Source organism: Corvus hawaiiensis, chromosome 26, assembly GCF_020740725.1.
Source record: "Corvus hawaiiensis isolate bCorHaw1 chromosome 26, bCorHaw1.pri.cur, whole genome shotgun sequence".
NCBI lineage: Eukaryota > Metazoa > Chordata > Aves > Passeriformes > Corvidae > Corvus > Corvus hawaiiensis.
Window position 1 is genome coordinate 7156187 of NC_063238.1, and position 130011 is coordinate 7286197.

A 130011-nucleotide genomic window follows, 5' to 3' on the forward strand; every position below is an offset into this window, starting at 1 on the left:
TTTTACTTTCAAAACTCAATTCGCTCACAGTTAAGTAGCTCACATTCTAGGCTTGTAAATAGCTTGTCTGGTAAATGCAGGAGAGATGCTGGCAGCAAGCATCCACCTTCAATGTTTTGATTAGTTCTGCTTGGCTTGTATCATCAGTTGACTGAATGTGTGATTGTGCACATTAGATGGAGTAATGTCTTTATGGTGACTTGGCAATAATTTAACCACTACATTGTACCCCAAACTCCATCTTTCTCAGACAAATAGAACGAATCTGTCATTAACCATCCGGAGTAGGAGGGAATGATTACCGCGTACATATAATTCATAGAAAGACATAATAACACACTTTTAATATGCTTCAAGTTGAACTTGCAAATGAACATCCTGCTGTGGAAAAAACTCATGCAGATGTGTTGGTTTTCCGGAAGCATTGCTGTTCAAAAGTGTTCAAGGTCTGTTGGACCTTGTAGATACTCAGAGTCTCTAAATCAGGCCCCACTTACTGTGATATCAGTAGAGGGAAGGAGAGGATGAATTCTGTGTGTTTGCCTGCAAAGCATGCAGAGCTATTTGGTCACTTGTAAAATACTGGGATTTTTTTCAAGAGATAGACTAGTTCCTCAAAAACTGCTGTGCAGAGCAAGACAGACCATGACTTCTGGTATGTCACAGAAATCAGAACATGACTTTTAGTATTGCTCTGTGCTGAAATGCTGTACAAAAAAGAAATTGTGGGTAAAGTATGATATTTTTATGATATTTATGTGTTGGCCTAGTGAAACATTAAAGGTCCCTTCCAACCAAGCCATTCTGTGATTCTATGATTTCAGAAGGGTATTCACAGTTTTTCGGACCTCCTCTGCAGACAAACCCTCAGCTTGAGTCTGGAAGGTATGCTGGTTCCAGGAAATCAGGCAAGCAGGTATAGTGACTCTATGTCACTGAGCCACCTGTTTTGTATCTGAGCTGCAGTGCTCACCTCTGAGCTATCTGATCACCAAATGAGGAGAGGAAGGAAGCCTCTCCAAAACCAGGAGATTAATTTGCTGTATGGGGAGACTGACATCTCAAATTTGATATGTAAGTAGGGTAGTGAGTTTGGTCCTGCCTCTTTCTTGCTTTCCCTCATGATTACTTGCATTCTCAGGCCATAATTAAAACACTGGTTGCAATAACTTGGGGTCCATAGAGTACTGGTCCAAATGCAGAAATTATTTTCTTTGAGATATATCAAGTGTTCATTCTAAAGACTTAGTACTGAAAGGACTATTCATTCTCTATATCAGGTTAAACTTACCTGGCCCATCTTTCATCTGCCTACTGAGTTTATTAACATTTCATAATAACTGAAAAAGAGCTTATTTAATCAATTTGGTTAGAATTGGCCACAAAAGATTTAAACTTTTCTTACCCTTCCTTTTTGAGCCATTATGACAAAACAAGACAGATGAGTACGAGAAAAATGCATCAATATTTTTATTAATCTTTTAAAAGACAATGGTCTTCAAAAATCTTTGGAGTCTCTATAGCATCTATAGCTATTCAGTCACTGTGTGTAGGTGGGCTCCCAGGCTGTGCACAGGCTTGTTGAAGACATACAGACAGTACCTGTGCTTCACAATTCTCCTGTGTGTATTTGCCTGCAGGATTGGCACTGTGTCTCATATCTTTGAGAAATGCAAATGTTTTTGGGGGGGGGAAAGGAAAAAAAAAAGGAAGGGTATGTTGTTGCTTTAAAACTTTCGAATCTGGCAGCAGTATAATAAAATATTTCCGTCTTTGTCAGTGTTCATTTTAATGCATTTTTGGAGATGTGGCAGCAAATTGCAGTCAGAGAGATCAGTAGAGTTGGAAATATTTAATTTTCAGAAAGTGGAAGTACTGGGCTCCCATGGAGTCCTAAAGCCTTAAGCTGATATATAGGCCCCAAATTTGCTTTCATTTAAGTCATTGGCAAAATTCCCATTGACTTCAAGTGAAGTAGCATTGGCCCAGTTTCAAAAAGGGAGTATTATTAGGTTTAACATTTTAAACCCACAAACATAAAGAGCAGTCTTAACATTATCGTGATTGAGCATTTTATTTTCAAATGCATTTGACAGTATAGTCAAACAAAGAAATGTAGCTTATCTTTTAAACTTTCAAATTGCTAGGTTGAGCAAAATGGGAACTGCTTTCAATTAAATAATGCATTGAAAAGTATTGGAACAGAATTGTCTTTGACAGAAGAGAAATACTGTATTTATCTCATTGTAGTCCATTCACTGGTTTATGGCTCCAGAATCCTCAAGCAAATATCATAAATCCACATGACGTCCTTGCTTGTTCTAGCAGATGTTGCATTTGGGTCTCAGAGTTAGCTGAAAGATGTGTTAAAACTCATGTAACCAGGCAGCTTCCTGTCAGCCCCCCATCTGAGAAGTCTCAGAACTTCTAGAGACTACAGTGGGATTTTGGATAAAGTTACACATCAGAAATTGGCTCCAGATTTGTCCACTAAAGAGGAGAAGACCATATGAAGTACAGCTGAAATCTCCCACAACAAGCAAATAAAAAATTCTTTTGAAATTTCTGACATTACAGTCGTGAGAAAAATTCAGTTTTGGGGGCATGTGTGCAAACACCAGAGCTAAGAGTGTTGCCAGAATGAAAGGCTGCTCTAACCAGCTCTGTCTGGCAATATTCACTGAGTGATGGAGTTTCTCAGGCATTGTCCTACCTGTTGCATCTTGGGGGGTTGTCTACTCAGTTGCACAAGTGACAACACCTTGTGGCAGACACCATGCTAAAAACAAAAGGGCAAAAGAGTGCATGTGCCAGGTGCCCCTGAGGACAGGGAATTGGATCCTCTTTTGGGTGTAGGGACAGTTCAGCAGGAGAGAGGAGGGGGCTGCAGGAATCCTGAGCCCTGCTTGAAGGCTGCTCTGGAGGCTGTGCTTCTTTGAGGCTCAGACTCCATAGGTGTGGGACTGCACAGCTGCATCAGTGGTAGCAGCAAGCAGCAATGACTTCATCACAAGGAAAGGCTTGACTAGACCAGGTGTGCCTGTATCTCCAGGCTCTTCATAGATAGGACTCTCAGAAGCAACTTCTTCCCCGGTCTGCCCTGTGGAGCCTCTGATGTCTATTTATCTAGTGTCTCCAGCTGCAATGACTTGCTTGGGGTACAGCTGGGTTCAGAGGTTCCTGTATCCAGAGGATGCCTTCCCCCCTACACGAGCATGCTGGAATCTGTGAGTGAATGGGCTTCTGAGGGGTCAGTCAGTCAGGCTCCAACTAGAAAGATACTAATATTTGAACTGTTCTCCTCCTCTATGCCTCAGATGTTGATTGGGTTTTGTTTGCTCAGGTGTGTATAAGATTTCTATGATGTGTTTGATTTCCTTTTCTGCTATTGAAATAGAGGAAACAGAAAATTCAAAGACAGTTAAGAGTAGGAATGTTATATCCTAACTGTTTAGAGCTAAGGGATTTCAGAGAAAGTACTGTGAGAAGCTTTAGATGGTGGCTTGCATACTGCATGGGCCAAAGTGCGAGCGCCACTTGGGCTGCCAAAGGCTAACATTTCCCTCTCTTTATGCTTTCACAGAGATGGGGGAGGAATGACCTTCCACTTTCAGAAAAAGTGATCAGGCATTTGATGTCTTACAGGTCTGCCAGGGGCTGCAGCAGTCATGGACAGATACTTAACACTGGCCATGAGAATACAAGAGTATGAAAAAGTCCTCAGAATTTTCTTGTTTGCCATTAGGAAGAAGTAAAGTAAGTAAAAAGTTGTCCTATCTTATAATTGGATGATCAATAAACAAATTTACTGCAACATTCAAGCTTCCCAGCTCTTGCAAGGGGAGTTCAAATGGACAGGATTAAGTGGACAGTGATAGTAACAATAACTGAAAAAGTGTATGATTGGTTAAAAAATGAACCATAGTACACTGACAGGTGAAAGAAGATGATTGTATTTACAATATGGAAGATGAATCTGTTCATCCACTGCTCTCTACTACAGCAATTGCAGATGTTGCAAACACTGTAACTGAAGGGAAATTATTCTGCTATTTTTTATACTGACAAGCCCATTCAAATAAACAATAACTGCAATTTACTGTGTATCCAGAATAATTCTTCTCAGAAGACTTCAACAGAGACCAGTGAATCTTTCCTTAATCCATCTGTTTTCATGTTTGTTTATCATAATACCGAGGGGTCATGTACTGAGTAAACAGGTTGTTTTAGAAAGTTAATAACTCCTGAGTTATTAGATGAGACTTGGTGCCTAAACAAACACAGAGACATAAATGAGTTGGTTCCGGGATGGGACCATGACTACATAACTCAGTTTATCCATGAAAGATAAAACTCCTGCAAAGAGTTATCTTTATTACAGAGTGTGATGACAAATAATTTTAAAATACATTTGTCAAGGCTTGATTCTCTTCCACCAAATGGGATGTTTTTCCACTTAACCAGACACTGAATTGTCAGAGTCAGACCATTAATGAAGTCTGAAAATAATTAATGCAGAATGAGTATTCTTGAATGTTTCACAACATTATACACTTTTAGAACATACATTTTGAAGTATACCTGTGGCTTCCTAGAAGTATTCAGTGCCTGTAGTAAGGGGGATAATGCCAGGGTGAGATCAACTTCTTTTTTTTCAGTTAAAATTATATACTTTCTTGTTGACACAGAGTGTAACCACTAAGAAATCTTTGACAACTGTCTTTGAGAAGATTACAGATCTTTCCCTAAAACACCAGTTTTAAATGCTGTCTCATTATCTACCATTCTTTTTTATAGCAACCATTTTTCAAACAGCTTTTGAGTCATGCCTCACTCCAGTAGCCATTGTCTCTTTGAACACTCTATTCTGCCTGGTGTCTAAATTGCCAACTACCCCAGATCTAGAAGATGAATTACAGCAATGAAAAATATTCAAACATCAAAATGGCTGCTGTCTTTGATAGAAACTGCTTTAAATACTGGAAGTGGCCTAGGTTAGACATTCCCACTATTAGCAATGCATTAGAGAAATCAGAAATGCATTTATCATTTAATATGTTAGATATTACAGAGCTGGGATAAATGCATCAGAAAATACAGTGCATAACTTCCTTACCTCTCTCTCTCCATTCTCTTTTTCAAGAACTGTTGTTTACACTGATATTTCCCATGTTGATACAGAAGTTATGCTACCTCTGCTGGTAAATCTAGCTATTTTAATCTGCTTGTGTGTTTATGTGTTGATACAGCAAAAAATGTGCTTGGTACATCCTCTGGTGGCAACACTTGGAAACATCAGTCGGGTGTGCAAAAAACTGACTCCAGTTTCTGCCTTTGTGAATTAGAGCTGCTTTTTCCCTGTTCAGGCAGAGGAAACTTAGTGGGCAAGAGTGTCCAAGAGGTGATTCTGGAGAGCAGAACACCTTCACTCCAGGCTGGGCTGCCTCAGGACAGGGTCACAGAGCTGTTCAACACAAGAGTTCAGAGGGCTTATGGCACGATAATCTTTTTCACCCCTCCATGCCATCCTGCCACCTCAAACTGTTCTTTTAATGGAAGAGAAACAAAATTGATGAAGAGGTAGGTTGTGGGGTTTTTCTCATGCCCAAGGGAACTGCAGCAGCCCTTTCGAAGCACTGGCATTCAGACCAGGTGGTAAAACCCCATGCCAAGGAGGATGGTACAGGTTACTCTCTGTATTTAATGCAGCACTATTGAAGCAGTTTCCACTGGGATGGATGAGGCTGGCTGAGCAGAATGGGAGATCTTGGCCCTTGAGAACCATTACCATGAGGTCCTCTCTCTCTGCTTCTTCTTCCCACATCACTCAGGCAAAACTCCTCACCATTAGAAGCCAGTGAACTGCCTGATGTCACTTATGGATTAATAATGTACACAAGAAAAGAAGAAAAAGCTATGAAATAGGTGTGAAATTTTATTAATTTAAAATTGGCTAGCACATGATCCTTTGAGGAGCATGTGTAAATAGGTCCTTTTCTGATCATGAGGTTTTATCCAAAGCACAGTTATTTGCTTTTCTTCCTTTTTACCCTTTCAACTTCAGGAGATGGACAACATACAAGAGGTTTCACTGTTCTACTTTTCCCTCCAACAACAAAAGGGGATTAGTTACTGTTTAATCAGCTGCTGTAGTACCAAGACTTATTGATGAGGCCCATGAAATTAAGGCGTGGAGATTTTGTGATTCAGCAGAGTTCACAGTGCCAATGTCAAATTTCTGTCTGCCGAGGTAAACCCCATGAGGGAAGCATAGAGGTCAAGATAGAGGGACATCAGGAACCACCAGGAGGTGATACCATCTGGGATCAGTAGCATCTGGCGGTCACCTGCATCGCAGTCCTCAGGTGGGATGGTAGCTTCTCTGCACTACAGAAATGACAGACCCAAAAAAACTAAGAAAAATTTCTGGTGCAGAAAAGAGTGGAGATGGGCACCAGGCTTTTTTCAGAGAACAGGACTGCCAACAGATGCAAACACAGCTTTAAGGCAGGTAAAAGGCTGTTAGGCACAGAACAAATTTCTGTGTCACTGCCTGAGGGCACTTACAGGGCTGTCCCTGTCCCCAGGGAGATGCCTGATACGGGACAGTGTGCCCCAGTGCCCCTGGATGTTCCTGGATGAGGTGGTGGAACAGGTCCAGCTGCCAGGCCCAGCCCTGCAACCCCAGGTAGTCCCCAGCCCGCAGGGTGCCCTGCTGCACTCTCATACCCTGAAGAAGCCAAGAGGGATGGGGGCAAGGCAGGGGGACATAATTTGCTGAAGCTGAGTGTGGTTAGCAAAGAGGAAAAGCTTTCTAAGGAGATGGGGAAGGCTCACATGGGAAGGTCTCTAAAGCAAGTTATACACATACCCATCAGCCGCTCTTGCCTCAGTGCTGGGGTAGGACAAGACACTGCAGCTCAGCATCCCTGTGTTTTTACAGCAGCAACAGGCTCATGTACAGCAAGGGGAGACCTCCTCTGGGAGCATATGCTCCTGCTGAGCCTGCTTCGAGGTGCCTTGTTGAACTTCATCCGAGTAGGGCACATAGCAGGGAAGATAAGACTTTATTTTGGCTACTCCTTTACATCTCTCCTACAGTGGCAGAGGAAGGACCAAGCAGTTTCATTAAATCTTTCCAGCTCAAGACCTGAGCACCTGGATCCAGCAGTGAAACTTCAGACCTCTGTCAGGGCCACTGGGGTGGCTCTGCCTTTGTCTCCCAAAGCAGATGTGATCTCACTGCAGGTACCCTTGAGGCCCATCCATTTCCAGCCATATCATCAGTCCCTTTTTCAAGAGACTGACTACACAGCTAGGCAAAAGCAATGCCATTTTGTAGTAACTTTCTGTGACTAATCAATATTTAGTGCCTGCAACTGTAATACTGAATTATTTATCTGAGAATTTAAGTATTTGAACAAATACCAAAGCCAGTTGTGTCCTGGGCTGCATCCAAATCAGCATGGCCAGGGGGTCAAGTGAGGTGGTTCTACCTCTATACTGCATCTTTGTGAGACCCCACCTTGAGTACTGCTTCCAGGTCTGGGGTTCCCAGCACAGGAAGGACAATGACCTGTTGGAGCGAGTCCAGAGGAGATGTCAGAGACTGAAAATAGTTCATGCCTTAAACATTGATATAAAGTTTTGCTCATTATAAGGAAGCTACAACTGAAGAAGCTTCCCTGAAGAGTGGGACTTTGAACTGAAAGTCAAACTGTTGATTAGATAAAGGGAAACACATTGTTCAGTCACCTCAGGCTGAGGGAAAGGTATGCATCCACAAAAGGCCAAAGCCACCAGCTGCAACTATCCCTAGATGAGTTTGGGGTGGGGGAGAGCACAGCTCACAGAAGCCAGGTTTACACAGACTCCCCCCAGCCGAGGGGGGAGGAGAAGGTTTTGGGTGCATGGTGCAACCTCTGGTGAGAGGCAATAAACACCCATCCTCCCATTACACAAACTGGCCCAGCTGTGGAACCCTCAACCCCACAGGCCACATCCACGGGACTTTCACATGAGAGGCTCGGCCCTACAGGGCTGCACGTGGTGCAACAGACCCAGAGTCTGCTGTGAGAGACTGCCCCCCACCCCAGGGGGACATGGCTGGACATGCCCACCCAGCCTGAGCATGTACACCCATGGGACTCTGTGCCTCCTGGGGGGACCTTCACCACCAAGAGACCAGCTGGAGAGGATCAGTGGACATCGTTGGGATCCACAGAGTGGTGATATTTTCCTTATTCTGTCCCTGTCACTCTTTCTGTCCCCCCCACATATTTTCTACTTTCTTTTTCTTTCTTTCTTTCTTTCTTTCTTTCTTTCTTTCTTTCTTTCTTTCTTTCTTTCTTTCTTTTTCTTTCTTTCTTTCTTTCTTTCTCTTTCTTTCTTTTTCTTTCTTTCTTTTCTTTCTTTCTTTTCTTTCTTTCTTTTCTTTCTTTCTCTCTCTCTCTCTCTCATATTTACCATCAAATAAAACCTTTACTATTGTCACTCGCATATGGTCTCTTTTGCACCTTAATACAGGAAGAGGCATTTCTAAGAACCTTAAAACTGGATCATAACAGGAAGCCATCAAAATGATTAGAGGGATGGAGCGCTTCTCTTTGTGTGGAAAGCCTGAGAGTTAGAATTATTTAGCCTGAAGAGAAGACTTCAGGATGACCTAATTGCATCTTCCATTACCTGAAGAAAGCCTACAAGAAAGATGGAGAGGGACTATTTACAAGAGCATGTAGTGATAGGTCAAGGCATAATGGCTTACACTGAGTGTAGGTTTAGGTAAGATATTAAGCAGAAGTTCTTTAGTGTGGGGGTGGTGAGGCAGTGGAACAGGTTGCCCAGGGAAGTTGTAGATGTCCCATCCTTGTAAATGTTCAAAGCCAGGCTGGATGGGCCCCTGAGCCACCTGTCTAATGAAAGGTGTTTCTGCTTATGGCAGGGGAGTTGGAACAAGATGACCTTTAAGGTCCCTTCCAACCCAAGCCATTCTATGATTCTGTACTTATTCAAACTGCATTATTAGAAGGGTAAAATATTAGGTACTCTGAGTGCTAGAATATCTTACTACAGCCCTGGCTAGAGGGAAATTTGTGCAAGTATACAACAAACATGATAAGCAGGCAATAAATATCTTCCAGGCCATCTCCTGCTGCTCAGAAATGACTTGGCTGAAGTGGTATGTAGGGGATAGGTCCTTAACAGAGCTTTGAAGACATGAAGTATTTGGACCATCCTTACTGATTGTCCAGTACCTGAAAAACATCAAAGAAAGATATTTTTTGTACAAAAAGCACACATTCTGGAGATCTGTGAGACAGGAAAAGAGAACAGAAACATTTGTCCTGCAGCTGGAGCTGAAGGACTAACACGAGTGAAAAAACAAGGAAACTTATTTCTGGGAGGTGATGTCTGAACATGCACAAAGATAGGTTGTTTACTAGATCAAAAATGTGACTTTGTCATTTTTGGAGAAAAGCTTTACACTTTGGCCAAATCCAATCTTTCTACCATCAGATGCAATGAATCTTATGCAATGAAGTGGGTAGAAAGTGATAAATATTTTTCACAAGAAGTGCATATGCTCTTTTATATGCCTTTAGTCCCCCATTTTATCAATTATTAAAAACTTTTTAAAGTAAAAAGACCTTTGTCACTCTCAGTTCATCCACAAAGAGATTCCTGTGTCCCTGTTTGAAGTGGTCTTGTTTGGCTCTTCACATAAGACCTGTCATCTGATTTCAGTGTCAGGAAAGATTCTGGATTTATTTCCATCAATTTGTGCATCTGTCTTCCTTCTTATCTTCTCATTCAGCTTCCCCCCTAATTGCATACCTGATCTGCAGGTACACAAATGAACAGGAAAAACTTTCATCTCGTAAAGTTCAGAGTTCAGTACTGGATTTCCCCTGGTAGGGATGGAGGAGCTTTTCCTTAGATTGCTCTCTTTTGCAGCCGTAGGAGCCAGTGGTACTCTCTTAGACTGCATCTCCATCCTGTGTCTGTCTGAGGCACAAGCCCTGGATGTGCCAAGCCTGCAAACCCCTCTCAAGCATGTTCTGACTCCAGTGGCCTAATGCTGATTTCAGCTGGCAAGCAGCAGGCAATGGAGTTACCTGGTGTGGCAACCACCAGCCACAGCTGTCTCTTATCCATGGCTGGTGCCTTACCCCTCAGGGAGTGCCAAGATCCAGGCTAAGGATGGCTGTTTCTAAGCTGTTTGCCAGGGTTCTGTGTGAAAATGTGACTCTAGGTACAAATCCCAGACAGGTTCTTCTCAGATGATGTGTTGACTGTATTGTCCAAACAACATTGTATTACTGGATGCTTCACATATTTTCTGTCAGGGGGCTTGGTATTAAAGGATGACAGAAGGATATTGAACACATTGTGGACTAATGAATGAAATTTTACTGTCTGGGTCACTCAAGGATCAGGTGAAATTACCCTAAGGACTCTTTCTGGTCTTAATAGCAGGAAGTTCATTACTTTTCTGCCATTAGTGTTACTGAGGCTGTAAATAGACAAGATGGGAAACCTGTTTTAAGATGCCTGTTACAAGATCAAAAACCCTGTGGCCATATGACACAAAGCACTAAAACAACTTCAGTCTGTCAGTTCAAATTTGTTCCAAATATTTTGAATTCTTAGTACAACTTCAATCTGTCTTGACAGATCAGTTTTTAGCTCATCCTGCCCACTCTAATTTTATGCCGAATCTGTTTACCCATAGTTGGGATAAAGCCTGGCATATATCCACATACCGTACTCCGGCTAATTCATCAGAAATATGCCCGTGCCTCATTCAGATTGGATTTGTACCACAGGCTGATCCAGGAGCACACAGATCTTATATCATGGAAGCACAGCCCGTGTGCAGCCTGTTGACAGAAATGGTATGTGACAGAAAGAATCTAGGAGAAAAATAAAAAGTATAAAAGCTGGAGGAAAGCTGATGAACAAAAAAAATTGAGACGTGACTTAAAAGGGAAAAAAAGAAATTTAGAAAAGGAAAAGTAGCATGTGAAACAAAAGATTTGAAAACCACGCACAACACTGCGGGTAGTGCAAATACGGTTACACACAGTGCCAGACGTAAAGCACTGAGAGTACAAAGATTAAAGGCAACTCAAGATGAGGCAGAAGGTCAATGCAAGCTTCTCAGCTTGATGAAGGAATTACTGGGTGAATTTCTGTGGTCTCTTTTATAAAGATGAAGCCTAATAGAGTGAACCTTTCCACTTTAATGCTGGTTGATCATAAGTAATTGCCAGTCACTGTGGTGGTGCAGTCTGGATTGCACACACAGATTTGAGTGTATTTTTGCCGCAGCTTTGAAGCCAAGGCTGTGCTGCTGGGTACAAACAGGAAGACTGTGACAAGAAAATGGGAGGACTCTGTCTGGACAAGAGGAAAAATATCTCATTAAAATCTAATGAAAGATAAGGAGATCTAAAACCCCACGTGATCTCAGTAAATTAGCAGTTGAAAAGCTCTTGAGAGAAGATTTAGACTTGAATCTAACTCCTTCCTTGCTCTTCCTTGCCAAATGTTCCCCTCTTACAGGTGCAACTGCTTTGATTTGGGTGACAACAGTCCTACCCCTCCATGTAGATGTCTACTACAGCTAAAATGTGAGCTGGGACTTTTTGCTGGGAAGGACACCGTGTTTTGAGTCTTTTCTCTCATTCTTCTGGCTGCTAGGGAAAGGGACAAGCATAAGGAAAGTGAAGGGAAGAGGGATGTCTCATCACTTGGTCTCTTGTTGCCCAAAACTGAATATATTTTGCTTCTTCCTTCTTAGAAATTGGTAGAAATGAAACATTATTAAAAAAACATAAAATCAATCTATGCCCATCTTAATTTCTTTCTATATGAAGATATTCCCAAAGTAATACCAGATTACTCTTTTTTAACTGGCTAATTAGCAAGAGGAGGTGTGTATTCGAGATCACAGTGTCTCTCCTATTAAGAGCTGGTAATGTGACCCCATATTATCACTCTCTTCATTTACAGGACAACTGACAAATACTTTCTTTAAAAGCATTCCTTTTTCTTTTCTCTCTCTTTGACAAATAAAAACAATTACACAACAAAACAAATGTAGAATGCAGGAGCTGCAGGCTCAATGAAAAGAGAAATTTAGCTAATATTACAGAAGTCCTAAAAAACATTGCTAAAAATGATTGAAATTTAAAATCTCGGTAATTTAGGGTATTCTAACTTAATTAAAACTTCCCTGCAATTCAGAAAAGATCTAAAAATGTCAAGAAAGGCACTTCCTTTTCTTGCAGGTGGAACAAAGACCCATCTTCCAAGGGCTTCATTGAATCCATACTTTTGAGACCCTAAGATTGAGCACACATTTATCTCAAGACAAATAATCTTCACAAAATAATTTAAGGGGCTTTGTGAATAAAAAAAAAATTATGGTGAAGAACTGCATAGTTTAGCATTCTCATGTACAGCAACAGGATTCTGCCCTAATTCAAAAAAGAAGTAGAAATGACATTTTATTAAGTGCTCCTCCACTTCTTAGAAAAAGAAAAATTTCCTCATCAATCTGTCCCTAAGCTTCACAAATTTGACACTCACTATTAAGGACAGTGAAAGAAACTTTCTGCAGTTTGTAAATGCAGGACACCTATCAGACCTTCTTTTTTGCATTTATGAGTCCAAATGGAAGTGGTGGCAACTGAGCTTGTTAGCCTTTTAGTGATTAAAAACAAAGTTAATTGTGATGTAACACTAACCACAATTATGGTAATCAACTCTAAAATGAGAATGAATCCTTAATATTAGATTCAATTTTGTTAATGAGAAACTGAATTTAGGAACTGTTACTTGATTAACTAGCCAAGAGATGTAAAGAAGCATGGAAAGTCTTGAACACTACTCAAAACTTTTTGGGAAAGGGTGAATACTGTAATATCAAGTAGCACACAAAAAATGTCTGTGCTCTGCAGCTACCCACTACTAAATGTGTTTGGGAAGGAATTCACAACAGCAAGGGCAGGCGGCAGATCAAGAGAAGCAAGGGGAAGTTGTATTTTGGAGCAACAAATAAAAGCAACATGATACAGATGTGAAGAGGCCTTTGGAGAGAGGAGGAAGAGTTCACATTCAAGGGTTATAGGACACAGTTAATCTGCCTCTGTAGTGGTGCTCACTTGAGACACTGCAGGTACTGCCTTGTGTAAACCAGTAATTTTCACAGAAGTTCGCAGTCTTCGCTTATTCCCATGAACTCAGATAACAGGGACCTCTGAAGCTGGGGATCTAAACCCAAGCAATATATGCTTTCCTGGCAGCAGCAAAAGTCCTGAAAGCACAGGATTTTCTTTTTTTTCCCCATCCCATTCTTGGCATTTCAGCAGAGCAAGCACCTAGGAAGGGCTGCTGATCACTGTGCCTTGGGGAAACTCTGTGAGAAAAGTGTTTATGCCAAAAAGGTATGTAAACAACTGCCCATGCAGAGCACACTTAGTCTGGGCTGTCCTACAGTTCAGCCAAAATGTGTCCTTGTTTTAACACTGTTACTTCAAAGCAAGCACTTGAGGGACTACCTGTGGGCTCACAGTGCTCACAGCTCACCTTAGGCTTCCCAATAGCTCTGATTCCACTGAAAACACCCAGATGGGCTCCATTTTCCAAATAATAAGCAATAAAAACCTGTGGGACTCTCTGAAGAACTGAAGTCAAACCAGCACTGGGATTTACAGTGATCCTAAAATCACTGGTGGCCCTGCTGTATTTAATTTCTCGTATTTGTGAATTTTATCTGAATAGATGTGACCTTGACACATGGCCTAATCTACAGTTTACTTTCCAGTTTTAACAGAAACCAGTCATTTTCATACATATAATTTTTCTTGCAGACTATCTCTTTGCCCACAGATCCCTCCTTAGACAAGGGATATAGGTCAGAAAAAAACAGATGCCAAATTATGATACATCTGCAGATACATGTTTTCTTTGTTTGTGTTTTCTGTTGGAGAACAAACCCTGCCTGAAGCTCTACAGTATGCAGACATCTAGTGGTTGGATAATATAATGCAATTACACATCTTTACAGGACACCTGGAAAAATTTTGTGCCATCATATCATCATCTGAAGGCCAGACGCCTCGGGCCCTGTTGAAAACAGTTTCTTTGGCTCTTCAAGAACTTTTTAAATTCCTTACAGCCCTAGTCACAGTTATTTTGAGATGCTCTGACCCCATGTGTTTTTAGGATCCCATTTTAAATTGTGTGGAACTGGGGTGGTCAAAACATAAAATCAGGAAGGTTCAAAATACTGCAGCACATCTACTTAATCACAGCCTGTAATTTCACACTGAGGCTCATGCATTTGGTAGTCATTAGAGGCTTCCCTGCCAAGAGCACACAGCTCTCAGGCTTTTTTGTGTTTGTTTTTTATTTTTCTCTTGAGTAAACATCTCCTTATCTGTGTGAACTACTACATTTTTCTAAGCCATGAATCAATCTTTCAGCTACCTTTGGTTTGCATTTTTTTTTCTTTTTGCTTGGCCGCACATATGATTACCCAGCTAAAGACACCAAGCCATTTTCAACTTACAATCCAAGATAATGAAACCCATTTCCTACAGACCTATGGTGCATCAAAAAGAAAAACCCGGGTATCTTCACAACATGAGGCTAAACACATATTTTCTAGAACTCCTTTATACCTGCTATTTAAAATATTGCTGACATGGTGTATCATAGTCAGCTCTCTGTGTTCACTTATCAGAGCTTTCATCTGTTTCATGCTCACCACTGTCAGATGTTCACATGGGAGGCACTTCAGAAAGCACTGTTTGTAGTGTATATTTATATTAAAGCCTAAGGGAGGAAAAGAGTTTATGTCTATGTAAGATCAAGTTGGTTTTGTCTCCATCACAAACATCACCTTTAATAATAAGCACGGGAGTTGCTTTTGTGCTTGAAACTTCTGCCTTCTTGAGTGCTTTACTTCATTAAAAAATGGAGTTTGTGTTGAGACCTTATTTCTTTACTGTCTTCCGTCTCAGGAGATGTTGTGGGCATGGGAAGGTAACTCAGCACAGGGAATGTGGTGAACAGCCAGGGTTTGGGGTAAGGATTGCTGTCCAAGGACAAGCAGCCAATTCCCTGTCACTGATGGGAAAGGTGCAGGAGAGAAGCAGTCTCAGGCTGGATGTGGTTTCTGATCACTGATTTGGGAGTTGGCTGTGAGTTAGTCAGCTGGTGTTACACAACCCAGAATGGATCACTTCCAACACAAGCAAGTTGAGAGGGAAATAGAGAAGAAATATTTCCAACCACATCTCTGCTAGTGCAAAGGGCACTTAAGGAACTTTCTTTATGCTGTTTTTGCTTTATCTTGATACTTTTTTAGGTTATTCAAGGCTTAAACAGCTCAATGTGTACTTTATAGGGCAAATTCTTTCCAGGTATATCTAATATTTCCCTTCTTTTATCCCATCTTCAGTTGTTTCCCTCATATTTGGGGAGAAGAGGGCCTCTTTGTATGAAGATGAGGTCAGGCTGTGGGGAAGGCCAAGCAGAAGTAAAAAGCTGCCACTGTCTCTGTAAACAGCATGGGAAGAATGCTGGTGAGAAGCATTTGAAGGTACTGAACAGAAGAATCACAAAAAATAACCCAGCACTGAAAAGCAAAAATTGCATTAGAAGTAGTTATCGGAGCACATCAGGGAGAAGGCTTAAGAGATCTGACTGCTGAGTCAATGTTGGGTTTTTAATTTGCAAATAAGGCTAAGTTAAGGTATAACAAGTTCTCCTGGACAAGGACTACATGCTCTGCAGGTCCATATGAAGAATCTCTCTCTGACGTGGGGTCTTTTTCCGATACCTAGCATCATACAGATAATCTGTGATCAGAGAGGAATCCTCACATGATAGAGGGGAGAAGGCATATGCAAAGTGATTGTAAAGATAAGTTCTTTAATACATCTGAAGCATTCAAACAAGTACTGTAAAAGAGAAAGGCTCACAAGAAAGTGAATAACATCTTCAGAGCAAGTCTCAAACAGCATTCAATATAAAAGACCTGGGGCAGTAAAATGAATAATGGGGAAAAAGGAAAAGGAACAGGACTAACAAAAATTCATTAAGCAAAGGGAGAAACCCAATCACACAAATACCAACAGGGCTGGTGAGCTGATGGGCGGCTTATAGTCTTCATACTGAAATATATTAGCTTTAATTAGATGTTCTATAATTAATTTTAAAATGGTTTTGTTTTTAAAATATTTTTTTATGTGTAGCATTCTAAAGACGTAAACACACACACAGAGGTGTGCTTACAATGGCAGCTACAGTTTCATAAATAAATGTGCATATAAACACTTCCAAACACGTCCTGCATGGTCCAGCTTCAGGAGGTGTAGTGGGTGCTTCTCCAGCTACCTGACATTTCAGCCGGCAGCACATAAAGGGAGAACACATCTCAAAGCAAACTCCATGGCTGATGATACCACCATGAAACCCAGCCAAGGAGGAAAAAGCAGGCCAAAATTTGTACTCCTTCCACAGTTCTCAACCCCTAGAGGGTTTTCCCCTTTTTCTCTACAGCCATCATTCCCTCTGAGGCTCCCTCCATTTCTACAAGAATGGAAGCTTCCCTTCATTCTCTCTGGAGTGGATGTGACAACCATGAAAGGAATAGTTCGTCCAAGACCATTACTGGGGCAGTGGTGTGCCCACCAGTCAAACTCAATGAAGGTGAGTCTGTGCTTATGGCAGCTGCATCCTGGCAGGGTCTGGAAAACACTGATGGGTGTGACTTCTCATGAAGCTGCATGTGAATGGATCTCCCCTCCTCATTCCTTCTCAGCAAAATTCTGCTAAAATTTATCAGTAAAATTATCTTTTCTTTATATTGCCCTGCTGTTAAGCCCTTTCACCTCATCAGCAACAGTAGTCTTCAATTACTCTCTGAGAGTCAGGAACACAGATGAGTCAACCATTAGGATGCAGACCAGGATGATGGCCAGGGACCACTCTTCCTCTTAGACTCATGTCCTACCTCACATCTGTTTCCAGACAAAGCCACTAGCAAACTCTTGCCCATGTAATGTCTGGGATCAAGCCTATCCTTTAACCCACACCAGTTTATGCCTATTTACCTCCCAGATATATTTTGGGAACAGGCCTTATTGACAGAATTTATTATTAGTGGTGGCTATGCCTTAATTTTCACACAAAGGAAAGGTGGGAGCCAGGGCAAAAGGCAGCTGTAGGGAGGCACTGTGCTGAGAAGCTACTCTGATTTAGAAAAGTGAGAACCCAGGATCACAGCCCAAGGTACAAAGCACATCATATCATGGTCAGAAGTTAAACTAAGAGTTTAAAGGCTCTAAATTTTTCTGAGAGCTCCAGAAAACTACAGAGGAAACTGAAGAACACATCACCTGTAGAGGGAAGATCACTGACAGCAGGCATCTGCGCCAATTCACCTTCCTTCTCCCAAGAGACCAATCTCTTCCTATTCCCAATACCTTCCTACAGTTTATCAGAAACCTGTGGAGCCAGATTTTGTGTGATGAGGCACAAAGTTGCTTTTAAGTATTATGGCATTGATTTCTTGACCAACAAGTGTGCAACTCTTGGAAATTTGTAATTCACATTTCTAATAAATCTCTAAAATTATATGAAGCATTATGCTCGTTAACATTTACCTTTAAAAATACTTCCAAAGAGCAATCTGATTCAAACTTTTAGCAGCTGTAGGCTTGAAGAGGAAATTATTAATTTAGGGCCTTACACTACCCTCAGAACCCCTTTATCTGTTTTATGATTTCTTAAAAATATTAATACAACGGCAGGCATGTGGAACTCTAATTGGAGAGCAGCAGACCCTTGCCACACTCAATAAAACCTCTCATGGGTGCAGTGTAACTGAAATAATACACAGAGAGCCCTTCCTGAAAATTCCTCCCTGTGGATTCCTACCAAAACCAGAAAGACTAACTTAACTTTTCCCAACACAAAATGAATGGGGGTTGACCAATCTGTAATTAGAATGGGGGTGTTTTTAAGACAAAAAACTGTTGTAAGTATTTTTACCAGTGGGGTTTTTTTTTCTTTCAAAGCCAAGCCTAGGAAAAAAAAAGTCTGACAAATGTTGAGACAAATTTACTAACTTAAATTCCTCAGTAGTAGTAGTATTTATATGACTAGAATTTCACTGCACAAGGCAATGCTTGAAAGAACAGCAAACACAGGAAGGGAGCACGGGAAAGGGAAATAATGAACTTTTTGGTGGAGACATTACATCATTTGCTTTGCAATGTATCTGTATTTCACAGCCACAAGAATATCAGCCAGGTCCAAGATAAGGAACATGTTTATTTAGCGAATAAATCTACTTCAGATTTCATCATAATGTCAATATTTGCCATATTAATACTACAGTTCCTGTTAGTTAACACTCAGTAGTTAATAATATGTTATATGCAAAGGGAGAAGATCTTCTGAATGAGCTGTGCACATAACCTGAGAATTGTCAGGTTTGGAAAGTGGTTCACCCCACTTTTGGAGGGCTCTTTCATTGCTGGGTGCAAGGAGAAAAGAACAGACCTTCACCTGGCAGAAACCAGTTGACTTCCATCTCACAGAGCTTTGTTTTATTTTCCCAAGCCTTACCAAACCTGACAACTAAGACAAATTATCAGGCTCCTGTCAAAAACTGCAGACAGTCCAACCAGGCCACTGCAGGCCATTGCGGCAGAGACTTGTCCTGCTCTGTGGTATGATGCAGATCAGTGGGAGGCTGGGGTCTGGTAATCGGGTGTTGGGGCTGGGCTCTAGCTGCAGCTGCTTGGGGAGTAACTGCTGAAGGAAGAGGGGCAGCAGCCAGTGAAGCTGCTACATGCACATGTTGCAGACGCTGCAGGTGGAAAATATGGTTTTGGCCAGCACTAAAATCTTGAACCCATTGTATAGATAATGGGGTTATACTTCATCAAATGTGGGTGAAAGATAGAGATAACCCTAAGAAACATAAGTTTCTCTAAGCCCAAGGAGCAACATGCTGATTGCTACTCTGCTAAGCCCAAAATGAACAGATGACCTCATGGTGGGCTGCTTGCATTATATTTTCAGTGCATTTATTGCAATGCATGCTGCCAAGCCTTGTCTCCAAAGGAAGCATGTGTTTCTGCAGTACGCCCAGTTACAAGCACATTAAGTGGTCAGCAGTATCTGGTCCCCCTCACCCAGCTCACATGCAGAGTGTGGGTTTGTCCTGTTGTTTCTGCTGCCCCCAATATACACATAAATTACTCAGAGGGCTCGTAACTCGTTCCTCAGCAGCAGCTCTCCCCATAACCCTTGACAAGGTGGGTTAAGGATGCCTTCTGACTCTGCATTTACCATTGCCTGGAAATGACTTTGTGACGGACGATCGACCTGCTCCAAGGCAGTGGCGTCCCCTTTGTGAGCCCTCAGTTTGCATCTTCACTGTGCCCCAGACTGGAACTTGCCATCTGTGCCTTTGGGGTTCTTCCACTGACACAGATCTCTGCAATGTCCCTCATGCTAGGACAGGGGACCTCACTAATAGCTCCAGTGATCAAAGCCATTGCCTCCCACATTACTGACTCTGTCCTTCAGATCTTGGTGTTTCTCAGGAATTAGAAGCTATGAGGTTGACTAGCTGGCTCAGACTACCCTTGCCTTATCTTCTCTGTCAGATAAGTCATGTGTGGCCCAGCATGGCAATGCCCATGCTGTGCAGTGAGCTCAGGACATGCAGAGTAAGTCCCCAGACCACCATCCTCAGCAATGTACAGAACAAACAGAACTGTCATAATTCACAGGAGAACAATGGCTGATAATTTTCTGCCTGAATTGAACACTGTGTCGTGAAGTTCCATGGCTCACCAAATAGAAAATAATCCAGACAATTCTGTTTATTGTTGTACTGGTTAATTTTACTTAGTTCCAAACTGTCCTTTATTTCAGTAAGGTTCCTAGTAATGCAAGTATCATTCAGCTTTATTCAGATAAACCATGTCAAGTGCATATGTTTGGCAGAGAAGTGCTGCCTTCTGTCAAAAAATTAATTCTGAATTTGTATAATACTCTTTGTGAACAAACAATGTTTTTATTACCTCTGTGGAATGCATCTCCCCTCTACAGAAAATATGGCTACTGACAGCACAAGAGATGATACGGAATAAAACTAAATCTAACATTCAAAACAATAATGAGTATTTCTACATATTAGCATTCATACCAAGCTTAAAATCAGTATTATTTGGATCACAGATGACTATTGAATGCTATGGCATAGTAGCTATAAAAGCAATGATAATGACAATTTAAAAATAGTTAACAGTGTGAATTGGAAGATTTAATACGTTTTCTTCTTTAATACATTTTCTTCAGCCCATTCCCAGAATTTCACTGGACCATGTGGACAGACCAACTGTCACAGCTGTCTATCAAGGCTGAATTAGATGAAGACAAACAATACAGGCTTTGTGGTTCAACTGAAGCAGCAGGCTCAAAAGTTTCCATTTCTCATCTGTGGGCACTGTGGGAGCATTGTCTTCCCCCTCTCTGAAAAGAGAATGGAACAATTATGTTACTGAAATTCCTCCGCAGTGGGTCTGAAAGACTGTTTATGTCCAGCCAGGGAGACAGGGAAAACTAAAAGCTGGGATTTCATGACAGCAGGTGGGAGCAGTTTCAGGGTATATACTTCAGTGACATAATGGTACTGATTCTTCTCTTTTAGGGTAAAGCCAGTGCTGCAAGATTTACTAGCAATGGAGGAAATGGCAGTAAAAATGCGAAGTTAAAGGCAGTGGTAAAATTATTAATTTGAAACAAAGTTTTACAACTGGCTTTCTGAATCAATCTGGTAATTGATTCTAACCTGGTGCTCATGATAGTAAACTAGAAAGCAAACTACACTGGTCACAGAGAACTTTTTACCATTTACTATTTTAAGGGCCTTACTAAGTGAAGTGCTGAGTACCAGCTCTCACAGGAGTCAGGTGGGCTCAAGGGATAGAAAGCAATCACCAATAAGTAATATTCTTATTCATTAGAAGCATTAATCAATACTTGATTTCATGCAAACACATATTCACGTGCTTTGGCATAACCTTAAGAATCCAGGTGCTCAGATTGCGCCAGTGCTCTCAGTTCAGAAGCAATAGGTATGAGAACGCTAAACCACTTCATTCTGTTGTACTAATAATTTGCCTTTTTTTTTTTCCCTGAGGTTATTTTAGTGCTAACTATAGCTCAGCATATACACACAACCAGTCTGAAAGTGCTTGTGTGCAAATGGTCACCTGGGGCTACAACTGCTTGCAGGAAGAGTCAACATATTCTAGAGAGTTCCCACTCTGGTCCTGACAGCAGAAGGGAGAGTAGAGATTTTTAGGCACCAGCAATGCTGTTAAGAAGTCAGTGCCTACCCACAAGACAATCAGTGTTGTGATTTCCACGTACTCCCTGGTTATCATTCAATACCCCCCAAAAGTCATGTTGTCTGGCAGCAGCACCATTTGATGGTCCACTTGAAGAGCTTTCTACCAGCTGCCTCCTAAGGGAGGCTGTAAGGCATTCACAGAGCAGCAGGTTTTACACTCCACATAACAGCACAGAGGATTCCCGGTTCTTCCTGGGGCTTGGTATAAAGGTGTAACATAAAAAACCAAACAACAACCAAGTAATAATAACAAGTAGTATTCTCCATATCTGGAAAAAACTCTTGGCATGTTTTTCAGTGGGCTACTGATACAAGGGTGCAGGGACCAAACCCCTCCCTGAAGTGAACAGAAAGTTTCCATTTGCATGGCTAGAAGTTACTGGATCAGTGAATAAGACTGAGCAATCCGAGTGAGAAAGTCCAAAAGAAGCCAAAACCTTTGTGTTTTTAAGGTTCCGTTTAGGTAAACTAATGCTGTGGCACAGTGACACTTCCTCAATCTCAATTAGTGCTAAACTAATTAAGAAAATTGTTTTACACACTGCAGTGAGTAGTACCTCTCCTCTTTCTTGGATAATCCCTGGTGTGATATAAGGGTGATTGAGTATCTAATTACTCCTTAATTGAATGCACATTTTGTACATTTTTAGCTAGTTCAAGCTTAATGCTTTTAGTCCGAAAGTCAAAGTCAGTGAAATTAAGTTGAACTGGGATTTGGGTATTAATGAATTACTTTTTGAAAGGAGCCTAATTATGAGCCAGTCTGAAGATTTCAGTTGTGTTTGTTACAGAAATATTTAATGTATTGTCTGACAAAAGACTGATTGTATATATTGGTAGTGTTGTTACTCATGTTTACCCCTTATTCTTGTTTAACAATAACTTTCCTACCATGCTAAATCAATAGCACCGTTCCATAATATATGTGGTCAAGTAACACTCTATTCAGGCCAGAGGTTTATGTAGATATGAAGACACATGCTTCTCTTACTCTTCTGAAAAGTTTTTGGAAATGCAATATTTCAGCTACAATTGTACAAATGGGCATGTGCATTATAACCACAAAATTCTTAGATGCCTTGTTTATAGATTATATTTCTGCCCCTGAAATTTCCTTTGCTTGGGTTGAGTCCTACATATATTTAGTAGAGACCCACTGCTTCTGGTGAAGTCCTCTATGAATCAAATAACCATTCCCAAAGAAAACCTTCCAGGATCAGTGCCATAAAGTATAAATACCTGCAAAATCTAAGAGTTCTTCACAATACCCATGGTTTGAAAAAAAAAAATATTAACAAAGTTAATCAAAACTCAGAAATCAACCTCAGAATGTAAAAAAATCATTGTTTTCCCAAGAAGATTTATATCTAATTCTTTCATATAATAGTTTTATGTACCTATATTCTTCACAGAGAAAATTTGCTTGTACAAAACTGAGATAAATGCAACACTATAAATCTTATCTCTGAAACAAGGAGCAGAAGCACAAGCAACGATAAGGAGCAAAGCTGGTATATTTCTAAGAACCAAAGGTCCCAATGTTCCTATAGCAATAGAGAGAACATATTTAAAAGAAGATATAAGAAAACTTTAGTGAAAAGAATTATTTTTCAAAGTCTTCCAAAAGTGTTGAGAAAGTGCAAATAAAGAGACTAAGGAGAAATTAAATAGGATGGCCACTATAATATGTCTTTCCATCAGATAGGGAGGAAGTAAGATGTCCCACTGCAGCAGCTTTAGGTCAAGATCACTACATAAGATCAAAACCTTTATTCTGGTGCTTAAAAGGAGGCAATCTCCTTTCTGGAGAGCTTTTCCAACTCTTTTGTCTTACCATATTCCTTACCACCACTGTCTCACACAATGTCCTATCTTTTTCTTTACAGAAGGATCTTGCCTTCTCCTCCTTAATACTACGATAAATCAAAATGTTTAAGAGTTTAAAACAAAATCAAAAGACATGGGGGGCAAAACCAGTATAATACTGATAAAACATTACCTTTCTCCTACACCTTCCTAAAAACAGCACCTGAAAGTACAGCCAGGAGTAGTTTTGGAGTGTATCAGAAAAGAAAACTGAGTACCTTATCAAACCTTATCTTTCTTGAAACGCTTTGCATTCCTTCCATGAAAACGTTACAATTTATTTCATCTACATCAAGTTCTGTGGGCATTTAGCTACATCTAGATAACTAAAATACACCTTTGTTTGCCTTGAGCTATGGGGATGCATAAATGTTTTTAAATGAAGTTTTATTGGGTAGCACTGGTCTGTCATAAACTCTGGTCTTATCCATAAAACATTGCTGACAACAGTCATTGCTGACATTCTGTTTCTTGAGTGGCAAGTGTCAGTTGCAAAAACACTTTCAGTAATCCAAATAACTTGGTAGTTTCAATTTACTATTTATTTACAAAACATGTCTGTCTGCTTAGCAAGAGTTTGCATATTTTTCATTGCATTGTCTTTATCTGTATGAAATAATCAGAATTAAAAATTCCAATAAGAGTAAGGATCTGTGACTACCTGGATCTTCAGTTTCAATGGAGTAATTATCTTGTGCTTGAATCTGTGTGATTTCATCCAGGTAAAACAGAGTGCACTTCCAGTGCCTGACTTGTATATCATTGCTGAAGGAGGAGAGCATATTTCAAGCTCTCTTCTCTGTAACATACAGACACATGTACCTACATGTCCTCCTAGTACCTTTGACATTTGAGAGCCTATTACATTATATTTTATATGCACTAATCTCTTTTCCTAAGAATGGGTATAGTTTTATCAATGATGATTTAAGCTTCCTACTATTTTGACTCACCACTAATTTGCAGCATTTTCCTCATATGAAAATACCACGGCAGAGTTTCAGTGCGTGTTCAGGCTCTAACTTGTGTGTTGTGATTGCTAATGAACATGTTGTGAGGGTGTTTTGTATGACTGGCACTCCTGGCTCTTGGCTCCATTATCAGTTCCCAAATAGAATTCTACAAACCATACACGGCTTATGGTAAGCAGCTGGAAATTATATTCTCAAAAGTCTTTTTATGAGAAGCTGATGATAACAGTGAATTATGAACAGGAAAGAATGTGTGATGCTGATAGAAACTCACAGGTCACAAAATTTAGGAACGCTTGTCAGCATGAAGTATCTTATTTGAAGCATAAGCAGGGATCTGATTCCTAGGTGTCATAGGTTAGCAAGCACAGTCCCGGAAGTGATGTTCTTGCAAAGGGGTGCTTACAGCTTCCTCTACGACCTGACAGAACCTATCAGCTGGCCAGTTTGAATATGGACAATTCTTTAAGCCACTTAAAGTTGTGACCGCCTCTGTGATACAGACTTAAGAATAGGGAACTCTGAGGCAGAGCCTCTCTGTCTCGTTTTCCAGTGCTGGGACAGGTGGCTACGGGCCCCATGTGGGGGCCAGCGGGCCCGGCCCAGGCCCTGCTCGGGCCAGGCCGGGCCAGGCCATGGCCATCCTGGAGCCGATGGGCCCTGTTCCACCCGCAGAACCCCCCCACAGCCCTGATGTGGGCAGCCGGAGCGGCTCGGCTCCCCCCCCTCCAGTGTGGCCAAGATTCAGCTGAAGCTGCCCTGCTGTCCGGCAAAGGATCATGTGACCAACAGCGATAAGAGACATTCCAGCTGCAAGGCCTAGGTGAGATTTACCCTTTTAGTGCTGTGAAGAGCTGAAAACCTGAGGGAGAAGAAAGAGGAGATGCTTAAGGCTGAAATTCTGTTGTGAAGCTATGATATATCAGAGTATCCCGTTGTAATTTCATGAAGATATGGTCGGTGGAGTGTTCAATTTGTACTTGTGAGCAAAAGCACCTGTGCTGAGATAGGCAGATGCTGAAGCTGCTGTAATTTCATGAGAAGTTTGAACAGGGAGAGATGGAAGCGATGAGGACTTTTGCTCCAAATGGAAAAGGAGAAAACCTCAGTTCCTAGAGATGCTCCCAGAGATAGTCTTAAAGATGAAGATGAGGAAGACCCTTTGCTCCCAGGGAAGGAGAAGGGCCTCTGTTCTTAGAGATGAAATGCTCCCAGAGATGGGTGAAGAGAACTTTTGTTTCTGAATGGCTCAACCTTAAAATTTTACCCTGGTAATTCAAGAGTGGACCCTTGAAAGCAGTTGTGGGAAAAGCTGCAAGTCGGGGGAAGGGATTCTCACATGTGAGCAGAGAACCAACCCGGGCGGCTGTCTCGTTGTGATAATGTTTTCATAGCATGGGCAAGAGAGACTCCTCTTTCTAAATGGACTGAACAAGGTTATTATGGAAGTGGTAAACAGACTGAACATCTCAAGGGTTGTCTTTTTACATTGTCAGTGGGAGAAGGGAGAAAGGTGGGGGGAGGAGAAGTGTTCTGGAGGTGTGGTATGATTTTATTTTCTTCTTTTAGGTCTGTTAATAAACTTCTTTATATTCTTTCAAGTTTGGTGCCTGCTTTGCATTTCTCCTAATTCTTATCTCACAGCAGATAAACAGTAATGAGTATTTTGGGCCAAACCACTACACTAGGCTCCCTTATGACTTTATTAGCTTTGAAAAGGAAGCACAGTAATCTTTTCTCCATGCTTCTTTACATGCTAAGGGATTTTGACCATTTTCCATTCCTCCACAGTTTGTGTATTTCTAACAAGAGCTCAGTAAGGAATTGAACAAGGACAATTCCAATATGATACTAACTCTAAAAACTCAGAATGGTTTTCTTTCTCATTTAGGGCTTGATCACTTGCTATACTGATGCTCTGGCCTCGACACATAAATACCTACCACAGCAAGGACCAGTCTATGACTCTTGGCTGCCTCTGGCTACCAAGTTCCTACATTCTGGCCCCCATGTCAGGGATAGGTCACATAAGCTACAAAAGTGTTTTTCTACTCACTTATTTGAAACATCAGCAGTGGGAAAAGAATTTAGGCTGATATTACAGGGTTCACTTGCAATCTCAGTGTACACCCTACTCCCTGGTACTACAACGAAGTAGTGGAAAACAACCTGAAAAGGCACTATTTTCAGCCATTCCTGCAGCTTTTGGTTGCCTGGAGACTCCAAAAGTTTTGTTTTGTTTCCAGTAAGCCTCTGATTATGGTGTGTGGCTCACAAGCCAAAGGTGTTTGGCCCTCTGTCCTACAGTCATGCACTCAAGTGCAAGCACATTCTCAAGTACTCTGAAGTGGCAGGGGAGGGTTGGGCACTGTACATAAGACCTTAAATATAGAAGAACAATAGTCAGTTTTGGTGATAACATAAAGTTGTTTCTTTAAAAGACTGAAACTTAATTAAACCAACCACCTTTTAAGCACAAACTCTAAATTTATGGAGACAAACAATAACCAATAAAAAAATTGCTCACTTAGAAGCAGCATAAATACTCATATTTCAACAAATCTAGGAAATCAGTGTTTGCATTTCTAAAGAACTACTGTTAATAATCTTTGTGTCAGGTTGATTCGGGTTTTTTTAAACAGGAAAATGATAAGAACGGTCATAGTAGCCTAATGATGCATGGCTGCTGACAGCTCATTCCAGCTCTGGATCTACACAACAGGAAAGGATAAAATCCCCAAGTGTTAGAACTTCTGCAGAGCAACTTGTTTGTGAACTTCACAAACTGCAAATGCTACTAGTAACTGAGAAAAAAGACACATGGATTGCTAATGTAAATGTCCATTAAAACGTAAATTTCACTGAGATCTCTTTAAACATAGAAATACAGTCCACAGCATTGTATCACACTTCCCATTTCTCAAAGGCAAGGTTCAGCTCCACGGCTCTCTCTGTGTTTGAATGTTCCTTCGTATTCTATGATCTGTTACCATACAATTGACAATTCCATAAAGGGAAGAGTGCACCACTACCTGTTTAGTACTAGTTCATTCCCACTGGCAACACCAGATCCCCTGTTCAATATTCTGGGGGAAGGGCAACATAGTTTTGGTGCCACAAGAGCTGCTCAGCAGCTTCAAAAGCAAGGAATTTGCACTATCCATTCACAAAACGCATCAGATACAGTCACCACATTGCCCTCTCTCCTTGCTGTGAAACTAGTGCTGTGCCAGTTTCTCCGTGTCGGCTCAGACCTCTCAGTATCATGCAGAGAGTTTCTGCAGCATCAGAAATGCAGTCCCTGTTCCTCCCACCCTACATTACACCTTCCTGTTCCCCAGGCCTAGCACAACATTGCTATTTTAATGATGTCATTTATTTTTTCTCTAATCGTGAATGTACAACTAGGAAAATAGTAATTATATTAAGAATGTTCTTAACCTGAATTAATTTCTGCTATCATAATTTACAGGATATTGGATAAACTTGCAGCTACTTCCAGTCTGAGGTGTATGTATGAGTGTGTATATGTAGTTGCATATGTAAAAATTGATGCTTTCTCAGGAATTTCTGAATCAGTCACAAATGAAAAAATGTTCAGGAGAACTTGAGTAATGTATGTATGTAGATGGAGTAGGTATAATACATCATCACACTTGGAGGATAATTCTTTATTTATGAATACAAAATAAATTGTGTCTGAGATGGGGAGTTTTGAGACAACACACTGGAAATCAAATTCTTTAGTTTATTAATTATTCTCAGAGGAAAGCAAATTAAAGTTTAGGACTTTAAAAAGAAAATATTCTTTCAATATAATTTTAGTAAATTATTTTTTAGAAAAAGCTCTTACTGTCTTCTATTAAAAGAGCCTCATGGATTTAAATGACTTCTGTAACAGGCACCTATTCCTCTTAGAAAATAGGAGCAATGCCATTTACCTACTCCATGTCTGGAATCATGTGTATACCCCTTGATGTATAAAGGGATAAGAACATTGTAGGCATGCCATACTGAATTCACTATCATTACAAATTCAAGTTGATATTCAAGTGTTTGGGATCAGACATCTTGTTCATTCACATATAAAGCTGTTCCACTGATGTAAAAGAGAGGAAAGGCATGTCTATCACAGCAGCTACATGTAAAGCAACAAGAATTAAAGAGGGAGTGATAAATCCATTGGAAAACACAAATAAGGCTGTCCTCAGTGAAGAATGCAGTACTGGAAAAGTACTTATCCATTAGGAAAGGCAGTAAGCCCCAAAATTCCAGCGAGCCTTCTGGAATACTCACAATTCACATACTGAGAAATAGTGTGTCAAGCCTAAAACTGTCAAAAAATTAGCCTTTAATGAAATGGGTGATTTAAGGTTTTTCTTATTTGATTTCTCGGAGTGGTAACATTTGTTGTCCCCACTGTGAGGCTTTGCTGTATAACAATAAGAACTATAAATCTTATTCCAAGTTCATCTGAAATTATCAAGAAATAGCTCGATGCCCATAGCGAGGGTTCTGAGTCAAGCAGGAAGTATAAAAGAAACTAGTGTTAACACTGAGGAAGTCACAATGTTATCCCTTCTCTTTTCTTTCACAAAAGGACCTGGGAGTCCTGGCAAACATCAAGTTCTAGTCAGTAATGCACCCAAGGCAACAATGAAGTTCCACAGCCTTCTGGGCTGCACCAGGAAAAGCACTGCCAGCAGGTAGAGGGAAATGCTTCTACTCAGCACTGATAGAACACCTGGAGCACTGGGTCCCGTCCTGGGTTCCCCGGTTCAGAAGAAACACAGACATACTGAGATCAGCAACAAGCTACAAACATGGTAAGGGATTGGAGCACCTGTCATACAAGTATGGCTGAGAGAGCTGGAACTGTTCAGCCTCCAGCAAAGATACTTCAACAGGGATTTTATCAATGTGTATAAATACTTTATGAGAACAAGTATAGAAGGCGGCACCAGACTCTTCAGCTGCATCCAGTGAAAGGAGAAGAGGCAATGGGTACAAACTGAAATACAGGAAATTTCATTTTAAATGAAGAAAAACCTTTTTCCCTGCAAGAGTACACAGGAACACTTTGCTTAGAGAGATTAAGGAGTCTTCACCCTTATGATATGCAAAACCCAGCTGGACATGGCTCTGAGAAACCCACTGTAGTTAACACTGCTTTGAGCAGAGGATCAAACTTAATAAATCTCCAGAGGCACCTTTCAATCACAACTACTCTGTTATTCTATTGTTCTTCACTGTATAAAGCTGAACTCAATTTTTTAACCTTCCATGTCTGAAAGCAAATCTGTACTGAGCTTTTCCTCCAAACTCCTTAACACCTGACTGGCTCTATTGGATATGATTTTAAAAGGTTAGAAAATTTTTAAATGGCTTTTTCGAAAGAAATGTATTTGAAAACTTCAGCAACTGCAGAAGAAGAAGGGTGAAAAGGTCATTTAATGGGACATGATTGGGACGCATTTCAAAAACACTACCAAAACGGAGTCCAAAAAGTCATTAACCCCAGGCTATACGAGAGAGATATGTTTTCAGCAGAAAAAAGCAGAGCCAGATGAGGCCAACTAGATAGCAACAAACTTATTCTAAAACCCACTGGGTTAAAGACAGCAGAGAAGCTACAAAGTTCTGTTTTGTAATCCTGAAGGCTCCCTTTAGAGGCTGGCAAAACTTTGTCTTAGAACTGGAGAGAAGTATTTTGAGATCTGGGCTTTCCCATGATGGAGGAACATTAAAAAAAAATAGTTCCTTCCCTGGTACTACACACCATGATATTCCATGCTTGTGTCAACTCTGCTTCTTTTTCAACAAACTAGAACAAATTACATCAAAGATCAACATATGCCATTTGATCATAAGCCACAAAGAGTTTTGTCAAGGTTTAAATCAAGGCTGAGGAGCAGATGTTCTGAAGCTTTGGGAGCATGGTGTGCATAGAGCCTGCATTCTGCTTCAGTCAAAATTAATTAGACCTTTCAAACAACTCCTTTCTACTCCTGTGGCTACACTTACAGAAACATTTGTCTCCTTCTTTCCCTGATAATGAGGTCATGGCAAACTAACATTCCTCAAGGTTCTTCAAGTGGCTGGTGCCACACTGGCTTGGAATAAAAAAAAAATGTTGAAAACTTTACTGACAGGAGTTCCAGCAGCCTTGGCAGAGAGGCATTGTGTAAGAAAATAAGTCAACCAGTGTGTTCGTAACTGTAATATTCAAGACATACCAGAGCTCTAAAATAAAAGGTAATCTGCTCTTTAAAAAGAAAAAGTGTTCCTCTTGAATCACTAGGAAGATGCTGCTCTGAAAATTATTACTTCCTCATCTGCTACTGAGTCTTCATAGCAACATTCAGTTGATGCCAGCCGTCCCAGCTTAAGGGACTTCCCTCATTACTGTGAAGGAAGGAATCTTTTTGAAGATTTCTGAGGTATGTGTGAGGAGCTACTGTTCCTCAACACCTTCCTCCCAGAGAGGTGTGAGGAAATCACTACAAAGTAAGTAAGATTGTTTCCTTCCCTTTTTACCTCTTTGCATAGAAGAAATGTGAACAAAGCCATGTGATTTCTTTTTATACTTCATTTTTTTCAGCTCCCTAAACTCAATAGCAAGGATATATAATGAAACCTTGATTAGTTCAGTGCTACTTGGACTGATGCACACAAAACTGAAAAGACCTGACCAAATGAATTTCTGATAAATAATTCAATCAGGTGCAGAGAAACAAGTGTCATTTCTTCTGTGAGCTACACTGTGCCAGGAGTCACAGTTCTTCCTCAGTGCTTGAGTGCCCATAATTAGCATAGCCCTACAGTGAGGACTATTACTTTGTATTAAAAATTCCATCATTTGGGAATTAAAACTGCAGATTATTTTGTGAAGCAGGGCCGAGATAAATCTTATTATATAGAACAAATCTTTATAAGTATTGACAAATGTAATAAAATTTCAAACATGAAAGCAAAAGGGAAATTTTTACATTTCTATTCCAACATTGTAAAGGAAAGTCTTTCATGCTTAAAATTCAAACTCAGTGTGTCAAGTAATTTCACTGTTACAGACTTGAATTACCTGCACTGGCCTGAGGGCATTATTCACTCTCTGAGAAAAATTGTACTTTAATATTGCCACGATTTTCCCGAGTAATTTTTATGCAGAAGCTGGGATAAATTTGAAACATCCATTTCAAGATTAAAGCAACAACAATTGGTTACTGCAGAGAACCATGCAATTGAGGACTGGGCTTAGGGATAGGCCCAAAATTAAATATGAGAATGAGAAAATAATATTTAAAAAAGGGATCAGTATTTTGGTTTTTTTGTTTAACTTCTCAGATATTAAATTGGGTTATAAAATACAAATAAATCCTTACTTCCAGAATGTTTAGATGCAAACACTATATTGAATGTTTATGCTATATGGAAAGACCATGAAATTGCTGGTCACTGTCCTAGCCAATGTAATAATTTCTATCATATGCAGGAGGGAGGATAATCTTCTTGCTTAGTTTTAATGGGTCCATTTTTTGGAAGCATTGAATTATCAATCTTTTTTGCAGGTTATCTGCTGCCTGGTCATTTGTTACTTCACATGAAACTGGGGACTGGACCCAGAGCATGCTCTGATGGGGCATAACTCCACAACAGAGCCTGACATGAACTAGAGAGGGCAAGAATTTAAAGAACACATAAATATCCTTACCCAAAACTGTTTATCAAAAACCTTTTAGCGGCATGCTTTCCAGATGAAACCCTAGATGAATCAGTTATTTTGTAGCATTGAAGAAATGTGAAGATAGAAAACCTTATGCTTTTATATGGTGTATTTCAACAGTAAATAGGGTAATGGGGAGTACCCAGTGTTTTTATTATTTAAATAAAGTTTTTTTTAAGAAACTAGATGAAAAATTTTACTATGTTAAAAAACAGTAGCATTTATTGAAAAAAGCAATCATACAGATTCTTTTCTTGAAGATTTCCCAGATTTGCTGTCTTATTTTTTGCATCAAGGCTGGGGCACTTCATTTCAAAATCAACCATAAAGCTGGTGCCTCGACTCACTACTTTCAAGGCAACAATTTGTCTTAGGATCATAGAATTGTTTAAGCTAGAAAAGACTTTTAAGATCATCATGTCCAGCTATTAACCCAGCATTGCCACGTCCACCACTAAACCGTGCCCCTAAAACTCACATCTACACATCTTAAATGCCTTCAGAGATGGTGACTCAGTTACTTCTCTGGACTTTAATTCTCTTTGAATCTCATTGCCAGGTTGTTCATTACAGTAAAACATCCATTAACTAAGTATAACGAGGTTTAGGAGTAACTAGAGCATTAAGGGGATTTATTTTGTAACTGATAGAGGCTAGGGGAACATAACATGAGAGGTTTTAGTAACTGAAGCAGGGATAATGTAGGTTCACATGTGCATTACTCTTATGTCATCCTCAAATTCTTGCTCTGTGAGTCAATGAAGGTGGGAAAGAAGCAGCAACTACTTAGATGAATGAAATATGAAAAATTAGCCATGAGAGAAGTTAATTTGTTTCCTCCTGTATCTTCACTGGAGTTGCCCAAAATTTGGTCTCGTTGGGAAAGAACAGTATCGTAAAAAAAAAAAAGCCTCCTTTTAGAATTAAAGGCCTCCTTCCAGAACTACTACCCTGCTTTTTTAACGGAGTAAAAAGATCCACCAACGACTGATCTTCTAGAAACATGGTAAGAAATCAACCAGTAAAACTCAGTACCTGGGGAAATATATCAGATAACCAAGGCATACTGTGTTCTTCCTCACTGCAGCAGGAGAAATTTAAAGCTACAAGAATTAATTGTGAAGTAACTGTGCCTCGTGATCCACTGCCTGGATGGTGATGAATGACCTTCTTGTTTTGTATTGCTGCACTTGCATGCATGGCTTTTGTTTTACCTATCACACTGTCTTGCCTCAGCCCACCAGTTCTCTCACTTTTACCCTTCTGATCCCCTTTCCCATCCCATAGGTGAGAGTGACTGAGCAGCTTGTGGGGCTTGGTTGCTAACTGGAGTTAAACTATCACATAACCAAACTATTATACCACAGGATGAAACAGAAATTAGTGTCAAAATTTACAGTAGTGACAATGTATCATCAGCTAAAATTAAGGGCATTTTCTCCTTTAGCTAAATTATTTCAAAGTTTTGATTTTTCCATTAAGTTTTTACTTACCTGACTGAAGATTTACCATTCTTCCTCCTCTGCTACTGAAATGCAGCCCTGATGACTCTATCACTAAGTGGCTGAGTTGGTCTGAAGTTATCTCCTAGGATTCCATCAGAGCCCTCTAAAAGTTCAGCACCTTTAACATGAGTCCTCAGTCTTCGAAATTCCTCTATCTGAAAGACAGAAAAACAGAAATGAAGAAGCTGAGACACATTCTTCACTGTGGGACTAATGATCAAATCCAGCCTTGTCCAGCCAATTCTGCAGCTTTGAAAATTGGAGTGTTCGGGTACCGTATACTAAGGTCAATATACATTAATAACATTTTAAAATAGTTATCAGCACTGTCAAAACATTTGATATAGAGAAAGACAAGAACTCTTATGCACATGGTTTGGCAAATTTATCCTTTGCCTTTTCACAACTACTTTTAGGATCTATAACCATCTTGGCCATTGCAGATTACATCCTATGAATCAACCTTTCTCTTGTGTGTTGAGAGTAGTAATTCTTGTCTTCTTCAAAAAAGCGCATTTCAGGAATAACTTGCTTGACTATAAATTGTTTTGAAATTCTCCTGGTGATTTATTTACTGCCTGAAACTGTTGTTATCTTCTAAACCGGAAGAATACTGAACAGATTCTTAGCTTTAGCGGATGTCTGTTGACATTTTATATGAAAAAATACAGGTTTTGTGATCAAAACAAAATACTGCTTCAAAAGATCTGCAGATGTAGATAGTTAGAAAGTCAAATACAGTAAAAAATAAATATAAAAGATTTCAACTGAGCCAAAACAAATATGTTTTTTGCTTATAGACTCTTTTTAGAATTTTCTAAATCTAATATGGTGTAGGGAAGAATATGAGCACCTTCCATCCCCATCCCTGGTATTAGCATCAAGTGCTGCATGATAAAAAACTTTACCTTACTGTTCACCAGTGCCATTTTAAAGAGTCTGGTATTTTAAATAGTTACAACTACTGGAAAAATAGTTTTTTCTTTGACATATTCACAATCTGTCTTAGCTGGATATGGCAAATGTACTTGATGGCTGACTCCCCTAGCGTCAGCCTTTGTACTTATACTGACCCTGTGATGCCTCACGATGCAGTTCGTTTCTAAGTTGAAACTGCAAATACACATAAAGCAAAATGGAGCCTGGAGTATACAATCATTTTAACATCTAGGATATTATAGAGTTAATTTCTCCATGAAAAACACCCTAGGAAATATTACAGGGAGAATGTAAGCATGATTCCAGAATTAAATTAAATGAGGTACTAAACAGCAGGTAATGGCACTTTTATTCTTATTCTGCCTACAGAGAATACTTTCTTACTGCAACCTGGAAGACAACTGCCCTCGTTGTTTTCCACTCTACTGCAGTACTGATACAGACTTATTTACTTGATTTAGAGGCTAGCTCATATCTGCTTCATTTTCCTTAAAAAAACCAGTGTGCTTGGAAATCAACACTCAGCTTCTGGCAGCTGAGATATAAGGCAACAGCTTAGACTGCAAAAATGAAAAAAGCTCCTTGAAGGTGCTTTTAGAGGCAGAATCCTGTTATGGAAGATTGTTGTTGTTGTTGTTTAAAGCAAACTGAAAACAAACCCACTACCAGCTTGGAATTGAAAAAGTCTTCAGAACTCAAGGGCTGGTAAATCAGTGAAGGAGTTTTGTAAAAGCATCCTCTTCTACCATCTGAGTCAACTCTGGAAAGTCTGAGATAATTGCAGTTTAGGAAGGAGCACTTTACAAAAATGTGGCTTTTGTTTGATCTTGTGAGAATGAGATACTTCAAACAAACACAGATGAAGGAGAGGGAAGAGCAGACTCTCTGCAAAGCTGGCATTTGTGAGCTGCCTCTTACTGTAACTACAAATGCTCCGTCCCAGTTCCCACAGTGAAATCTTTCTCCAGGAGGTACTCCTCACAAAGCTGCTTCCAGTTTCTTCAGTCAGGAGAGTAGAACTGACCTGATCTCTGTGCCTGCTCTTTAGTCTTTAGGGAAGCCAAGAACTGTAGCCCTGCTGTGAGGGGGAATTGCTTCTGGGCTCAACAGCCTCCTGGTTTAGTTGTTCCTTCCATGGTTAAGACTGCCATGACACATGGTGGTTTGCTCTACTCTGAAGTAGTTCTGCCAGAAAAGGACACTAGCTGTGCCAACACTACTTTCCCTATTAAATTTCCATGTGGCCAGGTAATATGTGTGCCCTGCTCATCCTGTTTCACTGCTTACCATCTTCTCCCAACCCTTCATAAGTCAATGCTGTGAAGTACACCCTGCAGGACTACCAAGGAAACAGATATTTTAGAGGCATATGGCTAAGCACCCTTGGATATTCACATGCTTTTACCAGGAATAGTCACTTACAAAAGTTCTTCTCATGCCCAGCAGACATTAAGGATGACCTAAGCCTGTTCACACTGAAATTCAGGATTAAGTTCTAACCAGTGTAGAGGCAAATCCACAACACGAACAGTTGCATATCTACTGAGTGAAACCATTTATGTTCACATTTTGTAGAATTTTTTTACCACTTGTATTCAGATCCTGACCACTGCATTCTTCTGTTTCACGTACATATTTGCTGAAAAATAGAGCACACAAAACTAAGAATTTGCATGCTTTCTATAAACATTTATTCAATATGAGGTATAGAACCATTATCCTTCTGCTTGAAAATTTCACATCTCCATGACACCTGCCAAGAACACGGACCTACTTCCCAGCACCCAGAATACCATGAAGCTGTGAGTGCTTTATTTTACAGTTTACATAAATCTTGCACAATTTCCACTACAGCTCCATATGCTAGTTACTATTTCTGTCCTTTAGGAGTTTTTGATTCTGAATGAGGTAGACAAAAGGACTAGAGACCATGCCATTCAATACAAAATCAGTTAACTCTGACAATGAATACAGCAGAACAACAGCTCCTTCTGCATCATTTTAGACAATGTACTTGTTCTGGGCTTCAGTGAACCACAAAGCACATTATTCACAAATGTTCTATTGTTTTAAAATATAGTGGAGAGAAGCATGACCAAGTCTTTTTTAACTATTTCCTGCTCTTTACTGGCCTAATAGGAGGGAGTTTTCTCCCACTGCATTTCAGCAGTGTGCATGCATGTGGGAGGTATCTCACAGAAACAAACAACACAATTTTTTCTGAGCTAGTGTATTTCAACATAAGTCAAGTGAGGATGACAAAAATTACAATAGGAGGACAGGAATACACACAGAATGACCCAGGAAGGAAAAAGCTCTTTGATGGAAGTGAAGTCTCATGGCAAAGAAAATTACTTCCAGTAAGGAAACAGCATTGGATTCCAGGAAAGCACATCCTGCTGCTGCAGTCCTGGACTGCTCTTTTGCTATTCATATAACCAGCACACTCAGAACTCCTTTCACTTAACATTGACTTAGATCAGTAGTATATCAACTCATCAGCTGAACTTTACTATCTGAAAATGTCTTTAGGAGAAAAAAAAAAGGTTCTCTACTTTGTAATGGTCAGCCTACTGTGCCTATGTCAAAATAGTTACTTCATTGTTTCAAAATAACAAAATATGAAAATATCTTATGAGTGTGACCATGAACTAGAATTGCAATTTTATTCATTTTTCCCTTATGACCCACAGTTTGTTAAGCTAATTAATATTGCTGTGCTAATTGCAGAAAATTAGTATCATCTCCAATATATGAACTAGTTTGATCAGAGGAAAGAAATAAAACTTATTCTATATAATACCATCTAATTCTTTATTTACTTGTTATTGACACTCATAGCTTGATTATTTCATGGCCTGAAAAATGAAAATAGAAAGCCTTGAATTTATTTCTCTCTGTCTATAACCACAGATGCTGCTAGTATTTACATAAAGCACTTGACGTTTCATTAGTATCCCAAAGAAGGAAGTTCTACAAGGTAATGACACATGTAAAAATAATGTATTTAAACCCATTTGAAATGCATTTGCACTGAAATCTATGATTTAATACTAGAAGCTGTCTTAATAAAATTAAGTGCCTCTACCAGCCTTCCATGGAAGATTCAAAATGGTATATCCTATACTACATCCTCTTATTTTCCATAGACAAAAGCCCTTGCATTTCTAATCTCTCCTTAATCTCTCCTGGGCAACCTGCTCTAGATGAACCTGCTTTAGGAGGGCATTTGGAATAGATGATCTCCAGAGGTGCCTTCCAATCCCAGTCATTCTGCGGTTCTGAGATTAAATGAAATCTCTCACAGGCACTCATGACAGCATGCACAAAAGAGGCCACATATTTCATTGAAGCCAAAAGGCTGATTACAATTTAAAATCTTGGAATTTTAGGCTATAGCAAGATATTCTAGAACCGCCAAAATCTTAATATTTGGGCATCATGGAGACCTCACCATACCTTTCGACTTACGAATCCCAGAATCACCTCCTCTCACTTACCCCATATCTATTTTTAATTGACATCTGAAAGCAATATCTGATGAAAGATAATATTTTATCCCACCTTGGCAAAAGCCTTTCATGATCTTAATAATTGTCTTTCCTGCACAACCTTAACTTTTATGTTGCAATCATAAATATCAGTGAGGAATTTTTTTCTAATTGATGCTTATCTATGACAAGCATAGTGGATCATACTGGCTTAAGTCTGCTCCAATCCATCACTCGACTCCAGTGCCACATCTCACCCACATACAGTGCCACAGGGAGGGAAAAGCTCCTCCGTGACTTGCGTGCCCTTCATCACTGCAATGGTTTTGGACTGAGTTTATACCTATCAAAGTAATGCAGCAACACAAACCAGCTACCCCTCACCTAACATGGTTGTGAATCTCCGTCTTTGCCCCAGGCACTATGGTCACTCTTCCGAAGGCACAATATTCTTTTCAGGAGCCTTATCCCCTTCACACTATATTCCAACATCTCGTTTTCTTGTGGTAAATTAGTACATAATAATACTAGCTAAAGTTGCATTTCCCTTCTTAATTCCTCTTTCGTTCACCCTCTTGCTGTCTCCCACTACATGTGGATGGCTTAAACTCAACTCTCCTCTGTGCACTGAGTGGATTAAAAGGGAACAGAGACTACAAAATCTGCAACCAGCAATATAATACTATGTCTCAGCTGCGGACTTTGTAAATCTGATTAAGTCCCCTTATTTATCAGTATCATATCTGGACAATTAGATGACAAGTTACAAAATGCACTGTCTTTAAAAGTTATTCTGAATCTAATAATGCTAACAGAATGCTGTTTACTCATTGCTGTAAGTAATGTTGTAAGTAATGCATTTACTCGGTAGTAAGCAGCCACAAGTCTTACCTTTTCATAAATAAATAACACTTTCATGATGGGATGCATTTAAGTTGCAGCTACTAGACAAATAACTTACTGGGAGTTATTGCCTTTATCCTGTGATTAGACCTAGAATTCGGTTTCCATAAGAAAAGAAACATTGCCAATTTTAAATTGTAAAAGATGTTAAAATATTGGGCTGGCAACACTAGCAAAATTTTAAATGATTAAAGCTGAAATAATTTAAATCTGAATTTATCACCTTTTATACTTTTTTCACATGCTTCAGAGCAGGCAATGAAAATAAATGCATTCAGCTTCAGGGATTCTAGGTAGTTTCACTTAAATTAAACGCACATTTCTCCAGCTGGGATTCACAGACTGTGAGAGAATATTCATTGGGAGTTTTCATTGTTTTTCCTGGGATTATTTGTAAACAGATTTGAAAAGTTTTATGTAGAAAGGCTCACAACTGTTAGATTTAATTTAAGAAAAAAACCCTGAACACTTTAAAATACATACGTGCGAAATCAAATTTAAATAGGTAGTTTCTGTCTGACATTTATTATAAAACTGAATTTAAAAAGAGCCAGATAAATTAAATATAGTTCAATGCAATCTAGCCAGTCTGTACTACATTAACATTTTTCATTCTCGAGGACGTAGTGCCTCCTGTGCTTTTTTGTTCCTTTAACATCAAAAAGCAGTGATATTTGAAAGCTTACAGTTACAAAGAATTGAATTTCTTTTGCCCACTGACTTCCTTTTTTTCCTTTTCGTTCACTTAAATATAAGAATTATTTTAAATGCAGATGATGAATGATAACAAGGTTTTTCATCTCTGACCTTTGCGTTGCTTTCAGTGACTCAAAAGGTTTAACCTTTACTGGAAAAGCCATGTACCGATCTAATGGGATCTTTAAGGAGAACAGACATAACATTCTGATATATATATTTGCACGCTATAACCTTTAGCTCTTAACCATATTCCAAGGTCACTTTAAGCACAGCTGTTACCTGCACTTGGGACACAGTCAAAGGATAGCGAAATAATATCCAGGTGACACCTTCACTGCAGGGTGGAATGGTTAGAGAGCCCTCATACACCCAGTAGTCACGCAGAAGAGGATCTGAAATGAAAACAAATGTGGAATTTTAATGGCATTAAGGAAGTTAATGGTGTCTTTCCGTTATGACAGCTTATGACAGCTGTGGGCTCGTTCACATGATGAAGTTAGTAAGCAGCAAGCTAAGGTGTGAATTTATAACCTGCCAAGCACGGCCCACTACTTCCTCATATGAATATATATGAGCTTGTGGTCATTATATTACAGTAACTTTCCCTGCAGATGAGCATTTTAAATACAAAAATGCTGCTTTATAGGTATGGAAAATAACAAGTCCACAGCTCTTTAACATAGCAAATAAGCAATATTATGGGAATGAAAGAATTCCTGTTAATGTCAAAAGCTAAAAGAGACATTGAGTTTTGAAGGTAGAGGGGCTGCGGTGATCAAATTTTAACTGACTTCATGTTTAAGATCTGTCTCAAGAACTAATTTTTTTTTTTTTTTTTAGAAAAAATCAATGAAAATTCAGCTGAAGAAAAACTTTTCACTTTGCAATTCTGGTGACATTTTTTGAGATGCACTGGTGCTTCCTACCTTTGGAAAAGTGAGCTGAATTTCAGAGCAGGAAAAACATCAAGGTTTACCTTAAAATTACATAATTTTTTAAGTTTATAAATGTATTAATAGGTTTATAAATAACTGTTAGAATAAACAGTTGTTGCTGAAGAAAATGTACAATATTTTGTCCATGCAGAGTTTTAACTCTACATTCAAGACATTTGATTTTAATTATTTTAATTTGTCAGAGATTCCAATCACACCACTTCATAAGTGGGACTGCACGGGGCTTTCCTTTGCTGCTGTAGGCCATACAGCCTATGAAGTATGGAGAGGAAACTGCCTGATTGCAAAAGAGGGGAGAAGAAACAAACCTAGAGGGAAAATGGAGACAAAGAGTGGTTAATCATGGCATGGAGAGCCAGGGGAAAGGTTGTGACTAGCTTAACAAGGACAGAATGGGAGGCTGGAAACAAGTAAACCTGCTTGGTTGAACTAACCTGTTGCTGTCTTTTCTCTACTAGCTCAGAGGAATATCACTAGAATTAAATCTTGCTAATGAAGCCTGTGATTGTCAGTGAATGGATTTTTTGTTGGTGTAATTTTCTTTCTCAGTTAGGAAATTATGTAGCAAATCCATTGACAGCAAGTTGCATTATCAAACACTCGAAAGTTAAGAACTGCAAGAATTAATTCAGCCCATCCTGTGCATGTATTTTAACACAGTGTTGTTACATGATCATGTGTGTCTTTTCTGGAGAACCTTTCATCATTTACTTGCAAAGATGGATGATTCTGTCTTGAAAAGTACATAATATTATTTGGAATTCTGAGTACAATATGAAGCACTTGGTCTTCTTTTTCCCATACTATTCAAATCCTGCTTGTAAGAATATTTTCTCAATATTTTTCATATTTTTAATACACTAATTTCTCCAGTGCCTGAATTAATTTATCCTCCCATACCTTTTGTGGTGAGGAAGGACAGATTACCCCCTCACTTTAAAGCTGGGAAACTGAGGCACAGAGAAGTTAATGTCAAATGCATCTATTCATTTGAGGTGTTCAATATGGCATGCTTAGAACCTGATTTCTCAGAGTGGTTAACTTTCTATAGCACTTAATACAGTCAGAGCACTGCTCCCATTGACTTCTCTTGGAGGTGTAAGCACTCAGCACTTCTGCAAATCAGACCCCATGATCTCAAGTCGGGCACCTAGAAAATGAGGAACACATAGTTAGAGACGACTTGTGAAAATTTTTGTTTATGTGACTTGATCAGCATCAAACAGGAACTGTGAGGCAGGGGTCCTGTAAAAAATAATTTATGGTCATGCAATCAGGTGATGTTTCATAATGGATATGCGTGAGAGGCACAGGCTGCCTTAATTCCTGCAATTCCTAATTGCTGAGCACTTGACTTTGCAATCTAGACAACATTCTTTTGATATAATTAATATAGTTTGATGTAGACCTGGGCTATTTTGAAAAATTAAAGATCTTGCCACTATGTCAGAGTTTAGCTCAGATGGATTCCTTGCAGAAACATTTCTTTTTAGAAATGTATTTTTTTAAAAGTCACATTTCTTACAGTTACTCTAACTTTTAGCCATATATTTGAATTTGCCTCCCTTTGTCACTACTCCTTCTATGCTATGCAACTCTCATTGCATTATGGCATTATCTTTTGATGCTGACAAAAACCACCTTGTTAAGTGGGTAGCCTTACACTTCCTATTTTATGCCAAAGTAGAGAAAGGAATACACACAGCTGGCTCTCTAGATGGGATGATAAATCCTCAACAAAGCTAGCCACGGTGTTGCCAGCGGTGCACAGACTACGGTATCGCATCCCACTCACATGGCAAAGGTGCAGATTTACAGTAAATTCCAATGAGACTTCATCCCTATCCCTGTTAGGATGTGCATTACCAAAATGCATTACTACCTTATGGGACACACTCAGGCTTGCAGTTTAGGCTAGGCTTTAGATTAAGATTGTCTCAGCCTCTGCAATCAGCTACTAATCCACACACGTGAAAGTAAGCAAAGGCACCTACCTGGCAATAAAGAGTTGGGATTAAAACAGGGTATTGTTTTCGACTTTCCCTGAAAAAATGAATACAAATCAATCTCGTCTCTAGTTTCTTATTAAAATGCTGATGAATGCTGAGATATAATGCATTCTGTGTTCTTATAACATTAAACCTTGAATTCCTGTGGAAAGCAACCTCATTAAGAGCCCCCATTTAATCATCATTGCATTTTTCCTTGCACATACACATATTTTTATTCTATTTTTTACATAATTTTTAAGCTTATCACAGCAATTTGTTAACTTTCTGCCTTTAGCACCTGGACTTCTTCCAGGTCCCAGCCTTGAAATTCTCTACATGAAATTCAGGGGTTTCATACCAAAAGAGTTAAAAAAACAAGGGCCAAAGTGAGATTTTCCTTCACTGATGTGGATAACACTTTATAAAATAAAGCTCCACATATTTAATGCACAAAAGTGTTATGTATGCCAAAGTGTGTTTGATGCTGACCCTTTGAAAGTCACCATTATAACACAGTCACACAATGGTGAGGCCTTTCATGACCTTCCTCTGCTTGGCTGTTGTCTCAATAATGAAATTACAGAGTCCATACACTATTGTTTTCCCTGTCTCTTTCATAAACAAAGAGTTTTTAATACTTAACATCATGACTCAAGTTTACCATACATTATTTGACTAAAAGATTTTTGATTTCTTTCCTATTTTTCTACACTTCAGCATCTGCTGAAGTGAATGGTTAATCTCTTCAGACCAATAAAAAAAGTGTCATCAATGCATCTCAAAATCCTTTTAAAGTCAAAGGTATGTATGATTATTTCTATGTTACAGATCATGAAGCAGAGATGGAAGTAACTTGCCCAAGATCATTTAAGATAGCATCAACATTTTGGAGAGCACTCATATCTCCTCAGTCCCGCTAGGATTATTATCTGTCCTTCAGGATCCCCACACACAATCCACCTGACAAGTCAACATTGTGTTTTTGCTGATTTCCCACTGCAAGTTAATATGGGTGCTCAGTTCATCTGTTCTTTTCCTCTACAAATTAAAACCAGGTAAGTTTGGAGATATGGCTTCTGGTGTTCACTAAGCATGTTGCAGTGCTTGCACTCACACTAACTCCATGAAAATCACTGTAAAGGTAGGACTTGCAATCAGTTACTGGTACAGATCAAACTTGCTGGCCACCAGAAAAGGGAAGAAGTACTAAAAATGTATATTATCTGAATACTGTAAAATGCTGAGGCTTTCATGCAGGCCACCAAATGATGGCTATTACATGTGGTTTTACTACAGACACATATGAAATCTTTCTCTTGGCTCCATACAGACCCTTTTCTCACTGTCTCTCTACTCACTGAAGGAAGCATTGCTTCAGAAACACCTTACCTTGTACTGGATGTCCTGAAGAATTTCAGTTACAGCCTTTAGGCCCACATGCTCTTTTCCTATCTGAAATACAGCAAAGCAAAGGTGAGTTTCAGTATCTTGGTATTTCAGAAACTGTGAGGCAAAACACAGGTCAACCAGAACAGTAAGTACTATAGCTGTTTTTAGTTTAGCTACACAACCTTGTGTTAATCAAATACACAGATACATGACAACTCCAAAAAATTAAATCATTATAAAACCACCAGCCAAAAGTAAACAGGGCTTAAATAACTTTAAAGCAGAGACAGAAACTTACAGAACAAGAGAAATAGTCATAATTAAGTCTGCTAAGTTTTGATTAACCCTGTTTTGCAGCATCCACTCTATGTGGAGTCAAGATTGTGCAGCATTGTGGCATATAAATGCCAAGGATACAGTTTGTCCTTACCAGTTTTTGTCAGAAAAGTACACAGAAAGGAACAGAGTGAACAAGCACAACAGACACTTTTTGAATCTGTTCCCATAGCATTGTAAATCTCTCCCAAGGTATCTCTGGAGCTCGGGGGAGTTTTTTCCTGCCTGCAGAGTGGAGAATGGCAGATTCCCTCTCTCCCAGCATCTCTGGGATTCTGCCAGCGAAAGCCAGGCTCCCGGCAGGCTGCAGCACTGCCTCTACTAAACGCCTGTAAGGCACAGAAAATGAGGCTCTAAAGAAACACACTGATATAAGAGATTCTAATTTTATATCAATGCTGCTCACCCTGCACACTAAACTCAGCTGCTTCTGACTCAAATCACCCACTGCAGGACCCTAGTTTTGCCTTCAGAAAACATTGTCAAAATCATGACATGCAGAGTGGCCTTCCACTGGATTTCTTTGCCAACATGTACATACATGAGGTGAGGAAATAAGCCAGCATGAGTGAGAATGGGAGAGCTAGACCCTGAAAATTTTGTTTGCTTTTTGTTTCTCTTGGAATAGAATGACACAGTAGCCACTGGAAGGAAACAATTGAATGTCAACAAAAGGTACTTTGTTATTTCTAGGAATTTAAGAGCATTTTCTTTTGTTTTAGAATGGAATTTCAATTTAAAACCTTCAAAGTGCATAAAAGATATTGAAGCCACTTCAAAGATGCTGCTTCTAAATTGTTAATCCCCAAGGGCTGTCACTTAAGTCAGTGAAAATATTTTCACTGACCTTAAAATAATGTATTTTGAGAACTGTGGTACAAAATTATTTATTCGTGCCTTTACCAAGAAAAAAATGGTCACCAAATTTCCTCTCCCTGTTCCTTTAATAAATAGTTTAAATGTTATTTTTCCTTGGTCAATTGTAATTATATGATGCCTTTCTTGGCTAATGAAAAAGTCTTTTTGGAATGCTTAAGACCACTGATGCAAGTGAGAGACCAGAAATGGAAAATGTATCATTGAAGTTTCAGATTTATTTAAGAACTTCTATGTAACTTTCTAACTGTCTCGAAGGTTACCTCTGCTGTAATGAGAAGGTGACTTACATAAGCAATTATCACACAGCCCTCTAGGACACAAAACTGAAGACTTTCTAACTTCCATTTTTAGCAGTTCTATCTGAGTGTTGAGGCAGTAACCAATGTACCTTTAAATTCAGAGGTAAAGCTCAAAGGCACTCATAAACTCATTATGAAATATGACAAATTAATAATATCACTGTGAAAGAAAATCCATTTGATCTAAGCATGAACTCCGAACCTCTTCCTCCAAACCCATTTAAATAAAACAGTTTGCCATTTCTCATGAGGAAGATGAGAATCTCGTGTTTGAGAACTAAATCTGAAAATCTTTATAGGGTGCAGACCTTGATAAACCTTCAAGAGCAATTATATTAGTGCTAACTTCCCAAATTTCATTGTCCCCATGAAACTTTAAGCCTCCTCATTGCAGGCTTTTCTGAGGGTCTCTGGCAAGTCTTGTTAACACTCAATCTCTGAAGAAGTAATATGACTCCGCCTTGCATTTGTCCTGTGTGAAGAAACACACTTGTCCCTGTGTTCAGGAAAGCACAATTCTACTACCACTTTTCAGAAGTGCCAGTGGGTTAGTAGGCCTTATTTTTTCATCTTTCCTCCTCTCCTCTATTTCCTTCTCTCCTCTGTCTATTTCCTCAATCCCTGAACAGCAGACCTGGCCAGTAATAAAAAGAAATACATCACAGACATAGTGAATCACTTGTACCTCCTGACAGCCCTCATCCTGCCTTCAGAGTAATGGAGATTGGATGTCTACTTATAGCCAGAGCCACAGAAACATGCCTAACTATGTATTATCCCTTCTTTAACTAACATACTTCCAATATCCTGTTTAAACAAGAATTAATTGCTTAGCTCACATATAGAAGACACGACTGAAAAATATCTTTCAAATAGAATACCAGCAGTCATACATTGTTTTCTGTTATGAAATCATTAAAAATTAAATAACATGGAAAGGACCTCATTACCCTCAGACAAATGGCAGTGCATTGTAACAAGTGTAACACAGGAAACTTACCTGCACAAACAAAGCAATAATTGCTATGCCGTGCTTCTTCCCTACTGCCTCATCAATGCTGCTGTACAGTGTGGAGTTCCAGTGCATTAGATGAAGCTAAAACAAAGCAGTGCAAATAGAGCAATAGAGAAATATGATTTGTAATTAAACACACCAGAAACTAACATCAATTAACAAAGCCTCAGCATGTTGTGTGTGCACATGCATGACTACACATATGTGTATGCTCATGGCTGTGCATGTAGGGATAAGTGGATTTACTACTGTAAATATCAGGAACACCAAGATAAGACACAGATAAAGTTGCAGATAAAGTGATGTGTAGCCAGTTACTAAAAATGCACATCAAAGGTGTGAATGACTATGCTGTTGATGATTTAACAACTCCTTCAATCTGAATTCTGAAATAATGTCAGCTAATGAAATCCACCAACATTGCCTCCCAGCCAGCCAGCTCTCTCCCAAGGTAGGAGAATTATTATGGACACAGGCTGTCCAAACACACCTTTGACTGACTGACTGTACTATCATAACGCCACTTGTCTCACACACTACCTCCCAAGATGAATCACTCAAATGTCAGTAGTAAGAGTAGAAGCGATTTCAGAAAAGGTTAAACATAGAGAAAGTCAAGCAGAGAAAAGTGGTTTGAGGACCACCTTAGGGATAATGCTGAAAGAAAGGGATGGTAAAGAGCAAAGGAGTTAATGCATTAATACATGGGAGGCAGTAGACACTGGATAGTAAACACAAAGTCTGTTCCAGTGAAGTGTCACAGCATGATTTGGGAAGTGGTGTTTGAGAAAAGTGCTGCAAGATAGACCAGCAGGAAGTTGGAAAGGGAGGAAAGAAGGGAGGGGAGGGAAGGAGGAAGGTGGGAAGGGAGATGGGGGAAGAGAGGAAAAAGAATAGTGCTGGAAAACAGAGTGACAGCTGGAAAGAGAAAAAGGGAAGGAGAGAGGGAGGGAAGTACATGAAAAAAGTCATTCAGACAGTGAGGTAGCAAGGAAGTAGTAAGTGTTTGTAGTAAAGTGTGTGGGGTTTTTAAACCATGTTTTATCCTGTGTATTTGTGGTTCTCTAGAGCTGTTCTTTTGTGTGTTCTTTTTTATTTGTAATAGAACATCAGATATAAACATTAGATAACAGTTTCAAAAAAAGATGGCAACAAGTCTACAAACACTACAAAATCTGAAGTCTTGAGAGTACAGATCACAAACAACATGGCCTATAACTCTTGTTAATATTTATGGGAATCAGATGTGCACAAAGACCAGAGTACTTTCACAAATCTTGAAATTGTCAATGTGATATAATGCCCATGCACATGGACAACATCATATCCATGAATCCATATCTCACAACTAGGAATAATCACAGAGGCTATTAATGTCCTATATTTTGTTAACCTTCACTTTTACATTTATTTGAGACACCTGTTTGAAAAGTGCACACTCACAAGTGGTGCCAGCCCCTGATATGAACATAACTATGCAGGGATTTTTAAACAATCAGCTGCAGTGCGCTGGCAGCTTCCCATGGTGTAGTTTTCATTCAGAATACAAAGCAGCCACACATGTCAGGTTGGCAAAAAAGGCTCTGCTCACCTTGTGGGTAATGTTTTGATACTTGGTAGTTATGATGGTTCTACACAACCAAAATGAGTCAGCTACGCTGTTACTGATTATCAGTGGCTGGCTTGACATGCCAGACAGTTATTTTTACAAAAACATCAGAAGGCAATCAGAAAATCCTTAGCATTCAAAAAATCCACTTTTCTCTTGAAAAAATAATAATTTTGAGCCTTTTAACATTACAGCTGTAATCAAAGAATTGTAGCAGCAACTTCTTTAAAATCAGATAAACTGAAAACTCATGAAGGCAAATGATAATAAAGTGCTGATAAAGTTGATTTTCTCTGTGAACAGCTGGAGACACTCTCCTACACAGTGAAGATTAAGAAATCATTCCAGGTAGCAGAACAAACCCTCTGGAAGGATTATTCTGTATGGAACACATTCTAAGAAACTTCTCAATTTTCATCCAGTCCCCACTCAACCAAAAGACTACTGAACCCAATCCTTTTTTAGGAAAAGCTGACAGACATTAACAAGGGGCCTGTCTCAAAACAAGACTTTCTCATAACTGAGTAAGGACCTGAGATTCTGGCTTTAAAATCAATAAACATTGATCAAATGAAAACCCTACCCCTTAAATCCATTCCTTTCTCTACCACAGAAATACCTTCTACGTCAATATGAAAAGGCTTGATAGAAGATTTTTATACAGAATTGGAGTCCTGGGATGACAGATTCCAGCAGGAATCAGTCTCTCTATATGACATAGCACATTCATCAGTTCTGGAAACCAGTGTCTCTCAATAAAAAACACAGTTACAAAAATGTACATTTTTTCCCTGTCTGGGGCACTGACTACTCTGTGGAAATCTGCAGGGTCTTAAACTCACCAAGAGCAAAAATGATCTTTTAAGCTCTGTTGATGACCTTACTTTCCCAGCTCACACATAAAATATATAATGACAGGATAATTTATGTTGGAAGTAACCTCTGAAGTTCAGGTGTTTCGCAGCAGCACCAACTTCAAAGTTAGCTACTAATTCAAAGTCAGGTCAGGTTGTTCAGGTCCTTGTCCAACTAACTTTTGCATATCGCCAATGATGGAGGTCTCCAGATAACCTGTTCTGTGCTTGACCTCCCCCATAATTTATTTCTCCTTCTACCTAATCAGAATCTCTCCTGTTGCAACCCGTGTCCCTTGCCTCTTGTTCTTTCACACTCCTCAGGATTCTCTGTTTGGGAACCCAGGCATGAATGGTCTGTGCCTGCCAGATTAGCATCTCTTGATTGCCTCCTGAATGATGCCTCTATCTCAGACCTCCTCAGTCATCCACCAGTGTGAATGGCCATGTTTCACCTAAGCTTACTTTCAACTAAGCTTGCCCAACTCTTACAATGTCAGGAAAGTTGCTACTAGCTCTGTCCCTTACTGTGACATGCTGGTGTCCTTGTGTCACCCAAATGTCAGACCAAACATGACACAGGCTAATTCCTTACAGGAATACATTCTGAAATAAATCACGGCTCATGATCTGTTATGACGTATCTGATTAATGGTAAGAGGAGGAGAAAGACTCTGCTCCAACATTTCTGCACTCTTGTATGATCTTAATGTCACGAATTTGCTGTAAACATGCTCAGTCTGGAATGTCCTGCTGCCATAAAAAGCAGCTCATATGCTATAATTCCTTTCTTTATGAATACTTACTGCTAAACTACTGAAACCCTAATTTGCTATTGGGATCCCTATAAAACACTGTTCACTGTGCTGTGTGTCCACTGGCTAAGTCAGGCAGTTTGGAACAGAGCACCAAGCTCACGCTCCATAGGAGTCTAGGGGAAATGTGCCAATAGTAGAAAGTGTCCTGAACCCCTGGCACCAGAACCAGGCTCTACAGGGGCCTGAGAAAACCACTGGCAGCTCAGGCAGCAAGAGGCAACATGAAACACCTGCCCAACCTGGATGTCGGTCCTGCCTCAACTTAATTGGCAACCATAGCCCGTATGGCAAGAGCTTCTGGCATAGAGGATTCTTCTGTTTAACAGGCTCTTCTTTGTGCTCTCTGCACAGTAGAAGACCATAATTTTTAAATAATTCCTCTTTAGATCTATTAGAATATCTGATTGGGACACAATCTTCAGTGGGCTTGCTTGAATCTATGCAGCTGGCACAATCACCCATTGCATTTTTTCCACTCTCTACACTCTTGACTGAGAGGCTAATTATTACAAAAGCTTCTTTCTTCAGTGCATACTGCATCATGTGTAAATTAATCTTGTAGTAACCTTTGTTCCTTGCTCAGAACTAGGATATACAGCTATTCCTTGTTAGCTGTGCAACCAGCAATTACAAGCTCCAGAAAAGTCTGCTTAGTCTAATAATATTACAGGATAGAAGGCACCTCTCAACAAATCTCTCAAGGATTTTGAGAAATTTTTTTCTGTCACTGCTGAGAAAGAGTGTAGCTGAAACTCCCTTTTGATTCCACATAAACACCATCTCAGGGATAAATCTGTATCTCTAAGGTAAATTAAAGCAAAACTCCCTTTTGATTCCACATAAACACCATCTCAGGGATAAATCTGTATCTCTAAGGTAAATTAAAGCAGAATTAATTTTAGAATTTCTCTGCTAAAGATTGTGGAGATAAGAAATGTTCTCCTGGACTCACCCAAGTTTGCCAGGGATCAGTATATTCCAGTTCCAGTCACAACATGCCATAAAAGTGGAGTAGGGAACAGTAAAAATGGCAAACTCTGGCTACTAACTAGGACCAGCATGAAGGCTTTTCCCTGGATTGAGGGGGATGAAACGAAGCTGAGGATTTTAACTAGTAATAATGGAAGGCAACACAGTCTAGTTGTACAATAATGATGTGTAATTTCAACAGCACAAATATTGCGTAAGCAACATCTCAGGAGAACAAAATGTGGAAAATTGTGTCTTGCTATTTTACATGTGCACAAGAATTTATGAGTTGATACTTGACCTGGCACTGAGTTGTTTCAGGAAGCAATTGACTAAGCTGTTGGCAGTGACCATAACATACAGTAATTAAGTTCAAAATCCTCACAAGGAGACCAAACCAAGGTCATGACCAGGGCACACAGCTTACAGAAAAGTGATTAAAAAACCAGAAAGTTAGTTATTAACAGCTTGAAGGAGAGGTTTAGGAAAATAAATTACTGAAATTGATACACAGGCTGCTTGAAAATATCTTAGGAGAAGCAAGAGTAAGTGTACATACTTCATGCCACAAAACAAAGAAACAAATACCCATAAAGTAACAAAGTCTTCATGGTTAAACATTACAAGTTCAGTCAAAGTAAACATGCTTCCTTTGAAAATGAAAATGCAAATAGAAGATAATTACTACATCATGAACTCTGGGCAAAATGAAGAAGAAGAGGATGAGAATGTCATTAGGTTATAAATAAGTGCGCTTGGTTTATGCTTCCAGACTTGAATTTTTCAAGGCTTCTATAGTGGATAGGTGCCAAATTGCCACTGAATTTCAGTATAATTTAAATCCTCTTTAAAATTCCATACACAGATGATTGTAATGAAAAAATTACGTTAAGGGAACTCTTTGCCTATCTGTGAAAGCAACACTAATTTCACCACTAAGAGACACAACTGAAAGCAGTGCCAATGAAAACAGATGACAACACTGTTAGCATTAAAAATCTCCTGACTAATATAATGTAGAAGAGAAAGCACAGTTTCTGCTGAACTTCTGCTTGTTATAATTTATTGAAAGTGTTAAAGATCGAGCAGATCTAGTCTGCGCATTAATCGTCAGGCTCCAAGTATGTTCAGAACAAGATGACATTCCCTGAACAAAGAAGTTTGTAATCTAAGATCAGAGAAATTAGGTGCACATAAATCAAGATGGAGCAGAGCACAAGGTATCCTGGAGATACTCTTTAAACAGCTTTGCAATCTCAGTGTGAGACACTACATGTTTCAGGTCAAAAGCTAAATTCACTGCTAAAACATGCTGAACAAATGCTTGACTGGGACACCAGGATAGTCCAGAACCTTTGCTGACTGGTGCTCCCCTCTCCATGAACATCTTTGAAAGAAAGAAGAACTGCTGTAAAAAGAGGGGTTTTTGTTGTATCTTAACAGAAAGGACTGCAAAGACACCTTCCAAAATCCATTCTCTTTCCAAACGAGCCAGCCAAGTGAAAGCAGAAGTAGTCTAAGCAATTGTGTGGCATACCTTCAGATGTGCCACTCAAAAGGTAATGAATGGTGGGACTATTGAATTATTTTCAGCATCTCAGGAAACATTATTGCAGTTTCTTTTGGTGAACTCACTAAAGAAGGATCGACATAACAGAATAATAAAAACATTGCAACATCTAATATTAAACAGGAATCTCTGTTCCCTTTGAAAAGTCTAATCACACACAGCATCCTCATTTCATTTTACACAAAGAACTACTGGTCCATTAAAAAAATGAAATTAACAGCAGGAAGTACTGATGTACATGGAAAAACTCAAAACACAACAGCTACAAACAGTAAGCTAAAAAGAAAAGTAATGGGAACCATAAAAATCCAACAAGTGCTCTTCTTTCTGTTCTGGGAAAAGAAGCCAAAAGGTTTAAAAAAATAATAAACAAAAGAAGAATATTCATGGTTAATGCAACTGCAACTTGCCTATTTCTTAGGAAAATCACTGGCAAAACCATCATAGGGTGTAGGGGAAACTGAGGATACATAATTTGTCATCTGTGTGTATTTATTTTTTCTTCACTTTTGAAATTACAAGCACAGCTTGTGTCTACTGGCACACACAGGAGATTAAAATAAAACAGGAATTAATCAAAATTAATATTTTTCTAACAGTAATGTAAGTATACAAGCTAAGGAAAGGACTGAAAAAGGCCAAATATCCCTGTCTCTATGCTGCCAACTTTCAAAATCAACCTAATAGTAAGAAACTAAACAGCTACACAGTTACTACTGTCAGATTCATTGGTCAGGCTCTTCACTGTGCCAAGTTTCTGCTCAGTGTGTGAAGCAAGGAGCACCACAGCAGCTTATTGTTCCCTGATACCATGTTTGGCCCCAGCAAACATGTAGGCTGAAGTGCCCTGGGTCTGCCTTTACCTGTGCTAACAGAAACAAATATACTTTCAGGCCTTTCTTTTTCCTTCCTTTGAAATATGAAAGCCAGGAAGGAAAAAGCAAAGGTTTTACTACGGGACTCTCCATCATACCTTCAGTCTGGGTTCTTGCCAGCCTGAGGGCATGCATGTGTGTGTCTGCATGTGCTTTTGTAGCTCCATAGTTAGATAGGGTGAGGCTTGGAAAAAAGACCGGACCTTGATGGATAGTTGATGATATTACAGACTAGCAATATCATCAAGAAGACAGAAAACACAAAGAGCTATAGGTTAAGTATTTAATTCTGGAAGTGTTATTTATACGACTAAGCATTTAATAAAAGCATGTCCAGTTCCAAAGTGTTGCCTGCAATCTGTTGTCTTGGATTTAAAACCAGACTGTCTGTATGTGGAAGGTTTTAAACCACCAATTTAATTTTCAATGGTAGATTGTCTCATGAAGGCAGAAAACACTCCCTCCCTGTTAATTTGCCAAGTTTTGTTAATAACTGATTTGAATCCCAAAGTTCTCTGTGTTTCAAAGGTAATGGTCTGTCTTAAGATATGAGAATGTGCAGCTGCATATTATCTTCTTAAGTCATAATCTTGACTGTTATCCAGTGAGCAGTGGTTCTTCCATAGCACACTCCTCTAGGAAACTCAGTCAGGTTTTTGTTTTCCTGTAACGTTGGCTAAACTTCCTTTGAAATAATAAACTTTGTTATGCTTCTCCAACAGTTTTCTCTTGAATTTCAGTGTTGTGGATTGTGTAATAGTGTGCTATACTTTTCTCCCCTTCCATAGTTCCATGTACTCCACAAACTTTGCTAACCTTTAGCTGTTCCCCAGTTCGGTTCATTACATGGCTTAATGATGGAACAGTAAAAAGGCAGGAATGATCAGTATCTCATTGACAACAGTGTGGTCTATGGACTAGGGCATCAGATAGCCCTGTGGTTAAATTACTGAACCCGGATTTACAACCCAAGTTAGGTATTCCAACACTACAGTGTCTGAAAGTCTTACTAGAATTTGAGCATCTAGGAATCATGAGTCAGTTCTCCCTCATGTGTGACCATGGCCAAACAATTTAATCCCTTTGAACTTATTTTCAACCAGTTCCTTGGCAATAGCAGAACTCATCTCCTTTGCACTGATGTTCTAAGGATTACATTATTTGTGCTTGTGACGCACTCAGGCATAACAGCAAATACTTGTGGAAGCCTCCCAAGGTTTTCAGCTTTCAGATGATCTACAAGTTTCATCCTTTACCTCTTGAGGGCCATGAGTGCACCATTAGCACAAATAACACAAAATTTGGGGTTATCATCAGAAAGCTATTACTTCTGTTTTTTAGAGTATTTACTTATACATTGGGGCCAGTCTAGGAACTGGTCCTGACCGAAGCATGCAGCATGGAAAACAACAAAATAAGGACTCTCCTTTCCCCATCTTCAACAAGTGATAAGTTTTAGATAGCAAAACAGCTAGGCCTAGTGGTTAGGGCAAAGTGCCAAAGAAAACCAAATAGGAAAACCAAGACAGCAGGAAACTGAAGCAAAATACATGCAGAATGCCAGCAAAGATCATGGCAGAAGTTAGAAAATTATGTACAGCTGCAGCAAATCACAGCAAGGGCACACAGCCAAGAAAAGTGGCAAAGACTTGAACAGCAAACTTGTTGAGCTCCAAAATAGGTTTAAATCCTGTTCTGAAGTCCCCTCTTCTAATAGGCTACACAAGGTCTTCTCTCACAGCAGAAATAAGTACGTAAGCTACATAAGCAGCCATTCTGCTAGAGTTGGGGACAGTTTTCTGTAAGGGTTGTCTGATAGCACCCTCTATATCCACACATACAGGCACTGTCAGCAAGACAATTGTGTAAGAAAGTAGAGCAAGGAGAAGGCAAAGCTGCAAATCTGCTCAAGGAATGGAAAAGAATCACATATTTTTAAAAAGTGTCAGAGTCTATATTGTTGCTACCACAAACAGGGTATGCTAAGAGCTCTTCTGTCCAAGGTTACACACCTGTCTCCACAAGGATGCAGTGCCACCAAACAGGCTGCAACTGAACATCTTATCTTAGCCCAGCAGGGCTGCAAGAAAATTTGATGCAAAACCTCTATTACAGGCAGAACACAACTACTTGAGCTTCTGGAAGAATTAAACCAATAAACTGAGATTAGGTGGAACAGGGAGCCCAGAGAAGGGTTGCTCTCTTCAGTCGCTCCTCATTGTCTTCACATTCTCTCTACCTTCACCCAACTTTTCTTCACTTGCAAATTTTTTCCTATTAGTTTGTCCTATTCTGCTCAGTCATTTTGAGGTTGAACTCTATTTCTTCAATGAATACTGAAATTCTCCATCTTGGTAGAAGTTACAAATCACAGACAGTTGCAACTACCACCTCAAAAGTGGTTTAGGTGCATATGGGCCACAAAGCTTCTCCACACAAAACTCAAATCACTCTTAAAAAACAGACACAAAGATAAAGAGGCTTCAGTACACACTGTTAACACCACTCTTCTTTGACCTGGTGTCTGTCAGCTTGTATATCTTCCACAATCCAATAAATATATTGTAGATTTTACGCAGAAGGGAAATCACATTTGCTACCTCTAAAGAAGTGTACCTTTTTCCACAGGGCTTAACTTAAATTTTTTTCAGGTGTTAGACAAGATAAAACCATGTTTGTGCTACTACATCAGCCCATTTTTGCACCTACTTTCAAGAATTCACAATAGAAAGCACATAGGTGCATCCCTGAAAATTAAAACTATACGTGAGTGCGCAAAACAAGGGCCAATCAAAGCTCATAATGGCAAATTACCCAAAACAAAAGTATACTCCAGAGACTGCATGTGCCTACTTAGGTCAAATTAACCTTCAACAACAATAAAAATATAACACTGAAAGAACTTAAAGCACTAGCAATCTCAGGAGTCATAAGCTGATCATGTGTGCTTTTAAAATGATGGTAATTTTTTCTTTATCTCATTGCTGGTTTCATGTTTCCCTGTATATTGGGAGGAGACAAAGATCTCACAGTTTTGTCCCACTACAAAAAATCCCAACAGAAGTCACATCAATTAGAGGATTGCAGAGTGTATGGTACATAGAAAAATGCAGAAAAATACTTAAACACCTGCACATTTGGGGCTAGGATCCCACATAACACAATTCACTGACAGTCCTGGAATTGGTGCTAAGACAAATTTTGTCCATGGAGTGCTGTGTAAAGCTAAGTGTTATTATTACATTCCTCAATGGCATCCACACAACATGTAAAAAATTGCTTTTGTAGAAATCACTGAGATTTAGAAAACAAAACTGGAAACATCTGTTTAAATATTGGCATGATTTTCCTGTGTTTTTCCACAATTCTGTCCTCAAAAATTAGATACTGTCCAATGAAAATATCTACTTTAAACAATTATTACTCTTATTCATAACCTGTCAAGGATATCACTATTACACGAATGTCATCATTTCCTTATAAGGCACACTGTGTTTAATCACAGCTAAGAGTGTTCACCTGCAATGATTCCAAAATTTAGAAGATCATCCAAGACTATTAGTAAGAAGTTAATTTTCCGCCAGAAAACTTGGACAATTTCTGAGCAGAGTTCCAGACCTCAGAATGATGCTACGTAAACTCTTCTGGAATCTGTTCTTTTTGCCTCCTGTTAAATTCATGAGTGCCTAGGCAAGATATCCTTCATTCAAAAGTCTTGTGCTGCCAACATGAGTGGAATTAATTATTTTTTTCCACAAGCAGGCAATCAGTGCAACCAACTAATGCAGCAGGATTTACTCCTCTGTTTATCTTTTAGAGTTTATTACTTGGATCATAGTCCTATTAAAGAAACTGCTGTCATCATGGTTTAAATTCTGCTTGCCATTCACACCTACCCAGTCTTTCTGCAGCTTGTAGGTCTCTGAATAAAGAGGGAGAGACACGCTGGAAAGCACACTGTTTCCCAGGCCTTCCATTACAGTTACAAATACTTTAGCTTCATTTTTTAGCCCAGATAAGGTAATAAGAAAATGATTAAAAGAGATGGCAAGGTTAAACAGCATCGGAAAAGAATAATAAAAGTTGGCAAAAAAATAAATTTCTGTGTTGAAAGCATGATACCTTCCCTCAAGAAATGCCAGAAAAGGGGTGTACTGTCTGCAGATATCTGATTTCAGAGCAAGGCACAGAGAAAACCTCATGCTGAAGACTGTAAAGACTTTAGTAGGTAAGTGCAATGTTAACAGCCTAACCGGAAGCCCTAAAGCTTTAACTCTGTTAGATGAGTACTTTAGGCACCATTGCTCGTTAAGAAAGGAACACTTCATGGTTTAAATCAAATCGAGGGTAGCATATGTGTTTTGCATAATGTTACCTTCATTGCAGCAGGTATTTCAGTTACTCTGAAAGAGTCTACTGAATTAATTAGTCTCCTCTTTGTTATGCAACAGAAAGGAACAGCTTTTATTCCTGTCCAGAACTGATTCTGGTCCTTCCAGCAACTAGATTTTCTTCTGTTCTACTCAAAAAATGTAGGACGGACAATAATAGTTTTTAATCTTCCTGGACATCTTGGAAACATTTTTTAAATTATTTTCTGCCAGCCCACTTCTACTGAGAGCTTTCACATGGTTCACAGCTAATGTAATCCTACATTTTAAAGAGGATGGATTACAGAGAATTATCCTCCTTGTTATATTGCAAGTGGTGAAAGGAACCTTTTTATTTTCCCTGATACAGTTTTATTTCAGAGCAGCGGCCTGGAAAAAAATGTGCCATTGTGGTCAGTTTGTGCCTTTGGTCACATCACCACTTGAGTAACTAAGAGGAAGAGGCAACTTTAAGGCATATTTCTCCCTGTTTCCCTTCATTTCAGAAGTAGTGAAAACATTTTTTTTTTCCATAAACCAGTATTGATGTTATCATGTGTTTTACTTTCTCCTGCTGGCTTTCCTTTTTTGACTTTTCATTCAGCCCAGCACTATAATATGCTGTGTTTATACAGAGATCAGATACAATGGGAACTCATTTTTGCTCCCATTTCAGTTTGTCAACAATAGAAATAAATAGCAGAAATTTGCAATTCCTGCCCTCCTCTATCTCCCTGTTATATAAGGGAAAGAGGTAAGGGAAAGAGTCAGTTTCATTACTTCTTCATTTGCTTTTCCTTCTTCTCCAATCCATACCCTTGGCATCAAGGAGAAGAATAAAGATGCCAAATGGTTTCCTCTCTATCCTACACCTAAATCAGCTTCAGGTAAGTCACATGTGCAAATGTGGATGTCACTGCTCTGTGGAAATTTGTACTGTAAAGCAGAGATATTTGGTACCCTGTTCCATTTGCTGGCAAGAAACAGTCTCTCAATGTTAAGACCATTACTAAACATTTAGCATATGTCGTGGTCAACATTACTTTGGCCAAAAGGCAAAGTAGCACTGCTTTACATGCAGTAGAAGTACTCGGTGAGAAGGATTTCTGGAGAAAGTCACACAAATGTTTCCTTCCAATTTCTGGCCAAAGGGCAAGAACAGCCTTCATGCTCTTGTTTCCATGGGAAAGAGAGAGGAGTATCGGTACATACAGCACTCTGCTTTTCCTTGGTTTAAAAACAGGTGTTGCAGTACTTACTTTTGACAACTATTTATTGTTTTGTCCTGCTTTCCAGACTTACTGCAAACACAGAATTTTCAGTGAAAATGAAAACACTGGCATATCACTGTCTACATTCTGGTGTCTTCAGTCAAGGAAGGTGGAAAGCACATCTTTGCTGAACCTCATATAAAAATTAAAAAACAACTCAGCCTCCAAGCCACATGAACAACATTTTTCAACAATATGTATTAGTTCAAGAAGCTATTCCGGAGGTTACACAAGCTTTGTAGTCTAACCAAATTCCCCATCAACCTATATATCCTAACTACATGCAAAGGCCCCAGCTGTGTAGTAAGAAGTAATGGATTTTTTCACTTAGAAACATGGGATATTACCCAACTAATACAGGATATTGCCTAACGTCTATAAAAGAAGCTATGGTCCCAAAGATGAAGAGAGTAAGGAAGTAATTGAAGATTGGTCTTCCAAACTTTGAAAAATTACACTCTTTTTCAAAGTCATCTTTTACAAAGGTCATTACACTGATAATCTGAAGCTGTTACACAACTATTTTGTCCTATTATTTTGTCCTATTATTACACTATAGTGTAATAAAATAAAGCTGTAGGGTCCTCAGCCCTAAAAAAACCAGACTGCTGCTCCAGTCAATAATTAGTCTTAGATTGTCATCTCAGATCTCTTCAAACTAAAAGCTGATTTCTGTAGGACTGCTCAGGTTTTGCATAGCAGAGTGTATAATCTAGGCCAAGCTGTTGTGTTGTTAATGTACCTACTTAAACCGAGCACTTCCATTTTCATATAACTGCTTATTCCCTTGTTTTCCTCTCATAAAGAGAGGAGAACCCTTATCATTTGCCATGGAAATAATTTCTAGTTCCTTAGGAAAATGTCCTACTAAATTTGTTACACTTGAAAAAGACCCAGACATATGCACTTGGTGCTCAACATATTTCTAGGCATGCACTGATTCACAAACAAATGCCAGCTTATTTTGTACAAAAGCCTAAACTACACCAGATTGCTTGGATGTAGCCAAAATAGGCATCAATTGCTGTTTGGGTTCAGTAACCAACAAACTTAGCTCAGCTGATTAGAGCATGGTACTTATAAGACCAAGATTGTGGGATCAATCCTCATATGGGTCATTTATTTAAGAGCTGGACTTGATAATCCCTTCATTGAGTGATGTGCGTCCCTTCCAAATGAGGATATTCTGTGAATCTGTGAAACCCAGTGAAAATCAAGGCAAATATACACTCAGAATATTTCCAACAAATGCCAATGTCAAAAGCTAAGAGAATAAGATTTCCTGGTCCATTGATCAAAGCCATTGTACAAAAAAAAAAAAAAAAAGACTATGCCTGGAATGGAAACAGTAAAGTTTCCATTCTGGAGTCTCAGGTGTACTACATAAACATTCACAGTGGCTACAAGCACCCATTTTATTATTGCTCAAGTATAATATTTGATCTGGACAATTTGAGAAGGAATTAATATAACAGCTCTTTGTGCATGCAGCAGAAGGAAATGCAGTTTATCTGTCAAACAAAGTGCTCTCCACTTTCTTGCAGCTTGGGGAAAAAGGTGATGAACTGGCCATTTTCTACCATAAGAATTTTTCTGTTTACAAAATGAAACATTCACACTGTACTTAAAGTGCATTATGAATCAGGTTTTTTCTGCTAGAGAATTTTTGCATCAGTAATTATTTCTTGGAAATTAGAGTTTAGTTGAAAGCTGCTTAGATGCAGGAAACAGAAAAACACTGGCTTGCTCACCTCCAGGTGATATTCTTCAACTGTGCCAGACTTCTGTTTGTGCAGCTGTTGTACTGCTTTTAAAGTAGGTGAAGGATGAAATCCCTTCATGACTTATTAAGTTTGTTGTTTTCTATCTCTGGGTCAAACATATTTTTCTCTGGACTGATCTGGAGTAGATAATTCTAGGTTTTCTGCAGATTATCAATAGACTGTTCCCAAATAGCACCAAGACTGTTTCAAGTGACCCTTAATAAACAAAGAGACAGGAAACCCTGATAGACTCCCAAGTACAGTGCTCAGCATAGTTCATCTCAATATTTCCCAACCACCACATGCCGGATCAGCCTCGAAGAAAAGCACTAAGCAGAGCTGTTTCATAATGAACTGGCTACTTCCAGCCTCAGGGGAACACTGCTGTATCCTGAAGGTCTTACTGCCCATATAAATCATAATGTATATATTATGCCAGGTAACCAGGATGCAGAAGTCATTCCCTTGTCTTCCCTTCGGTTGATGAGTCTTACCCATTCAAGCAATTCTGCATTTCGAGGACCTGCCTAGAATCAACATGCAGAGGGGATCTACACATAGATGTGGCACTTAGGGTGATGGTTTAGGGGAGGACTGTGGCAGTATTAGGTTTCCGGTTGGACTATTTGACCTTAAAAGTCTTTTCCAATCTAAATGATTCCATGATCTGACTCAATTCAACCTGAAAAGCCCCTATGAGTAAATATATGGGGAGTTGTGATGGACCAGCACAAAACAGCGAATAACAGAGACCAGAATTTGACCCATAACTCTGAAAGAAACTATTTGAACATCCCTAAGAATTAGATTGATGATGTAAGGCCACAAGATTTTTACACTTAGTTCTGCAGTAGTTGCTTTAATGTTCTTTAATATCTTTATATTCTTTTCCATAAGACAGTTGTATTCCAGTAGTCAGGCACTCATGAACACTACAATAATAAATTTCCTAGCACTGAGCACAGTGAAAAAAAGAAACAGTTTCAAATTCATGAGGGATTATGATAGATAAATAAGGCAAAAATAACTTAAAGAACTCTGAAAAATCTTGACTTTCTTTAAAACAAATAGTGCACAACAAATGAAATAAAAGATGCAAAGCTGAAATCATCAAACATCAGGGTTGGTATCTGCTAAAACTAGTCTTACAGCCCAGGATCTAAGGGATAGTCCAAGCCATTCCTTGACAGGTGTAAGCAATGGGACAGTGGGAAGTGAAGTAATATGACAAACCACTGCTGGAGGGCAGGAGAAATAGGACCAAGCATATTGTGTCGCCTATAACACGAACCCCATGAGCAGCTGAAATTTTTAAGACTCTGTTATCACTTTGCTTTTATTTCAAAATCTTGTGCTTCTTCGAGATCTTGCAGAACATACACAGGACTATCACATAATCTTCAATTTTCAAGTGTGTAAAGCTGTTTCATGAACAAATTGCTCTACACTTACTCCAAATTGACCTAAATTGTTATTACTCACCTTGGAAATATTTCCAGTGGCTAGTTCTCCCCATCTACAGCTATTAGTCAAGGTGACATAGGAAGTGTTGAAATGGCAGATCTTGTTAGAACACTAATAAGAAGTTAATAATTCTGCAAGTTAACTTTACGACCAATTAATCATACAATGCGATGAGTGCTGGAGGCATTCTATTCCAGATGCATATCCTAATTTACCTGCATTAAAGCACACCTCAGGAAGATAGCTTTGCAGTTGAAACAGAAAGCATGCTGAGATAAAAGGAAATTGCTTTGGGGTTACCAAGAATTCAGGCTATGAAGTAAAATCTTTTGCATTTCATGGGTGTTATACAGTGCAGTGCACTCTTACCTCCATGGGAAAGGCCTTAAAATTAACCGTGTGTTCAGAACCACGCTGGTTTTCTCTCCCCCAATGAAATCGAACATCATGTAGTTCAAACTCATGTCCCCGAGGTAATGGCCCCCCTATTAACACTGGGAAAGAAGATAAGTGGTAAAGAACTTGTCTTTCAAAGCAGACAAGCCACTGAATATATTCTCCAAATACAACAAAGAGATTGTGGCAGTCTTCTACATTATTAGTGGTACCAGAGAGGAGAAGAGTTAAGTTGACAGACTTGTCATCACTACTTCTGAAGAACCTTGCAGGTACAGAACATGAACTGAGGCAGTTATGAAAAACAGTAAAACTGCTGTCATACTGAACTCTTTGTTTTATGAGGCAGAACACCAAATAAAAAAATTATGCCTTTACCAGTCAGAAGAGGGAATGTTTATTGGTCTTATCAAGACATTAACCGTGTACTCTAAACAGATGGCAGGGGTTCTGAATTGAACTGGGAAGTTACCTCCAGGCTGTCCAAATGCTTACTCTCCATCACCTATATTTACTATGGGTCACAGAAATAGATAGAAAACTTTTGATTGCAAATATTTTGCTAGGTAAAGGTGTTCAGTCATATACCACCTGTCAGGCTTCTGAGATACAGAATTCCTCCATACCGAAATATAATCAAACCTATTCACTGGAGCAAAAAAACATGCCTCATTTACTTAAAAACAGCTTCTAGGCAGCCAAGGCCTTTCCTTACTCCAGTTTTTTAAACATCTGGAATTTCTTAAAAGCATCTGTCCACAATCGCAACACATGCACAAAAAATTTTATATAGCAGCTCAGTACTTTTGCATTAATAAAGACTTCCACCATAAGTAGTAAAAGCAAGCAGTTGTGAGGCCCAATCTGCTATGGAATTAATCAACGGGAAGATTTTGCCCAGGGATTTCTGAATCTGCTTTAGATCAAATATTACACCACAAGCTGGAGGTAACTTCCCACTAAAATCATTGAATACGGGCTTCTAGGCAGGGCTGAGTTTTATTTAAGGGCATTCACAGTCTTCCCCAGAATCCATTAAATTCCGCTTACATTTCATAGACTTGGAATTAATCTTTTACAATCTCTGATAATTGATAAGGATTATTTAACTGCATGAAATAGAGCCTTAGGGATTTGGTTCCATAATATATAGCTATTTTGACACACAAACTATACAGCCTGAGTTTGGAGCACAAGACGTAGTGTAATACTAAAACATAAGTTAGCAATTGAACCATATTACAACTGTACAAACATAAAACCAAAGGTATGGAACTATAAAAAAACTGAAAGAAAACAGATCAATTATGGTTTTCATAAACAATTATGTTGGAGGGAATAAAAAGTCAAATATTCCAATTAATCCTTTTAATAATTCTTCATAACTAATCTAACAGCCATTAGAGTTTCTAAAATGAAATGTCCTAAATGTAGTTATAGATTCAGATTTGCATCTTAACCTTATCTGTATTCTATCTATACTTATATCTCCTAGAGGGGAAATCTACAAATCTGGTGAACACTCAGGGAAACAACCCATTGAAGTATTTAAGAAATCTGGACAAATGAAAAGAATCGTGGTACTCAGTTAGGGCTCAATTAGGATAATATAAATCATCATCATCATCATCTCAATTAGGAAAATTGAGCATTTTCTCTGTTTTAAAATATTGCTCTGAGAAAAACTGTAACGAAAACAAATGTTCTCTATATGATGTAGTTCTGGATCTCCAAGAACTTCAAAGAGTTTATTTCCAAGGCTTCAGTCAGGATACTTGATCCCATGATAAAACTATTTCATAGCTGGTCATGGTTCTTCCACCTAATGCACAACACATATTCCATCATCAAAATGAAAGCAGCTGTGAAAATGTTTGCAATTAAATAGTGAGAAGGATTTGGGAATTCCATATGGACTGTGTGTCTCAAATTAAAGGATAAAATCAATCACAGTAATGACAAATTTATTTTTAATGTGTATTTTAATCAGTTTACTTTTTTCCATAAAGAACTTTTTCTTTGACTGTTAAAATTACAGTAGATGAGGATCTCTTGTACATTAATTGGACAGAGTTTCAAAAGCATTCAGTGCTCAATAGTTCCCATCAAAATAATGTGGCTAAATGGATTTGTCATCAGAGATCCCCTGTGAGGAAAAGAAACGGCAGGAGTTTCTGCAATACATGAAAAATGGCCAGAATACTAGGCCAGGTTCAAACACAGCTTATTAACTCTTTTCTCCTCTTGGTAGGTTTAAGAAATGTTGTCTTTTCCCTCTCAAATTATTCCCAGTTTACAAATAGAGAATGGGAAATTACATAACATGAAATCTAAGGAAAAGGTGAAACTAAACCAAGATTTCCTAAATCATCATTCCATACTTCAGTCATAAACTTTCTCTATTTCACATTTTCTTATCATTTAAGACTCATCTGTCTGGCATCACACTGCATTCAAGTATAAAAAGAAGTCTTTCATTTTTTCTAATTCTCTTAATGGTTTTGCAAAGGCATTTAGGTGCATTGGTCCCATCTCATTAATTATCGCTACTAAGTTTCAAACTGCCCTTGGGAAAGGTAGGATGGAAGGAGTTGCATTTTGGCATGCAAGTGATGAGGTCATTTGTGGTCACTCTCACTTCCTCCACAGGAGAATTCAAGAATTTCTGATCCTGCAGGGAGAACCTTATCCCTTGGGAAAGAGCTCTGATTCTGAAGAAGGCAGTAAAACTGACTGGAAGTACAACATCTCGCTTTTATTGCAAATCTGCAAAATTACGTGGAAATAAATGTTCTGTGTTGAAAAATACAGGGAAATTATCATCAAAAGGAAATTTTAAAGGAAAGCATCATTATTAAAATAACAAACCCTTCCTTTCTAAAAAACTGTGTAAAACTGAACTGACTCCCTCACTTAGCACAGCTGTAGTTCCCAGTATTACTGAGTTCTCAGAAGGAAACAAAAGTTGGAATGTCTCATGGTTTGACAATGTTCAGCTGTTTAAATGCCCCCAAAGGGCTGTTACTAGCTAAGACTGGTTGAAATAACATGGAGGTTCTTCCAAACACATAGTAAGAACTACTGCAGTGCTGGAAAGCAAAATGGACTTTTTTCTCCCTACTTTCTTGTCTTCTTCATATAGGATATTTTACCCAGATGAAAGGTCTGAGTAAGATATTGCAATTTCACTTATGTTGGAATTGTTTATTATTTGCTTCTAAATCATATTTGATGAGGGACACCAAAAATGTCATTGTTTAAGAAATGAGGACTGCCTTCTACTTGGTCCTCATCAATATTGTGAGCATGTTTAACTGGTGTATTTATCTTAAGCTGTCCAATTCTGTACTTAGTATTCAGAACCCACTCAAATTAATGGGAAAAAGCACTTTTAACTTACATGGTCTTTGAACCATGAACAAATCTTGTCAGCTGTACAGAACAGTTTGACACTCCACTGTCTTAGCAATAGTCTGTACTGCTTCTGAATGCAGACAGCTGCTAATGCCAGTGAATTGGATACCACCATCACAAGAGGAAATTCTGGACATGCTTCAAAGCAATCTGACTGACCATCCAGTCTGGCATCAAAATCTGCAACTCCCATTGCAACACTTGCTCCTCTTCCTACCAAAGTCAACAGCAACACTCTCACCGGGCATAGTCCATGCTGAATGGGCACAACTGCTCGCTGCTGGGAAAAGCTGCTTTTCCTACACTCCAGGACATAAGTCTTCAGGCAACACAAGCTTTAGCCGGGAAAACCAAGGCCATGTTTCGGCATACCTGATTTTGACTTCAGGGCAATCTGAATCGAATGCCCGTCGTTGATCACTTCACAGTCACGACACACCACGTAGTTCGGTGACAAACGCACTTCCAGGAGCGAGGGGTCATATTTAGCTTCTCTCGAGTTCAAGTTAATGGGCGACTGGTACTCCCCGTTAGCATCGGGGAAAATCAGCCCCCACTCCACTCCTGAAGCACAAGGGAAAAGTGGTTACGGAGGCACCCGGCAGCACGCGCTGCGGGTCAGACAGACCCCGTCCGGCCGCTGCCCCCGGGAGGGAAGGGGCTGCCCCGCCGGACCCGGCGGCTCCGCGGCCGCCGCCCCGCGCTGCCCTCCCGCCGGCGGGGACGGACCTGCGCCCGCTGCGGGACGGCCGGGGAGCGAACCCCTCTGCGCTCCGCCGCTGAAATCCCCGCACCGCCTCCCCCTCCCCGGGCCGCGGACAAAGTTTCTCCCCGGCGGAGACGCCGCCCGCTCCTCACCTTCCTCGTAGCCCCACTCCGGAGCCTCCTCCCGGCGCGGCAGGGGCTCGGCGCCCTCGATCAGGCTCCTGTCAGCCATGGGCGGGCTCCCCGGGAGCGGCCGGGCGGGGTGTGCGGTGTGCGAGCGTGTGCGGGGCGAGCCGGGCTGGCGGCGCTCGGCTCCGCGCCTGGACCTCCCCCCGCCCTCCGCCCCCGCCCGCGGGTGTCGGCGAGCGCCGGGGCAGGGGCAGGGCCGGGGGCGGCCGCCGGGTGACACCGGGAGCCCGTCGCTGTCCCAGCGGCGCGGCGCGATGCGGCGCGGCGAGCGAGAGGTGAGGTGGCAGCGGGCGTTCCCGGCGGGACGCTGCTCCCTGATCCTCCCTGCGGCTTCCTCGGCGTCCTCCTCAGGCTGCTTCCCTAGCCCCGGTGGGTGTGTGTCTCTACAGCTCCTGCTGCCCCTCCAGCTGGGCACAAGCGCTCTGTGCACCCGGGGACACCCAGGGAGAGCAACTTCAACAAGGCGAAGGGCAGAGCCCGGCCACTGGGGAGGAACAACCCAGGCGCCGGGACAGGAGGGGGACTACCTGTCTGGAAATGCATTTGGGCATTGGGTGGGTGGCACCCATTGTGGGTCGTGGTGGGGCATCAGGTCAGACATGAGCCAGCAGTGTGCCGTTGCCGCAAAGAAGGTGAACGATACCTTGGGCTGCATTAGGCAAAGCAATGCCTACAAGTCGAGGGACGTGATCGTGCCCTTCTGCTCAGCTCTGGTGTGGGCACACCTGGGGTGCTGGGTTCAGATCTGGGTTCCTTCAGTACAAGAGAGACATGGACGTACTGGAGAGAGTCCAACAAATGGTCACGACCATGGTTAAGGTGCTGGACCATCTCTCCTATGAGGAAAGGCTGAGAGAGCTGGGACTGTTCAGCTTAGAGAAGAGCAGGCTCAATGGGATCTCACAGATGTGTACAAATACCCGAAGGGAAGATGCAAAGAGGGTGGAGCCAGGCTCTTTTCAGTGGGGCCCAGTAACAAGACCAGTGGTGAGGGGCAGAAATTGAAACATGGGAGGTTCCTTTCGAACATCAGGAAACACGTTTCACTGTGAGAACGTGTGCACAGGTTGCCCCAGGAGGCTGTGGAGTCTCCATCCATGAGGGTATTCATCTGAATGGTCCTTGTTCTGGGCAGCCCTGCTTGAGCAGATGATTGGGACAAGAGGATCTCCAGAAGTCCCTTCCATCATCAGACATTCTGTGAATCTGTTTACTCCTCACCACAGAGCACTGTGCCCCTTCTATAGAGGAACGGAGACCCTCAGTGAGGATAAGGAAGCCACTGAATAAGGAAGGGAGCCCAGTTCTGTCCCTTCTGTCCTAAAGGAAGAAGTGTGGCATCAATTCCTACTGCAAATTATACAAAATGGAGGGTTTGAGGAAATTCTCTCCCTAACATGAAGATGCCTCAGTGCAAGGTTATGAAAGGACTCTTCATTCTCCTTTGAAAACAGCCGTGTATGGAACTAGAGAATATTCATTCTGTCAAGGGAAAAAAGGACAGAAGGGACCTCTGTTACAGAGATCTCTTCTAGGCAATGGCCCAAAAACTTGCATCAGTGACAGGAAGGGAAATGGGAATGTAGTACTGACAGTCTGCAATCCCTGACAGCAATCAGAAAAGGTAACAGAAGCAGTCAAATAGCATTGCTATAGTGGTAAGAAGTGCCCTTTGCTTACCATCCTAGTCCACTTTAAGACAGTGACCAGACCTCCCTGAATTCTGGCATCCCAAGAGGATAACATCTTGATCCTGTGCTGTTGATCCACAAGGTTTGATCTAGGTGTGGAGCTCATTGTGCTTCAGTGACCCCCAGCTCAGTAGCAGTACCTGTGTTTCCTGTGCAGCACTGGCAGGGGAGCAGAAGTTATCATCAGTGTGAATGTGAGATGAAAAAAGAAGGACTGAGATGAAACTTCATTAATGAAGCAAGAGAGTATTGGTTCATGAGCTGCATGCAAGGTGAAAAGAAAATAGGGCAAAAGAAGTAAGGCTTTACTGGGTTGGGTTTTTTCAAGAGCAGAGAAGAAACACAGGTTTCCTTCTGCAGTATCATACTACCCAAATTAAAACATGGTGCAGTTTATTGAAGAAAAAAATCTCTAACAGACATTTTTCATATATTGAGCACCTGACATTAGTACAAACAGAAAACTCAGATATTTTTAATGGGCATTTTAGTCACATGAGGTATCATGTTGTATATGCACACCCATCTCCCATAGCCAACTGGCTTTATTAAGTTGTTATGTTTTATCATCTACTCACTTCTAAAAGACACACCTGCTGCTTCTATTAATGTAGATTCATTTGAATCATTGTTCAACCACATGGGGGAAAAACCATACATTACCCTAAATCATCACCAATTCTGGTCCATCTGACTGGAAATTAATTTTCTTCTTCAAAAGGAGTCTTATATTTTGGAAACAAACCAAGCAGCCCTAGGAGGCTGGGTTCATTCCCTCAGTTCTTGAAATACAGTATTTCATTCATTTATGCTCTCTGTTAAGTCCTTTCCTGCAGTAACCTTCCTGTGGGATGTCTGCTCTAGAATTTCACGCTTATGAGGGGCAACTTTATCAGACCTGTGAGTTCTTGTCTTGCAATTAATACTTCTCATGGCTTTGCCATGTATTTGTTGCCCTTCCTTTTAACCTTTTGATTCTTTCCATATCCATCAGGAAAATTAGGCATAGCAGGTAAAGCATTACTGAATAGTTGACATTTCTTTATTCCCACATGTCTGCTGAGTAGTTTTTGTGCAAATATCCTGTTTCTTCCTTAGCATCTGTCAGGCATTGCATGATCTAATCAACAGATTACATTCCACTGAAGATTCCGGGGACTTCTTTGATGGTGAAGTGTGTAAGTAACGTAGGAGTTTGCTTCTCCACCAGGAAATGGAGCATGGGACTGAGCCCTCACATTAAACTCCAATCACAAATGCGGATATTGACCTTACCAATCTCTGCACAAGCCAACTCACTCATTTATGGACTCAGCTTCAAGTAAAAGGGTTGAAACAATCACATGGAGATAGTAGTATGATCTAAGATTTGTTCAAGATCAGTGGGGTTTGATCTCCTTTAATGATGTAGGCAAATGTAAAATTATGTAAGTTTGTGTAGAAGCTCCCAATAGTTGAATTTACTATGAAAAGGTGTTAAATGTATAACTATAATACATATAAGTGCTCTATTCTGTAAAAATGTATTGCTCATGATGTTTGCTACATTGGCTCAACACACTGAAAAAGCTATAGATAGGTATAGTTATGGCCCCCAAGCTAATATCAAACTGTTGGGCTAAAAGTAGGAGAAGCTCAGCCAGCATGACCTTCATAAGTGTTATAACACCTCATCAACAGAAGCAGGAGAAGGACACCTCTCTCCTGAATCCCAGTTCAGCCTTTGATTCTGTGGAACATGCTGACTTCTTGTTTAACTGGGATTAATGATCACACCCTTTGATAGTACCAGGAATAAAAAGCTCAGGCACAGATCTGGGGCTTAACAGTTCCTCTTTGAACTCACACAACAGTAGTTCAGAAGCAGTGTAGTCTCTGACATTCCTTTTGTCAAATGAGAAATGGCATTTTGAAACATGGTTAGTAAAATACTTAATCCTGATGATATTCCAAGCAACTATTCTTCTGTTTTCTATATCTAGATAGACTTATTTGTTCTTCATGATTTTTTTTTTTTCAGAAGATAATATATCTTCCCCAAACACCTTAAAAAGTGTATACTGGGAAAACTGGGCCTGAACCAAAATTCTCCATCCAAACACTGTAAAATTTGTATGTGTAAATTGTTATTAATGACTAGCAATATTTTTTTAAGAGGTTACATGTCCACAACTTTACTTACTGCTTTCACCACTCTGAAGAGAGTCCAATGCAGACAACTGTACAGGCTACTGAGAAATCTATAGGGGAAAAAAAAGGCAGAATTACATATTAATTATTTTAGACTATACATTCCCACCTGCATGATTCTTTGCAGACACAGAACTGACAGTTATTTCCTCTGTGTGAGGGGTGAGAAATTCAGACTCTGAGAGGATCATATTTCCTTATTATCCACATTTTTCTTTATTACACTGCTGCCAGCCTAGAGTAGTTGAGGGCATGCAGGATTTAATATTTTGATAGGGAGGGAATTGTTCAATGGAATATTAGAGCATTCCATTTGGGGTAATTTAGAGTCTATTTATGCTTCTGCAAGCCAGATCTCAGTTCTTGCCAAGGTGTCCTGAAAGAAAAGGCAATGTCTGTACAGCACGACAGGCAGCTGAAGGGACCCGGAGCATCTAGTTTTTCCACTGAATAGGGCTTCCTATTTTGCTTCCTGTGTTGACTATGAGGTTGACCACCAAACATCTCCCACGTGGTCTTGTTTCTATCTTTATTTCTTGCCAGGTTATGCTCTCAAATAAGTTTGATTCTTTTCCAAGTTTAGAAGTGTGAGCACAGAGTTTCTGCATTTGAACATTAAAGCACAAGCTTATTTGTAATATTGAAAACATCTCTGCACATTTTAAAAGGAACTGGTTCATCAAAAGGAACAATATTCCAGTATTCTTGGAATAATAATAATATTTGCCTATTTTTATTTTCTTCATCTGTAGTAATGTGTTACAAAAAGGAAAAGTTTGTTTGGGTAGTTCAAACAGTCCAAGATGAAAAGGTAAAGGGAGATCGTTTCCAGAAAGGGGGCATTCATAGCAAAAAGAAACTATTCACAGTGAAGGCCACTGTATGTTTGCAAGTCAGATTGACATTGGCAAATGATATACTGCAAATACTGCAAAAATATGTCAGCTGAATCCCAATTTCCCCTTACATCTACACCAAAGGGTGGTTTCCATGGCCTTGTGTGTTTTTATGGTCTGTAAGTGTAAATTTGTGCTTCCTGGTTTTGCCAGGTAATAGGATAGACGATTGGCCCTGCACACACTTCACATGTTTCACTTTACAATATGCATGGTTTGGGTGGGGAATTTAAGGATCAACATATTGATCTGCAAGTGTGTACAGAAGTTCTTCTACAGTATAGTTATAAACCTCTTACATGCACAAGAGATCAGGGGAAAATGGGAACAAGCTACAAACCTATGGGCATAATTGTTGTGTAGTCCCCCTGTGTTCAAATGGGTAAAACAGGACTATTATGGCTGCCCATGAGAATTTAGACATACAGCTAGAGGACACTAAAACTACAGCAGGATAGTTTCAAGTTCTTTAAAGAAAACATAAGGAATAGGAAGTCATTTTTGAGAACTGAAAATACTACCATCAAAAGGGAACTGAAGAAATTATAAAGTACAACGTATTTAAGGGCACACTAAAAAATTTAGAGAGTAATCTATGTAGTCTCCTGAAGCTTTTCCTTCCCCTAAAAGGATCTAGCCCTGGCAAAAAAAATGTGTAAAAATTACAAAAAGTGGTGGACACAGCAGGAATTGCTGATGAAGTAAAGTAAGCACAAAAGTAAAGTGAATTCCTGAAGACAATAGAAGACTAGAAGGGAAGTGAGATTTTTTTTCTGTTACCAGGCCAAAAGGAAAAGAGTGTTAAAGGATGAAATAGGATGTCTCTGAAACACAGAATGCAAATGATTATCAAGGGCCCTGACATGGCAAAACTCCTATGTAAATAGTTCTTTATTCCTTTAGGAAGGAAGCAAAACTAAAGATACACCCAGATGCAAATTAAAGGAAGAAGATGGGAAGCTGAGGGTGAAAATCTGCAATAAGGAGATGATAAATATGTATTTACCTAGCTGTAATCATTTCAGATCTTTAACATTAGATGAGAGTCTTGAAGGATTATGAATTTCATATAATGGCTATCGAAAAGGAGTGGCTCTTTGTCAGTGGAACTGAAAGACGTTAAATCCACCACTTGCAAATTAAATGTTTCAAAGGGAAGTACTGAATCAGGGAAAGATATAATACCTTCTAGAGTTTAAATAAAAGGAGAGAATGAGTTAAATAATGAGCCTGATCATTTTTTCACTAGAAGAGCACAAGCAGGTGTTGGCTTACAGGGGTTGACTTTTCATCTGGGAAGCTTGTGAGAAAGAGGAAGCACTGATCAGCATGAAGTGGCAAGGGGATAACAACATATTTGAGCCTGTAAAATGATGGTGAAAGGAGTGTCAGTTCATCATTCATTCTACTAAGTTTCACTTATCAATGTGCCAACATCCATAGCTGGCAAAGTGCTCATGTGCCCTGTTCTGGAAAAGCTATGAAATCGTACATTCAGAGTGCAATCTGGCTTCCTATATCACAAGCTATTACATTTCATGCAATTGCTCATGTATTAAGTTAATTATTTGGCTATCAATAAATAATAACTTGTGTTTAGCCACAGCACATTTTTCAGAAATGCCTGACTTGAAGACGTCAAGACATGAAGAATTCATTATTTTGAGAGCTCGTTCCAGTAGTTAATCTCTTTCAGTGTTAACTAATGGGTATTCAATTCTAATTTGAATTTTTCTGGCTTTAGCTTTCAGCCTCTAGCTCATGTTATGCTTGTTTGCCTTGACAGGAGAACCTTTATTGCTTTGTGTTTTCTCTCTAATGTGCTCACCTGCGGTCTAATGTGGTCACCTCTGTGAGGCCTAAACAAAAGGAGCTCATTAACACTTACTAGAGGGTTAAGATCAGGATATCTTGGGTTTAGCTTTTTTCTGCACATTTTCCCATTTTCCACATTAAAAATATGGACACTGTAGCTTGTTTCACCTCTATGTACTCATTTATTTCTTTTTTTATCTGCACATTTAGGATTCACATTAGTCTTTTTTTGCTGTTGAATCAAATATTGGATCTCTTGTTTGCTGCAATTTAGTATAAATAGTAAATCCACTTTCTGAGTCAGGGTATCCAGGAGCCAGTCTACAGGATGTGGACACAGACTGCATTATCATTTTACGTTTTGTTGACCTAAAATGCCATTCATTTGAATGAGCCCTAATGCTCCTTTTTAATCAGTATCTTTTACACTAGTAAATCATATGCCTTAACAAATCTGTAATCTCATTATAAGTTTCTTTGACAAGACACACTTCTAGTAAAACTATTGTCACTAGCATTAGTCCTCTACATCAAGTTTTTATGACTGTAGTCCCATATTTTTTGTAGTTTTCCTGCTACTTTTGTCAAACCAGAGAGTAATTACTTAAATTATCTCATTTCTCTCTCTCTTTCTTTAATATTTACATAATGATAACATTATTTAGGTCTTTTAACATCTTCTTCTATTTATTAAAGATAAAATAATAAAAAAACCCAAACAGAATAAACTTTGGATCTGTTCAGCCAATTCTTGTAAAATGCCAGGGTTCTGTGAGAATCTGGTAAGCACCTATCTAGGTGCATACATTTAAATGAGATTTTAAGGTTATGATATTGCACAATACCACTTAGCTATTAATAAAATGCAAAATTCTTTAACCACACATGATGTAAGCAGATGATACTCCTCCCCAAACATAAAACCCCCAAAATATTTATGAATATTTTATCTCTTTATCACCATCAACAAATTCAGAGTCTCAGACAGTAATGACTTCAAGTCTCTTCTCTAATTATTATAGTTAAAAAATTGTTACAAATTTGTGTGAAACCTGGTTATTGATTTTTCCTGAAGTGTTTATCAATATTTTTATGGCCTGAAATTTCTACTACATATTAATATTTGTTTACTCTTTTTTTACTTATTTCTACTCATTTTTTTCTATTCACCACTGAATCAGCATCAGATTTCAAGTACCACTGCTCTATTTTTGGGTACAGAAATGTGTCACACTTTATAGTCAGTAAAGAGCTCCCTATTTTCATTGACATTTTTCTACCTTTTTCCTTTTAAGTCATGATGCTTGTAATCTTAGTGACAGATAACAAACCGTATGATTTCAGTGTATATACAGCAGGAAACAAAAGACATGGAAAGCAGTTTGCAGTTTCAAAGTCCAGTGGCCAACTGCAGGTAATAATTATGAAGGAACAAGTACTTAAAAGGAGAACAGGCAGTAAGTGACAGGCAGTGTGTCACTGTAATGCTGCTAGAGTGGCTCTTAGATCATGTCCTCAGTTTGGCAATTCAAAACTGATCAACTGGAACCTTGGAAGAGGAGATATTTCCATTCAGATTTATATTTTACCAATCGTTAATCATTGGTAGATAACAAGGAAGAAGCAACTGATTGTGTTCTAATTTAAATGTTTTGTATAGAAACATTGAACACTGATTTTTCTTGGATTAGTATTCTTCCAGGGTGATAATATAATCAAAAATAATGTAGTAATATTTGGCTCCAATTAGATGTGTGGTAAAAAGAACCACAGCCTCAAGAATTGACATCTTGCACAGACATAGAAATGTTCATATTCAGAAATGAAAAGGAACTGGTAACTTTCCAAGCCACTGAGCAACTCCAAACAGCTACCATTAAAAATAAAAATACTTTCCCACACTGAATATGAAATATTTTCCAAAAATACTCCAGATTTACATGCAGTAATTTATCCAGTGGTTCTAATACTTTATCAATGTCCTACAATACATCTGTGTACTGCAGTTCTGTATAAAAAGGGCAGGGGGGAAGGCATCAGAGAACATTTATTCATTAAAAAGAAGAGTTTGATATCAGGCTTTTTATTCTTGCAATTGGATTTTGTATTTCACAGTCTTCACCCTCCTGTTTAAGAATCTGAAAACAGGCATTTGCTGGTTTACGTTGAAACACAGGAGTCTTCAGCTGCTTCCTAATGTTTGTTCCACAGGAAGGGAGTTAGTTCATAGCATACTGTGCTTTGTTGAATCTGCATCAGCAAAGCAGATAAGCTCAGCCTCTTCATCTGGAAAAGGAACAGAGGAGTAGCTCCAGGAGACAGTGCAATACTCCAGGATACTGTGAAGATTTCAGGCAACAAGATGACTTTCAGGTAAGCAGAAAAGGTCCTCTGTTACTTACATTCGTGTGCTGCTTCCCAGACTGTTCATTTTGGCACTGAAAAACCCTGTATTGGGTATGTTAACATACATTTAAGTGCTGGGTATTCCCTTCATGCAGAAGATGGCTCATCACCAGCTGTTCTGTGTGACACACGTGGACTGGTGTCATATGGAAGGAAGGAGCCAGCAGGGCTTTTTCCTGAAAATCTGATGCTGAGATTTGGCTACTTACGTACTTTGATTACACTACAGTTCTCTCCATAGAGACCTTATCACATGAAAGGGCAGGCTCCTTGTGAGTCCTGGCACATTTTTTGTTTTGGCAGATCCCTCCTTAGAATTCAGGGAGGCAGAAGATACTTTTCAGGTCACAAGGCATCATTTATAGCTTCTTGGGAGTTTTCCTGGACTGTTTACACTAGCACTTAGTAGAAGGCCTGCATGATTAAAAGCTTGTTTATCACAGAACTTCTTTGCTAGCTTAGGGCATCAAAGCAAGTTGTTCCATGGCAGTGCTTTTTCAGTGTCACGGGGAAAGTGAAATCCACAGTAGACAATGCAGTGCAGTGCATCAAGCCCAGGAAGCTGCAGGCGTTTTTCTTGTAAACTCCTTTCATAGTTAAAATCCTAGGCACTGTGCAAAATCCCTGCAGTGTGGTGTTTCAAATGAGGTACAGCAAAAGTGGCAAAAAAAAAGTAGGCATGCTTTGCTAATGAGGGCAAATTGTGCCAGCTCCTTACAAAGAATAGCGTGTTTCCACCCACATCAGACTTGATAGATGTGGAAAGAGAGGAGAGAGAGGCTATAGGGCTACTTATTCCTTTCTACTCACCTCAGTCTGGTGTCTCGTAGAGACTATGGAACATATCACGTCTGATCTTGCCCTCATTGAAAAAGGACACTATTTTGTGGGGAAGTTGGTTTGCCTAAGGGGGAAAATGGCAGTAGCCAGATTCTCACCACACACCCATAGTATGCTCTCAGACTACGCTGCTGCTGGCTTTAACAGCAATAATATCATTGCCAACTATCAGTTTGTGGCCTTCGTTAGGTTCAGGAGTCTGGCTGTTGTAAATTGTAATATTTTACAGCTACTATTCAGGGTATTTATATGCAGTTTCAGACAGTGCTGCAATTTATGGAGAGCATCCATTTGGGGGTTCTCAGATTATAAGAAATTTTGTAGTTTATATAGCATTCAACTATGCCAGACATTTTTTCTAGTATTAGACATTTTTTTCTTAAGTACTTTCTGTGGTAACTTAAATCATTCCCAATATCCTCATGTTTAAATTATATTCCCATGCACACTGCATCCATCAGAGTTGATGACAGTGCAACAGTGCATGCTGTAACTTCCAAAGAGCTGGCATCTCACACCCTCATTAGCAGTAACGTATCTAGAAGCTATAAATGCTTTCTAAAGATCCAAACAACACAGCTCCCTGTGACTTATTCACTTCCTGCTTTCCTTCAAAAGCAGCTGAAAGAGGCACTCTGCACCTGCCTTCTCCTTGTGCTGACATCTGTTTGTAAATGAGAAAGGAGGCAATGAATGTTAAGCTGAAGGGACTTACTTTATTTATGATTGCAAAGATTCTTGGCCTGAAGAATCAGTTCAATTCCAGTGCCTTTCACCTTCCTTGCTATGCAGGGAGACAAAGAGAGCATTCATAGACACAACACATGTGACATGGGGCACTCTAATGGCATTAGAACAGTTAAGTGAAACATTAATGAATTTACACACAAGCCAGGATCTAATTTGCTCTGTGCTAAGTGGTTTTCATAAGTAACCTCAAACACAAAAAACCAGTCAGGACTAAAATCTTTCCTTTTCTGACAAAATATAATCAGCTGTTTTTCTTTTGAAATCAGTAGCCATTCCCTTGCTTGCTGTGTTCCTGGTGTTTCTCCAGTCTGTGTCATTTCTCATGTTCTTCTCACCAAGCTCAGATAAGACTTCAGTTCTTCCGAGCATCTGATGGTTCAAATATATTTTTGCCTGTAATCTTCTGTACCTCATGCTGCTTGCCTCAACAGGTGCTTTGAATGGAGATATTCACTTGCACAGAAAAATAGATGGTATGATCTTGTCTATAGCACTACACCTTTAATCCAACCTTAAATTCACATCCTTTTCTTCACCATGATACCTCCTTGCTGTCACATATCTGTGCCTACTTAAGTATTTGGGTGAGGTGGGTGTGTAAGGTGTTAAGTCAGATGTCAGCAAGGTTCTTGAGATGAGGAAAGATGTGAGTGCTGGCTGTTTACACAAGATTTTATCCTGCCTCACTGACATCGAAAAGTTAATTGCCATTGACTTAAATGGTGACAGGGACAGAAACCTCTGCTATAATGTCCATTTCCAGAATCCTGAAGAGGAAGGTGTTGGGCTTGAGGAGATAAATGTGTGTGGGAGCTTCTCTTCACAGTCTACCCAGAACAGAGGTCACACTTTAACATCACAAAATTTTTCACAAGATGAGTAATTTCATTGTAGACATCCCCTTATAAGGAGAACTATGAGTCTGTACTTCAAGCAAAGCAAAGTACTGCCAGATTTCTAGAATTTCTGTAATTTTAAATATATCCCATGACATTTCTCTGAAGAAAAGGTGTTCTTCCAAATGATATAAAGATACAGATTATAAATCAATTCATCCTTTCCAAAGAAAATGGGTAATGAAACAGACAAGGAAGGGGACAAAGAGGGGAATAAGTGTCTGTATATTTTCAGGGATCTGTTAAATCTCACTGAAGCTGATTTCAGTTGCTTAGAGGAAAGGAGGCTGGGGTGGGAAAAGATGCTCTGCAGTCTGCAGTGTTCCTACAAAATGGGTAAATACAATGAAGCTTGCCTTCCTTTAGTATAATAATACCAGTAAAACCAAGCAGCGTAGACCAGCTAATTGCATAAATACCTAAATGTCTGGAGAGACTGGCATAGCACAGCAAAGGTCTCTGTGATCTGTACCCAAGCCAGCAAGAGCAAAGGCAACTTTCAGAGCAGGCAGAGTTCATGAGTAGAGCAGTGAGGTCTGAGACTGCGCTCCAGATGCACCGGAGCAGTTTTCTTACAGAAAATGTGACTCTAAGGACATTGTCATGAGAGAGGAACTACAGAAGCAAGGCAGAGCAGAAGTGCATCTGCAGAGGTTTATTTACTCCCCTGTCTGCTTGTCAGTTGATTTCAGTGGGAGCTCTCATGTCAGCAGGGATTGCTGCTAGAAGACAAATCTATCCTCTTTCTATCAGAAATGCTTTGAGAATCAGATTTACAAAAATGTATTATATAGGATTGATTGCCTTCATTAGCCTCATTTCAGTAACATTATTAGCTATAAATCAGAAGACAACCTCTTATGGAATTACATTCTTATTAATATCACAACATCATCATACCCCCACCAGTTATCACATTCATCTTTCATATGCTGGAAATACCAATAAAATTAGCTAACTGGACACTAATAGCATGGCTGTATCTTTCACTCTCCCATATGTTCTGTTAGCTTGTTTTTATCTTACTTTCTTTTTTATTGGTTTTTTGTTTGTTTTTTTTCTAGGTGTCAAATTGTATTGCAGAGCACAGAATGCTTTTCTGGTCCTTACAATGTCTCATACATTAAAAATGCATTAGAGAAGATATCAGCTACCTCAATTTGCTTTAAAATGTCTTTTCTTCATAGCTACTGAAACTAAGGCTCATGAATGCATTAATCCTAAACAGAGTAAGTGGTCTAGGCCAAAATTTACTATTAAAAGGATGATGTAAAAAAAATATATAGCTTTCTTCTAATGCTTGGTGTTCAAAATAATTCATTGCTGATAATAGTCATAACAATAATAGGAACTTGGAGAGAAAATAAAATTACTTTGTCTAATTCAAAGCAGGGCAGAAAATTAGTTTTCCTAAACAATGAAAAAACTGCTTTCCAAGTGGTTGTATCTCTATGGAATTGGTACAAAAGTCATGCTGTTACATACTCCTTCTCTTCAGTATTTAAAAGACTGGGGGAGATATTTTTTCACACATATTCCCAGCCCTGCTCTATTCCCTTTGTGCTTTGTGAGATCAGCACAAAAGGTCTAGAAAGTAGGCTGGAAAAATCAGCTGCAGGTTCTCCTTGAGAGAAGGGCTCCTCAGGTGCCCCAGTGCCAGTGCTCCCTAGCTGCTCCCCACCAGCAGCTCGCTCCTCCTCTCCAGCAGACTGATGGAGCAAGGTTGTCATGCTCACTGTGCTCCCTACCTGGGGATGGGAAAGCCCAGCCTCTAAGGAATGCAGCTGGTGAGGAGCGGCAAAGCATCCTGCATCTACCCCAGAATCAGGTGCCAAAAGATCCCCGCTGTCTCCCTGGATGTCAGGATCCTACATGCACTTGCACCCTGCAGGTTTATACATGAATTCTTTCTAGCAGAACTTACTAGCAGCAGAAGAGCATGATTACATCCAGACTGTGACATGGGGCTTCCTACACAGCCAACACTTTTTGATTTATTATATAAGCAATAGTTCCACAGAATGGCTGAGATTGGAAAGTAGCTCTAGAAACCAACTAGTCCTAACTCCCTGCTCAAGGTAGGGTCAGCTTAAAGCAGATTTTCAAGGCCATGTCTCACTGGGTTTTGAATATCTCCAAGGATGGAGAATCCACCACCTCTCTGGGAAACCTGTGCCAGTGTTCAACTGCTGTCACAGAAATTATTGTTTTTCTTACATTTAAGCAGAATTTCCTGTGTTTCATTTGTTCCGTTGACCCTTGTCCTGTCATTAGGCACCACTGAAAAGATCCTGACTCCATCCTTTTCACTCACCTCCATCAGGTATTTATTCACATGGACGATATCCCCTCTGAGCTTTCTGATCTCATGGCTCAATCACCCCAACTATCTCAGCCTTTCCTGTTAGGAGAGACACTCCAGTTCCTTAACCATTTTCTTGGCCCTGCACTGGACTCTCTTCATTAGCTCAACACCTCTCATCTTGGGCAGCCCAGAACAGGACACAAAACTCCACATGTAGACTCAGCAGCACTGGGTGGAGGGGCAGGTTCACCACCTTTGAGTTTCTGGCAACTCTCTTCCTAATGAAGCCCAGAAAGTCCTTTGTATTAAAGCTGCTTTTCAGCTGGTTGACCCCACAGCTTTTATGGGTACCTGCAGTTCTATGGGTTCCTTTGACTTGGCATTTCTCTTTTTTGAACTTCAAGAGGTTTCTGTTCAGCATGTTTCTCCACATTTGGTGTAAACATTTGGTGTGGCAGCCACATGTTCCATTTTTCTATCATCTGTAAACTCGCTGAGGGAGCACTGTCCCACTCTCATAAGGTAACTTATGAATATGTTAAACACTTTTGGCCCCAATATCAATCTCCAGTGTACACCTCTGGTGAGTGGTCTCCAGGTAGACTTTGTGTAACTGATCACAGTGCTTTCAGCCCAGCAGTTCAGGCAATTTTCAGTCCAACTCGCTCCTGTTATCTAGTCTGTACATCGATTTACCAGGAAGGATGTCACAGTAGCCAGTGTCAAAAACTTTGCTAAATTCAAGATAAGATAACTTTTGCTAAACTCAGCTCCAACTGACCTGTAGTTCCTTCTCAAAGAAAGGAGTGACACTGGCTTTCTTCCAGTCCTCAGGACCCTTCCCTGATGGCATTTCAAGAAAGGTCTTGCAGTGACATTAGCTCCCTCAAGACTTGTGGTTGCATCCTATTAGGTCCCATGGACTTGTGTTCATTCCAGCTGTGTAAGTGTCCCCTAATCTGGTCCTTCTCCAACAATGGCAATTCTTGCTTATTCCAGATGTTTTTGTGTGTCTCAGGGACCTGAGATCCCTGGAGGTTGGTTTTACCAGTGGAGACAAAGAGAAAAGAGCACATTGGTCTTTCCTGTCTCCTCTGTCACCAGGTCACCTGTCCCATTCAACAGTGAGCCTACATTTTCCCCAGTCTTCCTTTTGCTGCTGATGTACCTGCAGAAACCTCCCTTTTTGCCCTTATCTATTTCTAGCTAGATTCAACTCCAAGCAGGCTTTGACTTTACCAACCTGATCCCTGCATGCTTGGTCAGTGTCTCTATATTCCTCCCGTATGACCTAACTCTACTTCCACCTCTTGAATGTTTCTTTTTTACCTTTGAGCTTCCTGTTCATCCATGCAGGCCTCCTCCCACCTTTGTTTTACTTCCTGCAGGTGGGGATCAACAACTCTTGAGTCTGGAAGAGGTGATCCTTGAAAATCAGTCAGCCTTCCTGAACTCCTCCTCTCTTCTGCAAGATGCTGTCACGTGGGATACTTCCAAGCAGGTCTCATTGTTTGCTTTCCTAATGTCCAGGGTTGTTAAATTGCTGTCTTCTCTCAGGATCCTGAACTCCATGGTGGCCACATCTGCTCCTGGCATTCACATTCCCAACAAGATCTCGTTTGTGAAAATCAGGTCCTGCAGAGCATCTCATCTCTTCACCTCCTTGGTCACCTGTATCAGAAATGTTTGTATTATTATCATTACCAGAAATTTTGTAATATTATTTTTGCATTATGGTCCTCTATGCCAATGCACTCTAGAGACCTCTTGGATTGCTTTTGTCAGGCTGCATCCAGCCATTGCAGCAGTCCAGCTCTGTGAGTTTGATTTGCCTTTTAATCAGAGATTTCAAAAAACAGGTTCCATCTACCGAAGAATTCAAAGGTGAGCATTTTCTCTTTTTTTTATTTCTTTTCCAAACAACTGGCAACAAACAGAAAGTCCATTTCTCAGTACCATTGCAAAGCACATGTGTTATGGTCAAATACGTCCTATGCTACTGTTAGTTTTGTAACAAAGAAATGTTTCTATCAAAAGGTGCTTATCACCAAAATTAAATAGAAATGATAAATGGCTTACTAATATTTTTCTGTGAACCAGTTTTTAAATGGGTCACATTGTTCTTTTCTTTGCTAGCAACCTAAAATAGAAGTTATTATATCAACAGTGGTTTGCACATAATAAAACGCTATCTGAAATTTAGTTTGGTAATGTTTTCACTTGAAAATTAAGGCTAAAGTAATATTGTAAATTATCATAGTTTACTCTTTATTTTTCTATTTAAAAGCCATATTCTTGATAGCAAAAAATGCAGTCGGAGTTCTGAACAGAGAAAATGATCTTTTGGCAATAAGAAAAATAAATATTCCTGTTGAGAGTATAACATTATTGAGACTTCTTTTCCCTTCATGGGCCAAATTTTCTGCTGGCATATTTGATGCAATTGCACAGACTCCACTGGAACTTCACCAACTTTTGTTACAGAGAATACAGGACATTTTTTATTATTATTACAATTTTTTTTAATTAAGGATAAAATTGAAATAGAAGCATTGACAGCATTTTCTTTCACAGATGTTGGATTGGAGAGGCTATTTATGAACATCAAACTGTGGTCCATTTCTCCCTGGAGTATCTTGCAGATGCACAGCTGCAGCTCTTCAGCACCAAGGGAAGAATGAGCTATCCACAGACACCAGCAAAAAGCCAGGCACATTCAGGCCACACAAGGTACAGAGAGCCACCCAAGAATCACCAGCACCTCCAGGGGAGGGGATTTTTATGCTCACTCAGAAACACTCTGAGAAAATGGAAATTCAGATGTGCACAGGATGCAAGTTATTTGGCCCAGCTCAGATTTGTGCATCACATCAGTGCTGGTGAGGATTGTTCTCAGGCAATGCCATGTGAGGCTGTAGAGAATTCCTTCTCAGAGAATGGATTTCCTCACTACTGTGTAAGCAGCTTCTGTTCCCACTCAGCTCAGGATTAAAGAGCAACTCAGGGCTCCACTTTGGTGGCTTAAGTTAAAGTAAGGCTAAAATGGTCAAAGCCATTTGCAGCAATGAAAAGCGTAATGAGGGAAAATAAAGAGGTCTTTCCACCACCTGCTGAGGAGAGGGGAAGTGCAGGAGAAAACAGACTCAAGTACAAGGTCCTGACTATTCCTAGCACCATGTGTTAGACTCTTTGGGGATTCTTCAGAGAGGTGAACTTCACTTGCACTGAGATCAATGAAAACCTGCGCATTCAATCTGTTTCTTGTAAAAAAATAACTCTGAGTCTCTCCAGTGTGCAAGTCAGAACTGTCTGAAAGTCACAGGGAAATGAAGGGCTGAAAGGCTAAGAATTTTGTGCTTCTTTTTCTTTTTATACACTTTTTATTCCCACAGACCCTATGGGAAGCATAGGACTTCAGCACAGGGACAGCCAAAAAGATTCAGGGCTGTTAAAATAGTAGCTTGTTTAAATCCCAAGGTAAACTACTTGTGCTAAATTAATCTATGAACCTTCACATCAGATCTAGAGCCTCTGAGCAGTACAGATATTTTGAGATGATCTAATTGTGGTTGGAGAGAAGGGAGAGTGTGGGCACGAGTAACGCTGCACCGTGTGCCGCAGTGGGGTTAACACACAGCACAGTGCCGAAAGCTGACATGAGCAACACAGCCAGAACACCAGGGAGCAAAGATATCTAAGCATTTCTAAAAATTAGTTGCTGGAATAATCATAGAAGAGCAGATTTGAAATGCTTGCTAGGAAACTGAGGAAGGTGTGTAAAGAAAAACTGTGAGGTTTTGGAAGTGGTGGTAGGATTGGAAAGAGCAGGGAAGGATACTGCTGCCAAAATAGATTAATAGACAGGAATTGTCTCTTGTGGAAGTTTTTCCAGCTCTTCAACAGGAATCAGAGACACTTTGGGTAGCTTTGTTTTCTAAACTCAAGGAGGACCAGTTAAAAGTAGCGTCTCTCACCAGAATGAATTAGAGGATACAAGTACTGCCATCTTTAACACATGTTGGGAAGCCGGGGACAGGATTTGACAGGTGAAGGCTGCGCCATTGAGCTGAAGGAGATGAGCATTTGGGCAACACCAGGGTCCTGCTGGACAACGCTCTCTTGTGAGTCCAGTGTTGAAAGACACTGTGGGGTGAGAGCACTACATCCATCCCCACTCACACTTAGCCTAAGAAAGCATCACGAAACACCAAAAAACATCAGGGTATGGTCAATATAATCACTAACACCGAACAAGAAGGCAACAGAGAAGACTTCTAATATACTGCTGGGAAATGTGGAATTTGTAGTGTATTGCTATATCCACCCTCATTGGATGGATGACATTTAAACACTGAAATGGATGTTTTTCAAAAATTCTGGACACTTTTGTTTTTACCCCTCTGCACAAACGGTGGAAAACAATTTTTTAAAGAACTATACTGAAGACAGAAAACAAAATGAATAAGGATTTCACAGTTTCTGACTCCTTCAAGATGTGATTGATCATCCCATTGTCACAGGTCAACCTCTGCCATAGAAAACTCCAGATAATCTTCAGCTGCATTTCCTAAACCATTAACAGGATAGACAAGGCTAAGATAACAATGCACAATTTATTTTCCAAAAGCAGCTGACAGGAGGAAATGGATACCAAGTGAATTAACTCATTAGAACGGTACGGCACATTTGGAAATTCAAAACAGATTGCCTGGAATGATTTAAATCTAGCACGAGGTTAATGTCAGTCTCTTGCTTAGGCGTGTCAGTGCTGTAAACTAGTGGTCCAGTTTTAGAAAGGTTGATGTGTGCACGCCCTGGGACTTGTGCCTTAGGGTGGCCTGGACTTAATTAATTGCATAACTTGAATACCACCTATAGTGGCCCTCCACAGGTTGCATAGTATGTGCAAGGGTTACATTCACATGCATGGACACACAAAAACCACGCAGACATACCACCACTTTCTAATACAAACAAAAAATTCCATTGTTAGCTTGTTGTGAATCATTATTAAAAATAGCAGGTATCTTACAGGCTGTAAATACATTCTGTTTTTAAGGAACTGCATCTATATCCAGAGCAAAAACTTGGCAGTTGTCTCAAGGGAGCAAAGTTTCTCTCATGCCCGATTTATAACCAACCAAGAATTTCTCAGAAATTGGGTTTTAACATTTGTCAGCCACAAGTTGTCAACCAAGCCTATTTTCTCCTGGTAAGCTCCCACCTGTGTCTCTTTCATAGTTACAGCAGCATAGTTTTAGAAAATTTTGGACTTTTATTCAGCATACCAGACTCTATTACAGCACTGCTAAGGTAATATCTACATTTATAGCTGTTATTAATATGGTATTTAAGAGCTTTAGTCGCTTTTTTTCCTTCACAGCATAATAACCTGTAATTAAAGGAGTTGGGGTCTGTATTACAGAAACATTTGCCCCCCCATGTGTAGCACAAAGATTGCTTTGCAGAGAGACAACTGGGAGCTAAAGCAGTTCAGGGTATTTCTTCGTATATTCATGACAATAGCACAATGGCACTTGTCATTAAAAAAACAACATTCTAACACAATAACTTGTTCAATCACTGTATCTGAAAATGGCTTAAATTTGATTAGTTTTTGCAGATAATGGGGACTAGACAACAGCATAAAAATGGTCCTGTTGATTTATATCTGAAGAGTCATGATCTACAAGCAGCAGCTGTAAAAAGCTCTTTGCTTTCCTTTCGGTGCAGAAATCACTTGGAACAAGGGTCATCCCAAAACAAAAGCAATTCAAGCAGCCTATCTGAGAGGAAGATGAGGAAGGAAGGAAGGAAGAAGACTTATTTCATCTTCTGCACTGCGGATCATTTTTACATCATCTCAGATTATGCAATATACCATGGCAGGGACTGTGAAGCAGGAGTTCATTGAGAAAGGGCACTTTCATTAGCACTGCTGCACTGTGTGCTCTCAGATGTCTGAGGTGGAAAGGTCACAGTCACAGACTTCACAGCACCACGATCTGGCCTGTCTACACCCAGCCCTGGTTATCCAGAGTTATGAGGAAGGGAGGTTAAATGCTTTCATATGAGGTCTGTGTTTATCCTGGTGGCATACAAAGAAGAATCACGTTAAATTAAGTAGCTGCCTTCTTAAGAATGGCAATTACTGTGAAGCACAGATTAAAGTAAAATTCCATGAATTAGTCATCTGATTTCATTTGGCAATGATGTTTTACAATGTGTAGTGTCAAACACTATATAATGTCAATGACAAAGAGGGCACATGAGGATTTACAATGTATAATGTGAAATGTCTTTGATGCTCAAACTCTCACTCCTTTGTTTGCATGTAAACCACAAACTGGTTTGGCATAAGGCACAAGACTTTTTCTCATCTCAGAAAAAAAGGATCAGCTGTACTGGAATGAGGCAAAAGTACAAAGGTAAGGGCAGGATTACTTCAGATCAGGGAATTGCTTCATATGGTCACAACTCTTCCTTGAGTATCTGGATTTAGTATGATATTCAAATAATCTTGTTGTAAAAGAGAAGTGTTGAAAGTCCATTCTTTAAGCTATATAGGTCTGTCCTTTAATTGAATTCCCCACATACATGTGGACACACACACGCACACACTCTTAACCCCTTTCATTATGCACCAAAAGGTTTTAGTGGCCCCAAATCACAGCACTCCTGAAATCAAACCTGTTGGTATTTTATGGAAGCTATCTTGCACATTCTAGGAGAACAGATGTGTGATTTCAATTCATGCAACCTGCCAGCTCTGTGAATTGAGGGTCCAAATCAGATATAGTCTTCTTCTTCTATTTTGTTCTGGCTTAAAACAGTTCTCTGAGATCTACCTCATCCATGCAACTGTCCCAAAGAGTATTGCTAGATTTAGCTGACAGATGCAAAAAATCTCATGTTGTCACAGAATTCCCCAGTGTCTACTCAGCACCAGATGTCAAAGAATGCAAATCTACAGCTGGGTCTGGTGTTCATTTGTACTCCAAATTCCCTCCCTCCCAGCTGTTGTTTTCCACTTCCATGTTCATAGAGTTGAATTTTCAGAAGCAGGAGATAGACGCTCGTGGCTCCCTATATTGATTTGAATATACATGTTTCTTTATTTACCTGGAAAACATCTTTTAGAGTTGAAAAATAGTGTATTGGTGAGGGTATATTTGAGTATGCTTACCCTTCACTATTGAAAACATCCTTACTCATCTTACAAAGACAATCTCTTCTCAGTAAGCTCTCTGGAACTGGAATTGTCTTTCCGAGCAGCTGTTTAGAGGTGCAGGATAGGATTTGCTTAGGCCTCCCTTGCTTAGGCCTCCTGGGCACCATGGAAAAAATAAGCATGACCACAGTAATACACAACAAAAGAGTTATAGTCATGAGGAACTGCAGAGCAGTGTTTATTCAGTCATCTAGGGGCCCTTTGTGCCTATCCTTTGTTGTCTCTCAGGAAAGGAAGTTCTAGCCTGGGACTATAATGACTGGTTTTAAATTTTGCTCTCCTTCATGTAGATATTACCAGCCTGCACAGCTTTTGAAATATTGTCAGACAATAATATGTCTGCAAGAGGTGAACTGATTTTTCCTTTGTTTTTCCCTACCTAAACAGGAGGAAAATTGAAATAACAGGTAAGGGTGAATACAGCAGTCTACATTTGTTTTCCTGAACTTCCTGTAAATTAATTCAGCAGTTCAGACTTTCTAAGGTTCAACTGCAGTGACCTCTAGTGTAGTTTAGATTTCCTTTTCTTAAATGAAGATGACATGTGTATGGAGATTGTCTCTTTCTACTTATTTGTGTGATGATCTTCAACTCACTGAGTTCTCTGTTATACACACAGTAATTATAATCTAAGAAATTATTTGGTTTATTACACTTCTGATTTTCAGGCAGTCAAGAAAGTTGGTTTAATCTATGGCTAAGGGCATATTACTGTATTTAAAAGGGATGAGTCTTAAATGATGGGAGTGGAGAGTACTCAAAACACTGGTTCAAATTTAAAAGTACAAATTAGACAATCACATGTAAATTCCCGCTTTTTAAGCAAAGCATAGCATGCACTTTACCATTGCAATATGCCTTATATCAGACTCCGGTGGTTTTCCAGAATGTTCACCTTTCTGCATGGTTTTTATTGCCTTCAGGTGGATGGGGATACTGTTGTCTTGGTTTAGCCCCCCTGCATGTTTCAATGCCTGCACCAAATGCAATTCACCAAAGAGCACTGTCTCCCCAGCTTCACTGAGACCTGAGGTGGTAATGCTATGACCAGCAGTGCTGAACAGATTTCTCATCCAGTCAGTACCTGTAAATAGCACAGACTCACCTCACTACAGCTACCACCCACTTCAAGTCTCAACCTGGCTTGCATGCAGCCACCCCAGCTCTTTCTACATCCCTGCTACCCGATGCTCCAAGACCTGACCGTGTGGCAGGCAGAGCCTGGTCAGGCACCTGCATCTGCCATGTGAATACTCATAAACCTTCACATTGCCAATAAGATTGAATCCAATAAACAAATCTCACTACAAAATACTGAGAAGTTGACTCCTAAAGTTTCCTAAGCTGATGCCTGAGCCCTATTACTGTCATGAAATGTTTTAACATAACTTGAATGACAGCTATCAAACACAGAAGTGGAACACAGATGTAGGGAGACTACCCAGGTATTTCTATATTTATTAAACATGTCCATAAAACAGAGCAATGGTAACAAAAATGTTAAGTGTTAATGGCACTTTGGGGAAATCTAGCAGTGTTTATTACTACTGTTATTATATATGTATCCCCAATATCCACTTTTTAAAGTAGATAATAGTATCAATTTAGGAAAGCAGTGATTTAAGATAAATGAAAAAGTGATGTTTAATGGTTTTACATTAAGCACTAGCAGACCTATCCACCTATCAGATAAGAGAAAAGGAGGGAGAAGAGTATAAAATACTTTGTTTGAAGTGATATGACCCAGCACAAATAGCCTCAGTGATATTTTAAGATCAAACAGTCCAAGCATCAGGCACATATACTTCAAATCACAAGGGGAAGTTTTGACAAGTTGAGTCTGATCTGCCTAGGACCTAGTGCTAGTGCTCAGAGTGACAAAAGCTTTTATTTAATTCTGACTTTCTGAAGTTTATCCTGCATAATTTTAAAAGTACCACCAGGTTGCATTTACTTATGTATTTGACTTCTAATGCTTTCTAGTGACAATTTCCTAACAAAATATTTATTTAAAAAATCAAAAACACATTTATCAATTTACATTTTCAGGCTAGCGACTGTTTGCCTTAAGGATTAGAAAGGAATTACTACTTAGGCAAAAGCAAATATTTTTTAGCTTGATGAAGAAATACATGTTCAGATGCTAAAAAAAGAAAAAACAACCTAGTCAAAGATGACATTTAAATATGATAATTCATAAAAGTAATGTTAAAATGTTGAACAAATATTAAGGAAAGTTGAAGTGCTAAGAAAGGTAGGGAAGTCAGGGAATTTTTAAAATGCTCTGTATCTTCAAATATACGTTAAATTTGAGACTGCAAGATATTGAGAATCAAACTGCGAGAAGTCAGCTGGAAAACAAAGTGCTGATTGTGCCCAGAGTAAAGCACAGGAGATGCATGAGGAGGGGGGATTAAAAGCCTGTCTGAAGTGGTGTTTGGAAGGCTGGGGGGAAACACTGTTCTGAAGCAAATGGGCAGGTGGGCAGCAGTTGCATAAAAAAATAACTGTGGGGAAAAGCAATGTCACCTACGAAAATCATTGTGAAAGAGGGTTCGAGTTTCCTCTGTTGCAAAGGTTTTTATTCATAGGAAGCACATAAAGGACATTTGTGCAGCAAAAAGCAGTCTGTCAGAGCCTGCCCCTCATGCTACAAACATCACTTCTGTCAGAGAGGAAACATATGTTCTCAGCCAGCACCAGTCTCTGGGAGCCAACACGCTGCTGGAGATGGACACTGAGCACACGGAGCCCTGGCAGGACTGGTGTGGGAAATAGGGCTGGGCCACCACAGCCAGGCTGTGGACAAAAGCCATCCCTGCTCATTCAGAGCTCTCTGTGTAAAACCAGATACCTCTGGATCCATTATATTGCATTTCAGCAATTATCATAGAAATTTATCTCAGAAGCACTGCCTTCTGCCTGGAAAATAAATGCTTCTACTTTGCTTCATTGCCTAATAGCTGGAGGAGTCCATTACCTTGGGAAAACATTTTTTCCATTTACACTGACTCTTAAATATTTTATGATCATTTTTCTTTCTTGCTTTCACAGTAAATAAAGCAAATACATGACAGACACAAGATGTTAAATAGTCACCAATGTATGTAATTTAGTGTATATATTGATCCTCACCTATTTTTATCCTGACTTTCTGTAAATTGTACTACACACTATACTGCTTCCTTTAATTATTTTCATTTACTTTAGACTGTCAGTGCTTAGTTTGACTACCTTTCAGTCTCTATCCTATAAATACTTCATAGTGGGCTTCAGGAGGTACAGCATTTAAACTAAGCAGCTCTGAGGCTTGGGTCCTAGTGTTTGAAAGGCATTTAATTATTACTTCTCCTCTGTGAGGATTGCTGCAGTGATATTTCCATGTAGTACGTCTGCCACTACCTCACTTTCAGTTATTTTGGAATCAAACATTATTTTCATCAGTCTGAAAAAGATGGTAAAAGACTTTTTTTTAATCATCACATGTAATACATTCTGCACATACAGCCAAAATCATAATAAATACTGATAGCATTATTAATTAATACAAATAATAATCCAGCTATATTTGTGGAAAGCAGAGAGCAGAGTGAGACTCTAAGGCACCTCAGGGATGAACTGATAGAATATATCCCTGAAAACTCATTTCTACAGCACTGTTTTGCTTTGCATTCTCTCTGTTTCCAGGATTCATGGTGATTCATACCTACCAAACACAAGAGGAGACTTTCTGTACTGAACCACTCCAGACTGGGCTCCAGATCATGGGCAGAGACTTTGTTGTGTGTGCAAAGCACAGTACCCATGCTCGGCGCCTTGCAGTAAAGGGATGATGGGTGTAATAGTCACAAACGCTGTGCATTCCATGAAATCGAACCCAAACGCTGTAACATTGTGGGGAAATTATGTCTAGGGTTATTATGGTCTGTAATATCCTGTAAAATCCAGCTTTACTTTCTGAGTCTCAAAGTGTGAAAACATTTTGAAGATATGTAGATTCAGAGATTTTGTGAATTCTCTGATTTACAAATAGACAAAATGGGTAACGCCTCACTCCCAAAGAAGGGGCCACAGTCGGTCATCTGGTCCAAGCTCTTGGCTCAGGTAGGGTCATTCCTAGAGCACATGGCACAGGATTGTGTCCAGATGCTTCTGGAATATTTCTAGTGAGGGAGACTCCACAACTTCTCTGGGCAATCTCTTCCAGTGCTCAGTCACCTGCACTATAAAGAATTGCTTGCTCATACTCAGGTGGAACTTTCTGTGCATCAGTTTCTGCCCATTGCTTCTTGTCCTATTGTTTGGCACCACCGAGAAGGGGCTGGATCCATCGTCTCAATACCCTCCTTTCAGATTCTGACAGAGATTGATGATATCTTCTCTCAGTCGTCTCTTCTTGAGGCTGAACAGCCCCAATTCCCTCAGTCTTTCCGCATAAGAGAGATACTCCAGTCCCTTAATGCTTCTCGCTTCTTGAAATGGAAAAAACTGAGGCCCCTTTAAACATTATATTTTTAACATCAAAGCCAAAAAATAATTAAGTGTCCCTAGAAAACGTCATTCTTTTCCATAAAATCTCTCTCTCCATTTTGCTCAAACACACATTAATATTGAACAAAATGTTTCAGGAACTCTTCCAACCTTTGTGAAACAGATTTACTATGTGTAGGATATATATGACAGCAATTTTCAAAGGTCAGGATGTGAAATATTACATTATTACAACATATTAACTGTACCCACTGACTACCACTGCCTGTACAACACTGACTAGACATCACAGCCTTAGTATTTTTTCTTTAAAAAAGAAAAATACAGGTCTTGAGAACACAGTCTTTTACCAAACTACCTACTCTGAGTCTCACAAGGAGTACTCTGTTTCCGAGGAGTAGTTACAAAAGAGGTGAGATTTAAGGCTGGCTTCAGAACTGGGCAAATAAGCTTTTCTGTAGAGTAAATGAACTAGGGGGGAACTGGAACTAGGGAACTTTGAATCAAATCAACTAATAAATTCAGCCAGAAATGGGGACTGGCTAGGGAGAATAAAAAGGTCATAGTACTTCAGTTTCATATTTCTTTGTTTAATGAACTTCTTTATTTGAAGGCACTGAATATTTTTTTAGGATACCTTTTAAACAAAACATTTGACATCATGTTTTAAAACAACACTTTTAATTACTATTTTTTTTATTTTAATAAGATAATCAAAAAGTCTTTGTCCAAAATCTTAAAACAGCATTTGATCTTTAAAAAAAAAAAATAAAACCACAAAAAATGAAGGATCCAAAATGGGCTTCCCAAAAGCCTTAGCATATAGATATATGTTCTATTTATTTAACTTCTGCTCTCACCAGAAATGTTTGCTCTTCAGACAATTTTCTCATAGTGAAGCAGAGGGCATATAATCTGCTGAGTTGTAGCTTGCACTGCAATTGGATTTGCTTCTTCGAACGTTTTCTGAAATGTGCTTTATTGATGTATTCATTTCACCTAAATTTTACCTAAATCCCTGGGCCTGTTGTCTCCTATTGGCCAACCCTAGACCTTCACAGACACCTTGTTTATAGAGAGCACTACTGCTCAAAAATTTAACTGGAGGCTAAGCTGTTTGAAGGTCATCCTAGATTTATTACAATCCCTTAAATTGAACTTTCAAAAGTACATATCTAACTCAATACTTTATATACTTATTTTTCTTGTCTGTCCATATGTTTTTGGGCTTTTTTCACTAAATGAATAGGAATATTTACAGGATTTTTTCAGAGCCTGTTTATTAAACCATCATACTGGGGAATTGTTTAGCAAGAGAACACTTCCTTCTTAAGTCATTCCAAGAGACATAACAGTGATTCTATCATGAAAAGGAATACAACATATTCCAAATATATATTCAACTAATAATACAGAACGCTTGTTTTTAGCAAGCCTGGACAGACAGTAACTCTATAATATTGGAACTTAATTTTATTTCTACCAAAGAGTGGCCATTTTCTCTATGATCTACCATCTTTGTGTGCCAGCTAAGACATGATAATTAGTAAACTGAAGCCCCAATTTCAGCACTTCTCTTCCACATCACCCAGTAGTAACATGACATGAAGTCTCATATAGCCTCTTATAAATTGTCTCTTATAGCAGCCTTCCAACACCTACAAGAGAGCTGGAGAGGGATTTTTTACAGGGGCATGTTGTGATAAGACAAGGGGTAATGATTTTAAGCTTGAGTAGACTTAGATTAGAGCATGGTGAGGCACCATAACAGGTTGCCTGGAGAAGTTGTGAATGCCCCATTCCTGGAGTTGTTCAAGGCTAGGCTGGATAGGGCTTTGAGCAACCTGGTCTAGTGGAAGGTGTCCCTGCCCATGGAAGGAGGATTGGAACAAGAAGACCTTTAAGGTCCCAACCCAAACTGTTCTATGATTGCATGACTCTAACACACGCTGCCATGACTCATGTTTTAGTTGCTGTACTTTCTTTAGCCAGTATCAAAGACTCACACAACACAGCAGACAAACTCTATTTTGCTAAAGCAGAGAATAATTTATTGTTCCTGTGCAGTGTTGGTAAGATCTGGGAAAAGAGATTCTTTTTGTGGTTGAATTTCCACACTGGAAACATTTCCACGCTGAAATTCAGGGTGAGGCAGCATCATTTGCCTCAACCTCACTGAAACTTATATTCAAGGAAATATATCAAAGTACTGTAATTTCCTTTAAAATATTTATTTCAGTGTATACCTTTTGTTCTTATTTGTAGAAATTAATATGAACCCAGTCAATCACTTCAGATATCCAAAGCAACATAATCCTCAACATTTCCTTCATCCCATGCCCAGTAATCACTACACAAAGACCAACCCTTCATTCCTGCTTTCCACCCCTTCCTTTGCCTCCTCAAAAGGATTAAAGCAGAGAGATGTTTTCCAGCACACCCCAAAGGAGAAAATTATCCCAGATTGAGGCCAGGAGCAATTTCTAAGGTTGAAGGCATGTAAAAATCCATTTTCCTCCAGCCCTGGGTTTCACAGATATATACCTGCAATTTCAAGTCTTCCACAATGGGCACTGAGATACAGTGTTCTGAGTGTTGAATAAAGCAAAACCCACCTATTTCTTCATGCCAAGTGTTCCTTTAGGAGGCATGTTTGTTTAGATTGGCCAGGTCATCTGAATAATTGATTTTCTGTGATATTTTTACTTCTCACCAGAGAAGAAACATGCAAACTCTAAAAGAAGAGATATCGTAACCTTATTATTATTTTCTTGCATTATTTGTTTGTACCGTAATGCTCTTTGTTGTTTTTATATCTTCAGCTTAAATGCAAAACGTACTTTTCAAATAGTATTCATGCAAGCAAAATCCCTCTGGCTCATCCAGGTTTGTGTTTGTCCTCATCCTCTTAACTTGAACTGCTCCATCTTTGCTACATACCCTCAGAACATTAAAGACAAACTACTAGTATAGATAGAAAAAATTACCTGCTGATAGCAAGCTGGAGCAAGCTTAGATTATTGGATTTGTCATGCTGGAACTTAGTCCTGCTGTATTTCATCTACCTCCTCATCAAGACATTGCTGCAGAAACCAGCATCAACACTGTTAGTGTCTACAAGAATTCTCCAAAGTATATCTGATCAATGTTTATTCTCACAGAATGTTTGAGATAGAGACCTGTGAATGACTCTAACCAGAATTGTGTGGAAATCAAGAATATCATCAGCTAACTTCCCTTTCACCTCATGCTGCTTTGCTCTCCTTAGTCTCATAGCTGGAATCTGCTTAGATAGATACAGTTGTTAGGGATATACAGAAAATGCCTAAACATTGTATGGCATCATAATCTATATCAATTCTCTTAAAATATTTCAAAAAGAGTGGAAGCTTTCCTTTATCTCAGCGCTAAAGATGGGCTTCAGCTTTTGCAAGTCCTTTTTGAGTGTCTATGTCATAACTCAAGACCCAGAGAACCCTTTTTCTTCATTTATCCACTGATTTCCAGTTGATATTCACTGCAATCTAGCTTCTAGGAATCCCATCTATAAGAGTGAAATGACTACAATGAGAATTATAAGGTGTTTTTCTACCTACATAGCCCAGATGACAAACCTCCAGTAAGTGAAGCAAAGCATGTGTTCAATGTTGACGTTGTTTATCTACTGTGACTGTCACAGCAAATACAGGATTCAAACAGTTTAAATCCAGGCAGACAGAGACATACTTATTACTACAAAGGAAAAATAATACCTATGCCTTGATACACTTAATATTTCTACAAAGACATTCTAAATTAAAAGACATTTATTTCTAAGCTAGATTTTATCCACTTGACATATAATGATTTATCATAAACATCTATAATAAATCTTACACAGCTGAAGATAACTTTCATACAAGAACATATCAGCCTCCCTCTTGGAAACATAAAAATAAATCACCACTGTATGTTGGTCTGAGTTAACACACAAGCACTTCCATCATTCCTCACTGCCTAATCCTCAACAGGGTCTTTTCCCTACCTCTGCTGCCTTCCAGTGGCTCTACTGCCTTTCAGCTGTCACCTACTCTTTTCGCATTTGTTCTTTCTTCTAGGATCTTTAGTACTCCTTCACCTTTATTAGTAGGTCTTGCTTACTCTGATTTGCCTGATTTACTTTATAATGAACCTACACTGAGAGTGTAGGTTACAAGCTTCTTCTCAGCTTCCCCTCTCATTTCTTCTTGATTTGAGCTGTTTCTTTACAGAGGAAAAGGAAAGGAGCTCAATTTCTGGAATATTTCCAAATGGACTAACATTGCAAAAGTCCAGATATCTCAAGTTCTTGATCTGCTAGTCCTCACTGTTATTTCTTTGACATTCTCTGGCAACAAAAAGCTTTTTCTTTGCCCGTCTCTCCAAGTATGATATCATTTCTTATATGATTCAATGGAAACATCACAGTGTCATTTTATCAAAATGTGTAGCATAGCTGGGAACTTCTTTAAATGCTTTCTTCCTCACTTCTGTTTCCTGCATTCACTTGGAAATATCCACCATCCTAACAAGAAAACCCATCTCTAGATTCATCTCTTCCTGACACCTGAGTGAATGGCTGTGAATGTTGTGTGATAGCTGATATCTGCATGAATGGTTCTTTCAGATCATAGGTAAGATAAAGTTCTTAGGGAACGAGAAAAAAATTTTTCGCTAACAGAAGTATATGAACATCATAACTCTCCTGATGAAACTCAGAAAGGATTCATTATGCAGACAATACAAGCTATTATAGCAGAAAAACAAAATTAGCTCTTATATCATTCAACTGAGCTTATGCCAAAACAAGAAGTAAATCACTGAAGTTGTGTATAATGCATGAACCACATTGTTGAAAATAGATTTTTTTTTTTTAATGATAAAAGGGAATTGGCACAGAAGTGATATGTAATTTTAAATTCTTAGCCTAATAACATTGCCAATTTTAATTGCTATTAGAAGAACCTTGCTTTCCTCTAAGGCATTATGTAAAGAATCATTCTAGCTCAAATATGCATGGGAAATGTTTAAGGGCCATTACAGAACAAACAATGAATATGAAAGCAACAGCACTAAACTAGCAAATATCTCGAGCTGTGATGCCAGGACTCAGCTGTTTAGCTATCAAGTAGACACTAACAGATGACAGATAAGTTATTATTCAACAAAGTTGGATGCAAAAAGCTTAAATGCATCCAAACAATAATGTAAAATACAATCTAATATTTGATGAATGGGAAAAACTACACATAACATAAAAACATAATTTCTGTGTAATATCCTTAATTATGAAATACTAACATTTCAGCATGCAAGGTTTGAGCAATGGTTTGGAATCCAATTTATGAAACTGAGTCCCACACATTTACATATAATTGTGCAAAGATGTCAGCATGTGCTGAGAACAGGCTTTGGCATGCAGTGTCTTGGAGCTGGGGGAACTGCACAAAGGCCACCATATCTTATGTCTTGCCTAGGCACTTTTCTGCTCTGAGTCAGAACTGTCCTGTCTAACAATAGCAAGAGCCAGAAGCTCTTATCACCTTACAAGAGGTGACCTCTGCAGGAAGGCAGAAAGGTCAGTGGAGGCACACCCTTTTCCTCTCCTGACCTCAGGAAAGCCCTGCTCACGGCTGAAATTACATTGGAGAAGGACAATACATGGGATTCCAAAAGTAGTGGCTGCCAGACATACCAGCACATGGAAAAAATGGAGTGCTTTGCAATAGATGGGGATTTTAACACATCTGACTGAAATATATGCACTTTCAGGGGAAAAAAGAAATGTTAAATGTAAGTAGCATTAGGGTGGAGTGTGACTCAATGATGAAACACATTACTCTAGCAAAATTAGAGAGACATGAACATTCAACCACAAGCAATGGAGGGAAGCAACCAGAAAGATATTTAGTAGTGTTGTTTAAGATATAAGCAGATGCTGTGTCCACCAAAAACAAAGAAGCAAATGAAAAGCAAAAATATTTTTAAGCAAATTTTATAAGCAAGTGCATCTATTCTATAAGGATAGGAACTGGAATAAACCAGTGCATGTAACCAAATCCAGCAACAAAATCTTGGTCATTGTGACAGCACAGACTAAAATGTAAATGCCTTTTCTATAAGTATTTCCTGCATGTATATTATTAAGTGAGGGAATAAGCAAGAGAAAAAGAATACAAAACATAGTCCAACTCCATAGTCAAGGCAGTCTCTAATAAAGGACCTCATTTGTACTATTCTGCATGATAAACTCAGAAAACTATCCAAAGTAGATGGATTTTAGCATAATTTGTAAATCAATTACTTTCTTGTTAACATTGTTATGAAGAACACTTTGGACATTACACAAGCATTTGCTCAAAACAACTAACTTGTCTTTAAAAGCAGAGAAGTGCCTGTAGGGAAACAAAAATGCAGGCCATATGTACAACAATTTAACAAAATGAATAACTATATTGAGTAAATCTACAGTCAATTAATAATCATTTAATTTGAAGTAAAACTATAGTTTAAAATACCCCATGAGACATGTAGGTGCTAGAATTTTTGCTATATGCTCTGTGTCCTAACTGGCAGGAACAATTTGGTCAGATGAATTACATTTTAGTAATGATATTTAGTAGTAGACATTTAATTACAAAACAAGGAGGCAATGTAAAAGACATAATGACAAGTAAGAACAGAAATCCTGGCACCACTATCTGAAAAAGAGCAAGTAGAAAGCATAAAGTATTACAAATAGTAGCCACAACACTTAATTTCAAAATATTTGAAGGAGTGAGAACAAAACTGAGTAACAGCACAAACATTTTTTCTGTTCAAGCAGCACAAATCTTTTTGCAGACAGAAGGACAGAAAAATGTTTAGATTGAGCTGGGTTAAATACAATATTCTTAGGCTATAAAAACATCTGATTTATGTTTCTTATTGTAGCATGGGTTTTGTGTGTAAAAGCAGACTAATTTGTAATGTCTGGAAAAGAAGCCTGTATGCTAACTCATTAATTGCTTACCAAGTATTAACTTGGAATTGTAGTTAACTGTTTCAAAATGTTTTTAAGGAAAGGTCACTTTTGTTGTTTGACTTGGACATGCATATTTTCTGTCATCCTTTGTTGTTCAGTGCTTTGCATATTTCATAGGAATATAAGATTGGAAGTCCTCCCTCCCATTTAGTCACTAAATACATTCCCTGCTGGCAAAGACAACCATGTGAATAGTTTGCTATCATTCAGTTATTGTTAGATACCTTAGACAGCTTCCTTTTTCCTTTTTAATAATATTGTCCAGGGAAGCTCTGTAAGTCTCATTATGTTAGGTTCACTGCCAATGCTCATGAACAAAGGGGAAAGACATACAATAAAACCAAAACCACATGTGAATTTCTGGCATGACCTGAAGTCAACGAGTGCTGTGCCATTTGTTTGTGATTTCACCCTGCAATTATAGAAAGGGAGTGTTCTCACTCTTTAGGGCTTTTCTCACCCAGCCATCAGAAGCTCAAGAGCAAGGACAGGAATGTAAGGCTAGATTCACAAAAAGATTAGGACCCAGGATCTACACACTGACTCCAGAAGTCACCTAAATGGAGCTTTTCAGCACGTCCTTGCTCCAGAAAAGTCTAAAGTTTACACCTATCTAAAAAATAAAATAAAATTTCTGTCTGGAGCATACTTATGTCCTCAAAGGGAATTCCCAGATGATAGAAGCACCATTTCTTTCTCCTCTGTGAGGCTATAATGATTGGTGCTCTTAGACAAAAAAGACCCTGCAGTTTTTCTTCTAAAAAAATAAGAAAAAAAAATACTGTATCTTTTTTCCTTAGTTTTTATTGTCCTCATATGTCTATGACACTCAAGGTTAACTCTCAGGAGGACTTGAACTACCTCACCCACTTCCCAAGCGAGTATATTCTCACCGTGTCTCAAATAAGCTAGAGTGAAATTATCTCAATTAGTCCTATTAAACTGTCTCACACTACATACAGCAATTCCAGAGGAGTTCAGAGACTGTAGAGATTTAAAATGTCTAAGTCCATTCAACTACTTCACAAAGCATGACAAAGTTTCATCTGAAGAATTTATAAAACCCACACTCAACTCTCCCTGCACTGCCACCTCCAAAGACAGGAAAATGAGTCTGAGTATGACAGTGAGTGTTTCACAAGACTGAATAAGCTGTATTGGATCTGTTGATCTCCTGCTCTAGGGACTTCTGAGAAACAGCATCTAATTTTGTCAGGAGGGAGATAGAGACCCTTAGCTTTTTTAAGGAGTAAGGCTCTTGCTCACTTGAGATTTCTAATAGTGATTGTGTGCTCCCACAGACCCCACTCTTGCACACCTCACTCTCTAAACATATATTATGATTGCTTAATGGTTGATTTCTCCACACTGAAAAGCCGATCCCTGAAAATTCTGTAACTGATGGAGAATACAGGCCCGGAGAATACAGGCCCAGAGAATAAGAGGAATCAGAATTCCTCTCAGTCACTCAGCAGCTCTAGATTACTAATCTTACTGATTAAATGGGATATAATAACACCAGTGTGAAACTGGACTGTTAAAATATTTTCCTGGGGAAATAATACTTGTGGAACTTGCATAAATGTTCTTGCATTCATGAAAACATGGAGTTGATTAAGCACTTCTGGACTGAAAATCAGTATTTCCCTTACAAATGATAAGTCATGCAGACTCTCCAATTGCAAAATAAGCAAAAAATGCCAGCTTGAAAACACTTGGATTGGCAGGTTACAGCAAAAGTTGCTTACATCTGCTGTCTTCTGAACACAAAATAAAGTTTTCACTTTCCAAAAGATAATGATTTTTCTGACACGTTTCATTGTGCTGTGCACTGGTGCTGCTAAAGGACAGAGTTCCCAACCTTCACCCTTGTGAGTTTTCAATTTTTCTAAGGATGTCGCACTTTAAAAAGAAACTCCATCATCACACCTGAACTTCGTGTCCCATGATTTTATCTCTGACTGTGGACATCTTGGCTCTTGATCTCTAGTTTCTACCTTAACTAAGTGGAAAACAATCACTCAGAGCAGCTAGTGATCTGGAATGTTTCCATACAGAGATCTGGAAACAAGACGTTTTTTTCCTCTGCCTGGCTCTCACTTCTCTTGCTTTGAAGTACAAACTAGATAAATTATTTTCTGCTCTCTGTCCATCACATAATATTTGAGAGTATGTCACTCTCCTGTAGCCTTATTGTACCGGCACACACAGGCTGTTTCAGTGATTACAAGAACTGGCAGAGCAAAATTTACAGTGAAGAATAGTCAAGAGAGGGAGTTTTTACAGGGGCATGTAGTGAAAGGACAGGAAGAGTGGCTTTAAACAGAAAGAGGGTAGATATAGATTAGACATTAGGAAGAAATTCTTCACTGTGAGGTTGGTGAGGCACTGGAACAGGCTGCCCAGAGAAGTTGTGGATGCCCCATCCCTGGGAGTGTTCAAGGCCAGGTTGGACGGGGCTCTGAGCAACCTGGAGTAGTGGAAGGTGTTCCTGTCCATGGTCAGGTGTTGGAACTGCATGATCTTTAAGGCCCCTTCCAACCCAAACCATTTTACGATTCTCTGATATGGAACAGGACTAAAACATTGTCACAAACAAGACACCACAAACTCTCATGGACCAAAAAACTCTCAACATAGCAAATATATCATCAAGCCCTCCCTACCTGTGTTGAAATTAGATGATATTTTCTCTCCTGATCAAGTAATCCTTTTCAGTGTTGTAACTTTAAAAAAAAAAAAATCCACAACAATTTTCAGCTACAATTTCACTAAATGATAACTTTGGACAGACTATTCTTTCAAAAAGCAGATAAGGGCTTGGAGATGATTTGTAAGGTATAAATACAATAGCACTCCTTATGGCTACAATGTTAATTTGGTATGCTGACATGTGCCACATTTAAACACTTCTGAACACTTTCAAGCACTTATGAAAACAAACAAGATACGTTTTTTTCAGAAAGCAAAAAGGGAAGGCTGAAAGATTGTATTTCATTATCACCAAACCAGAAGGTGCAAAACTGTTACAATGCAGAAGTCAGAAGAGCTGCTGTGATCTAGGTTTCTGAGAAGCAATCTGCACTTACCAGATACAGTGAGGGGGTGAACTAGATTTTTTTCCTGTAGTGATGACACACATCCCCCTCCCCAAAAGAACTAAAATACTTTTATATTCAAAGAAGTCAGCTTTCCTTAGAAAACTGAATCCTTTGGGTTTATTACCAGGAAACTCAAAATGATTCAACCAGGCAAAATGGAAATTTTTAAAAGTTTATTCAAAATTCAATTTACCTTCTGTATCTTGAAGTTGGGTCTTCTTGTGTCCTGCCTTTGTAAGAGCCAGCTCAGTGGCCTTCAGAACTGAAGAGAACTGCACAGTCTCTTGCGAATTCCATGAAATCATAAAATCATTAATTTGGAAAAGACTTTTAGGATGACTTAATCCAGCTGTTAACCCAGTACTTCTAAATCTACCACTAGACCATGTAGCTAAGTTTACCTATACATCTTGTAAATACCTCCAGGGATGGTGACTCAGCCACTTCCCTGGGCAGCCTGTTCCAGTGCTTGACAACAATTTCAGAGAAGAAACTTTTCCTAGTAACCAACCTAAAGCTCCCCTGTCACAATTTGAGGCCATTTCCTCTTGTCCTATCACTTGTTACTTGGGAGAAAAGACAAACACACACCTCACAACAGTTGTTTGTAGGTCACCCTTTTGCCTTTTCCCAAGGTAACAACAAACCAGACAGATTCTGTCTGTAAAAATCTGTTAATATTTTTCAACTTTTTCAAGGAAAAGAGAAAATGATTACTGAAAATAAGGCAAATCACTAAAGGTTGTTACAAACTAAAAACAGTATTAAACATCTGGAGATATCCATTCATATACATGACAAAGGACAGATGCTACCCTCCCCAATTTTTGCAGTATCTTTTGTATTGTGAGGATTGCAGATCAAGTGAGGAAAAGGCTGTCACACCACTGTCCAGCACATGCATCAAGGTCTATGTTTGCACTGGTCCTGTTGATCTACACAGTTTTGATTGTTTCTTCTAACGAAAGTGAAGCCTTTGATCAGCAGCCTTTGCTCTCTCTGCACCAACACTGTGGATCCACCAGCCAGAAATCTCTGACTACCAGCACAATCAGAGCAGACCACCTTTTTGTCCACATTTCTTTATGTCTATTACCCTTATCACTGTTTGGCCTGCATCTTCCAATGAGTGCTGCCACTCAACATATGAACATATTTACTGTTTTGGGGGTTTTTTTCAGTTCAAAGTGTCCTTCTCACTGGCCACGAGTATAATACCAGGTCTATGCAGAGCGTCCTACAAAACTATACAATGGGATTTTTTGACACGAGCAGGTATTGGACATATGTCCTGGCAGACAAAGTCAGATTCAGTGCAACACTCTGCCAAACTTTCTGGGAGATACCCTAAAACAAATTATCAACTGAGCTTGGATTTAAATTTGGGAGAAATAATTGCCCTCTTCTGAATGGAGGCGGGCCTGATGGCTCATCAAGGGAAATGAGGGCCAGAAACAGAAAAAAGGAACAAACAAGACAGAGAGTGTGAGAATACCTTCATGTTCCCCAACACTAATGAGAGCCTTCATCAAACCCACAATGCAAATTTATGAGAAAACCTAAGTAGTCTCCACTACTGCTGTCACACATCTCTCTCAGATCAATTCTTGCAGCCCTCGTACAGGCTGGCGAAATCCCACAACACCCCTGGGGGAGAAGGGCAGAGACTAGCAGGCTGTCCCATCCCATCCCACCACCCCAGCCAGGAGCAGACAGGGGCTGATTCTTGGGAGAAATTTTCTTTCATGAGTGGGAAGAAATTAATGTGTTCCCAGTAATGACCTATTCCCTCTTTCCACCCTGAAGAGCACTACAAAAGGCCATAACAAACACAGCTTTTCAACTATTGAGTTTCCAAAGGATAAGTTCACATTCAATCTTAATTATGTTTAATTAGATATGACGTCTAATTCCAGTAATATCTTTAAGAAATTGCCCTTCCTAAACTCAAGTAGACATGGGTAAACATAAGAGGAAAATATACTTTTGAAGCTTTGTAGTGTTGAAGCTTTAGATTTCTAAGCTCTAGATTTACTTCCAACTCTGAACTTAAACCTAATTATTACCAGGAGTCCTTTCTACTGCTGTCCCCTATATTATGCAATAATTTTTGAAAGTTCTTATTTTATACTAATTATTACTATAAATAAATATGAATTCTGTCTTCATGATGCCATGATGATTTTTTGCCTTTTCTTTTATGCCCCTTTTATATACCTTTTTATAGCTTTTTGTATTCCTAGTGGTTTTTTGCCCACATTCTTAGACTTATTTTGTTAAGCTAAGAGACTAAACATCTTTGAAGCCTCGTAGTTAGAGATCAGAAAGCCCCAGACACCAAGGTCCTCTCCAGAACACATCTTATAAACTAAGATAGGACCATCCAGGAGGAAAGTTCCTCGGGGAGGTGGGGGGGCTCACTCGAGCCTCTCATTGGGGAATCTTTGATAGATATGCTAATTAGTAAGACCTATAATGTTATACCTGAGCTATTGTGAGTGTGCATTGCGGTGTGCATTTCAGTGCATTCCACCTGGACATGGTGCGCCTAAAGATCCTTAAAAGAAATACTGAGGTAAAACCCCTTTTTCCCTTCTAACCATGTTTGATTCTTGATTTTAAGACCAGGAAAAGGCATCATTCATAAGTCATACAACGTGAAAATTCTAACACAAAATTCAATTATATGAATGAATTGAAGGAAGACCAGAAGTAAATGAAAACATAAAGCATTGGCCTAAGCAACTCTATTCTCTACTTGTATTTATCTAGACCCTCTAGAATGAAAAAAAGTTCTCTTTCAGTACTAAACCCAAAACTTTAAACCTAACTCCAATCCTAATATTACTATCAACACCAACAGAGATCACATCAATGAAAGTGAAAGAAAAGCATATTCCCATTGAGAAGCATGTCATTTTTCTATTTCCCTAGTCCCTGGAATATCCACCCATAAACTGAGAACAATAAAGTTTGGATTCCCTATTCCTAACACTACCCTAGCCATGACATCAGTGTGAATCTTGCCTCTACAAGATGATACAGAACATTCATCATTTCCAACACCTGCCCATTTTCAACTCTTCAGTAATAATAGGATCCAGAAAACATCTGGACTCTTAAGAAGGAATGTGTCAATAAAAGAGAACACCTCTTATCCTGAAATCTAATCTCAGCCTTAAATTTAAAGCAAGTTAGAGCCTTAACCTAATACCACCACTAGCCCTAATCTTAGTTAAAACCTGGTACGCATTCAGACTACAACTTACACAGTATCTGCCTTTACCAGCAGCTGTTATCTTGTCTTCTGAACTTTGCGAGCCAAAGAGAATCAACTGGAGTCTTGAAAATCCAATTCTATGTCTGATGTTAATTAGGGCTTCTGCCCTAGGCTTGAAGCATAATGAAAGAGTACATCCAATTTCCTACCCTGCCATCACCTGGCCTCTTCCTAACTCTGTCAGACCACCAGCATAAAAACACAAATATCCTGAAGACTTGAATTCCCAAATCCCAGTTATAATACTTGCATTAATTAAACATATGTTAATAGTAAAGAAGGATATAGAGCATTTACCTCTTTCTGCAGTCTCCTTGATTCTTCACTCCCTTGAGAAAACCAAAAATCCCTGCAAGTCTCTCTTACACTCCCAAAGCCCAACTCAGAATCTATCTTGAAGTCTGGTGTTGGTTTGCACATCCAAACAAGAAATGACACTTCCACAGTTGTCCCCTTCTGAACATGTGGTGCTAGAAACTTTATATTCTGACTCTTACACAAACCATATATGACTTTTTAAATTATTTTCAGCAGGCAAATGTGCAGATTTCAAATTCCCAGCAGATTTGTCTCCACAGATTAGTCCCAGCAGATAAAGAAAAACTGTCCCCATTAGTCTTTATTCTCCTGCCACCCATACAGGACCTACTGCAATGCCACAGAATTCTGAATCTGAAAAAATTTCAAAGTCAACCCCAGTCCTAATTCTGGCTGGGGCCTATAGCCAACACAAAAATACACATTCAAATATTGCCTTTTGTCAGCATTGGTCCTCTTCCTAGTTCTGAGGATCTTAATCTTGGTCATGTTGACAGAACCAGGAAAACAAAAAAAATACAATGTTTCCTTAGTTTAATTTTAGCTGGGATCCAGTTAAATAGGACTTTTAAAAATTAAACATCTGGGTTTGGCCAATTTTTTTCATTCTTTCTATCTCCAGACAGTCTGCATTGTCAGCAAGTCATAAGAATGAGCTGGATGGTGAAGAAAAATGTTCTAAATGAGTACATTTCACAGAGAAGTTGATGACTACGGACAGCAACTTCTTCAGCTAATGTATCAAGAAATATATGTTCATCCTTTTATTAATTTTTAAGCATAAATTTATATAGTGTTCTACAACCCCACAGAATTTCTATGCCACAAATTAAGAAGTGCTTTTCACCAGAAGCGATAGATGGGAAGTATGATACAAAAAGTATTCTGTTATGAGGAGTCTAATTTTTGCAGCACCACTATGATTTCAGTTAGTGCCAGCATTTTTAGTTGCATACTTGATGCAAGTTCTCCACCTAGTGGAGTCAGTCTTGATGCTCCAAAAGATCATAATTCTTTTCATGTCATCATTTTTATTTCTGATTCATTTAAGGAGTAATAGAAAAAGTTCCTTACATAAGATTTTATAAATATTTCGGCTACATAATACTTTTTTTCAAAATAAAATGTCATTTCACACTGTGACAGAAATATTTATAATATCTTTGGAAAACATTAAGACCAAGAGAACTAGGAAAGTGAAACCAGTCACAGCAATCAAAATGTATCTACAAAATTATTTGAACAAAACAACCTCAGATATTTTATTCATCTAGGTTTTGATAGTTGAGTGAAGTCCTACTTTTAGAAAATTCTATACCCTTCAAAAATATTAACAATAATCACATTTAAAAGAAAATTTTAGAGCAGGCAACATAACTGCTCATACAGCACTGACAGAACAAACCCATCCAGGTGCCAGAGTAAAAAGTAGCAATTTGTGCAGCTTATCATGGGGCACAGGAAATTCAGAATCACTTGAAGTTCTTGTTTTGAGGCTGGATGAAACTGTAAAATACATATTCTGGTGTTACCACATACATGTGCATGTATGTACATCATGCAAGAATTCTGTGGGAAAGGAGAAGGAACACTGCCACGCAGAAAGTGAAACCAGATAAATGTAATCATCCAGCCTGCTTAAATGCATGGATCATGATAATATTCCTCCCTGTGCTTACAAAGAACAGCCTCTTAGAAGAAAAAAAATTTAAAAAAAACCAAAATAAGTGCTTATACAAAATACACAGTTCACATCTCAGACCTATTGAGACCAGCTCTGGCCTGCAGCTCCATCCAGTACCTGTAATCACAACTGTAGCACACAGCACAGAGAATTTAAAGTCCCTTCAGGTAAGTTGGTCCCGAGCCACTTCGGGAGACAGCAGTTAAAACAGAGGGTATGAATTTCACCTCTGTTCTTGCTGGCGACAAGTGCGCATCCAAAGCAATTGGTATAATGCACTGTGCTCCTTGCATGACACATTACTTAATAATTGCACGGCTGCATTTCAAGTCACCTTCAGTTCACAGTAGTTTTTAGTTGTGACTTGACAGCCAGAGTGGGTTACAGTTATCCTGCACTTGAGATAATGAAGGTATAGATTATAGTTGAGAGCCCACATCAGACAAATGAGGTCACATGTCCTGACTCGATACAGATCACCATTATAAACTTGGTCTCATATAACATTACCATCAAAACAGTGCCTTGACTTGTTCAGTGCACTTACCAGAACTCAATTTGCCAGTATTGGAGATCACATTCCCTTTTGCTGATGAAGTTCCAGTTTAATTTTCTTCACTGTACCAGCTGACTCCCCCACAGCACCCAGCCTTGCAGATGCAGGTAGACTTACTTGGGTACCCTATCTCTGAGTCAGCACACCATCTCACATGCACACTACGCTGCCTGCACAGCAGCAGCAGGGAGATGTCCCTGCTGCACAGAGGGGAAACTGAGACAGCACCAGGAGGCTTAGACTTATCTTAAACAGATTGCAAACAAGCAGCAGCGGAGGACAGAGACTTAACCAAAATCTTTTCCTGTATGCCAATAACATGCAGCCTTCAAAAGCAGTGCATTATACTACCTAGCAGAAAGGTAGTACTTAATCCAGAACAAAAGATTTCTTCATGCTAGATTAGGCAACCTAAACACAGCATCTTGCAGGGTAAGACACAAAGCAAGAAAAGACCAGACCGTTTCCTTGTGATCATGGGACATATATATATGCAGTACTGTCTTTTACAGTGCCTGAGTTTCAACACTGAATGGCAACTGCACTGAGTGGCACAAACCTTAGCACATGAGTTTTGCTGTATTTACTCTTCCTTACAGAAAAACTTAAGTACAAAGTCACATAATTTATGGAATTTTAGAGCTATTATTATTATTTTCTTTTTACATTACTTATGTCCCTGAGCTCCCACCAAATTTTGGCCAGCCAGAAGCATGGAACATTCACAGCAACTTTAGTACACTTATTACTCTGATTCTACTTCATAATCCATCACCAAGAGCAAAACACTTTTTCTCATTTCTGGAGATCAGAGTGCAAGTCTTAGTAGTCCAGAAGCTCTTGACTGGAAAGAAAAGTGTTAAATTACCCCAGAGTGCTGTCCAGTCCTTCAGAAGAACCTCAACCGTTTGGAGACAAGGGCAGAGAAGAACTGTCTGAAGTTCAAAAAAGGCAAATGCAGGGTCCTGCACAGGCTGGGGTTGACCTCCTGGAAAGCAGCTCTGCAGAGAAGGCCCTGGGGGTCCTGGCGGGCAACATCTGTCCATGAGCCTGCAGCGCCCTGTGGCCAAGAAGGCCAATGGTGTTCTGGGCTGCATTAGGAAGGGCATTGCCAGCAGGTTGAGGGAGGTGAGGTGAGGCCTGGTGAGGCCACATCTGGAGTGCTGTGTGCAGTTCTGGGCTCCTCAGGACAAGAGAGACATGGAGCTCCTGGAGCAGGTCCAGGAGAGGGCTACAGAGATTATTAAAGTCCAGGAGCATTTCTCTTATGAGGAAAGGCTGAGGGAGTTGGGCCTCTTCAGCCTCAAGAAAAGTTGCCTGAAAGGGAACATTCCCAATGTGCGTAAGTATCTCAAGGGAGGGTGCTAAGAGGATGGATCCAGGCTCTGCTCAGTGGTGCCAAGCAATAGGACAAGAGGCAATGGCCAGAAACTGGTGCACAGGAAGTTCTATGAGAATATGAAAAAAGACTTCTTTACTGTGCAGGTGACCAAGCACTGGAACAGATTGTCCAGAGAGGTTGTGGGGTCTTCCTCCCTGGAGATATTCAAGAACTGTCTGAACACAATTCTCTGCCATGTGCTCTAGGACAACACTGCTTGAACAGGAAGGTTGGACCAGATGTGTTCCCTTTCCAACCTGACTCATTCTGTGAAATTGCTTAATCCACCAACAGCTCCCCAACTGGAGCCACAAGAAATAAAAGTATGCAGCAAAGGCTAGGAGCGGAGCTAACAGGCCCCCAATGACTGCACTATGAAAGGTCCTCACCTCCTCAGCAACCTTTCACTTGGTTTTCAGTGTACAAGGGGTATATTTTGGGGCAGCCTGACAGCATGCTCAGGCAGTGTGTACACCCTAAGCCAGTCTGCTGGCCCTCGGTGCATTCCAGTTGTCATTTGCATGCTTGAAGTCAAAGAATATTGCATAACAAATGCTGGTGTGTAAATACCCCAAGCACAATGACAAGGGAACATCAGACTTAGACATATGAATGTGGCTGAAACAGGAGGACAAAATTTATAATCCCTCTTCCCTGCTCTGCCTGGAAAAATGTCTTCTGCCCTTTCATTGTAGCTATGCTGGCCTTGTGCCAACATACTGCTTTCCAGGTTTTATTCCTCAGTGACAATAGTCTACTGATTTCATCTGGTACTCCTGCTTATACATTGCCTTTACTTCTTCCTGGGAATCAATAAATATTACTGTCCTTCAGAGACAGGAAGATAGACTGGGTAATGATTTTCCCTTCTTGCTAGGTTCCTTCCACAGAGATTGTGACAACAAGGCTTCTGGTAATGAGCAAGAAAACATCTGCAATACTCTTCCATCCTGCTGTCCACAAAGCAGGGACTTCTTGTGCTATATGCTTATATTCAATTGAGTCCTAAAGTTTTGAAGTCCAAAAAAATGAGCTTGTTACTGGAATGAAAACTGACCTCATGTTCTGTGCTAGAACGCAAATAATCAGAAGGAGAAAAATATATTCTCAGACATTTGAAAAAATACCCTTCATGGAGGAGCATGCCTTGATTTTTGTACTTGTTCTCACAAGGGTTGCTAAGAAATCTCATCATACTGAGTCATTTAAAAGGTTGTAGCTACAAAACACTGCTTCAAGAGTAAGAACTAATATAATTGCATGGCTCTGGGTTGCTTGGGGTTTTTTTTTTTTCAAATTCCCTTATGGAATTGTGTGATGTTTTCAATATACAGAAAGGCAAACCAAAGGAATCAAAATGTCATTTGGGGACACAGAGCTCCTACCTTGCCAAATTTCATCTTGTTTACTACCTACTGCTTTGGTGCTAGGATTGTAACACATCTTAAAGTATCTTATTATGGGAAGAAACTTTCTTTACTAGTCATGACTGAAAAAAAAAGGCTGAAGTCTTCTGTGAAATTTGCAAAAAAACCCCTATTAATCAGAAAATACAACCGGGGAAATTCGGAGAAATTTCTAGAAATGATTAATACATGGAAATATTTCTAGCAAGAGAAATATTTAAACATTGTTAGTCAGACTTGCAACTGTTGCACCAGTGTATGCAATCTTGCCATATACTTTCCTTTGGAATAAGGTCACAATTATCTATAATTCACACTATTATCCATGTTGGTGCCCTCTTGTATTTGGTGGGATTTTTTTGGTTTGGGGTTTTTTATTCAGTTATATTAAATTAAACTGCCATCTGGTTTTGACTTTGGGCTACTTGGTACTTTCTAAATAACATGACAGATTCTCCTTTCTTAATAGCAGCTCATGAGGTGATCCCTTGAAAAATAAAGTGCTATTACAAGAACACAGAACACAGCTCACTGTTAGAAAACATAAATTCATATATCTACAGCTGAAGGCAATTTTCTGCAGATTGCCACTGTGCAGATACAGGAAGAGAGGGAACATTTCTTCATTATATTATCATTATAATTAGGGTCATACTAGACACAGAAAAAGTATCCCTTGGGATTGGACAGTGATTCCAAATTCTTTTTTTTTCTTCCTAAAAATGATAAATGCAAAACATTTTAAGTAGCTCTTGTTCCTTTTTTATCTAGGGTACATGGACAAAATCCATCACATTGTTCTTTTATGAATTGACCACTTACTTCAGAAATTCTAAAATGCCTTTCACAGACAGACATTGTTTGTTGGCAAGGATTATATTCAGAGTTATGATTGTGGATATCGTTGGAGACATGCAGCCTATTTATGTGCATATGACCTGGTCCTTTCCTCTCATCTGTAGTACAATCCCTAATTGAAGATTTACAGGAGAAGTTTTAGAAAAATTAAACTTTCAGCTTTTATTGGATAGTACCACAGATCCATTATTTGCTTATTACCTGCTAAAATAAAGCCCAAGACACAAAGACGTTGATTTCACACTGCCCAAATTAAAAATAGTGGCTCTGTATGTAGTTTGCAGAGCATGACAGGTCAAACTGCTCTCTCTGAAGGAGCTCTCTGATTTGCTTTCTGAAGATGTCTGCTTGAATAGAGAGGGAAGTTAGAAGGGCTGATGACTAAACCTACATAAGAAAAAGTTTTGGGGAAGATTTTGATGCAAACTAGGATAGCCTCAAGGAAGAAACTATGTTAAAATCTGAGTCTGTTATTGGGACAACACCAGCTAAACATTTTTGTATGCAAGGCAGAGATTATCTTTCTTATGAAGACAGCAATGGAAGACTTAGTTGGGCAAGGGGGTGGTTGCTATTGTCATGATGTTAAGATTGTGATATGCAGATTTTTGGAATGTTCTTTCCATTCACAGTTGCAGTCTTACAGTTAAGCAAAATGGATTGCTATCCTGCCCTTTGAATTGGCCCTTCAAATCCTTGTGTTTTCCTGCCTCCCTAAGATAGGAAGGGATTAAAGGTGACTGACAGCAGAAAAAAATTATGCAGCCACATATATGTTAATCTTGCCATCTTTTCTGCCAGATTTGGAAGGAGAGGGATATTTATAACTGCTCCTTTGTCTTGCTTTTGGACTAGCCACTGATTTCCCAGCACCCTAGAAAACATTTCTAAAGGTCTGGGACAGAAAAATAATTCTTTCAAGACAACTAATCTCTCCATTCATGTCATTCATATGAAAGCAATTCTACACCCTTAATATTGGCTAGAATATTTGGTCTTGAGTCTCTGGCCAGGACAAGACTGGGAGGCTCTGATAATCCTTTATCACAGTCTTAACTAACCCAATGTAATGTAACATTTGAAATTAAATCAGTGTACTTTTGCATGTTGGCAAACTTGGGACAGCAGCCTGTTTCTGGTCAGAGGCTCCAAAGGGGTTTCTTTTGACCTCGAACACAACAAAGGTCTTATCTGAAGGCCTTCTTAATTGAGAGGGACTCAGAATCTCGGCTTGTATAATCTGGCTAAATAACTTTTATTAATTTGAAGATTTGGTTTATAGAAGCTGAGATACAGGGGGGGTTAATTAATAAGTTAAAGCCTCTTCATTTCTCAAAAAAATACTCCAAATCCCCTCTAACATTTGTTCTATGTCATATATGTTTGTCATTGCTAGATCCCACGTTTTCAGAGTTTAGCCTCAGAATGCTGTTACCTCTGAATCTGAAACAGACCTTCATCTTTGCCCATTCAACCCCACAGTAGGTACAAAACAGGAAAAGTAATCTGCCACATGTCACTAACCATCATCATTTGTTATTACTACTTTTTGACATGGCCATATTGGATACCATGACAACATATTCTGCAGAAGAATGACAGGACTTAGAGGGAACACCAATGAATGCACTTTGTTCACTTACAACTCAGTATGATCACTTCAATTTTTCACTTTATTAATATTTTAAATACATAAAGACCCTTTTGTCCTAATGGATTCCAAAGCAAACCATTAAAAAAAGGAATAGGAGTGATTTAGATATTACTCTCCTTAATTGGATTATATGTTTCTTGCTTCTGTGTTAAATTACTGTAGCAATTCAGTCCACAGATGACCAAAGTCTCTGATTTCTCAGTTGAGAAACAGTCTTTTCTTTGAGCAACAGACTTGTAATTGTAGCACAGAATTTGTCAAAAGATCCATTCTATCCTCTGATGAATTAAACTCATAAAAGATGCAAGAACACATTTGCGCTGCTGATAGTGACAGCTCTAGCTCTGCAGATGTCACTGTTGCTGTCACTTTGCCCCACATATCTCGGTCAGTCTTGGGTATCTTTCCAGAAACTAGCACAAAGCCTGATTCAGTCCTTCCTTTTTAAACATGGCCTTTATAGTACATGGGATTATAGCAAGCAGGAAAAGGAGGATGTCATTTGGGGAGAAATTTCTAATTAATGTATCTTTTAAATGTCTGAACTACAGTTGCAGCAAACTACTGGTCCTTAATTTGGCCTTTTGGGGTCAAGTGCCTCTAGGTCCCTGGCCAGTAGGCTCAGTGTGAAGTGCTGACCAATGTAGAACAAGCATTTTTGAAAGACCAATATGCAATTATATTTTAAATGTTCCATGTTGTAAGAGGCTAGTGGGATAGCCACAGGTCTTCACAACATCCCTCTGGACAAGCTGTCCAATGGTGGGATGGGCAGTTCACAGGATGAAGAATTGGCAGAAAGGCAGAGCTCAAAGTGTTGTAGTGAATGGGGCTACATCTGGCTGGGGACTGCTCACCAGTGGTGCTCCTCAGGGCTCAATTTTAGGGCCAGATCTGTTCAATACATTTACCAACAGCCTGGAGGCGGGTGTTGAATGCAGCATAAGCAAGTTTGCTGATGATACCAATCTGGGAAGTGCTGCTGACTCTCTTGAGGAACAAGAGGCCTTGCAGATGGATCCAGAAAGATTACAGCATCGGGCAGTAATTAATGGGATGAAATTTAACAAGTTAAAATGCTGGATTCTGCACCTAAAACAGAGTAACACTGGGCAAAAGTATAAATTGGGAGAGGAATGGCTGGAAACAGCCCCACAGAAAGAGGTCTGGGAGTGCAGGTTGACAGGATGCTCACCAGGAGCCAACAGTGTGTGTGCCCTGGCAGCCAAGCCGTTCTGGGATGCATCAAACACAGCATCACCAGTTGATCCAAAGAGGTGATTATCCTGCTGTGTTCAGTGTTGCCGCGGCTTCACCTTGAGTGCTATGGGCAGTTCTGAGCCCCACAGCTTAAGAAGGATGGTCCTTGGATGCATCCAGAGGAGGGCAGCAAAGATGGTGAGAGGGCTGGAAGGCACTTCCTGTGAGGTGCAGCTGAGGGGCAACTTTGAGTTTGTCTAGTCTGGAGAGAAGCAGGCTGAGGGATCACCTCATTATTCTCTCCAGCTTCCTGAGGAGGCAAAGTAGAGAGGGAGGTGTTGATATCCTCCAGTTTTGGTATCCAGTGATAGGACATGTGGGAAGGGTTCAAAGCTGTGCTAGGAGAGGTTTAGACTGAACATCAGGAAACATTTCTTTATTGAGAGGGTGGTCAAGCCCCAGACGAGGCTTCCTAGAAAGGTGGTTGATGGCCCCAGCCTGCCAGTGTGTAAGAGGAGTTTGGACAATGCCCTTAACAGCATGCTTTAAGTTTTGGTCAGCCCTGAATTGTTGAGGCATTTGGACTAGATGATCATTGTAGGTCTCTTCCAACTTAAGTAGTCCAGTGTACTCTTGTCTGTTCTAAGGGAAAACCAAATTATATTTACAAATATTCTGTTTCATTCAGGATTTGAACTGAAAGAAAGAGATAAAGGGGAGCAATCAGTCATGGTTTATTTGTTTTTTGGAAATGTGATAGGAAAGACAGGTAGCCATGCAAGCAATAGTATGAGGGTTTTTACACGCCTCAAGTTAATATACCTCTATTTTTAAAGCTGACACTTGTAATATTTAACAGGCCTGACCAGAGAAGCTGAACTATTAAGAGTCTCATTTACCTCACACAGATCGCTCCAGGAGAAGCTACTACAGAAGACTTAGCTACTCACAAGTATAATCTAATGAATAGTTGAAAGATTTTTGCATAGGGATAGGAGAACTCTTACATTAGCTAAAGAAAGAATATTTAGAGAAGTCTGAGTATTATTTGAGAGGAAATGGCTTAGAATTACAGCAAAACTCCATTTTCACAAGATCAAATATTAAATTACTTTAAGAAGAGCTAGAAAATGGAATTAACTACAATATGAGTAAAAAAGAGAGGGTAGAATTCAGGAACAGTATAATGAAAAATTAAAATTTACATACTGTTCCAAGAAAGCCTGTCAGCAACCAAAACCAGATCAAATAAAATAAACCAGTATAAAATTACGGCTCCCTGTAAATGGACAGATAAGTCAGTTTAAATCAGTTTAGTTCATCATAGTAAACATTGGATTTGACCAGCGTATCCTGGATAACTGGAAAATATGAGTGTTAATTCTGTGAAATGTAGATTTGGGACCAGTGACTGAGATACAGGGTCACAGAGTAGTATAATCCCAAATGACATGCAGAAGAACAACATGTGAACAGATACAAAGCAGAAAACACTGACACATAAAATATTGTGAATAAATTAGGATTATTAATTTAGTTGGAAATATAAGAGAAAGATGAGGGTTTGTGGGATACTGGAGCCCATGGGAAGAAGATTTTATATGGATATGCCTAGAAAGTTTGGAAAGTAAAGAAACAGTGTGTCAGACTGTCAGTGGACATAAATATATCAGAAAAGTATAAAGGGAGACCTTATTTTAATTAAGCACCATGGCTACTGAGTTAGTAATTAATTGTTCCCAACTGGGCTTGGCACTAGATCAATAGCTACAATGTTCCTGAAATTATAAACACAGTACAGTAAAGAACAGCAAGTACTATGACTGTAGTTCCCTAGTGGGATATCAAAATTGAGTTTGCTAAGAGTGCAGAATATGTTCTTCATCAGTCCAGCACCTGTGGACAGCATTACGTTCTGGTAATTTAGACAGACTGAAAAGCAAAGAGAAGCATCTCCCCAGAAAAAGTCCCTAGTGTGGCAGGTTGGACTCTGGACGTGGTTATTGAAAATTTAACAGCAATATTTTGGAGGAATGCTTCTGCTCCATGACTCAAGAAGAGAAAATTAAACATAGTAACCTAAGGATTTTAAACATTATATGGCTGTTATTTTAAAAAGGCAATACTGCTGGTAAGTTTACAGATATGAAATTGTACTGGACCCTCAGCATATACAGGTGGAATCTATCTGGAAGAAGAAAGATTTTGTGTCTTGGATTACCAACACAGAGAATAGCTGCTTTGAATCAGCAGCAAGTCACTTATTGGAGATGTAGAGGAAAATAGCTTACAAAATAGTCAAAGGGGACTATTTGAACATCTTTGAAGGTTTAAAATAGATCCTTAGTCTGTATGTGAGAAAAGTGACCAGTAACCTGTAGAGGAGACTTAATAATGTCTTACCTAATATATGAAATTATCAAGGAAAACAAAAAAGAATGATAAAGTATACCAAAATCAGACTCTGAGAAACTACAGAAAAACATACTGGTATGCAATAGATGTCTCAAATCCAGGCCTTTCAGCAGGTAAATCTTGCTTCTCATCCTTAGACCCAGAAAAAGCCTACAATTAAGGGTTAATAGCTGAGCAAAGCACCATCTCTTTTAGGCCCAAAAGTTCTATTTGGCTGAGTAAATATACATAAAGGTTCCAACAGTGGATAAAAATATCATGCAAAACTTCAGCGTGAGATATGTATTTCAGTGTGAAACAGCTTTATTTTTGTCCTATCCTTACTGATGACTGCGTGGCAAGTGTCAGAAAAATGTTGCAGCCATCATAGGAACATCTGGAACTTGGTGACTCTTCAAAGAAATCTCTGCTTAACAGAAACTGGCCTGAAATCCATTCTTATGTAAGGGATTTGAGGTTCATTGGCATAGTATTGATGCAAGAGGTTAAACTTGCTAACATGCTTGCATTGCCTCTGCTACAATGATATCTGAGCTTTCCATAATCTTAAAAATATTTGAGAAAGTGTGCAAGAAAGTGCTAACCATAATTTTTACCAAGGAAACAACAAATTTGTTAGACCAGAAAATTCAAGTCACAAGCTAATGTCCCAGGTCTTAAAACAACTTTCCATGATATGGTCTAAGTAAATTTAAACTCTCTGTCCTAAAAATATAATTCCACTTTTAAGTGATGTTTTGGAGAGAGAGACGCTGGCAGTTATAAGCTTCTTAACTGTTCTTACATTATTTAACCAGACGTGACTGGGGGCATGGTAAGAATGATCTTGACACTTCTTTCTGTATAATAAAAGTAGATTTTGTAATGTAGGCCTCTCAATTAGCGTGGAATATTGCAAAAGAAACACTGACTTCAATAACCTATGCTAGCCTAAATTGTTTATTTTGACAGTCACTCAAGAAAGTGATGGTTCAGCCACGACTGCTGACCTTCCTCAAGGTTTCTTCTAAATAAGTCAAAGCAAACTCTCCAAATATCTAGAAGAAATGCAATGTCAAAACAGTGTGCTTCAGAATAACTGTCAACATGTATGACTAAATTAAATTAACCTGAACCAAAGATTAAACATCGTTGTTCTGAAAATCATAACAGTCCTTGTATTTATAGAGAGAATGGCACCAAAATAACCTTGATAATTTCTATGGATTTGGGGAGGAGGGCACAAACATACAGCTCCTTAAAATCAGTGGTCAGCAGTCAGTATTGGTCCATGGAAACAATGAAAAGCCAATACTGTGTTAAATGAAACATCAATAGTTTCAGTTTTAAGATTTCATATCTGAGGTATTGTCAATATTAACTGTAAATCATGGTTTGGGGAAAGAAGCTCTATGTTCTGAAGTACCAAATCACCATAGTTATTTAACTGTAGTGGTGTTGTGGAGGTTTTTAATGGTTATCTCAGAATTTCTTTTTGCCATTAGTAAGAGCATCCAAAGACTGAAATGGTAGCTGGTAGGAAACAACTGCAGTGAAATTAGGTTTTAAAAGCCAATCATGTTATTCAGATCACTTTCATTGGCAGTAAAATAATTACAGTAAAGCAGGAATAAGCTCCATGGAAGACTAAATGACAGGGGTTACTATAGCTGCTATTTACAAAGTCTGAAAAGATTTTATGTAGCTATTATTCACACATATGATCATCTCAAATATTCAGGCTTCCTGAATGGTGTTGGAGTTGCAATGCTTATTCCTGAGTTAGTTATATAAATCTAAACTATCTATTTCTTCTCTCTTTTAATTCATATCCCTGGCAGTATAACTATGGGAATATATGTGTGCTTCTATACACACATTTTTAAAATTATTTAACTGAAAAAGAAGATACTGCAAATTGAAAAAACAATAACCTAGAGGAAGCTGTTAGTTGGGAGACAGACATAACTCTTTAGTATTTGCACAGAAAAGCCTGGTTTTGCCTTTGATGTTCACAGATAGGTTTACTGCTACTTAAACTCTCAGCAATTCCTCCTTCCCAGCTCCGGTATCACTTAATACACCAGGAAAAATACATGAGCCAAAATGCATCTTCAGGGAGGTGTTATGCTGCCCTGAACAGTTGACTGTTCCAATATTTAGAATCTCTGGTTCTGTCGTTACAGAAGACATGTAAACCTTCAGGATCGGTGAAGTTTTGCGGATATATTCAGTCCACTTAAAAAGGAGCTATTGGTAATTTTTAAGTAGCTTTTTTCCTCTGTTTCTCAATAGAGGCTGCTATATGTAAACTACTCCACAGCCTGTTCTTAACCTTCCTGGAGTAACTGCAGCTGTAGGAAATGTTTGCATGCTGCTACAATCCATGCGGTTAAAGGAGGTAAATTATTCAATGAAGTGTCTTTTCCATATTCAAATCTTGTCAAAGCCTGCTATGTAAGGGGCAGATTCTCTAGAACAGACCTTTGCACTCTGGTTCCAGCAGCTCCTCTTTCCTGTGGTTACTAGCAACTCTCTAGAAAAAGGCTCTTTCTCAGATTTGCAATTTCTTATGAATTTAAGTGATTCTTACAGTCTCCTTCTCTATTTTTCATTTCTCAATCAGAACAAAAAGTATTCTACCGAGCTTCCATTCCTCTTCCACAGTTCTTTCTTGAGGAAAAAAGACTGAGAAGCTCTTACTGACCTTGTTCCACCATTGGAGGAGGGCTCTGGAGAATTCATTCCCCCTTTCACCCACCGCTTCCACAATTAGCCTTCTCTGATGAGGGATTATGTTTGCCTTTGTACTGGCTTCCTTTCAGCAACAGATCCCTAGTCAAAGACAGATATAAAGACCACTATTCTTTGGTGAAGAATTTAAAAAGCTCTACTCAAGTCTAAAATCTGGTCTTGCTTCAGCATCTGGGGAAATTTGCCAGAGGCTTACCTAATTTACTTTGACAGATTTAGATGCTTAGTCAGTAGTCTAAGTTCAAGACATGCTAAATACACTCTGAGCCATGTTTATCAGCTGTAACTGAAATCTGAAGTCCTTGGGCTGATGCTCCTCAGTTACTTTTTAAGGCATTTAATTCACAATGTGCACCTTGGTCTCTGCAATGTACTCTCTGGGAAGTTAAGTTTATTGCAGCACCTATTATTTCCTCCATGAAGAGGCAGCAGTTTGTAAAAGGTATTGTACAAATATTACATATCGCAAAAAGTACTGAAAGTGCCTGTTCTTAAATAGTTTGAACATTAGAGAGAAGATAAATGGAAATACAGAAAACTAGATATTTTCAAAAGAGTGGGATAAGGAATATATATTTTCTTCTGACAGAAGAAAAGATCTTCTCATAAATAAAGAAGATAATACAAATGAAAAAGTTATGTCATGGATCCGTTATGTCATGCAGTTGTGTATATACATATGTATATATATATATATATATATATGTGTATATATATATATATATAAATATATATATATATATACATGTACAAAACAGGTTGCTCAGAAAAGTTGTGGGTTCCCCATCCCTGGAAGTGTTCAAGGCCAGGATGGATGGAGGTTTGAGCAACCTGATTTAGTCAGAGTGTCCCTGCCCATGGTAGGGGTATGGGAACTAGACAGTCTTTAAGGTCCCTTTCAACCCAAACCATTCTAAATTCTAAATTTCCTGGAAAGCATGGTTACTTTTTCAACAGTAACATCTAGTATTTCACACATATAATTTGAAGCAGGTTTGAGCAACGAGTATATCTCTCTTTGCGTAAATTTCAAAGATGCTAAATTTTTGAAATACTGTTAGTATTCCCTGCTCTTCCTGATATATAACATGTACATTTCCAGAAGGTTTTAATGTCACAGAGACACATCTTCTATGTCTTCCAGTCTGCGGCAGTACTTCAGTTAAAAGTGCTTTCAGTCCTTTCCAGCACATAATTTTGTTTCTCATTTACCCCAAATATAAACCAGCATCAACACTAAGTCACGGCTTTCTTTGGATTTATATAACTTCTGTTTATCAAAAATTATACTAATCATAGTAATTCGTTACAAATAAACATATAAAAGGTATCTTATTTTACCCCTCACCAAATTGCACTCATGAGAGTTAAATTTGTAATTTCATTTTTTTCCTATTCAACAGATAAAATCAACAGAATTTCAATTCAGATCAAGGTAATTACTTTAAAATAAGGCTCAGCAAAGTACTATTTCTTACTGGTCAGTTTGTCAGTTCAAGTCTATTTTTCTCTAAAACTCAGCTAGATCACACACATTACTAAGCATCAGTTAGACATCTGTGATTCTCTTTTGCAGAAAAGGCAGAGCCCAACTTATTTATACAAAAATGCATGGAATTTACTCACCTCAGAACATAAGGTCAAATATCTGCTTACTGCAAGTCTGGTATTTAAACCTATTTGATCTTTATCTGAGGTATAAGATAAAATGTTTGCCTGTTTTAAGAGACACTCATAAATGTAGCACTGGTAAAGCTGAACTACTAACTATTCCAAACAATGAGAAAAGTCCATGTTCCAAACTGACTTACATAAAATAAATATTTCCCATTGTTATTACAGCAAAATTTTCATCTAAGAAAGTACATACAGATAAAATCTTCATTATTTTTCATAATTTAAATGCAAATTAATGACAGAAAAATCAACTTATTAAGATGAAACCTGAAAGGAGGAGCCACAGAATGAATGGAACGTTCAGTAAGCCATCCAGTTAATGCTCAAAAAGATCCCAATTACACTTTTTTTCCAGTAAAACTGGAACAAGAAGCAGACTTAATTCAGACAAATTAGGGATTAATTTACTGGGAAATGGTAATAAGACTGTGAATCTCTGTATGGCCCCTTTGTTTTGGAAACTGGCCCATTTGTATAATAGATCTGTAGTTATCTTTTCTTTTTCTTCTCTTCTTCCTTTCAACATCTACTCTAATCAACCATATTTTTTCCAAAACAGTTGTTTTTATTTTATACATATTATACTATTTAAACTGAGTATTGCATCACTTTCTCCATTTACATTTGCCATAAATATTATAATTGTCCTAAGCCTTTCTATGTGTATTCTCTGCTTCACCTGAAATTATACTAGAGGAATTATACATTTTCATTGCTTTCATTTGAGGCAACAGCTTTAATACCTTGATTTGAGTCATCAGGATACAAATGTTTTGATCTGTGCTTCATCTAAATCATGTGAATTAGATTAGTGCTGCCCTACCTTTCCGGGGAGGTTGGCTGTTTCATTTCTTGCTGTGCCAAGACGTTGCATTCCCAAAACATGGCAGAATTTTATTGCATCCCTTCAGCATGGTAACTCTGATGCACCATGGCAGCACCCCATTTACTGAGTAGATAAAGACCGATTAACTCTGTGTTACACAGAGTATAACACATGCCAGAGGGTGAGAGGATGGCTATGGCCTGACTGCTACTGCAGAAAGAATTTATCAAGTATGGTCATGGTCACTCTTTTTGTCAGGGACAGCTCTGCTTTTCCCCATCATGTGGCTGGGTTCATATGCATGGCAAGAACTATGGAAAATTTCCACATAACTGCTGCTCATGGAAAAATTCATTTAGGCTCTTCCCTGCATGCTCCTCTGTTGTCTCTGTCAAAGAAAACTGCCAAAAGGAGTACTAGGAGTAGGCTCCCTATCCCTACCGCTGACTCCATTGCTTTATGGCCTTAGCCAGTTCTTAAATGGCTGATTTCCTAAAATGAGGAAGTTTGGGGCTCATTTCTGAAACACTAGATTACTTTTCATAGTCTGTAGACTACTCTGTGCTCATACTTCCTAAAGTACTATAAACTGTGCATTTCTTTCTTACAGCACCAAGAAGTTCTATAAAAAGACTGGTCATCTTATCTTTTGAAAACATGGGAAGAAAATACCATGACTGAAATTGTTACCCAGAAAGCCACTTTGTCAATTTTCATGTAATTTTTGACTACAGAACATAAATTAAAGTCATTCTGAAGAAAATTAAGAAAATAGGATTGAGACACATAGCAGGGAAAAAAAAACGTAAATAGGGATAGGCCTTGGAGGACTGTCAACATACCACAGGAAAAGCTTTATGGTGATGAGGGCTTGGCACTGCCACTACCTGCAACCATTTTCTATGCTAAATAATGATGATGACATGAAGGTTGTGATAACTAAACAAGCTCCACTGTTAAAAAAGATGAAATTACAGTGGTTATCAATATAATCTGTGTTTAAGTTTTAGCAGAAAAGAGCTTCCTTAAGTAAAGATGTGCTTCAACCCTTCTTTCTGTTGTGAAGTGGAAATAAAGAATTGAAAAATCCCCCTTTTAAAGTGGTAAACTATAGAACTATAAAAGAGACTGTCTGCCAAAAAGAATCTGATGAAAATCAACTAGGCCTTGAAGCCAGGAAAATTGCTTTTCTGCTACAGTTTTTGCCATGAAACATAAGACAGAATACTTGACATCCAAACTTTCATACTACTTTACATCTCACGACCATAGCAACAAGGTGTTCTCAATAAACATGTAGGAATGAACACCTGCACCCATTTGACATCTAAAATGAATTGAAGCTGATGGCTGGGGTGCTTGGGGGGCATGCTCCATTGAAATTCATTCTCTTAGGGTTTTTTCCATTCTAGGAGGTACTGTTTACCTTTCTCAAACAGTGTATGAATGGATATAGGCATCTGAACTAAGAGAAAAAAATTAATACTTGCCCACCTTCTGATTTGTGGAATTAAAGACTCCCTTGGCTACAATGTAAGGTTACAATGGCACAGCTCATGTGGGCAATAACAGCTTTGGTGTGACCTTCACAGCCTGAAGACAAGTGAGGGAAATTGTGCTGAAATAACCTTAAGACGGCTGGAGTTTTGAAAAGCACTCAACCAAATAAAGGAAAATACATGCAGAAGCACGTGCTACCCTCTACATCAACAATGGCTGAATATCAAAGGGGCCTACACTTGTATTTCTAAAGTAAAACATCTTCTGATTAAAAATATTTATGATGAAGCTTATTCAGTGGAATGCATAATGAAGAAGTACTTAAAAGAGAAATAAACCTCTAGTTTAATGCTATTTTGTTTTGTTAAATTTTAAGTAATTTCAATAGAAACTTAAATAATTTAACATAATTTTAGATATGGTTTAGATACAAACAGTTTTGTTAGAAATGCCAGAAATTGCTATTACACCTTTTAGACAAAAATGTAGGGTAGGTTATCTGCTAATATCTTGGTGGAAAAAGATCATTTCTGCAATAGTGCCCCTAAGAGTTCCTCAGCTCAAATCCTTCAGCCACTCTGCTGACTTCCAGAGTCTTAGACAGTTCCATACTTTCTATAGCCATCAAAAATCATTAATCGGGGTGTGTGAAAAAGAAAAAAAATCATTACTACTAGAAGAGAAGAAGAAAAAACATTTAAAATGTTATTTTTAACCATTAAATACTTCTGAATAGAAAAAAATGTGACCAAGCTTGCCTACTCCTACTCCTTTTTAAGCAAACCAGTTTCCTTAAAGTTGTCTCACTTCTTACTCTGAGTAAACAGGAAGGCTTCATGATTATCTTCACTTCCTGTGAACCTGTGTAGGAACTTTATCTTCCACTTTCTCTTTATCAAACCATTGCCAAAACAACTTTAAAAAGAGATCTAAAAAAAAATTAAGAGAAATTCTGTCTCTAAAGTAAAAAAAATACTGAAAAATTACCTTGAGGTCAGTTTAAGTAGACTTCTGCATCGAAGTAGACTCTCTGACATTGTTTAGCACTACTGCTCCATGCTTTTGTGAATCTTGTTACATATGCACATATTTTCTAATGCTCCTGAGAATAATTTCTTAAAAAACAAAATCAACGTATCTTTTCAGGTAGTTTATTAAGCATGTCAAGGTTATTTCAAGGATCCTATTGTTTTCCCTGTTTTTATGGGAAAAGTGTATTAAAATTTATCACATGCTGTCTTATCAAACTGTTTATTATTACATCACGGCAGTGAAAAACAAGGTTATTTGCAAGGAAAAACAGGGTGAAATGATAACAGTGGCAAAGGCCACTAGTAAATAAACAGGGATAAAGCAGAGGTCATGCAAATATTCCAGGGGAGGAAAAACCTAAAATATGGAAAACAGCTGGAAACTGAAGAACTATATTTTACTTTTTGTTGCACTGCCTTAAAAATGCAGTCTCAAGATTACATTTTGAAAACAAAAAATGTTATTAGAACTGAATTTTTCATTTCCAAAAATTACTTATCAATGTAATTGAACTCTAATAAAACATTCTATAATTACAGTGACTGGAGAATGTGGCATTTTATTTTTAACGTTCAGCCAAGAGCATTTAACTTAAGCTGTTAGTTAAATACTACATTATTCCAAAGGAATGTTTTAAAAAAGAAACTAATTTCAAAACCTCTTTTTTCACCAGCTTAAAAGTAACAATGTAACCTGTGCACACATCAGCTGTTAGCTGAAATCTCAGCCAAAGCTGCATGGTCTAGGACCTGCAAAGCCCAAGCCACACATCACTCATAGGCACAGATTTCTACCTACTTGACTCAGAAGTTGTCTCCTTTATAGGCTTAAGTTCACCTTTATAGGCTTAAAACATATTTAGAAATTCTCTTTACAAAGGCAGAACTTCATTAAGATTTAGATATATTTGACTGCTGTCTTGCAGGATCTGCTCTCTATATTTATGTCCATAGAAGGTGGGGTCCCATTCTCAACATTTAAAATAAATGAAATATGTTGTATATTCCCTTGTTACTTAAGTATAATACAAATCTAATCTTAATAAAATTCACAGATAAGAAAATAACATACACTTAAAGTTCAGGAGAAGTACATGCAGACAAATCAAATGACAGGCACCAGAAAATAACATTTCCTACTCGGCATAGAGAATTATATACTCAGCATATAGAAAATTTAACTGTACAACTGAATGATTTAAAAATTTTAAGCTAGACTGAAGTGTGGGTAGAGATTTACTTCTAACAGTTAAATGATACTACTGTACGGAATGTAATAGAAGTGGTTGTATTCAAATGTTATGCCAGAGTTCTGCTTTTGTGTTTTAATTTCCATTGAAAAAATCCAGTCTAATGCTTTGCTCTGGAGAGTATGTCAAGCTTTGGATGACTCCAAGCCTTTTTCCTAAATAGTATTGTTAGTGGTAAGGATCCTGCAAAGTCTAAGTCTTTTCTATAAACGCCAAGTGAGTATGCAAAGTGGAAAATTCAGGAAAAACTGAGTGACACAGAAAAAACAGCGAGTTATAGTTTTCTGAAATGTATCCAGAAACTTTCCCAAATTTGCCAGAATATAATACCGATACAGTCATCATAGTGAAATATTTCATCATGCGATGTAAAATCATTAACAGATGAGTATTCATGAGTACATTAACAAAAAAAAAAAAAAGAAAGTAAAGAAAAACAGTCCTCTGCAATTCTTCAATACTGAATAACCAACGCTTCCTTTATATCAACTGGCTAACTTTTTTTTTAAATAAGTGAGTCTGACTACATGGTAGCCTTCTATCAAAGTATTAATGCTTAACAAAAAAAGATATTAATTTCTCTGGAAAAGGTAAATTTATCTGGTGAGAAGCAAAAAAAATTAAAAGGACTACAGTAGCTATTTGCATGTCTCTTATTAGTACTTAACATGATATATGTTACACGTAACTTGGAGGAACATCAATTTTGCATTAAGCTCTAGTTGGAGATCAGATTTGTAGAACAGCTGATAACATTCAATAACTTAGGAATAGAGTCTCTCCTCCAGCAGCAAATTAGCTTGTACTTACCATGGGACAGCATAAGCAACAAATTCTTGCGTATTATCCTTGCAAGCCTCTACCAAACACTGATTCAATAACTATCCCTAACCATCACAAATGACTGAAATACTCCACAGAGCAGCCTGGCTGCCTGGCTAACCAGCACTGGCTATCTGTCCACCTGGCTATCTGTCCATTGTGCAGCTGTTGGCCCAAGCTGAGCGACCACTGAGGAAGTCAGTGGGACATTGCCCTGCCATGTGAGTCACCTGCAAGCTGGTTACCTGCCTGGCTCTCCAAGCTGTCAAAGTACAAACAGGTAGGGCTGCCTTCCCTCTGAACTGTCAGACCCACCTGCTGGCTGTCAGACAGCTCAGCCGTGACATTAAATGCACCTTCCATTTCCCTGTCTGTATTTTCTCCCCATCAGCAAATGTCAGTTCTACAAAACAGAATTCTCTTTTCTTACCAGATCTCATCCAATCACATCAGGCCAATTTGGTTTGTCTGGAAGTCTAGAAGATTGCATAATTTTGGAACTAAGAGACCAAATCCCATCAGTGAGGTAAACAGAATCATAGAATCATGCACTCATACAACGGTAAAATAGTTTGGGTTGGAAAGGACCTTTAAAGGCCATTGAGTCCATACCCCCTGTAACAAGCAGGGACATCTTCAACTTGATCGGATTGCTCAGAGCCCTGTCCAACCTGATCTTGAATTTTTCCAGGGATGGAACATCTACCACCTCTCTAGGCAACCTTTTCCAGTGCATCACCAATCTCACACTAAAAAAAAATTCTTCCACATACCTAGTCTAAATCTCCCTTCTCTTAGTTTAAAACCATTACCTCTTAACCTATAGCTACAGTCCTTATTAAAAAGTCTGTCACCATCAAACACACTTGAAACTTATCACCCTGAGGTGTTGAGGACAGATTGTCAAGACGTGACCGACCCTGAGTAATACCCTGAGTGGCTCACTCACATAGGAATCACTAATAGTACTAATGGAGACTTGGAGTATGTCATAAACAACAGGGCTCTGAAGGAAAGGTGAAGGACGTGAAAGCCCGCACAGTTCTCCTTCATCCTGCCAGTCACAGGAGAGGCAGCTAAAGGAGAGAGCTCATTGTGAGAGTTGATACCTGTCTGCATGACTGATCTCACAGAGTGGACTTTAGCCTTCACAACCACAGGACCTTTTGGGAGCAGTGAGGATGGCTGGACAGAGGTGCGGTCCAACTGATGAGGATATTTAGTTTGTTGGTGCGGCTGTGGGACCCAGGATAATTGTGCCTGAAAGCTAACGTGAAAAAATGAAAGCTTAGCCACTTTTCCTATTCAGCAGATGACTCTGACAGTGCCAGAACAAGGGAGGGTCCACAAGCAGATTAGGAGGAGCAGAGCTGCCCCGTCTCTAGCAGCAGCAACCTTTACTTATACTGGATGAGATCTTATCTGCTTATGGCCTGATCTCCTACAGCTTTGTTTCCAGTGGTTGAGGTCACACAAACCCATGCCAACAGCATGAATGCCAGCTGAAGAGCTTAGCTGCTGAGAAAGCACTTGAGAAGACTTGTTTTATTGTGAATTCTTGATTGGGTTTGACAGCTGACCCCAACTTCAGCCTTTTCTTCAGCTGAGGTACCCTGCTCCATCCAGATGCCAGATTTCATGATCATTATTAGGGCAGGAAACAGAGACACACAGGGATATGTGAAAACGGAAGCCTGACTTTCACAGGAAGCAAAGCAAAAGCCTGTTTCTCTGAGAAAACTCATTCTGGATAGGAATTGTTTATTAACAAGAATGTATATTGAAACTACTTGCAAATAAAATAATACTTGTGTGGAGAGGGTTTCTAAACTAGGAGAAAATTTCACTTGCCATTTTCAATGCTCTGTCCTGTCCATGCAATTCAATATTATTGAATATTGAATATTCAATATTATCATGAACGACCTGGGTAACAAAATGGCAGAGATAATATGAAAAGAGAAAAAAATCAAACATTTTTGCTAAACTGAGTGGCCATCATCAAAATTATTGAAATTCAGCAAGGGGAAAACCAGTGCTAATAAGGAGATACCAAATGTATGGATACATTTGAGTAGTAACTGTCTAGAATAGCAATCTAGTATCAAAAATTAAATTCAAATGTTGTTGACTAAAAAAGAAAAAAACACATTCAGAGAGGGGCAAGACTGGAGATAATCGTTTGCCAGTTTTGAGGTGGTGAAGCCGGTTAGAAACACATAAGAACTACTGTTTTGGGCTCCACACTTAATAAAGAGTGTTGAGAAACTGGGAGAAGTACAGAGGAGAAAAAAATAAAAAAATAGGAGGCAAATATCTGACAAGTGGTCACTGAAAATGTGAATTTTTCGTGTGGAAAAGGTAGACATGTTTATAATATATAAAGGAGCTCCTTCCACTTTCTAGTGTTGTTGGGGGGGGTTTTTTTGCACATCCACAGTAGACAGGAAAATTTTTTTTCAAAAAGCTTCATTTTGGGTTTCAGGTCATGAAAAATGACAACAGGATTTGACACAATCAGCTTTATTGAAGGTTTTTATAAGTAAGTTGGATGCACACTTGTTAGAAGCCATGTAGGTCAATGCTGTCCAAGCTGTTGACCACAAATAAAAACCTCTATAAAGTTAAAAGCTAGCAGACAGCCAGAATGGGATCAAAATGTGAGTTTATATGAAGAACATGCCAATGGCTCTTCAACAGTCCCCCCAATCCACAATCAACGAAGAGCTGAGCTGAAGGGAAACCCAAAGCATCATCAGTATGATCTAAATGGAGTGTCCTGCCACATTTACCATTGCCAGACATCTGATGTAGCCTCAGTGTGGATGTGATCTGTGAGCCAGGCTGTCTTTGACTGCTCCAGGTCCAAAGGTACATGGGACACTTCATGAAGCAGCTTAGACTATGGAAGACCTTGAAGCCTCTTCCAGCTCACCACTCCCATGTGAACTCTAAAGTCCTAAACACCAGTTATGAATTTAGGTTATCCTTCTGACTCATTGCTTTCAGTTCAGTGAGGAAAGACAGAAACAGAAAGGAAAAAAACCCCTTTCAGGCCAGAACTCGGGTTTTCTATGTGATAAACT

General features: G+C 39.2%; 1 protein-coding gene and 3 long non-coding RNA genes across 5 annotated transcripts in view; 1 reads left to right on the forward strand and 3 right to left on the reverse strand.

Annotated features, from left to right (window-relative positions):
- The window catches only part of LOC125317424, a 22733-nt gene extending 17492 nt beyond the window's left edge, over positions 1-5241 (reverse strand). Inside the window, exon 1 of the long non-coding RNA XR_007200077.1 lies at positions 5117-5241. This is a non-coding gene — a long non-coding RNA (uncharacterized LOC125317424). The remainder of the gene's footprint in view (positions 1-5116) is intronic.
- Positions 5242-18331: 13090 nt separating this feature from the next.
- CA8 (carbonic anhydrase 8) lies at positions 18332-66809 on the reverse strand. 2 transcript variants are annotated; one of them, XM_048286869.1, is made up of 9 exons: positions 66645-66806; positions 66159-66350; positions 62346-62470; positions 46399-46494; positions 43885-43947; positions 42499-42547; positions 39828-39940; positions 33505-33671; positions 18332-20568 (listed from the first exon to the last, which is right to left on the reverse strand). In XM_048286869.1, the coding sequence occupies exons 1-8, from the start codon at positions 66721-66723 to the stop codon at positions 33537-33539; spliced, it is 852 nt and encodes a 283-aa protein (XP_048142826.1). In that variant the 5' UTR covers positions 66724-66806; the 3' UTR covers positions 18332-20568; positions 33505-33536. The 2 variants fall into 2 exon arrangements, with proteins under 2 accessions (XP_048142826.1, XP_048142827.1); XM_048286870.1 differs by lacking the exon at positions 46399-46494 and having other exon boundaries at positions 66645-66809.
- Positions 66810-70382: 3573 nt separating this feature from the next.
- LOC125317173 lies at positions 70383-108308 on the reverse strand. The gene is made up of 3 exons (XR_007199957.1): positions 108164-108308; positions 81799-82140; positions 70383-70611 (listed from the first exon to the last, which is right to left on the reverse strand). It is a non-coding gene; the product is annotated as an uncharacterized LOC125317173 (long non-coding RNA).
- Positions 75504-86657, forward strand: LOC125317172. The gene is made up of 5 exons (XR_007199956.1): positions 75504-75645; positions 81858-81970; positions 83044-83199; positions 85529-85681; positions 86203-86657. It is a non-coding gene; the product is annotated as an uncharacterized LOC125317172 (long non-coding RNA).
- Positions 108309-130011: the final 21703 nt, after the last annotated feature.

Coding starts and splice junctions, on each gene's coding strand:
- CA8 (XM_048286869.1), bottom strand. CDS start 66,723: ATGGCTGACAGGAGCCTGATCGAGGGCGCCGAGCCCCTGCCGCGCCGG. Junction 43,948..46,398: donor TTATTGCTTTGTTTGTGCAG/GTAAGTTTCCTG, acceptor GCTGTATTTCAG/ATAGGAAAAGAGCATGTGGG. Junction 42,548..43,884: donor TTCAGGACATCCAGTACAAG/GTAAGGTGTTTC, acceptor TCATTTTTTCAG/GGAAAGTCGAAAACAATACC.